Raw genomic sequence first — 102,179 nt, 5'->3', positions numbered from 1 at the left:
CGAGATGCTGTTAAAGCCAAGCCAGCAGCTCCAGGCGTGTGTTCTCACCGGTCGAAACTCGGATTTGCAGTGGGATCGGGTTTTTGGTATGGGCTATCCATGTCGAGGAGGGAGTCCAGTGAACCCGCATAAAACATAAGCCACCGGCCTGGTGCTCGTGTGGTGTGTGCTCTATATCCCGCAGATTCCAGCTCCTCCCTCGGACTCCCCAGTTCTGTGACTCCGTGTTTATGGCCGGCAGCTCTGTTTCTGGCCCTGGCAACTCTGGCAACTCTGGCCTGTGGGCATGGCCAAAATGGCTTTGATAGGCGTGGGCGACAAAAGCCCCGGAAATCGCAAACGAGGCGCGGCAAAGGAGTTTTTGTAATGAGTTCAAAAAAGTTTGATATCAAGGTAAATTCTCAAAAAATACAAATTCTATACTATTGCATCACGTAAAATGAAGGGATACAGCTTGAAAGTATTACAACTATTATTTTTTTTAGCTTCATTTGCCTCGCGTCTTCAAAAATGTGTATCATAACTATTTTAAAAGTTTTTTGCCCATATACCACTTATTTAATTATAAGCTTATAAGGCAGACTAGAAACTATATTTTGTTATTAAAGCTTATCTTATCCCTACTAATGTTGATTGCTTTAATTTATTATTTACACGTTAAGAGGTAATCTTTTAGATATTGAAAATACTTATTGATAGATCCAATAAAGTATTCAGTCTTTCAGTTGAAATTATTTCCTATTTTGTACGCACCAGCATATTTTGAGTATATATGTTTGTGTATATTATTGAAATGAATTCTGAATCTTGAGGCTAATTATATGTACAATTTAAAATGGTATATAATTAATTCGACTTTAAATTGCACGCAAAACACGGATGTATTTACCATGCCAACCAATTACCATGGACAACCTCGCTGCATTAAATACACTCCCGAATACTGGGCAAATATAATATACACGCACACCTGCCACAAACTCACACACTCAGCTATTTGTATTTGCACCTAGGGCCAATTGCAGTTGTTTACAATCGAGTTGGCCAGCTCAGCGCAATCGGCACAACTACAAAGGGACAGTTGGCAGCAAAAAACCATGGCATCGGACCGAAGAAATAGCCAACTTACTGTGAGCGACCACATTTGGACAGCTGATAAACTTAACCCGAAAACCGACAACACCGAAAGCCAAACAACTCGTCAGCTTTCAAGTTTTGAAATCGGAGAAAGAGTCTGATCATTCGCTAGCTCAATTATCTCAATCGATTTGGACAATCATCAGATGCAATAGGCAGCAATTTGCATGATTTAAGCTACTGACTTTCTTGGTGCTTGGTGCTAGCTGCAGAAATACCTTTAGCTATTACCATATAAAACCATATAAAAATAAGACATGTGCCGCCAACGCATTTCACTTTAATTTTATTTTCATATTTCGCCTGGTTTTATGTTGGGGTTGGCGTTTTTCCATTTTTTGCCATTGTTATCGAGAAATTTACACGAATTTTCAACTTGTTGCTGAAATAAAAAAAGTTTAATAAGTCTAAACAATCAGTTTTTTGTCGGTCCTAAAAATGTGGACCTATGCAGATAGTTGTGGGTAAACGCTTAAGTCCAACAGCCGTCTGACGCCAGTCAGCGGACAAGTCAGTTACTGTGTGAGTTAAAAGTTATGGGACCGGAAAAAGGTAATTTAAGTGAATAAATTATTTAATATTTTATTAACTTGTAACTATAAGAAATCATACACAATATATATTAAATATACATATCGGACATCAGTTTAATGCTCTAAATGTATAATGATATTCGCAAAAGATTTCTTTGAGCCACTGTGCCATAAGAGTCAAGAGTTGAATACGGGTCAATGAGCTTAGCTTTGTGGACAGCAAGTGCGGAGATCGATGGAACCCAGCTCTGGTAGAATCTTTAGGTTTGACTTTGGCAAAAATTAACCATAGATCCAAATGTTGGCAACCGAAAGAGGCGAGAAGCCAGAAATCGAGAAGATTCTCATATTCTCATATATACATAAGTACGAATGGCAAAAACTAATCGATGGAAATTACAAAAGCGGGAAGGTCAACTTTTCGACTGTCTTGGGGACTTGGGAAGATAAGTTCAAAGGTAAACCTGTTTTTAATTCAAATTCTCTTCCTCTATGAAAAATACAAAAAAAGCAGAACTGATCTTAAAATTCTTCTTTTTGCCAACGTGGTTTGGATCTCACGCAACATGTTCTTTTCACCCGAAAAATTGACTATTATGGTTGGAAAACCAACTGATCCAATAGAGGATATTGAAACAAGTGCCCAACAGTAGATTCCTTGCGCTTAGAATAAAGGCACTTTGCTGTTTGGACGACCTAAATAAATATGTCTAAGTAGATTAATGTCAGATGTCGGGTAATAATAAAAATGTTGCCACAGACAAATGGGCTACAGTCACGTCCACAAAATCAGTCAGCCCGCGCACAAAGAGCGCTGAAAGAGCGAATAAACAGAGCCAAAGAGAGTCGAAGAAAATGGTAAAAGCAAATAGTGGTAAGCCGCCGCTGCCAACGTCTTAAAGTTGGCCAAAAAGGCGGCCAAGTGCCCCCAGGAACATTCAGTCAAGCCGCGATCGCCGAGCTCTACGGACGTCTATTTCTAAAGCTCTAAATCTTCGAGTCGTGAATCGGAGTGCGTTCAAGTGTCGACCGGGAAATTCTTTCGGCCAAGAAAGGTCTTTGAAAACTAAGATCTCAAGCGATTGTGTTTTTGTGTAATTGACGTTCTCTGTTGATGTCTCTGAACGCCGAGCGATCGTACAAAATGAAACTGCGCGATGTGGAAAATGCCTTCAAATACCGGCGCATACCGTATCCCAAGCGGTAAGTGTGATCTCCACCCGAGAAAAAGGCGGCGGAGAAAAGATTTCTTTCACTCGAGAACGGAGTTCGTTTCAAAGAGGAAATGCAATTGAGTTCCAGTTTCAGTTTAATTGAAAACCGGTCATAATTGCCATTGAAAGGCCCGAGAATCGAGTTGGTACATCGAAGATTGCCTGCGCCTGAGCGCAAAAGATTAAAAATACTCTGCTCTCGATTCTCCATAAAAAGCGCTTAACTTTCCGTTTTTCGCAGCTGGCTAAAAGTGATAGCGTTTCAGGGTCGTTGCATTTGATAAATACAATTAAATAAAAACTCCAATTGCTGGCCAGAGCAGTTCAAACATTTTTGTCGGACTTTAAGTAGTGCCAGCAAGTAAATTAATTGCAGCTACTTCTACACTTGGAGAAATCCGTTTGATATAAATAGTAGTAATTTTGGTTTGTGGATCTTAAATTTAATTAGGATCTTAACGATTTAGATGGGTTAGAGTTCACCGCCTATGTTTGTTTTATAATTAAAATAATATATAATATAATGTATATGTAACATATTTACAAACCATTTCTAGAAGATGTTAAAGCAATGCTCAGCTAAAGTTTCAAGATTATTGTTTGAATTTAATTAAGTAAATTAAACTCAGCTATTTCTGAACATTAAATTCTGAACAAAATTATGGAAGCTGGTAAGAACTTCCAAGTAAATTAAATTTTTCTTAATATCCGATAAAAAACAATTAAAACCCTAAACAATTGAAAGGCTTCTGAGTATTAAAACCTCGTACACACTGTACTCCTACATTTGTTTCTGTGTGCATTTGCGGCTAACGTTTTTTCAATCTCTGCTCTAGTTAAAAGCTACAAGATTGTTTCTATTTTTTATTGCGTTTTTTATTTACAATTCTCGTCATAATTCATTTGGTGTAGCAGCTTGAGGCCGCAGATGAAAAGGAGGAAAACCACAAAAGCCAAGCTCACTTCAACTATTTCAAGTAGCCAAAAGAGCCGTGTCTTCCCACCGTCCTCTCCTACCACTGCATTGTTTGGGCCTGCATTTTTCGGTGTTTGTTCTGGCCTTTTACAGAACCCAACTCGGCTCAGTTCGGCCCAAGTCAGCTCAGATAAAAGTTAAGTGCCCCCAACCTGACTGCCCGCTCATTAGTCGATGGTTGGTGGTCGACGGCCGGCGGTTTCTGCGGCCGCCCATAACAATTTTGGCTATTAAAAGGTGTTTAGGCCAGAGATCTGAGCCACTGCGTCCGCTATTGTGCAAGATTCGCTCTTTTTTACGTTTTGCGTTTGTATGGCCAAATTTGTTGCAACGAGTGCGTCAAGATGTAAACTAATGATATACCGACTACACATGTTATGGACTAATTGGCTTTTGGGAAACTATTTTTTCGGTTTTGTTGACTTTTCAAAAGGGTGTGAGAATTTGCTTTTCATTAGGGCAAAACGTGGTGGAGTCATGGTAATAGTAAATACTCGGGGCTTTGGTTCAAGCTAATGTCTGAAATAGTAATGTACACCATTATCATTCATTTTTCCATTTGTTAAATCTTTGCAAGATATCGCAGTCAAATAACTCCATTTTCCTATTAAGCCCTTTCGCGAAGCGAGGCCCATTTCCCATTTATTTGCAGAACAAATTATTACATTAAATGTATGAATTACTGGCATTAATTAAACACATGGCTTAAATGCAGATATGTGTGATACTTTCGTGATTACCGCTGGCTGAAGCATAAATTTCACGCTCATTTTGACAATTTTATGCAGCTGCAAACTCACAATCAATCAGTTGGCCACTCAGTCAGTCTGCCAATCAATCAGGTAAACATTTATTTTTTATCCATTTCCGATTGCCAGGCGACTTAGTGAAAAGAGTAATCTTGCCATTTGCACAACAAAATAGTGCAAATATTTGAATACGGATATGATTTATCGCAGGACATACGAAAAATAAATTCCCGACCATATTGATGCGTGTACTTGCATCGTTATTTGCACAATTCTTTTGTACGCTCTCAAATTGATATTAATTAATGAAATTAATTGGTTTTGCTTAAATAACCCGCCGACAGATGTTTGGCAGCTTCATTACCGGACACGCGATAAATAAGCATACGTAGAAAATGAGTTCGTTGCGCCCAGTTGAGAAAAATCTGTCAAAATCGATTCGAAATCGAAAAGTCAATGACAATTATACGCTCAATAAGTGCAATGAAATGCAGTTATGCAATAATTTCTTCCGAATTAGCATAAATTACGTTTCTGATTTGGTTTCCATTGGGATTAGGGCTTACCTAATACGACACTCACTCTTGTTTTCACTGCAAGCCGAAGCGTGACAAAAATTATTTAGAACACCCCAGAAGCGGGCGAGAAGGGGGGAAAAAAGGGGGGAAGATTCAAGCCGGGCTTGAAAAGACTGTAGCTGGCTCTTCGCTGCCAAGTCTTTCTTCTACGAGCCTTTCTCACCCATTCTTCTCTTTCTTGCCAGTTTCTTTCTTTCTCTGGGCGCCACGATAGGCAGTCACTCACTCTTTGGTAATTATATTCAGTAATGTGATTTGTTTTTCTTTTCTTTATTTTCTTTCGACTTTTGCATGCCGTTTTGTTTTATTTTGCCTGTCTTTTTGCAATGGTAATGATGCATATTGGGAGTTTTACACGCTGCCGGTGGCACACGGGAAAGTTAATTATTGCTGTCCGTCTGCGGCGGGTGGCAAATTAAAAAATAATTATTTACAATATATATGTGCAAAATTTTATGTTTTTAAGCGGCAATTTAAGATAATAATTTTTCCCAACACAGTAAAAATTAAAGGAGTTTAAAGCTATAGGACTTAATATTTGACTTTCTCTCCCCTATTACATATTTTTTATGGCTTACAAGTATTTAGGAAAATACTATTAAAAAGAATGAAACATGTGAGATTAGCTTACACAATCTTGGTTAAACTTTTAAGATTTCCGACAGTAAACCAAACCAAACAAATATGTTTAAAACCATACAATGCATATATTAAAGTTAAATAATTAGCTGTCCCACAAGCACATTTAGCTCTTTAATATAGAATGTTCACCTTCACAATTATATTCTCAAATAGTTTAACCAGCAACCAAAGTTTACAGAACAACGAGAGCACACTTTGGGCGCTTTAAGCCCGTATTTTAAACAATTTTCCACAAACTTCACACCTAACCCGCATGATCAGGTGAAACTCTAGGCCCTCTGCCCACATTTGGCTCCCTTTTTCACTGATAATTTCGCACGCAACTTTTGGCAAGTGAAAGCCCACAAAATATTCACATGTTTTGTATACATTATAGCAATTTATGACCGCAGCCGTTTAGCACCTTTCAGAAGAGATGACCAGCAATTTTACTGGGCCAATTTCGGAGAGCAACAAACGCCCACCGGTAGTCCTAACTATGTGGCTGTTATTAGTTGGCCATAAAAACAAAACCTTCGGTTATGCCTGTGTGGACATCAAAAACAACGCCCTCTCCCACGCAAGAGTTTTTCTACATTATGTAAAAACGGTCAAATGCTGAGCTGTGTTGGTGTTGTGTAGCAAATACAAAATGCAAAAAAATTCGCATTATTTTTAGCTAGTACGTGTATTACGGAGACTCTATAAGAAAGCCAAAGCTGATTAACACAATCATGTGAAAAATGTGCAACACTTTTCGGCCAAAAATAAAACAAGTGCAAAGAAATACCCAGACGCAGCAGACAAGTGGAAATTATGTGTATAGCTTTCACTTGATTTACAAATATGGGCTTTGAGACAAGGGGGCGTGGCCAGCGATGCGTAACAGTCAAGTGATGATGACAATGATGAATTTTCGTTTTTTGACGGACTTCAAGTTTCAAGTTTGCCAAGTGTAAATAGGTGGCCAAAAGGTGAAGTTGGGTGGCTTGAAAGGTGGTGTTAGTTTGGAGGTGGATCTAGTTCAAAGTCATTGAACACGGCGTTTAAAATGAAATAGTCATGGAAGTAATCAAGGTAAAGGTTATACACATTTTTTCATAGATGTAAGGTGAGGGACTATATCATAATTGTAAAAATGTACTTTATCCATGCCATGCCTGGTTTTGCCAAGGGTATAAAATAGCGAATATGACCCATCTCTTCAGCTTGGACAAATGATCATCAACTAACCCTTTCACCGCGCTGATAAAAACAATGAAAAAACTCATTAATACTACTCCAACCGACAACCAACGGTCCCCTGATTTATTTAGGCACTTCCTTGCCCGAAAAGACTTTCATACAAATTATCTTTATGCAACGCACAAAATGTTCGAAAAAGCTCATAAACCTCCTTTCAATTTGTGTTTTTCCCCAAACATATAAAGATGTTGTTACTCGTACTTTCTCACAAAATTTGATTGTTTTTGATCAAATATGCATGCAAAATGCTATAAATAAGAAACCAGGCTAAATGTGAATAAAAAGCAAAATGTGTGTTTACTTGTTTGCGACCGTATTTCGTTTTTTTCTTTCTGTTTTAAGTTTGCCAAATGCAGACGAGGCAAAATTGAATTTAATTTATTTGCCGCTTCTTCACTCTCACACAGCGAAAGTGAGTTAATGCTTAGCTTCAGATCCGAACTTGGTAAATACCTCACCTCGAGTATGTAAATCACTTTTTACAGCCGGCGAACTGGGAAGATTTATGGGCACCAGCTACTTGGGCGAGCAGAATATTTTACGGTGGGACATGTCTGGGATCCCAAGAGATAGATGCCCAGGTGGGAGGTGCTCTTGGCCATCGAGGGAAAGCATTGAACTCCAATTAGCGGGCGCATTTATGATTCTTTTCACTTTTCTGCCAGTCAAGCGTCCAGAGAACTTTCGGTGTTAATTGGGAATGAAAACTTTGATCCACTTCTACATTTTAAAGAAAATTCTGAAATATCTAACACTAATAATTGATAGTATTTAGAACCACATAGAATGCAGGTAGCTAAAAAAGTTTAAGTATACTTCTCGTTTGTGTGCCTCTCCCTTGCACTTGAGAAGTCGAACAGACTCGCCAGAAAAGGCCATTTCGTCAAAACTCAAGAAACTAGAGAAAAACTGCAATAAACCAGTTTGATAGTTGGCAAATATTGGCCAAGACCGAAACAAATGCACTTTCAAATGCAGGCAAAGTCGAGTAGTCGAAACAAAAAGGCGAAGGCAACGCCTGGCCAGAAAAAATAAGTAAGACTACAAGATATCGTGAACATATAAAGAGTGCAGTCTAGAAACCGACCCCCGACAATGGACCAGGCCAAAATTGAAATTGTAACAAAATGCTCACGACAAATATGCGGTTTTTGTCTGCCCCGACTTGCAAGTTTTTCCCCATTTTCCGCCTTCCTCTCTTGCACGTATCACTGCAGCCATACCTCCTGCCTTTCGACTGTGCCACTCCGAACCAAAGCCAAAAGCTGCATCATGACGTAATGACCACATGAAACAACCCGGCCAAGTCATGTGCCTCCGCTGGCTTTTAGGCTAAACTGAACCGAACCCAACCGAACCGAACCGAACCGAACTGAACCGCAAACGGGAAATCGGTCCACGGCCCGAGGAGGATCCCCAGCCTTAGTATAATTAAATATTTTCCTAATTGCGCTCTCTGCGGTCTTTTAATTGCCTGGGGGATTGGGATTGGCCTAGGTTTGACAAGTATGAGTGGAAAACACTGAGATCTGAACTGCCTTTTTTCGAAGTGGTTATTCCAGCTTTAAACGGCCATCGGGACGAAGATTCATGTTATTATGACCCACAGATAATTGTGGTTTACGATGCTCAAGCAACAGGTAAAGCTTTTGGCTAACTAAATGTGATTTGGAAGGTGTCAGATTGAGGAATGGTAATAGTAAAGATAATGATATTGCTAAGTGCAGTCATATACTAAATAGGTTCTAGAGATAACATATGTACCAAAAAACTTCAAATAAAACTGTTATGGTCACTTTCAAAATTCGAAGCAATGAAATTAAATAGTACTTAACAAATATAAGACTTTTTTAAGCAAGTTCAAGCGCTGCTTGTAAATAATTTAATTTTTTAAATGCCCGCTTATGCTAATGGCAACCATACTTATTTTCAATGCCAATGGCTTACAGTCCCAAAAATAATGCCATTGACTTTATGGATCATTAAAGCTCTGATTTGATTGCCCGAATTGCCGGCCGCCGAAAGAGTTAACGAATTGAAATTGCTACGTAAAGAAAGTTAAATTGATCCCTAATGAATGTCGGATGTAGTAACCTGCCATCGAACACCCCCAATAAGCGTTGTAATCCAATGTTGCCCCTTTACACCGCCCCCACCCCGCATGTGGCAGCTGTTCCTCGGAACACGGTACTCGTTGCTTGGTGCACGGTGCTCGGTGAAAGGAAGTTGGAGCATCAAAATTGATTTTAATGATGCCTTCGTTTCGGATCGCTTATCGGACATGTACCGAACATCATGTTCCAAAATCATAAATCTTGCTATCATTTCGTTTTGTTACCACCTGAAGGGACTGAGTTGGGTGGTTTTTGGCCAAGCATTTTTCATTTCTCTGGTCTGGCCAAGACACCAGTACATACATATGTGTATTCGTTTGAGGAATGAATGACGAAAGATGCCCTGTCGAGGTCACAAGCTGTGCGTGTACTTTCCACGGCCACAGTTTTCGAGTGTCGAAGCACTGTTTTCATATTAGGTGGGGCCTTCCCCATGTGGCAGGTGCAGCAGGTATTCGCCTGCCTTTCACTAAACAAAAGCCGAAGATGCCAGCTGAGTTTAGTTTAGCGCTGGCTAAGCTCACATCTTTTGTTTGTTTCGTCCGTCTGCATTTCTATGATAATGTCAGAGCTTAGTTTAATCCCTCCCGGACGTCGAGCGTACTTTTAATTAGCCAGGCCACGTGAAGCTTAAATTAATGTTCAGCGGGATTTCATTTCGAAACTAATAGCAATAGCATTTATGAAGAGGTATTGCACACAAGCAACTGGGTTGCTTAAATTAAAAAGTGCACATTAAAGAAACATAAACGCATTTTTTTATTCTGCTTTTGGTGAATATAGCTGGTGGCACTTTGAAATGCAGGCCAATAAATAAACGTCAAGCTCGATTAATAGAATTTCCTGTTCAGCTGATTATAGCACTTAAGCAAAACTAATAGCTAAATTTCTTAGAACCATTTGCCAGATAAATCAGCCGCTCCAAATGGCCAACATCCTTTCTCTCCCCCAATGACTTCCAATTAACATAAATGCAGTGGCAAACATACGACAGACAAATACCTGCGAGGGAAATTGAATTGCTTAATTAATTTCCACACTCGCTTCCTTGTTCGAAAACAAGAGAACGGAACCGACAGGCAAATAAAATTCCAGATAAAATTTCATTTTAATGCAGCTTAGTCTCGTTCAGCCAAAGATGTCCCACAGGATGCATATCCATTTTTTCTGCTCTTCGTTCCTTCTCACTGGGACTTTTATGTGCGGAGCGAGTTTTTCCTTCGGTCGCCGGTTTAGCAAGTTGCAGAAGCGCTGGCGACCTACTTTTGGCTTCGCCTCTGGCTGAAACTGCTTCTCGAATCCAGACTGGGACTGGGGCTATAGGCGAGGAAAAGTCGAAGATCTTTGCTGGGCGGTGGCGGTGGTGAAAAGACAGCGAACAGTGAACAGCGAAATCAGCCAACAATTGCCAACAAGGCGAAATGTCTCCAAAGTTAATTTCAAATTCTTTTTTATCCAAATTGTCCATTTCCAATGTTAACCGTTATTCTTCACCAAAAAAGCGGATTTGGCTTGAAGAGATTGATTTATATAGCCCAAGGGCTTGTGTTACAAGCCAAGATGACTTATATTTTTTGCAGTGCATGTTGCCCGGTCTGTGGCGCCACTTTCTTTGGCGTCCAGTTGACTGGTTGACACCAATTTGAATGGCAAGTTTCTGTCAGGCGGCGCGCTCTTTTTACATCACAAATGAGCAGAAAATCGGATCGGGTTCGCCATGTGAAAGTCAAGGAGTGATACAAATACTTAATACTTAAGCGCCCTCCCACCTCTTCAGGTGGGCCCATCTAAAGAGGGGGTTTTGGTTAACGCAAATTGGCGAATGTGGCCAATGGGGATTGTGCAGCTGCCGTGGAGAAAGGACTCTCCCCTTCGTCTTTGCAATCGGCAGAGAAATTCAAGGGGCTGCGATTTAACTACCTTTGGGCGTTCCAACAGCAAAGCTTGTTTTCTGGCCTTAATAGATTTAATTGGAGTTGTTTGGTAGTTGCAATAGGAGTACGGGGCTCCCTTTAATAAAAATAGTTCAGCATTTTGTACTACAATATATTCAAAGCATTCAAGACTTCAAAGCATAGTCGCTATTACTTCAGAGTAATACGCTCAGAAAAACTCATCTGCATCAGTGAAACGTTTTCATAGGCTTTCCGCCACGCTCCCCAAACGACATCTCCATTTTCCATATCACCCAACCAGAGCTTAAGGCTCTTTGCCTAGTCTTTGGAAAATTATCTGTAAACTCTCTTTGTCAATATCAGTTTCCTCGCCGCAAGTCGTTTCAGGTAAAATAATGACAATGCAAATGGTTATCATGGCCAGGGAAGCTCGGAAAAGCCAGCTCCAGTTTCCAACGCGATACACAATACACAATACATATTTCACCCCTCCCTAATTTCACTTTGGAGTCCATGCAGGCGTTAAATGAGAAGCGTTTGACAACTGGGAAGGCGCCACTCCATCCCTGCTGCCCCTCCAGTCGGATGCAGTTGTTCGGGGCGGCCAGAGATCAGGAATTAGTGTGCCAAGTTGTTTGGCCCGATACCGCCCTCATGTTCTCATTCCATGCACAGAGAGAAAATGTAGGTGGTTATCTATACTGAATTCTCTGCGGATAATTCCAATAGTTAGAAGGGGTTCCTTTGAAATATGCCATGGCAGAAGAGGATGATTTGTTCTAGGCTTGATTAGTGAACATCAAAGTCCTTTGGTTCTTATCAAAAATATAATATATATATTTTTGTATTCCTTTTTTCATTTCAAGAGAGAAGATATTATGTATTCTTAGCCATCAAATGAACATATGCCATTCTTTTAAGACTTTTCAACCCATGCAATTCCTTGAGGCAACTATTGACTACTTTTTCATGTGTAAGCCTTGCCGCTCCCTTTTCCGCACCGCCCCTCAACACACACACACGTACACAGAGAGCAGCCAAAAATTAATTGCAATGCCGCAAATGACAGCGTCAAGTAGTAAAAGTAAGCACCCACGAAGGCGCAGACTTCAGATGTAGATGGCGTTGGAGGCCAAGGAGCAGGAGACTTCGAGTCCTGAAATTGGACTGCCTCTGCTAGGGGGGCGTTGCAGGTGGGTGGGGGACGGTGGGCGTGTCACGTGCGCCGGCTGCAACAAGGACGAGCTCGTTAAAGGAAGCGACAACGATGGAGACAACAGCAACAAATGCCGCCGAGTTGTTCGCCTCTGTTGTCGAGTGCGTAAATTTTGGTAGTTGCTGGTGTTGTTGCTACAAAATGTTATTAACATTCGCTGCAAGTCAAACAAGGAAAAGCCGGGAAGGGGAAGAAGGCTTAAAGCTGTCTTCGTCCTACTTTGCCGCCTTTTGCTGGTTTCCGCTTTTTGGTCCAAGTATTTGGTTGGCAGATATATATTGGAAACTATTGGAGCATGATTTAAAAACATACAATGATGGTATAAACAGTATATACTCGTATATGTATCTTGCTTTCTAATATTTATCAATTTAGCAATGGTGATCTCAATTAATAATAAAACTTGGCTTGTATCATTATTAAACCACTCTAATTCGTTTACCTGAATGAGCCGCAGAAAGTGTTCATTGTCATTAGGATGACTCTTCAAGCCTAGCCGCCTCCAAGATCTGCCGCTCTCATTGCTCCATTATGGCATTAAAAATCAACCTTCGCGGCGGAATCGGTTACCATAACAGTTAATTGTTTACAATTTGACCCACAAATGCAATTTGGCACACTGCTCGTACCACTCGCCTCGTCAAGGGACTTTCATACTCCAGCAAACCGGCAGATTTATGGCCATGATATGAAATTCGTTAATTGTCAGCACATCTCTTCTACCTCGTCTCCATGGCCACATACGAATTCTAGCCCGGCAGTAAAACAAATGACAACTGGAGTGTGTTAATGGACGCCGTCAACATGTTGCCAGCGACATTTGTTGCATGCAGCAGTTGCTCGAGTTGCAACACCTCCGAATTCAAAAAAGGGGTAAAGGAAATAAAGAATAGAGCCCACAATACAACATATTTAAGCATAGAATAATAATTGCAGCACACGGCAAAGGGAAGAAGAAATTCCCTTTTTTATTTCAACATTTTTTATTCGTAACTATATTCTCTAGTAAAAAATACAACATAAAAATGTATATACATTATATGCCGCTAACTCCCACAAGTGTATGTAAAAATGGCAGCAGACCTTAATGAATTTCCAGTTCCATTTTTGCCACAAGTTTCCCACTACTCCACCCACAGATGTGTTGTGTACTTAGGACTTTTATGTGTGTACTAGGCGAAATTTAGGGGAAACTCGGGGCAGATACTTGAAAAGCCCGCACGTAGGTTTTACAACTTAATTACAAGCCGCGTTAATCTAAGCCAAATGAAGCTTCACCTCACTTGTTCACTTTTCATTTGACATGCGGGAATGGGAAGTACATTTAAATGGAGCACAACGAGCAAAATGGAACGAAATGGGTGGAATGGCATTTTAATTGGACGCTTTAAAAAGAGCTATGCAGCCTAAGAACTTAGGAACTAAAACAATTGACTAAAAATGTGCTTGTTTGAACACGGAATCTCCACAAAAGAACCAATAATAAGGAAATTAAATATTTATGATAACCTAATCCTTTGATACTTTCGCAACTTTAACTTCCCAAACTACAATTAGGAATAGGCTTAGAATCGAACAAGTCACACTATAACAGAGGAGTGCCTTTATGCATTTGACAAACTAAAAACTTTTAATAAAACGTTGGGCAAATATAGCTCCAGCGCAAAGACTACAAACAGCTGTCACTTTTGTGAGTTACTTTCCATTCAATTTTTCGCCACCATGTTTTTTTATTTTTTCGAAGACAAAAGAGCAAATTGTCTTACCACCGATAATCATGAGGGCGATAATGATGATGTTGCTGGCCAAGATTGACACTTTTATTCAACGACCATGACTGTGACTCTGACTTTTAGCCGCAGCTCCATTCGCACAGATACATCCATCTATCTGGCTATCTAACTACAGAGGAGCTTGCCTAGCTCGAATTTTCTAAAAATGTTATAAAGATTTTTACAATATGAGGCAATAATGCATATATTTTAGCCAATAGTGTTGAATTATTATAAATTATTACAAAAAATCTTAATAAATTAAAATAGTTCTAGGCAATATGATGAAATATGAAATTGAAAATTAAATATTACCTTTTATCTTACAAATTGTAATTTAGTGTTGTCCAAACTCAAAAAAAGTTGAGAACGTTGAACTTGAGCGTGTAAACTGTATAAGATTGAAACAATCTATTGATGCCGTACTGTACCTATCTGTATCTATTTGTATCGGGTTAAGCAAAAACAATTTGTCGCTGGCAGATTTGCAGCGAAGCGTTGCAGTTGCACGTTCCTTGAAAACGCCGCACAATTCGCAATTGAAAGTCGAGTTGTATTTGTACTTTTTGCGTCTATTACACAGTAACCGCAGTTAGCCATTTGATCGAAAGGAAGACCTTTTCCCAGCACAGAATGCAGTGTCCGGTTGGGATTTTATTTTTACTTTTTACTTTTTAGCCAGCTTTCTTTTATGGGATCACGTTCTATTTGAAACGTGAATTATTCGCAACAAGCCAGCTGATGGATGGAAGTAAGTCATGATAGAGAAAGAGGAGAAAGGGGAGAAAGGTGGACAGGGAATGGGAGAACATAGTGGGGGCTAAAGCCCGACTTCGCACATTCAACTCCATTTTTTAAGTGCGTGTTAAGCGCCACTTTATGCCACGCGGTATGGGATATGCGATATTCGATACAGGCGTGAAATGCCTTCGGAATATTTTCTTTTCTACCAGCATCTGCAGTAATCGTTTGGTTTTTGATTGTTATTTTGCGGCTGTTGAACGCTCCGGCTGGCAAAGTCATTAACTCTTATTTGTTGTATTAAATTTTACTTGAGCGTGCCGAAGCAGATTAAAATAATTTCGGGCAAGTCGTCGCCTTCGTCTTGATTGTATGTGGATTTCGAGGCTGCACTCATTAAACTCGAAAGCTAATGACTCCCTAACATGGAAAATGGTGAAAATAGCTGAGATAGCCATTATCCCGAATTTAAATATATCCATGCCTTTGTTTAAACATTTTAATAAGGCTGTAATTACAATTAATTGTCTAATAAATCTATTTAAATTAATAACAAAGCTTTTTAAGCACGTTATAATAGATCAAATGGATTTTAAGTTAATACAAAAAAATGTTTTTTGCAAATTTAATAGACTATAATGTTTCATATTTTTTGTGGCAACAATTTAGGTATCCGAACACTAGTTTAAACCGCCAAAAACGCTTTCCTCATTTAAAGCCACTACCGAAATTCCATTAAAGTCCAGGCAAATTTGCTAGACCATCTCACCCTGTTTAAACATGGTCTAAAAGCAATTGTGTTGACCCAACTTTTTTCAGTGCCGTTCGCTTGTTTACTTAAAATTTATCACAATTACTTTACCACATAAAACGCAGTGAAAAACGAGGAAAACAGTTTCTTTTTTTTTTTTGATGAGTTTTTAAATGCTGACAGAGTCTTGTTATTAGAGTAAACAAACCACAGAAAAATAACGAAATAAAAGAGCAGCGCCGAATGCAAAGCGAAAAAATGAAGAATAATGGTAAAATGTAGTTCAAAAATGGCATAACATTTGTGAAATTAAAATAAACACAGTTCCAATCTGTGGACGATTGTTGCTGCTTTTGTTTTGCGGCTTCAATTAAATCATATGCCAAGCTTTGCTGGCTTTTCAGACTGCTGAAAATTGTTGCTATTTCCACGGCTATACCTACTTATACAATGCAATACAACATCAACCGCCCCCGAGACTCCGACTCTTTTCCACCCAAAATTGGGAGGCTACGTGCAAAAACAAAACCGAAAAACTGAAAAGAAAAACAATTGCATAAAAAATTCACATGACTCGAATCGTAGCGCTCGTCTCTTTCGAGATTATACAACTTTCTAATCAAAATATTATTTTATTATTATTACTCATTGCGCGTTTTTGTTTATTTTCGAACCTTGCCTTACTTCACTTTTTACTTTTTGTGGCGTCACTAAATTCAATTGCTCAATTGGCTCAATCAGCCGAAACTATCATTTTTATCTCAATTTTCTTCGGTTACATTTTGGACACAGAGCTTCCGGTACGCACTTTTCATCTCAGATTTGCTGTGAAGTATTACTGCTGGATGTGGGTCAGCTTTGGCTCCATCTACTGCCAAGTAAAACCGAAAATCATCGACAGGGGCACGTAGAACGTTTTAATTACAATTGGCCTAGTTTCGCTGTGAGCCGAGATTTCGGCCCGTTCTCTTGCTGCTTTTGCCGATGTCTATCTATATGCTGGCCCATGTCATGGAGCCTGCTATCAGATTAGAGTTAATAGTTTTATTGGGAGTGGGCCAGGGGAACTCCGCCTGTGGACCAAGCCCCAGGGAAATGTGATTACTCGTAAATGTGACCTGAGAGGTCTTTGCATCGCACAACGCCTAGTAGATCTTAAAGCTATGAGATTTTGAATTTAACTTCCTCAAAACTGCCTGTATATCTATGATTGAATATAAGGCATTTGATAACCCTGGCTGCCAAAATACTTTGGCTTGAAACTTCAAAAGTAAACCTCGTTTTTTTCACATTTTCCATCTTTTTGATATTGCAATATCTCAAAAAATATCCATGATTAAGTCCCGGGAAACTACCTTCAATGACCTCAAATGTGCCCACCGTCTTGGGATAAAGCCTAACGGAACCTCAATCCCAGAGATTGAACCCTGACCCCTCGACCTCATTGCACCTCTCTATGCGCTTCTCACACACTTATCCTACGGGCTTACACAATCCAAAGCGGAAGGCCTCATTAACTGACCTTAGTTGACAATTTTAATGGGCTTTTGAGCCGGACCCACGAAAATTGCCTAATGAAGTGCTCATGGATTGCGAATGCCAGGCAAAAGTCAAGCGAAAGGTTCCCAAAAAAGCGCTGACTGAAAGTTTGTTGAACTTTTGTTACGCTAAAAAGCCGCCAGCGCGAATAAAATTCAATTTCTTTGCATACCAAATCAGGCAAATCATGGTCTGACCCGGGGGCAAACTAGTTATAAAAAGATCTGCCGCCTAGCGCTTGGGTTATGTCATGGTGCCAGGCGTTTCCTCCGAAATGCTAATGCTCAACAAAGAATAGTTCCAGCGAGTCGGGTCCAGAACATTCAAAGGTGTTCTTCGATCCAATGATTTCATATTTCAAGCACTCGCGTTCTTTCAACTTGTTTGGCCACTTCTAATCGTAATGCCGCTGGCTGGGGGCAAATCTGGGTTCAAACACCTTTCAAACACCGAAAACTTGCCTATTGCGTGTATTGATTGGAGTGTGCGGCTTCCAAGCGCGACTCGGTTTTTTCATCTTCGCAGATCCCCATCGAATATCGGACCCATTGCGAAAGAAATCTTCAGGTCTCAAACAATTTGTTGCGCCTGCTCTGCAAATAAACCGAGATTGAGCTGCGTTAACTGGGGTTGCTTCATTGTATATCACTGAAGCATTTTTTTGAGTGGTTGCCAGGAGTGCAAAGTCCGCAATTCGAGTCCGTACAATCACACCAGATACTCGTACATCTTGAAACATATCTTGCAGATCTGTAATCTATTAAGTACAATCTAAATAATGTAAGGTCTTGGTATTAAAAAAGAAATAGACTATTACTCTTGTTGGATTTGAAATGAGTTTCGGGTTCAGAATACGCCGTTTATTGATGGCAAATTAATTATTTAAAATTATTTACCGGTATCCACGTAGTTTGACTCACCCAAGCTCCACTGTAGCTTTTCATCGAACCCCGCATTTTGCAATCTTCATTTCTAATGCCTTGGAAACTGGCTGCAATTTCGTTGGTTGCTTGCCGTTTTACAGTTTGATTAGCTGGAAAATTTGCCATCGTTTAATTAAATTATGTTTGCAGTTGGTAGATGGTAGTTGCTGCCTAGGCTTACGTGTATGGGCAGTCGAATGACAATGAGCGGAAATGGCGAGCAATTTGCATGCAACGGCAGCTAACTTATTCCACTTCGAAGTCCCCCCAACCCGATCCCCCATCTCCCTGCAAAGTGAAAGGTGCGGTCTGTTGGCCAACAAATGCTGACGGATAAACGGAAAGCATCTTGGCCAATGAACTCCGCGTTCTATGGCAACTTCTTGGTGATTCTGCATTTTCCCCGCTCCGAGATGGAAATTGAATTCGCTGAAAAATTGCTGGATATGCATGAACCGCAGAAATAATCGTACCTATAGTCATGGCTGCTAGATTCAGAACATGCCCGAAGGCATCTCAAAAATACCTCTGCACAAAACGCACAGATCTACTATTCGCAGAACTGGCTGGTAACTTATTAACTACACGTTGGAATACATAGAAATACTAAAAGAAGAAAATAGTCCCCAAAAATAGCTTAAGCTCGGAACAGAAAACGACAGCTTAGTTTAAGATATCTATAACTCTTCGTCCCATTTCACTCATTACCAACATGCACGCACATATTTCAATCATCTTGATGAAGTTGTAGCCAACTGTGCCACTGTGGAAATCGAGCTCGAAGCTATTACTCTTGGAGCCACATCCCCCGCTTGCCACGCCCACGGCCACGGCCACCCCAGCTCCGCCCCCACGGAGCAGGGAAATAGAACTCGCATCGCATACATATAGTAACCATGTTGAAAGTCCCAAAAAAAGCGCTAACGAACCAAGTGTGGCCGAGGTCCCGGGTTCTGGGCTTTGGGCTCTGGGTCCCTAATGGCCTGCACATGTGCTACGTGGCAGCAAACGAACTGCAGTTGGACCAACCGATATCTACAGCCCCCTGAAAGTCCGCAAGTCCCCTGAACTTTCCCTCCAGAATTGTCAAAGAAGTCGAAGCAGTCACGTAAAATTATTTTAATAATCACATAACTTTCGGCATTTACACGCCGGCGATCCAATGGGAGTAGCAAACAAAATGTCAATAAATTCCAGTCTTTTTGTTGGGGCTGGCCAAAAAATACAATTACAATTACGAGCAAGATTATAGGAGCTAATTGTACAATACTAATCAAAGATATAATTTATCAACGAAGAAACTAATGATCATAATAAGAATCGTTATCAGAATCTAATTACGTATGATTGGTCTTAATACATGATTAAAAAAACAAACGACTTTTCTTGTGAAAATGTGTATGCCATTTATTCTTGTTCTTAAGCGCTAAGAACAATTTTATTCTGACCGCAACTGTACATGAGTAACAAAGTTGGGATATGCGGAGGAAAAAGTACAAGTTTGTGGGGCCAGAGCGCTTAAGTGGGATTTGCGTGGCACTGTAGTGTCAACTTTAACAATAAGTTGGGAAAAAACGGGACATGAATGGCCAGCCGTAACATTCGCCTGCACATAAGCCGCAAACTTTTGGCGGCCACTGTGGGCTAATGAAATGAAGCCCCCCCAAAAAACGTACATATACCGAGCAACTTGAGCTGATTCCACACAGCAGGTGACCGTCTGAAGGAGCCTTTCCTTCTGGCCAGCCCCTGGACACAGTTTGGACTATCAATTGCATCCGTCTATCCTGCAGATACATTTCACTGAAGTCTGACCTGGGATCTTCCCGGACTCCCCCATTTCCCTCTTTTTGACATTCTGCCCAGCTGAGCAGCTCCAGTGCACTCGCTCGAAATAAATTACTCTGTGCACCTGATGACAAACTAAACAAGACCCCTCAAACTAGACTTTGAAGCTAAAGTGGAGATCGCTGGGGGTCATTATAGATTTTTATTGGGCATTTCGTACTCCTCACAAACTTGGAAGTCTCAATAAATAAGAATAGCTTTAGGAAACCCTTTAATCAAAATAAACACCATTTATGTGCAATATACAATATATTTTTACAAACTTCGATGTGGGCTTCACCATATTATAGACCACTAAATTGCTAGTGTATTTTAGCTATCGGTTTCAGCCCCGGATTTTTCCCCGGTTTCTTTGGCGTACTTGTCTCCCTTCTATGGCCGCATTTATTGTCATTATTATTTTGATACCGTTTTTTAAATTTTCTTGTGTTTGTCTGCCCAGTTTTCGTGCTATCTGCCCGTAGATTTATGCCAACAAAAGCCAACAATAAAAAATACATACTCGTACTCTCTGTTTTTGCTTTTAATTTCGTTTTTTTCTGCCATGCTGTCCAGTGGAGCCACGGACAGCTGCATTAAAAAGTTGCCAAAGAAAATTGTTTGCATTGCAATTTTTGCTTCGTTTTATTTTCCAACTCTCTTTAGCAGGTTTGTTGTTTCCTTTCTATTTCTTTCTGCTGTGTTTTGTTATCAACGCTGGGCAGAGCAAAATATCAAAACAAAGTAAAAATACACCTAAACTTAACTATATACTTTTTGTGTGCTCCCCGACTGACCAGGACCCACAAAAGGTTGTCCGGTCTGTTGCAACTTGGCTAAGCCCTCCCAACTGGGTCATTGTTGTCCGCCCCGGCTTACCGACTCAAGCAAAAGTAATGCCAAATCTGAACGCTGCGAATTCAATTGGGTAGGAAAATATATGCATAAAAGGAAAACAATTGAAAGTCGTTTGAACTGGTGTTTGAGCTCAAGCAAAATGGTTCCAGAAAAAGCCAAGACACTTCCTGGAACTCTGCTCGTATTCCTATTCAAATAATTCGTCCGCTGAGGAAAATAGCTTGATAGGACTTTAGTTAATATAGCGAATCGGAAAAAATATTTTTATCCAAAGCACAATTAAATTTTTATCATGCATATTTAAGGCGTTTTTCGAGACATACATTGATTTGCATTGCTACTTTGAGACCACAAGCAAATTGAATCCGTCGATTAGGATAGTTGTTCAAGGAAATGAAAGCTCTGCAACTACGGCTTTTTTATTTCAAAGGGGGAAAATTGATAAAGGCACTTACAAATTCAATAAAGATAAATGGAAAATGTTTTACATTTCAGGTTATTACGCTTATCAATATGAGCTTGGCTGTTTTTAAAACATTTTATACCGATAAGCAGTGTATGCATTCAATTTAAAAATGTTCGAAAGGCATTTGACAAATTACACTACTTTTTTTATTGAAAATACATTAAAATACATTTTTGATTGCAAGATATTCAAAGGTTGGAGTTTTCGTTATAAAGGACGATTAAAATACCTCAATGCCTGCGCTGTACCGCAAACCTATCAGGTATTCCTTGGAGCAACACCCCACAACTCATCCCCAGTTGTTTGATAATTTCTTTTATAATTTTTGCAATTTCCCCCCCTTTCCACTGCAAGTGCATTTCTTGTGTTCCTTCGCCGATTTTTGCTTTGTTGTTTCGTTTCATTCCGTTCCGGCTTTTCAGAACTTAATTAAATGTTGTCACAGCGCACACTTTGTAGTCCCGCTGCCTGGACCTTTGCCCCTATGCCACCTTTCTCTGCCGCCGAGTCCTGCGGATCCCGGGGATCCAGGGGAATCGTGGACAATCGTTGGGGGGTCCGGGGGAATCGTGGGGAGCGTGGAGAGCCCGTAGCTGGCTGTTTGTGACAGCAATTCGAAGTGTAAATGAAATAATAGCTGCTAAAAACCAATTTGGCGTAAATTATAAAAGCTTAATGGCTATTATGAATGGCGAACGGACGCCATCGTCCTTTGTTCGCGCTTTGGGTAACCTTTGACTGACAATTAATTTGCTTGTTCTCTTGCAGTTCCGTGGAGCTGATCGCCCTGCTGGCTATTTCGTGCACCTTCTTCCTGTTCATGCACACCAACAAACTGAACAGTCGCCTCAAGGAGATGGAGGTGAAGCTGCAGCCATCCGAGTTTTCGGCCCTGGGTCTAACGGGCAACCACATCAGCGGACACGATGCGGGCAGTAAGTCACTATCCCCCAGATTCAGATACACATACCCCTTCCCCCACTTCCCTCAGTTACCACTATCTCAGGTGCATATCTAACGCATCGCAGTGCACCTCATCTCATCTTAACTCATCTCATGCATCTTCCATCGCGGAACAATGGACACAAGGCCAGATTGTGGGCCAGAATTTGCGCTCGATTGCATTCGCGTTGCGTTGCCTATCGGAACAGGGCATCAGATTTGGACAGGAAGCTTTGTGCGAAGAGAGATAAAAGCGGTGGGAAACAGGGTACGATTGGTGGATATTAGTGGAATGCTTTCGAAAATATGCATACTCAGAGAAATGTATTAAGTACATTAAAGAAAGGCAAGGAAATGGTTTGTTTTAGGAATATTAATAATAATAAATAAATCACTTAGGTCAAAGATAGTTTGCTACACATCAGATTGTTAGCATTAAAGCCAGTTTTTTCTTAAAACACACAAGTATGCTTGCTAAGGACCACTTTTTGTGGAATACGTATTACCAAAGAGGCCTAATCAACCCATCCAATCTATGCCACGCTGCATTCGATTGCCAGATACGCCCAATTGATTTTTAATTACCACATTGACCCAAGCCTCAGCCATGAAAAAGGTATACAAATAACAGATTCGGGGGATAAGACCTTTGTTAATATTTTGCGTTGGCGGTTGCCATAAATTAGTGGGTCGTTTTAGTCCAAATTAGAGCTCGTGAATTAATTATGTTCTATTTTCTAAATGTGGCACAACAAGTAAATTCAAACATGTGAGAATTTTCACATTTGTGTGTACTTGTGGATTGGCACTAATAAACTGGTCATTTAAAACAACACAGTGTATATGGTCGATGCGATTCACATTTTAATTACAATGTGCATGTGTTTATTTATGGTCCATACATTTGTACATAGCGAGTCCTTTTTTGCCAATACTTTTGTGCATTAATAAATTATTTAGGAGCGACAGGTCCGCTGGGGAAAAGGTTAGAGGCATTATCTGCGTGACTGGGAATTTGGCCTTTTGACTAGGGTTAAGCTCGTTTTTGTTTTTGTGGCCGATATAAATAATGAAACATATTGATTGTAATATTATTAATTCAATTAGTAAACAAAGATAATGTGAAAAGGAAATGCAGGATTAATTGCCGTGAAAAACCTAATTACTAGTCTGATTGTGTTTTTAAACTACGGCGCCTATGTACGAGTGCATTAAAAATAATAAAAATAAAAGTCCAAATCAATAGTTTATAATGTCTATTTGCAAGCTAGGTTAGCTGTATATTGAAAAACAATGCGGTTTCCTTTTGCTTACTCTGTGCTTCTTTCTGAGTGGAAATACTTGCAGACTATTTTAAATGCTCCCATTGAGATCTCATTACCATCAGCCACAAAGCCATCACTTGACACCTATTTGCTCCACAACAATGTTTGCCAAACATACTCCGAGTCCCAAAAAAGAAACCGCACTTGAGTGCAGAGGCAATAAAATATGGAACTTGCCGCAAAATGAAAATAAGCGTTTGTGGGGCCGCACTTGAGATTCTGACACTCTATACAACCACGAATTAGGCCGCTGCAACCAACTAATAATGCTGTCATTAGGCAACCGCGGAACAATATAAAATCGAATCAAGCTCCCTGGAAATGCAAAACCCTAATTTCCATGCCGGAAGTTTGGCGGGAGCTCGGTCCGTGCAATTCCACTTGCAAATTAGGCAAAAGTTGCCCCAACATCGCAGCTCCAACGGCAGCTGTGCCAAGTGATCTCCACTTGGTTGCTTGGATTTCGCGGTGAAAATGCGAGTTGAAGGGGCTGGAAAAGAAAACAGAAGACTTCACGCCTAACTGCGGTGATTGCCAAACAACAACAGCAGTCAGCTGATGCATGCTGCAGCACAGTGGTAATGGGAAAGCCTTTCTCCGCCACCGCAATCTGAATACCCTGACAAATAAAGCAATTTAAATTAGGGTTTAAATGGTTTAAATGTTCCCGTTTTTGAATACCTTCCGTTAGTACTTATTGTAAAGATATTGGTTTAAAGAAAGTAGCCGATAATAACCGATAATTGGCAATCTTACTTCCCTTATGATTATCAAAGAATATTCATGAAAAATATGTATTCATTGCTTAAGAAATCGCAGATACCCTCTCCGAGTGCACTCAGAGCTTAAATTCCACAGGCCAAGTCGATTTTCCACTGTGCCGTGAGTGATGATGATGATGATGATAATGTGCAAGAGGATAAAGTCGGGCCAGATGCTACGGACCATCCAGAGTGCACTTGTGGGTTATGTTTGCGGCACAGCTGGTGGCATCTTCATTGTTGCCGCTCTTGCATTTGCGTCTGCGCACGCGTCAATTGCCGACAGTTACAAATTGTCCCCGGTTAGCCCCTCTCAGAAAAGCAAAAACCCGGCTAATGGTGAAAAAAATGCAACAAATCGCTAGGAAAAAAGAAATGAAATTTTTTTGGAAAATCATGGACAGCACCTCGTGACGGAGATGGAGTTTTTCTATGGGCTAAAAACAAAACGAAGTAAACAGTGTGAAATGCAGGAAAAAAGGTTCACCTTCAGCCAGTGCTCATCCATTCATAAATATTTCATTTAATTGACTCACACGACTTGGGGTCGAGTACGAGATAAAGATACGAATATGACGACGTACTCAACATGCTCGTTTAAGCCATCATGATGATGATGACACCGTTTGTTGCCGTCGGCAGATGTCGATTTTTCTGTCTGCCCGCCTTTTTGGACTTATTTTATACGTATTTATTTGGCTGGCAACATTGAACTTGACTTAAGTTAATTAACGGTGCCGAACGATGCAAGCCATGTGTCTGGCGGCTTGTTAATTTCGTGGTCTAACGAGCAAATGGAAATGAGCAGGGGAAAATCGAGAGATTCTTCAGATTTTAGAAAAGTATACATTCAGGGGAGTGTGTTAGGCGACTAATGATTTAGTGTAGAAATTTACCCACTTCCAAAAACAGTAATTAAACAACATTATTATTGTATTTTAGGCAGCCAGCGCACTGCAAGTTTTAATTAATAGATAATTAATACATTACTATATCTATTTAAATGATTTATATAAAGTACTAAAAAGGCAGAATGAGCTATGTTATCTATTTATATCTAGTACTCATTCCAATGTTTTTTTTAACAAAACTGGAAACTGAGGAAGATTAGTTGGCCTGTCAATTCTGATAGTTTCCTTCGATTGATATCCAACCATTTTTCAAAACCTATCATTTTCCCTTCTCTCAACACATGTGTCGGAACTCTGTGTTTATCACTAGCAGCCCTGGACCTAATAGATCAACCTCTTTAGAATCTTTCGGCACTCTACCTGTCACAAGCCATTGTCTCGGTACTAAGAAACCAACGCAACAATTGTTTGCACCTTCAACTGGCACGCTAACAACAGTCTTAGCAAAAATGTGCAATGCCAACTTTGCCCCTGGCTGAAATGCATAGCAAACCAGTTCTTTTTGCGCTCACTACCGAACCGGGCAGCTTTATTTTCAATTAGACAGTCGCAAGACACGAACTAAGCCACAGACCCAAACACCCATAAAAATAGCACTAACGGCTATGGGGTACCTCCACCTACAGAGAGAGAAAGTATCTCGAAATCCTACTAAATGAAACGGAGATTGAAAATGTGCCTGTAAAGTACGAAGGAATGCACTCTTAAACGCAGCTAACATATAAGTTATCCTTTTCATAATTGGGAGACTTTCCGACCGTTTATTTCAGTTCTAGGTGCTTTTTTTCGACTGTATAAAGTTCGCTTGGTAGCCAAAACAAATGTTTCGTAGCTGAGGTCCAATTCAGCTGGAAAATGCAGGCAAGCAAGCAATTTGTGTTAGCAGGGGCGGTCCCAAGGGGATAATTTTAGAGTCGGATCCTAGATTGGGTGCGATGGAGGGATTGAGAAGTGAAACATAACATTAGGCTAATGAATGAGGTTTTAGGTGGGTCTGGCTGAGAATGGCAGATATATCTTTATAGGGAAGTTTCGAGTAGAAGTTTAATTCTTGATTTCCTGTTTGATATTTGGTTTTAAGTAGTAGATATACCTAATTAATGAACGGATTGCAGGTAATCTAATATGCTAAGAGTTGGGGAAGACGTATTGGAAAGATGAAAGAAGAATTGCTAAGTAATATCCCAGACACACTAAATTATATTTTATTAATATTTATTTTTATTAATCCCAACTACCCCTTCCTCGTTTATTTCTTACCTCATAAATAAACTGCGACCAGTCCACACCCTATAATGAATTCACATGTGTGTTCTTAAATGCCACAACTTAATAAGCAGCGACATATGCTACGTGGTTCACCTTCGACTCAATCGCAGTTCAAATGGCCAATAACCGGAGCTAGGCTGAGATTGAAGGTCGCATTAGAACAGCAGAGAAATCCGAAGTCGAATCCAATCAGAGCAAATCGACAGGCGAATGGATCTGGATGGGATGTGACCCAATTTGCAAACCGCACGAAACGAAAACACACAAAACTCGAAAGAGAATCCAGCTGAAAAGTGACAAATAAAAAGGAGAGCAGGCTTCTATTTTAAGGTTTCGACCGCAAAATGGGTTTCACTCTTGGTTCAGTGACTTTGTTGTCGGTGGTTTTGTGCAGAAACCCGGCTGAAACCAGTTGGTGCAACACTTTCATTCATTCGCATTTTCCACCGAAACTGCCCAATTGACCAAATACAACGGATCTGGTTTAAAGCAATTGGACTGGATATGCGCAGACTTCCTCGTCCAGTTCGCCGCGAATTATGAAATGCTTGGCCATAAAAACCGAGGCCTCGCCAAAACAAAAGTGGTGCGACCGACCCACACCACACTTGAAAATCAAGATGTTTTCCGCATCCCCTGTCCAACTGTCCAACTGATCAATTGCAGTCATTTACCAGCCCGACTCAAACTGTTTGGACTGCCTACGCCTTCGGACGGACAAATGTCTGGCATCAGCATTTTAATTGACCACACGACACGCAGAAATCGCCATTTGCATGCGTTTGCTTCTTGGCTGGGAGGAAATGGGGAGACCTTTCGAATCCGCCGGGGATGATCCCTATCGCATCCCATGAGAGCCTGCAAAGTGAAAGGAATCATCATGAGCTTGCATATTTATTGCACTCGTACTCGTCTTTATTTATTTATCATAGCTGTAAATGGCTTCAACTTCGACTTGGGCCCCAGCATCCATCCCATTCGAATATTGCATAAACACTTTCGGGCCCAAGTGAAAAGTAAAAGTACTCGGTCTGCTTCCTTTTTCGGCGCCACTTTTTAAGGTCACCGAGTATTTCACTTTAATTGGGGTCGAGATGATAACTGATATTAGTTATTAAGGCGGCGTTAGACGATAATGGGATAGTCGTGAGGTTTTTCAAAACACCTTTGTCGATCGTAGAGCGATGTTAGGCTGTGATTCATTATGATATAGCTAAATATATCTATCTTTGTACCATCATATCATAGGTACCATTTGTTACCTATTTATATTTACATATTGCGATTATAATTGTCTATATATATATTTCTAACAACCTTTTGATACAACTTTCCGACATCTTCCAGAGCACGATGACATCAACACCCTGCACGGCACCTTCCAATATCTGAAGAGCACTGGCCAGGTAAGCGCAGTTCCATAAAGCTGGCATATCCTGCATTTTATAGTACCACATCGCCGTAAACATTGCTGCATACATTATTGGTGGTTCATAAAGCGAAAAGTGAAACCATCGATGAAAGTCCATCAACGGTAGCTTCAGCTCCTTGGTGATTGATATTGCATTTGGCCTACAGCATTCAGCATTTAGCATACAGCATTTAGCATTTGCCTGCCCAGAAAACCTCATCAGTTGACTAGCTATCTCTCTCTCTCTCTGTCTCGATCATGCGCTGTCTTTGTCGCACTCATTGTGTCTGGCGAGGATCGCACAATATATGTAGCTTTCTCCTGTTGAGAACTCACCCACCCACATACATACAACACAAACAACACCCCACACACACACTAGAATTAAACAGTTTAGCCAATTAGCGATCTGGTAGACTATCAGCTATCCCTATACCTACAACTATACCTGTTCCGATCCTAGTTAGCTCTACACTGTCCTATTCAGAATCTATCCTAACACTAACCAAACTACGCAAACCACACTTCGACTCTGTCTTCGAATTTTGTCAGTGCAGTCCTATTATTTTTTTTTGTGCCTGTTTTTGGCTGACTCGCTAGCTAGTTGCGACATAGAGCGATAGAAAATCGATTTATAAAGATTAAATAGTAAAGGTAAGTGTTCGTTGCGGGGAGGATTAATATTTATGCCCACATACCCAGCTGTGCTGGAGCAACTTTTTGCGAAATTTCTAAGATGATGGGATGCCTCCAGGTGCCTTGTTTGTTGCTTGAGTAAATTGAACAAAAAATAAATAAAAACGCAAACCGCTTAAAGACTATTTTTAAAAAGTTTACATGTTGTCCTACTTGTGTTTGACTCGTTTATGTGCGTGTAACTCTGTGTCTGTGCTCCCAACACCAAGCAACCTGCCGCCTGAAAACTACTCCAACTAGCACTCCCAACTTTTGCAATCCGGCAGCTCAAACACCTGACCACCGCCCAGCTGAACAACACCCCTCGCGCCCAAGTAGACACGCTGTTCTTCAATCGGGTCACAAAGTCTGGCAGCGAAAAGATGATGGAGTTGCTCAAGATCCTGGGCAAGCGGCTTAATTTCGAGGCGCGTCGCGATGTCGAGGGATTCTACGAAGTGGTCATTATGCACGACGCCTACGCAAAAAACTTTATCCGCACCGAAGTATTCAACAGCTCCAAAGCCAGTAGCTACACGAAGCACGTGGCCTTCCTGGACTTCGACCAACTGGACGAACCCTGGCCCATATACATCAATTTGGTTCGAGATCCCGTCGAGCGGCTGGTCAGCTGGTTCTACTATGTCCGCGCACCCTGGCATTTAGCCGAGAGAAAGGAAATGTACGGGGATGCCATCGTTCTGCCCAGCATAGATTGGCTCAAGAAGGACTTTAACCGCTGCATCGAGGAACGCGATCCCGAGTGTGTGTACGAGCAAATGGAATTGGGCAACCTGGGAGATCATAGGCGACAGTCACTGTATCTCTGCGGTCAGAACATGGCGGTGTGCATGTGAGTAGTCGTTCTAGAGATGGGGTGGAGGCTATAAGAGAGGTTGTTCGATAAGTGGGAATTACAAGTGATATAAATTTAAAGTTAAAAACTTCAAAAATATTTCGGAACTGTTCCAGCCCAGCCTAAATCACGTTCGTTGAGGAAAAAGGCAAGGATTCTCTATTGATCCAAGTCAAAGGTGCGAATTTCATAACTAGTTTATGTTTCGTTTCACATTTTTCGGAAATCTTCGAGGCTTTTAATTCATAGAAGATCCAAGCTAAGTTTCTTTCAAAACGTTCTCCACATTTTGATCAACCACTCCTTTGGCTAAAACCCCACCCACAATCTCAGGAAGTAAGACCGAGAACTGAGTGAACCCAACCAACTGCAGGCCCTTCAACTCCCACGAGGCCATGCAGCGGGCCAAGAAGAATGTGGAGGAGCACTACGCAGTGGTGGGAACCTGGGAGGATACGAACACCACGCTGTCGGTACTAGAGGGTTACATCCCACGATTCTTCAATGGGGCCAAGGACGAATACTACGCTTTAAGGAAAAGTTTGGGAAACGTAAACAGGAATACCTACAGACCCCGTATCAGTGACAAGGCGAGGGCCGTACTCAGCCAAAACCTCACCCGGGAAATCGAGTTGTATCAGTTTATCAGGCACCGACTGTACAAGCAGTATATAGCCCTACAGCTGGAAAAAGATCCCAAGCTGCGGGACTTGTAGGAATTTAGTCACTAAGGGTTCGTTGAAGAGTAATAAAACTATGCTAACTTTCGTTCTGCTTCGATCTTTTCGATCTTTCCGGTATAATTCTAACCCTTGGTGAACTTGCGATTGGGCTAGCTTCGGTAAATTTCGCACAGATTTAGTCTTACACAGCCTATCATCCATGCAGAAGGTCGGATATAATGTACACGATCGCCGGAGCAGCGAGGAGGAGCTGCGAGGTCCAACAGGACATGGACACCATCATGATCACCACTCGCACCACCATCATGTGCATCACCAGGAAAAGACCGATGGTCACAATCACAAGGCGGCCCATGACAAACAACTAGCTGTTCCCGACAACAAGCACAAGGAGGATGAGGTGCACTACGAAGACGACGAGGATGAAGTCGAGGAAGACGACGATGACTTGGCTAATGCTGTGGGAACCAGTGACGACGAAGGCTTTAACTTCAAAGCCGATCTCCTGAATAACACCAAGTACGCCGAGGTGGACTTTGTCTTCTTCAATCGAGTGCCGAAAGTGGGCAGTCAATCGCTGATGGAACTGATGGCTCGCCTGGGCAAGATCAATGGCTTTACCCACGCTCGGAATAAGGGCAGTGCCCACGAAACCGTCTTGATGAATAAGCAGCGGCAGAATGATCTCGTAGCCGATCTCCTGACCCGACCAAAGCCCCATATATATAGCCAGCACATAGCCTACATAAACTTCACCCGCTTCCACTTGCCCAAGCCCATTTATATCAACCTGATCCGCGACCCGATCGATCGGATCATAAGCTGGCACTACTACGTTCGGGCTCCGTGGTACTACCGCGACATGCAGGCCAAATTGGGGGAAAAGGCCATTCCCACGCCCTCGGACGAGTTCATGAACCTCGATCTGGACACCTGTGTGCGGAACCACGATCCCCACTGCACGTTCACCCAAATGCAGGTCAAGAACCCGGTGGGCGATCACCGACGACAGACGCTCTTCTTTTGCGGCATGAATCAGAAGCTGTGCATGTAAGTAGGAAGTAGGTAGGGACGCAAGTACGCTCATAACACATAACTTTGGATAGGCCCTTCAACTCGGAGGAGGCCATGCAGAAGGCCAAGCGGACAGTGGAAACGGAGTACGCAGTGGTGGGCACCTGGGAGGATACGAATATAACGCTTTCCGTGTTGGAGGCGTATATACCGCGATTTTTCCGCAATGCCAAAGTGGCCTACTACTGTAAGAGTTTTTTCGATGTAAGCTGAGGATATATCTGAATCCGCCTCATTTTTTCAGTGGGAAAAGACCGATTGTCGCGAGTAAATCGCAACAATGTCACTCGAACCGTCAGCGATGAAACTAAACTCATTCTGAGGAAAAATCTCACCAACGAGATCGAGTTTTACGAGTTTTGCAAACAGCGTTTGTATCTTCAGTATGCCGCCTTAAGTCATGGAAAGCGATTTGGGGAGGATGACTATCTATTGGTGCCGGAACAGCAAAACGAATACAATGAGGAGTATTAGTAAATATAACTTGAATAGGAACAAAGTGATAAGCCAGTATGAAATGTATAAGAAAACTCAGGACTGTTAGAACACATTTTAATAAATGAATCTGAACAATTATAAGTTTGGTCCACACTTTAACTCAACTCTTGACCCACTCGCATTCGCTTTAATCGAAATGATCCGTGTATTTTGTTTTTGCCTTTCTGAAAAGACATTCTGTGTCTAAAATAAGAGCTTTCTGTGTGTCTTCATGTGTGCTGCAAGTATCTGTGGGTCTGCCTGTCGTTGGATGTGTTCTCTACAACTATGTCCTGACCTTTTGCAGCTGTGGCGGTTAAATCCGAAGTTCCTAAATAACACCAAGTTTCACTTTCGCGATATTATCTTCTACAATCGAGTTCCCAAGACGGGCAGTGAAACGCTAACCGAGTTGATGGTTCGACTGGGAAAAAAGAACGACTTTCAGAACGAACGGTCTCCGTTTTCGAAACCCACTGGCATATACTGGAATGTGGAGCGACAAAAGGAGGAAGCCAGGCACATCCTGGATTTACAGGAGCAACCAGCCTTCGTCTATGTAGAGCACATGATGTACATGAATATCCGCCCGTTTCACTTACCCCAACCAATCTACATTAACATGGTAGGAGGAAAAATCTGACCCCAGGTGGTTCACTCATAAAAACCTTGATTTATCAGATTCGAGACCCCGTAGAACGAGTGATCAGCTGGTTCTACTATAGACGCACTCCCTGGAACTCCGTTAAAATGTACGAGGTGACGAAACAGTTTCAGAATCGCACCTTCTACACCAAGAACTTTGAGGAGTGCGTCCTAACTCACGATCTGGAATGTCGGTATGACTACGGACTTATGTTCAAGGACGATTTCTCCGATCACAAGCGTCAGAGCCTGTTCTTCTGCGGACACTCCCCCATTTGCGAGTAGGTAGTTTGATATCCGGGTAATCCGCAGTCCTAATGGTAAGGTTTCTCCACCCAAGACCCTTCAATACCCCGGCGGCCATTGCGAGGGCCAAACAGAATGTAGAGCGAGATTTCTCAGTGGTTGGTTCCTGGGAGGACACGAATGTCACTTTGACAGTGCTCGAGCACTATATACCCCGATTCTTCAAAGGCAGCATGGAGCTGTACTATGGTAACGACCCTTAAAGCTTCCTTTCTTTGAGGTGCTTCATTCTGCATTCCCATAGAACCCGAAACCGGCCTGGCCTTCCAGAGGGAGAATATCAACCACTGGAAGCCGAAAGTAAGCGAGCGCATCAAGCAAATAATGCGGGCTAACTTCACTCAAGAATATGAATTTTACTATTTTTGCAAGCAGCGCTTGTATCGGCAATACTTTGCAATAAATAAGCACTTGCATTTCTGAGTAGCAGCGTGCTCCTTTCGCTTTTCTATTAACAATTCTGTAGTTTATTTTTTGTCGTCATTGGCTTTGTTCACTTTCTTGGAAGGAAGCGCACTTATTTCTCTCCCCATTTTCAAGCTGGAAAACTTGGACCCTGACCATTTGAATAATACCCCCAAAGCGGAGCGCGATTTTGTATTCTACAATCGCCTGGAAAAGACAGGAAGTCAGTCGATGACGCGACTCATCAAGCAGCTGGGTGATCGTCTTGGGTTTGACACCTACAGAAACATCGTGCGACCCTCGAAGTCAATTACCGAATCCGAGGAGGACGAGAATGACCTGGTGGAGCAGCTCTTTGAACTGGGAGAACACGCGGTCTACGTGGAGCACGCCAATTGGGTCAACTTCACGAAGCACGAGAGTCCTCGTCCCATCTACATCAACATGATTCGCCATCCCATTCAGAAGGTGATTAGTGCCTACTACTACCAGCGCCATCCACTGATCTTCGCCCAGAGTTTGATGCGGAATCCCAATAAGCCAATGCAGAGCAAGAAATTCTTTGACACCACCTTCAATGATTGCGTCAGGAATCGGGTGCGCCCGTATTGTGTTTTCGACGCCCACAATCCGTTCAACGGCGATTGGAGGAGGTTCTCCCTACATCTTTGTGGGAACTCGGAGATTTGCACGTAGGTCCTAGTCCTCTCAGAACAGAAATCAAACTATTATCCCGTATCCAAGTTGGAAAGGAATAGGCTATATTATCATCTTTAAATGTCAAACTCATGAATTCCTTCTGTGCAATATTGAATGTGCACTTCTAACGTGCCTTCATTTAAAAGAACATATACCTATTTCTTTAAAACTTGGTCGTTGATTAGATAGGTATTCGGAGTGTTGTAGCATATAAGGTCTTCTCATTCAGGCATTTCAACTCGGAAACTACCACGCAAATCGCCAAAATGAATGTGGAACGGGAGTACGCCGTTGTGGGTAGTTGGGAGGACACAAATGTGACATTGGCTGTGTTAGAAGCCTACATACCGCGGTATTTTACCGATGCCACAAAAGTCTACTACAGTATGTCAATCCCTTCGATTCAGGAGAACTCGGCTAACGTTAAACTTCCTATTCTAGACAAGACTGAGAATTTTACTATAAACACGGTTTCGCATGACACTCATCTGGATAAGGATGTGGAGGAGTATCTGAAGAGCAGTTTCTCCTTCGAGATCGAGCTATATCTGTTTATCAAGCAGCGACTCTACAAACAGTATATAGCAGTGCACAAAAACGGACTTTAGTCGAATTAGTATTAAGAACCACAAGGCTTATAAAAATCAAATGAATACAATGATTTATACACCTAAGTTCCAACTCGAGTCCTTTTCCCCTTCTTTCGCTACTAATCATTTCGGATGGCTTGGTTGCTTGAATTCACTCTCCACTCTGCCACCCATATCAGAAATTAATTCAGGGGTGACCAACGACCTTTGCAGATCCTCGAGCTAAGCCCTGATAAGCTGAACAATACCCCCAAGGCCGAGATTGACGTGTTGTTTTTCAATCGGGTGCCAAAGACCGGAAGTATGCAGCTGATTGAGCTTATGAGGCAACTGGGGAAGGTCCATGATTACGAGGTGGAAAAGGATCCCCAAAACGGAGGCGTCATTCCCCTCCTTGAGACCGCCGAGCAGAGTGACATGATCGATAATATTGTTAACCTCGAGGACGGCACCGTGTTCGCCAGCCACGTGAATTTCCTAAACTTCACCAAGCACGAGCAGCCCAGACCCATTTACGTCAACATGGTTCGGGATCCCGTGGAGAGGGTTATCAGCTGGTACTACTACATCCGAGCTCCGTGGGTCTTTGTTCCCGGAAGAAGGCGCAACAATCGCGAAATGCCCAACCCCAAATGGGTTAACACCGAATTCGAGCAGTGCGTCACCAGTGGCGAAAAGGTGTGCACCTACATCGAGAATTCTCTACTGGAACATGTGGGCGATCATCGGCGACAAACCTTGTTCTTCTGCGGCCACAATGAGTTCCAGTGCACGTGAGTTAGGGTTGCATAGCCTCATTTTCTCTCAGTGATCCCTCGAACCCCTCTGTAGACCTTTCAATGCCCGTCTGCCCCTGCAATTGGCCAAAATGAATGTGGAACGGGAGTACTCAGTGGTGGGAACTTGGGAGCACACGAACGAAACCCTTGCCGTATTAGAGGCTTACGTGCCGCGCTATTTCGCAGATGCCTCCAAAATGTATTACTGTAAGTCTCGGAGGGAATTATATTGCGGGAGGAAAATAAGATCAAGAAATACTTGGTAATCAGCGTATATCCGTATATCCACTAGATTCTTGATTTTGGACATTTTCTCTTCTTAACATCCTTTAAAAGGGGACAGATTTGTGAAAAATATTTATATTACAGCCGGCTTACATTCAGATAAGCAAAATGTTAACCCAATGAAGCCGCATATTCCGAAGGATATTTTAGACATGGTTCGTCGGAATTTCACTCGTGAAATTGAATTTTATCAGTTTTGTCGCCAGCGGTTGCACAAACAGTACTTGGCCCTCAAGCTGAACGATCTCAAGCGAGTGGACAAGTCGTTGGCCAGGTTAAGCGAGGCCAAGGAAATGGCCATCAACAACTAGTCTACTTAGATATATTACAAAATAAATCAATAAAGATGAGAGGATAAACAATCTCAGAATCTTATCTCGCTTTATTTTCTTGGGTCTTTATCGTTTATTTCTATATTATTCAGAAAGTCGAGAATTTGTTTTATTGCAAACTGATTCAAAGCATTTAAAGACCTTCTCTTCATCTAAACTATCGCTTTATAACCAACCCAAAAATGCTTAGATATAAGTCCTTTCTCTTCGATCCTTCGCACACTACGGAATATCCTTTTAATCGCTTGAAAATCGGGCAGAATGAAAAAGGTCGCTGCTTACTAACCAGGATTAGAAGCCCCCCATGATATAGAATACCTATCATCTTTAGCTTCAACACCTGAGCGCAAATCGCCTCAACAACACAAAAAACGCGGAGATCGATGTGCTGTTTTTTAATCGCGCCGCCAAGGTCGGAAGTGAATCCATGCTGGAGCTCTTTATGGCGCTGGAAAAGTACAACGACGAGCTAGTACTGGAAAAACATGGTCTCCACACCAAATCCGTTCGACAAATGGACAAAAAGCAAAGACGTGAGTCCGCCGAATTCGTTGCCGATCTGGAGGAGGGCACCATGTACATTGAGCACATCAATTGGCTTGACTTCGATGAATTCGACCTGCCCAAACCCATTTACATGAATTTGGTGCGCGACCCGGTGGAGAGGGTCATAAGTTGGTTCTTCTACGCTCGGAGTTCCTACAAGAATGCCATCGAGTACCGAAAGAGGCCCAATCAAAAAATAAAGCCCGAGTCCTGGTATAAGAAGAACTTCAATGATTGTGTACGGAGTGGAGACCCCGAGTGCCAGTATGTGCCCCACACGGTCAAGGACACGATTGCCAATTTCAAGAGGCAATCCTTATTTTACTGCGGTCATCACGATGATTGCCTGTAAGTAGATAGGCTTTATAAGGTTTCCCCAACACCGCGGGCTAAGCTAATAGTGATCTTTTAGACCCTTTAACTCACCAACTGCCGTGCAAATGGCGAAGGAGCACGTGGAAAGAGATTATGCTGTTGTGGGCAGCTGGGAGGACACGAATATAACCCTGACCGTTCTCGAGAACTATATTCCTCGCTTCTTTCGCGGTGCGAAGCTCATGTATGAAAGTAGGTCCCTTATCCAATTTCCAATCCTGCGAATTTATATTGTATTCTCAATTCCCAAAACAGTGCATAATAACAAGATCACCAATCGCAACAAGAATAAACGCAAGCCGTTTATAGAGCCCGAGGTCAAGGATATGATTCGCAAGAACTTTACTAACGAGTACGAGTTTTACTACTTCTGCAAGCAGCGTTTGTACAAACAGTATTTGGCACTCAATCTGAAGGAGTTGGAGGTGCATGGTCTTTTGAACTAGTTGAGTTGCAGCCCGACATTAGATTATAGTAGGTGATATATTGCGAACAAATCTTCACATTCAATAAACAGTAGTCAGTAAACCCGTAGACTAGACCCACACATTATTTACACCTTGAACCCATATCTGTGTCTTATCGTTTGTTGTGTGACTTAAACCCCACCCACGAAGCTTCTAAAACCCTTATCCCATACCCCCTCCCCAAACAGTTAGGTAGCCTAACACCTAGCCAACTGAACAATACAGCCAAGGCCGAAATGGATCGCCTGTTTTTCACGAGATGCGCGAAAGTGGGCAGCGAGTCGCTCGCGGAGTTTATGGAGCATCTGCAGGATATTAACAACTTCCAAGTGGATAAGTATGGAATGAACAAGAAATCGAAAAGGCAACTGAAACCACTGGCTCAGGCTGCGACTGCTGGTTATATCTATAACTTGGACGACGGATCCGTCTACATAGAGCACATCCCGTGGATCGATTTCAACGACTACAATCTACCCAAGCCCATCTTTATCAACCTGGTTCGAGATCCAGTGGAGCGCATGATAAGCTGGTACTACTACGTCAGGAACTCCTACAGGAATGCCATTTTCTACCGCCACAATCCCCTGGCTCCTCTTAAGCCCACGGCCTGGTTCAAGAAGAGCTATAACGACTGCGTGAGGAGTGGTGACCCCGAATGCCAGTATGTTCCACTGGCAGTTCGCGATGTGGAGGGAAACTTCAAGAGACAGTCAATATTCTTCTGCGGTCACGATCAGGACTGTTTGTGAGTGCTGTAGAAGCAATCCATTGCGTTGTCAAGAGTAGTTCTCCTAATCGTAACCCTTTCCAGACCCTTCAATTCTCCCCTGGCTGTTCAGATAGCTAAGCGTAGGGTCGAAACGGAATACGCAGTGGTGGGAACTTGGGAAGAGACCAACATAACTCTAACTGTTTTGGAGCACTATATACCGCGTTATTTCGCTAGAGCTAAAATGATCTTTCACAGTAAGACCCCAATCAAGGATAACACAGACCTGCGATTTTAAGAAGTTCCTTTCCAGTGTATCAAAAGTCCCTACAGAATCGCAATCGCAACAACAGAAAGCCGCACGTGGATGCAGATGTCAGGGCCATGGTCAGGCGGAATTTCACCCATGAATACGACTTTTACTACTTCTGCAAACAGCGTCTTTATATGCAGTACATAGCCCTTAAACGAACGGAATTGGAACGGATGAATTTCCCCTAAATTCGTAGACTGAACTTAGTTTTTGACATAGTTTTTCTGTAGCTCGTTAATAAAGTACTCAATAGAAATGTTACTAACATGTAGAAATCATTTAGGCATTTTGTGCGAAAACCTAAGACCATCCCATCTATATAAATCGCAGCTTGCTTCGCTGAGCAGTGAGAAGCTGAACAACACTCGGCACTCTAAGCTGGAGGTGATCTTCTTCAATCGCGGAGCCAAAGTCGGAAGTGAAGCTTTGATGGAACTCACTCAAACCATGGCTCCCTTTAATAACATGACAGTGGTTACCCAAGGTCCATTGGCTATTAATTCCCGCACCCGATCCCCTAAAGAGCAAATGATACAGGCACTTTGGGTGACCGAATTGGAGCCAGGGACCATATACATAGAACATTGCAATTGGTTGGATTTCCATAGATATCAGCTACTAAGACCCATCTACATCAACTTGGTTCGCGATCCCGTGGAGCGGATGATCAGTTGGTATTACTACGTGCGAAGTGGATATCGCAATGCCATCCACCATCGACGATTTCCCAACGCAACAATTATGTCGGAGAAGTGGTTCAAAAAGAGTTACAACGATTGTGTTCGCAGTGGTGACCCCGAGTGTCAGTACGTGCCTGGAAGTATTAAAGAGTCGGTGGGTAATTATAAAAGACAAACCCTGTTCTTCTGCGGACACAACAGAGAGTGTTTGTAAGTTGATTTCGAAAAAGTAGTTTTTGGTAATGAAAGGTGATGCAGAGAGAGTACTTTTCAGACCCTTCGACTCTCAACGCGCCATTCAGCTGGCCAAATTGCACGTGGAGCGCGATTATGCAGTGGTAGGAACTTGGGAGGAGACAAACATAACACTTACGGTACTCGAAGCGTACATACCACGATTCTTCAAGGGAGTCAGGAATATCTTTGAGTGTAGGTTGCATGACGAGTTGTTTGAGATTGTTTTAAGGACTACTTGAACACTTTTGGGTCTGCCTGCTCCTGGGAAAATCATCCGTCTTAGTTAGTTACACCATTTACACTCCGCTCTCATCTCACTCATCTGTGTTTTGTCTCGGCCGTTTAATGCATGTAATGCCCACAAAACCCCTGAACTTCCCAGCTCGGACGGGTGACCCTCATGAATCTGAACAACACTCGATTCGCGGGCTCTGATATTGTGATCTTCAATCGACCAACCCGAGTAGACAGCGAGCAAATGGTTCCACTTTTCAGGCAACTGGCCGCCATGAACGACATAAATGTGGTTCTCAACGGACCTGTAAGAACGATGAATAGAACTCGAACTGAAAAGGAGCAACTAATCGAATCGGAGTGGGCCAATGAACTGGAGAGTGGATCGGTCTATATGGCACACTCCAATTGGTTGGACTTCAAAAGCTTCGGATTCAAGAAACCCATCTATATTTCGCTCGTCAAGGATCCGATAGACCGGATGATCACAGATTTCTATAAGCGAAGGTCTTGGGTGAAGAGAGCTATATATAGGCGCATGTATCCTGGCCGTCGGGAGCGACCCGACGAGTGGTACCAACAGAGTTTCAATGAGTGTGTGAGAAGTAGAAGTCCTGAGTGTGTCTTCGTCCAGCATGCCGTTGCAGATCCTATTCAGGACTTTAGAAGGCAGTCCCTTTACTTTTGCGGCAATGAAGCCGATTGCCTGTGAGTAATCTGACACTTCGTTGACATATCCTTAAAGTATACTCCTACATAGACCCTTTAATTCCCACCTTGCTATGCAAGTAGCGAAACGAAGAGTGGAGAAAGAATATTCCGTGGTGGGCACATGGGAAGAGAGGAATATAACCCTTACTGTGCTGGAGAAATACGTTCCCCGATTCTTCAATCACGCCCGATTTCTATATAAGTGTAGGTACTCCCAGGGGCTTGACTCAAAGTGTTCAGGTATCAGCGAGAAGGCATCGCGAGTCATGCAATTATCTCTTTCAGTGCACAGCAAAAGCATTCGCAATCGGAATCGCAATAATCGCAAGCCCCGCATAGATGCAGATGTCAGGGAGATGGTAAGACGGAACTTTACCAACGAATATGAGTTCTACTACTTCTGCAAGCAGCGTTTGTATAAGCAATATTTGGCCCTTCAACTCGAGAATAATCTTCACTAAATATTCTTGATCACAATACACCAGATTAGGAAACTAAACTGCTATATTATTTAAATTACATTAGTTAAGTGAAAAGTGACTCCATATGAACAGGAATAAAAAATCTTTTGGGGGATTCTCCTCAAAAAATTATTGTTTCGAATTGAGGTTCATTATTCGTACTCCATATGAACAGGAATACAAAATCTTTTGGGGGACTCTCCTCAAAAACTGATTCTTTCGAATTAAGGTTTATTATTTGTACAGGGCCTCAAAATCAAGTTCTCTGTAATTCTGATTTTTAAAGTCCCATTTGGACCGAGTACATTTACGTAGTCCCAAATGCATATCAAACACCAAAGATCTGAAGGTAAATTGGATGAATCATGCAAATTACACGCTACTTACCTAGATTTCATTTCTTATAACTATTTAAAACTCTACCAGATGTCCTCCCTTAACGTGCGGGATCTGAATAATACCCGCAAGGCACAAATGGAGCTGGTATTTTTCAATCGGGTGCCCAAGGTGGGAAGTCAGACGTTCATGGAGCTCCTCCGTCGACTTTCCGAGCGCAATAATTTTCAGTTCCACCGCGATGCAGTCCAGAAGGTGGAGACAATCCGCTTAGCCGAGGATCAGCAACAGGAAATGGCCGAGGTGATCAGCGAGCTTCCGGAACCCTCGGTCTTCATCAAGCATGTGTGCTTCACCAACTTTACCAAATTCAACCTCCCAAGGCCAATTTACCTAAATGTGGTTCGCGATCCCGTGGAGCGGGTGATCAGTTGGTTCTACTACGTGAGGGCTCCGTGGTACTTCGTGGAGCGCAAAGCTGCTTTCCCGGACCTACCGTTGCCCCATCCCGCTTGGCTTAAAAAGGATTTCGAAACATGTGTCCTCAATGGCGATCAGGAGTGCACCTATACCCAAGGAGTTACCGTAGAGGGAATCGGCGATCATCGCAGGCAGAGCCTATTCTTCTGCGGACACGACTACGAATGCACGTAAGTCTATAAACTTCTTTCTTCAACTAGTTATATTTTAACTAATAAGTGGTTTCTATACAACTTCTAGACCCTTTAACACTGTGGGAGCCCTGGAACGAGCCAAATTTGCCGTAGAACAGCAGTACGCGGTTGTTGGAGTGCTGGAGGACCTGAACACCACGCTGTCTGTACTTGAAAAATATGTACCACGGTTCTTTGAGGGCGTCCGAGATATTTATGCAAGTAAGTTAATAGAGCTTGTCAAGGGAAATTCAACAACATTGAAACCAGAATCAGATGAAATTAGAATACATCCCTTAATAGCTTTAGGATTTCAAAAAACTGCCTTGTTCAATGCATTTGTATTCTTTTCATGATACAATGTAGTACAATGCTGAAATAAACAAACAGACTGCGCGCCCAAAGACTTAAGTAATCAAAGCTATAAAGCCACTTGTGATTTATACAATGTTGTAACACTTCCCATTGATGGCTTTCTGTGAACTTTGCAAAATTGAGCTACAAAATCTTTATGAGACACATTCCTAACTCATGTATTTCTTTGAAATTCCCCTTTCAGCCAGCGCAGAGTACTTGACGAAGATAAACAAGAACAACTTCAAGCCGCCGGTCAGCGAGCATGTAAAGGATATAGTGCGTCGGAACTTCACGAACGAGATAGAGTTCTATCAATTCTGCCGCCAGAGACTCCACAAACAATATCTGGCCGCTCACTTACCACAGCGGATTATCACAGACTCAGCACATTTGCCAGGCCTGATTGGCAATTGAACGGTGCTCTTTACAAATCACGAACAAATGTAGCAACAAATATGATAAACAAAAACGTACTCGAACCTGTAGTCAGCTAAGTTCCCATTATTGTTTTCTCTTGTGTATATTTCAAAGCGGTTATCAAAAATATGACAAATGCATCTTATATTTATATAGATTAGTAAGTACCTTATTTTATAAAGACCTGAGTTTGAATTGTGATGTCTTCAAGTGAACTGTTGAAATTTTTGTTTTAGTATTTTAGCTTTAAGTCGATTATGATAAACACTGTATAAACTAATAAATGAATATTTTAAGAACACACGTCTTTCCACTGATTTTAACTGTAAGTGGACACAAGAAATAAAAATAAAAACATTTAATAACTAAAAAAATCAACGACTTGTATCAGGCTATGCTGGATAACAAAATGTGAATGGCATTAAGAGTGGTCGCACTACGAACGCAACCGTTGAGTACTTTTACATAATTTCATGAAATATAGTTTATTAAATATAAGAACACGATGCGAAAGAAAACAATAACATACGTTTGGTTGACGACTTTAACTTGAACTATTCTCTGGTTCATGTTTCTACTCTAACTTAAAGCACTTGCTGACTATCGTCGGGCTTATACATGGAGTAATTGGACGCTTCTTGCTGAAATAAAAAGAATTAACTAATGATCTTTATTTATCAAAGTGAGACATGTATACCGCTTATTGCCAAAGAAAGCGAAAGCCTCTGCGCATTTCATAAGCTCCCAAGGTCCAGGTATAATCCTGTGCACCCGTATTATACCCGTTTCGGAACAATCGTTGCTTGAGACTTCTCTAATTCGTTGGGGTTCCCTTACATATCTCGATTTAGGATCCTTTTGAATTGCATTCCAAACATAATCGTCGCTCAATTCCAGCCACTGTTTATCCTTTGAGCGAATGTTTAATAGTTCCGGAGCCATACGTTGTACTGCATTGGCAAAAATAGCATCCACGGCGCAAGTTAGCGGATATTGATAGGCCTTTATGTGGAGGAGCGATCGCGCCTCGAACAAGCGATATACGCGATGATAGTCTGCGTAACGATACTCGATGCGTTGTCCATCAGGTGATATGCGAGCCTGAAGAAATACGTCATTAAAATCCATCTCCGCAGAGTTGAGAACTTGCAGGCGCTTGTTATCACGCCGTAGGTAATCCCATTTATCCACGTCCAACCCGCAGCGCCGATTATGCACAATATCAAAGATGTAGGTATGTCCCAGCATGGGAAACGACAGCGTCTCACTGCATCCCAATATCAAAGCCTTTATCAATTGAACACCTCGTCCACCACCATCGTCTCTCAAGGAGACCAGCTCCTGATTAAGGGCGTCTTTGAAAATTGTATCCACACAGACCATTGCGTTTTCCTCGTGCTACAATAGAAACGAGGATAACAGTTGAGCACCGCAGGAATTGGTAGACGTTACTACAGGTTTACCACATGACTACTTACATCAAATTCATGATGCGTTGCCAACTCCCAAGCATGTGACATTGGCCCGTGTCCAATGTCGTGAAGGAGGGCGGCTATCTCCACCGCCTGACGACACCAATCCGGAAGTTTGGGCTCGTAATGCGAATTGCGTTCGATGGCCCTTAGGTGATCCTGCGCGCTTTTGTAGACTCTGCGACATAAAATTAAAATTAAGATACAATAGTACATAGTACTTCTGTTATAGGTTACCCAAGGCAATGATCGTATCGAGTGTGATCGGCCTTCTTATCGATGGCCCACGGAATGAGACCCAATTGTTTAACATGTTTGAGGCGCTGGAAGAGTGGGTGCTCAACAACCTCTTGGATATGGCTCGGCAGTTCGATTACACCGTGAACCTCATCCTCAATAAGCATCTGAAAGAAATAAACATATAAAACGGTTAAATAAAGTTCAAATTGAAGGAAACTTATTGAAAGAGCCATATCCTATGATTCTTTTTCCTGCACACAGAGAGCCAAATAATTAAAAGCATTCAGTACTCGTTTAACCCTTTGCTTTTTACTGTACACTATAACAATTGAGTACATTATATGTGGGCCGAGGTTGAGATAAACATTTCATTTAGGAACATCTAGGAAGTAAAGTTAGCTGTCACTACTATTGCCACTGCTACCACCGCTGCTTCCTCCACTGCTGGATCCACTGTCGTTGGAGCTCCAATTTATGCACATGGAGACTATAAAGAAACTGAGGCTTATAATGTCCGGAACTAGCCCCATGGCGGCCATAACACATTCCTGTCTCTCAAACTGACCATCGATCATCGGGCGGATGTTTCGGATGAGCGAAACACTACGGAGGATGATGATTTGAAAATGATTTATACAAAGTAGATCGGTCTTACCAATATGGAAGCGTTAGCACTTGCGCTGCTGCATACAAATATATTAAGACAATATTGCTTGCAGCCTTCCTAAAAATGAGTAAGTGAACTATCAACACGTAAATCAAGGCTGCAATAGCCAGCTTTCCATCTTGCGTCAACAAATAAGCGGCATAATTGTTAAATGAGACAACTAAAGCTGCTGTTATCAATGCCACAACCGTTCCGATCTGCAATATTCAGTCTTAAATCAATCCATATTGTTACAAACACTTATTTCTTACGATCACCGGGCTGAGCTCCAAACGAAGGTGTTTCGACCCCTTCAATGGATCTTGACGCGGAACATCGCTTCCCAGAGGGGGTGGCGGAATAAAGTTAGCAGAAATTTTCATTCTTATTAGCCTGTCGACAATGTACGAGTATGTGTTGTGTGTGTATGGACTATATGTTTTAAATCAGTGTATGACTTGAAAAGATGGGCTACTTTAATTTATAAAATTATGTAAAAAATTTAGGGATTGGTTACGATTGGTTCCTAATCTTTGTCAACAATTTCAGCTTTCAAAGCACACAAAATTACGGATTTCCCACTTAGTCACAAGTAGTTGTACGTCCACTTTTAAATTTGCTGTCAAAATGAAACCAACTATTCGCTCGGAATATTAGAAGAACTTCGTTTAAACAGTGTGTTTAATAATAATAATGAGAGAAACGTAAGTTCTTTTGCAGAAAACCTGTTTCAACCACAAACCACTACGTTCTTGGTAACTGCACCTTTATCAACGGTCAAACTAGAACTGAATCTCAATAGTTTGGTACATATAAGCTCTGTCTTCGCCATATCCCACAAATATGACAAATTTTCTAGAACCCGAACTAAATAAAGTTTTTCCAACACTTGTTTCTCTGCCAAAAGGAGTGTGCAGTTTACTCTCCTTTTTTATTTTAAATAATTTTATGTTATTCTAAAACAAGGGCAAACAATGTTATTGGGATTTGAAAAAAATCAAATAGTACAAACTTTTGAATTTGGATAAGTATAAACGATTCCGGATTGCAAGCAATCTATTTTTCCAAACCCTTATTCTTCGCGCTCCTTTTCATTAAATTTCCAAATAAATTGGTTATCGTATGCTTTTGTTTAGAAGAAGGTATATTGAAGAAGGTATACCGCTCAGATTATAAACACGACAACACAAATGGCTCTTCCATCGAAAATTTCAATGTGCCATGGCTTATTAATTCAAGCGTATTTAACTATTTATTTTACACAATGTGAGAGAAAACGACTCTTCAATTGATCTCACGCTATGTGCAAAGTTTAGTAGGTCAAGTGAAATCAGTGCGCTTTTTCTGCCAGTGCAAACAGCTGTCTACGATCAGCTGTCAGCGTTACCTGGCAACCAATAACATAACGGTCAACTCACCGATTGGCGTGGTTGTTGTTGTGCGTGGTGTCCATGCTGCTGCTGTTGTTGCTGTTGAGCAAGCTGGAGCTTCGAGTTTTTGGGTTCAAGAGAAAGGGAAAGGGGAGGGGAGCGCCGTCGCTGCGCGGGGGAGTGAATTACTGCGCTGGCTGACATTCTAATTGGATTCCTGTTTATCGACAATCCGCGTCCGAAGCAAAACCGAAAATGCGAACAGCACGACGTCTTGAAAGCTGTCTTCCCGCCAACTTGTGCGAATATCTTACTTCCGGGGATTTGTTTCACATTTTATAGCGAACTCCGATTCGTCAAGCAAATCGCACGCAACTGTTAATTTGGAGATGGGTGCGCACAGCTGATTGCAGATATCGACCAGGGATGCGGTGAAAGCTGTGCACGAATGGCGCCGATTTCAAACGGCAAAGCTAATCCATTTGTCTTTTTTTAATGGCTAACGTAAAAAAAATAAGTGCTTGTGCCCTTTCTAGATGAGTTTTATTGCCCAATGCCATAGTAAAATTATTTGTAAAGCAAAATCCATATAGAGAACAAAAACAATAAACAAAAGTCTTGATTATTTTATACATTTTTAATATTGCTGAGTTGAAATCAAGAAAAAATAAAAAAAAATGATATAACAATATTTATGAAATGAAATCTATGTATACATATGTGGCACATATGAAAATAAAATAATTAGTTTGTGCAAGTAACAAGTCAGAAGAACGCCACCTATGTGGAGGGCGACGAAACTTGGCTTAAGGGTGTGTGTCCCCGCTTTTTAGATCTCTGCCGAAGCTCATATATCGATTAGATTAGAGTACACGTCCCTAAAATTCAGTATGGCAGCGCCCGACATAATTAGAAATGGATATGGCAGCGCCCTATATTCCTAGGAAACAGGATTGAAATATCCTAGATTCTTAGAAACCAGGATGGCAACATCACGCATCCTAAGGATTTAGGATTGCAGCTGTGGAAGTACTAAAAAATAGTTTTAAATTGCGACCATTTCTAAAATGAAATAATTAATAATAATTTATAAGCCACATATATAAGATAGGTTTCTCATGATTATAGGTTTTCTCTTTTTCTTTAAGAGTTTTTAAAGCTTGTTTAATATTTTCATTTAACATTTAGAGATATATCCTCCGTTTAAGACAAATGGTATTTGTTCGCAGATTTTAAGAATAACCCAAAATAGAATAACAAATAGATATTGCTTTTTAAAAAATATATATAATACAAATTTTAAAATTCATACAATTAAATTCTTGATATACATATATATTTATATATTTTATATTATGAATTATTTTAATTATTTTTTAAAATTTAGAGCGTAAAAAGAAAATAAGCTGCAAAACAAATAAATTTTTCAACAATTCTGATGTGGGTTTATTTCTTTAATTTACAGATAATTTACGGGTAGTTAAAATTAAAAGTGCGAACTTAAGAAAACATCTGCACCTAAGTGCACTAAAAAGCCTTGGAAAAATAAAATGACTTCATACTGTTTTTAAGCTGACTAATTACACACCCGAATTTCAAAATTAAATTGCAGCTAATTAAATGTCATGTGATAATCAAAGCCGATTTAAACCAAATAAAAGGTGGCTCCCATTCTTTCCCCATCAAAATCTGCGGGGATATTTTCTGGGGGGAGGTGGGAGGGCTGGCACGTGGCTCAGTTAGCGTGGAAATTGCTTTTGTTGAGAGCGCCGTCGCACTGAAATGAAAGCGAAAGTTGCCGCTGACCTACAGATGAAAGTAGCACATCGAAGACAAATGTTCAGGAAGAGAGAGGGTAGCATATATGAGCCAAAGAGAATGCATCTTTGTATCTGTATCTGTATCCGTATCTGTAACTGCAGCCCACATACATAAGTCCAATTTCAAATTAAGTTGCATTGCACTTTCTGCGGCCTCTCGTTGAATTTTCCCGGCAGTCAACGCACTTAAAAAACAACAGAGAGCATATCCGATTCGCACTAAGATATGTACATTTGTATCTGTGCCTCAGTTTATGGAGGGTGTGTAAGTGAAATACACAACCCCACACAGGTAAACGAAATATTGCCAGGAACGAAAGCAATTAATAAAACAATGAAACGAAAACAAACATTCGACATACAATTTTGATACGCAAATATAAACAAAAAAGAGGAAATTTCAAAAAAAGCCGGCTCCACACTTGACCGAGTAAAGCGATAAAGAGAACCCATATTGAGAGATATCACTGGGAGAAATAAAGAGCGTAGTCCAAACGCAAACAAATGCTGCACAGTGGTAACTTACTCGATAAGAAAAATGTTTTTACAAATCTATCCTTCATTCTAATCCAAGTGCTTAGCAAAATAAATGTATATTTCTGAAGGCCATATTTTAAAGAAATACTTCTCAGAAACAATTAATATATATTATTTTTTTAATTTTGCACATTTAAAAGCCAATAAATATATTTTGGTTGTCTCCGGGATAGGCAATTCATTTAAACATAATTTCTTTGTTTAAATTAACTTTATTTCTCCAAAATAAACTTTCTTCTTGGCTCTATATTCTATTAAATTATAAATATGACATGTTTCAAGTGACAAGTTTCCAAGTCGACGACCACCGTCCAGTAATTGAAAAGTGCTCTCTCCTGCGTTGGCCTCTCTCTAATCGTTGGCTTTAGAGCCGTGCTATCTAACCACCCAGACGCCACCCACCGAGAGTGAGAATTCCCGAGAGAAAGCGGTGAGAATGAGAGCGAAAGTGGGGCCCGAAAGGTTGCAACTTTTGGCGAGACTTGCCTCAGTTGCCACACGACAGGAGGGCCAAACGGGCGACTTGGGAGGCACAAGACGCGGGCACCGTCTGAACTCGTATCCGTCAGATACGCGGATAGCCAAAATTAATAGTAATAATCAAACCGCTGTGTGAAATAGCCCCCCGTTCACCATTCACCCGCACCCGAAAGCACCTCCTCTCTGATTTTGCAAAAAATAAATAATAAGCACGAATTATTCTCGAAAATCGTTGTATCTGTGTATCGGAGAACCGAAAAGAGGCCGTCGTTTGGCGCTCTCGCATCTCAGCTGCCAGTGGGCGAAAGACGCAACTGCTGCGACCTTGCAATGCCCTTGAATGACACTTATTGCGACCAAGTCGCCAACGTTGCCACTCCAACGGGCGCTGCTGCCACGGCTGCCACTCAGCGCTGGCAAAAATACACATAATTATTAAAAATAACACAATGACAGTAGCTTAATCACAGAAATACATAACAGAACGCTGCGCCGAATAAAAGTGAAAATTTTATTGAAGTCGAAGAACTTTCGCGTGCCTTCGTGAAAGCCGAAAAGCCCCGACGGATTTGACATCAAAGCTTTAACCCAAACCAAAAGATGTGCTAAAATAATTCGAAATAATTGACCATTACAAAGTATTCCCCGCCCAAAGTAGGAAATTTAATCAAATTAAAGGCAAACATATCCGCGATCCGAAATCTGAACTAATCTTAAATAAGTGTTATCTAACTAGCGCCCCTGGCGGCCTGTGCGTGTGTGTGTGTGCGGCGAGTGAAAGTAAACGTTCTCGGCAGCGAATATCCTTCGGTAACCTTTCACCATCATTGGGTCACCTCCTCCGGCATCGCAGCCAAAACGACGGCAGGGCACGCGAATACGTACCTACAGGCCCAGCAGCGTGTATAGTAGATATACCTATATACCCAGAATCGGTGTATGTGGGCGATATTTATGCCTCGACTTTTGACAAGCAATTCTTTTTATTGCTTCGCCGACGAGCGCGAGTAGAACGCTGGCAAAGGCCAAAAAGGGAACGCCTTGGAACCATATTAAAACACCAGGTGGGTAAATCATAATTATTGGGAGGCTTTCCATTCATTAGTGACATAATGAAGCGCGTGTTTTATACAAAACATTGCGTGCTGGTTCGGTGTTCCGCAATTAAGTACGTCCAACTGTGGATGCTGCAATTAGCCTGCTCGTCTATCCATCAGATACAATTGACATTGGATTTGCCACTTAAAGTCACAGCATCATATGTCGAAATGGACATGGAGTTTTCTCGCTTTAATAGTGACTCGAGCTAATCTTAAAAGTCAGATCAAGTTCAATGAAGTGCAGGTTCAGGCAGTTCAAGAAATATATCGGAATATTACAATCAACTTATTTGAGCATTGAGATGATAAACCGGTTTCAGTTATTCTAATTAATACACATGATAGATTTTCGCGTTTTGGTCTTAGTTAGTTTTAGTTTTAGTTATATAATACTGAATCAAATATTATAATTTCACAACAATCTGTATTTAATACACATTCTAAGCTGAAGAATTAGTTATACTCGAAATTCTAGGATAACTACTTTTCCTTAATATATATCTTGGACTAGAAACATGCTGTGAGCAATTTTTCTTGTCTGCCTCAATCAAAACAAAACAATTCGAATCTCGTTATCACAGTAATCAAAACAAGCAATTCCCCGCTCCCCAACAATAACCATAAAAAGAAAAGCGAGAGCCAGTGGAAAGCGCCAGTGTCCTTAGCAGAGTATCTCTGTATCTGTAACATAGTTTTCAGAACGGCGCAAGCGTTTTTCCAGTTCGTTTTGCCTTTCACGGTGCCTGGCTTTGGCTTTGTTTGCTTTTGACATTTCTTTCGGTAGCAATGTCATACAAATATAAATAAAAGAATCCACGCGCTGCCGAAAAGCAAAAAATGAGTGTGGAAACCACCCACATCCGAGCACACGCACTCACACACACGCCTTGTATCTTGTATCTGATAGATAGGAAAAATTACTGAAGGCAAATTAGCGCTTCAAACGAGGCTCGTGTAATCCACTTGTATTTTATATTGATTGCGGTGGAGTTTACATCATCGATTTTTTTGGTTGGCTTTTACGATTCCAAATTCGAATACCCGGGATCGAGCCACATGCGCCTGTCCAAATTTCAGCTAATTCCCCATTAATATTATATATTATTAATTTCGGTTTATTTATAAATAAAGAAGCCAGTCAGCTGTTGGGGTTTGTTGATGGGTGGAACACGTATCTTTTGGGTTCTTTTTAAATGCGCGGGCGGCACTTGCCGGTCTGAAAAAATTGGCCTGAATAGAACTTATGCTAATGATATATGCGACACTGAATGACAGCGGAAAATAGTCTCTAATTATATTTTTTAGTTCCTAGAGCTGAGCATTTCAAGTGGCTGTATATATTATTCAAACGAAATATTCGCAATATTTTCAAAGAAATTTATTGTATTATTAATTAGCTTTAACTGCTTACTGATTTTAATATAGTGTTTAAAAAAGTCCATAAAGTTTCGAGATCTAAAGTGAAATAAAATATAAAAACAAATTGATTGATTCAAGCTATAATTTTATTTAATTGGGGATCCCAAGCATAAATAAATAGAATGTATGATTTTAAAAGTAATTCTTAATAATTGTTTTAATAAAAGCATCTCGATAAACAATCACAACAGTTTTATCTAACAGTTTTGAAGTATCTACCGGTAATGATAAGATTATTCGGTTATCACTGCTCTTCATGTTCGTAATTAATTGCCAGTTTAGACTAATTCTCTGAGCATATTGACTTTGTAGAACAGTTCAATGATCCGCTTAGCAATCTTATCTCCTCCGGCTTCTCCTGTCATCCATCAATCCAACTCAAGTGGCTTAGTTCTGCCAAATCAGAATTACAAACTATACCGCCGCCAAATCCGCAGGCAAACAAATTAGTTGCCTAATCTTATGCTTGGCCAACGAATGCAAAGACCCGTCCACTGATTACGATCCCGTAAAATGGCCAATTCCGGCATTCGCACATGTGTATGTACATTTATACGGTCCCTCAATCACAGCGGGTGGGTCTGGAGGGTTTTCCAAAGCCCACAAGCCCACGGGCCTTAATTGACAGCCAATATTGAACGCTGATAGTTTATCTGCGGGTAACACGGTAGATATGGCTAAAGCAATACGTTACAGTACTTACCAATTTACTGCAGCAACGGAAATCCGCTGGCTGAACTGCTCGATAAGTGTTGGGAGAACAGTGGAACGCAAGTTACTTAAGGCTTTTGTAGCTTCATAATTTATTGTAATCGAAACTCATATAAGATTTGCAAGAGTTTGTTGCAAAGTCGTCAATTTCGTTATCCTGTACAACAAAAGTAACTTGATTATTCGATTATTATTAGAATGTGTGTTATGACCAGTTTAGCCACATTTTGTAATGCTCTCTGTGGGAGAAGGGCACTTCGAAGAATAGTTAGCTAAGATTAAGATACAGATAGACCAACCGAGGCTGCAACGTCACTGATCACGAGCATCTGTCTTGAGTGGCGGCTGTCTGGCAGTATCGTGAGTCGGTTTGTAGGATGCACTGCCATTGCAGATACAGCGGCACAGTTACAGATACAAATAACAAGATACAGATACCGATTCAGATTTGGATTCGCATTCCCGAGGAGGCGGATGCGGATGCGGGGTGAATGCAATCTGCTTGAGGGCAGTGTTTGGCTGCGATTTGCGATTTCGCTCCGCCGCACTGCGCTTCAATTTCGATTCGATGCGATCCCATCGCATCCCATCCCATCCGATCCGATCCCATCCGATCCGTTCGGATTTCGCCTTATCAATCAGGGTGGATTTGCTGAATGCCAAAAACACAACAAAAAGATCGGTGGGTAGTCAGTGCACGCCCGACACCGTGACGCTGCAGACGTGGTGCAGTTCGAGTGGTTTTCGGTGGCTTTCGGTGGTTTTCTTGTACTGGCTCGAGTTCTTTTGGACTTGCAATACCCCCAGCTATCATAATTCCAAGCGGAGATCCGTGCAGTGAACCGAACGGTTATATCATCGCCGTCTAGTGTAGGTGGAAAATCGACGAGGAGTTAACTTGTGAGAGCGGCGTTCGCGGGGATCGCGCGGTTCGCGGGTCAATTCAGATTGCTATAAATAAAACTGCAAATTCGTTATCACGCCTCATAATCGGGACGCCGCCGCAGCATGATTAAGTGTTCCACACACCGCACCACCCAACCACCGTCACCACCCTAACCACCCACTCACCCACCCATCGCCCAGTGGCAAATATCATGTGTGGTGCAGGTGATAAGCCGGTGACCGGCATTGAAACCATAGCACTATGGTCGCTAGGCCTGGAAACATCTAATCGAACTACTTTAGTGGTGTGAACAGCTAATGGCGCATCTATCTCTGGACCAGTGACTAACTAATTGACATGACAAATGCAACTGCGAGATGCGGCCGATAAGATTGTCTGTCAATAATACTCGCAGCACCTGAAGGGCTTGTAAACAGTGCAAATCTTTCTATTTCGAGTGATTTTCAGTTTAATAATAAAGTTCTGCTTAATACTAAATATAATGCATATGTCTGCCTCAGCTTAAATATGCCAACTGTGTCAAATATAACTATGTAACTTATTGGTTCAGTTTTTCGATCTCATCATTCGTATATGTATTTTTAAATGATGTTCTTATTCTGTATTTGTGGTTTTCTGTTAAAAGTAAACTTTTAATATAGATGACAGTTGATGCGAACATTAATTTAAAATATGAAGTGACTAAAAAGAACCATATTACATATTTTATTTACCTATTTTCGGCAGTGCGAAAAACTTAAAACCCAAAATCACTTAATATCTTTTTTAAAACGCCTATTAAATGTTGTTGAAACGTTTTCGAATCCACATAAAATTTGTTAGTAAACTAGTTGTAGAATACTATACATTTCTTGCCACATTTGATTTTATATAATATAAGTAGTTAATAATGTGAACACTTTGACTTTCTGTACAAAATTGGCACCTCAACAGCACCTTGACTTCGTTTTCCAAACATCCACTGTGAACCAATCAAGCATAATTCAAATAACTTTTTTATTGCGTGAGCCGTTGGGGTGTCCACTTTAATATCAATTCCGTACATTTTCCCCAATTTAATTCAATTAAGCGGCTTTATGGGTTCCTCTTGAGTCAGTGCGTACACTTAAGTCAAATACTTGAAGCAAAAGAAACATTTTCAGTTACGCAGTTACCGTCAAAACGAGGCGTAAATGGCGTAAAATCCAAGCAAATTCACCAAAACGACTAGAATCACAAATAAAACATATGTATAAGAGGAAAAACGGAAATGTTACTTTGGCCATAAAATAAAAGTCAAAGACATATGTTTTCTTAGATTTTATTTATAGATTTTGTGTTCATGATATTTATTATCATTTCTTTTTGCTGTGCATATATTTTATTTATAAAATGGGAGCTCGAGACGCTGCACCAGCAATTTTTATGGGACTATAGAATATTCTAAACAAAAGTGAGACTAAGTGTTAACTTAAAACATATAAATTAATCTACCTTTTAATTATAGAAATGGAAAATATTCAGAATTTTGTCTTAGCTATGGAAATACGTAAACGACACCAATTCAAAGGATTTCGATTTTTATGTATGCATTCGGTTTTGTAATGCCTTTCTTGACCCAACGTCATTAGCGCCCAAAACGCATTTAGGCTATTGGCCCAAAGCCAAAAGAGTATTCCACCCATCTGTACGCCGAAAAATGTTTAATAAAGGTACTGAGTTGCAAGGGAAGTCTGTGAATCATGAAATATCTGCCATAAGTGGCACCACCTCATCTTTAGTGGCATCTGCATATATTGCATTGCCTAAGCTGCAAAGAGACCTGCATTCTTCACTTTAAACCTAGGGAAATTTTAAAAGAGATCGGCATCTCGACCTCCTTAATCGATCGATTGTCAGACGCTCGTTTGTTTATTTAAAAACTTTGTCGACGCCATTTGGCGAGGCAAGAAATGTCAGTTTTTTACTTTTTTTTAATCATTTTACTGCTTAATTAAATTTCCTATGCATGCTGCCAAAGATAAAAAGTAAAATACATAAAACGAAAAGGGACGGAAAATCGAAGCAGACAAAACGAAATGCCGCGAGAGTTCAAGGCCAATTGACTTTGTCTCCTCTTGATTGGCGCATCTAATTTTTAAAATAAAAGCTCTGATGTCTTAATTGGGCGGCACCTCCTCTCCCACTTCCAATTAACACGCCTTCTCGCTCTCACCAAACATATCCATCGGTGGGCGTGGCTTGGCTTTGCACCTGATCAAAGGTAATGCACGTGCAGCCACCGCAAATGAAAACAATAACATTGCCATCTGCCAAGAGCAAGACGGAGAGGTGTTAACAATTTGTTATGGTCACCCGGTTCATCGGGCGTTTCATTGATGCATTTGTCGGACAATCTATCACGGGTTTTCATCACCTGACTTATTACAAAATATTCGGATCTTTCGGCCTTTAAATGGGTCTCATATAAGTAGGCTTGAAAAGCATTTAGAAGCTGGAAGGATCACTATCCTTTAACTTATCATATACTTACTTATACTTATACATACTTATACTCCTTAAAATCTCTAGGAGAGTCGATGTAGTTTATCTAGTGTCCGTCCGTCTGCCTGCTTATCTGTCCGTCCGTATAAACGTGAGATCTCAAAAAGTATAAAGGCTAAAAGTGCAGATTCTGGTAACTCCTGTGCGTTGAAATATTTAATTAAAATATTTCTTAAAGTGTGTTAAAGGGTATTGCAACCGCCGTCAGAGGCCGCTGGTGAACAACCTCGGGAGTAACAGTGATCCATATTTATCGGAGATCCTTGGGAATAATAACCGTGTAAAGGCTTTTTTTCCACCTTATTCTATATTAAATATTGTTTGCGAAATTAAGCACATTTTGGCCAGCCAAAACAAATTAAAACGAAGAATTCTTTCAATAGTCTATTTAAATTTTAATGACAACCAACTAAATCAAATGAAAGACACAGGCAACGAAAGAGAAATGAAAAATGCTCTGAGGATAATAAAAGCATATATACTGCAAATGATATTTTCCCAGCTGTTTTAAAATGCCACCGGGAACATGGGAAAAGCGAAAAGGGAAAGTGATGGAAAACAGCATTTCGTGTGAATTTATTTGTTTACTTAAAAATTGCTCATCCCGTTTCAATATATCACTCACGTCACACATCCCGATGGTTCTATACTTGCAGATATTCCGCAGATCGGACGTAAATGAACGATCCCGGCGATATACCACTGACACACACTAGCACTCCGGACAGCAGGCCGCCCTGCAGCATCATCTCCATCATACCCACTATAGGGATGTCCTCATGTCGCGGAAGAGCCGAGGCATTCGCACGGAGTCTGTCCTCCAAGCTGCGCACCCTGGGATCACAGGTGAATATATGCGATCCTATGCGATGGGGAATTAAGTCGTGAATGATATGGGTGGCGATGCTATTCGGCAATATTTATTTATTACATTTTATAAATTCTAAACTTATTGAGGCTTCCACTCCGCAGACAACCGAGGAGGGCGAGGGCAACGCGGAGGACGAGCCAATCATAAATGGAACTAGCACGAACACGTGGGTCAACTCCCACGACTCGGAGCAGACGGTGACGGACCTGCAGCCACTGCGCCATGAGTCCGACTCCTTCTTCGACTTCGACTGCGAGCTGGAGTCGCCGGGGAGTCCTGTGGACGAGTGCGAGTACCTGCGCCTGATCGAAACTGCCTCGAATACGCCGCACAACTCCACGGCGGAGTCGGGCTATGCCTGCGCTTCAATGGCCAGCAGCCACAGTAGCAGCAATGATGGTCCGTACTTCGACGCATCCGCATCCGCTTCCACATCCACAGCTGCAGCTGCCCAGGACCAGACGCTGCCAGCCTCGGAACTCAAGGAGTATGTGAACACCCTGCAACTGAACGGAAGACATGGCCTAACCAATGGAGTGCAGGAGGAACAGCCAGCTGGCCAGGATGCGGTTCAGGAGGACGAGGCCTTCCTGCAGGCGCAGATCCTCAGTGAACTTCAGAAGCACAGCTTCAGTTTGAGGGAGGTGGAGCAGACAAGGAACAAGGAGGTTAAGCTCAGCAATGGGCATCTTGAGGAGGTGGAGGAGCTGGAACTGAAGGACGTCCTGGAAGTAGCTGGTACTACAAACAGAGCTCCACCGGTGATCGCTGCTCCGGAAGAAGAGGAATTCTGCCCTGACAGAACCGAAGAGGAATCACCTAATGAAAAAGTTCAAAAAGAAAGCTCCCAGGAAAGGGTTCTAGAAGAAACCCCATTCGAAGGAGTTGAAGAGGAATCCCTAAATGACAGAGTTGACGCGTCCGATGAAAGGGTTCCAGAGGAAACGTCCGACGATACAGTTCAGGGGAAATCCTCCCACACATCAGCCTCAGAATCACTCCTCACCGAGGAAACCTTCCCGGAGAGATCCCCAGAGGAGAGCAGGATTGATGAACTCTCGCCCGACAGTGGTGTGGATGAAACAGACAAGTCGGCCAGTAATCTCACCGTAAACGTGGACCTGGCCCAAATTGAAAAGGCCAAACAGGATGCCACCGAGGCTGTGGAAAAAAGTGGTGCCCCCAGTCGGGGTACCACAGTCGATACCACAGATGATGAAGACGACTGTAGACCCCAGCGCATCAGGCGTTGTTCCTCCCTTAAAACGGGAAAGACTCCACCCGGAACTCCGGGCCGCAAGAAGATCGTGAGGTTCGCCGATGTCCTTGGCCTGGATCTGGCCGATGTGAAGACCTTCCTGGACGAGATACCCACCATACCGAAGTCGGCGTTTGAGGACCTGGAGATCCTAGAGTCGGAGCCGCCCCTCCAGCTCGGCCCCAAGTCCGACAAGCTACTGATGCCTCTGTTCCAGCAGCCAGGAGGCCTGCCCAAGTTCCTCGATGCGGTCCGGGAGAAGCAGGTGTCCCTGGAGAACGCAGCCGTGACGGACAACATCAACCAGACGATATCCGGATCGGTGCGCGTGCGCAATCTGGACTTTCACAAGTCCGTGCACATAAGGTACTCGCTGGACGGATGGAGGAGCTACGCCGACCTGCAGGCCAACTACGTGGAGAACTCCTGCGATGGCTTCTCCGACATCTTCACCTTCGTGCTGTTCGGGAACTCGCTGCACGTGGGCCAGAGGCTGGAGTTCGCCGTAAGGTTCCAGTGCAAGGGCCAACAGTTCTGGGACAACAACTACGGGGCCAACTACTGCTTCCAGTGTTTGCCCAGCTCGACACATACCGCCGGCGGCACCACGGCATCGCCTCCGTCTGTGGCGACTGGCGCCGTATCCACCGGCCATGGTGCCAGTCTGGTCGGAATGCTAAGCCCCACGGCGGGCGATGCGTGGTGCAGCTCCTTCTACTAACCGGTGGCGATGGGCCCGCACTTAAGGCACTGGCATCCCGTCTAGAATCAATCCCCCTCCATGCCCAATCCAACGACACGACACCAAGATCTGGGAAAGTTTCCGGGCCTTGACGTGGTGTCTACGTCCCAGTAAGAAATCAAATCCAAGCAGTCCCAAATGGCCGCCCAGTCAGAGATCACAGATCAGAATACCACCCTTCATGGGGCTAGCTCTTCGTTAGGGTGATTGGATTGCTCGCTAGAAAATCCATATGGAACTAAGTATTTTTTTGGCAATTCTTTACGTTACGTATCAAGATCTGAAACTAATTTGGAATGACATTTTCAGTCAAAGGCAGATTAAGCTTGGATATTTGCAACTTAAGAGCTGATTTAAGCAAGAACTATCGTACGAAATGTCAAGAAATTACATTACTCCCACAAGAATATTTCAGTCCCTGCACATCGATAAATCTAACCACCCCACCCTTCCCAGGAAGGCAAACATTGTTTATATTTTTATAGAGTGGAAAAGATTGAAGGGTTAGTGAAAGGGAAGAGGAGCTGAAAGAGCGCCACAAAACCTAAGAATCAAACCAGAGTAGTGCGAACAAGAACAAAAGCCAGCAAGGTTCGAATGAATCCCAAAGATAGTTGTTAGTCGTATGTTATAAGAAGAGCAAGTGATAACAAACTCAAACTCAGATCAGTTTCTTCAATGTCTTCTTCTGTTTTTAGTTACTTTCCCAATTTTTATTTGGTTCGTTCCTAGGTTTGTTTGTTATGCGAAAGCGATTGCCAGTTGGATCGGGTTCATAAGATTATGATTCTGCCAGATAATGTACTTTAAAAGAATCAGTTTTGTGAAAAGATTAATGGCCATTAATCTTAGTTCAGCAGCAGTTTTGAGAAGTATCACAGTGGACAGCAGTCCACTTAGTGACGAATTAGATTTTTTCACCATTTTCATCGATTGCAGATCCGTTCAAACACAGAGACCATGTCAAAAGTTAACTACAACTAACCAACATCCAATATCTAGTCAACTCGAGTTTACTTTTGCTACCTTTTGACTATTCACAGTCCAAAGGATATACTCCAATCCCATGATATTTGTAACCCGATCGGGAATACCCTTTCGACCATCAGACAGAACAGACAAACCTTAACTTTTGTTTCTCTTGAATGTTGATATTCTTCTAATGTTTGATTTTTTATATGCTTTAATTTTAATTTAAACGATTTAAATATTTTCTATGTATATGTTGATGCGTAATACATCTATCGTAATATTATATAAATATATATACAAAATAAAATAAATATAAACTTTAGTTATTCCTTTTCTGTTGATTCTTTCAATTATCTATGTATTTTCTGAATAATGTTCTGAATAAATACAATTTGAGCTCTTCTTACCCACAACAGAACCTTAAATAGCCTATATCAGGGATAAGCAAGCGAATACCTACTTATAACAATTAATTGCAAACGCAGCTACCTCAAGGTTTTCCGACCGAAAACACGAAAAAGAGAGAATAATAGTTAAACAAAGAACATATATGATTAAACAAAGAAACTATTGAAACTATTAAATATGTTTATTGCATAGCAAACATGTGTAAAACTAAAGCAAAACAAAAACAACAAATAAAACGAACTTTAAAAGTTACAACTATTTACATATGTATGTTAACACAGCAGAAACTTCACAAACATTACTAAAGTCCCCCGAATCCAAATGACTTAGACTGAAGCGTGAGTATTTCGCGAGATACGCGAAAAGTGTTATGAGATATGCCCAAAACCTGTTGATTTGTTGAGGTTTGTGTGGGCGGGGCTTTTGTCAGCATGAGTTCCACTTCACACTAACAAAAGAATAATAAAGAACCCGAAATAAAATAAAATTGCGAACAGACATTTCTAGCATGTCTCGAAAGTGTTTTCTTTTGTGCTTCATATGGACTGACAGGTGGGAACTCAGGGTGAAGAAAACTGCATATTAGTTACTCAGAATGGGTAACATTTCCTTACTATCGTAAAATTGGAGTGCTTAGCTCATTATCCTGGTCAGCAGACATTGCTCTGGTTCCATTTAAAATGTATGAATGCATGTATGTTTATCAGAAATGATATACATACCTACTTACTAAGCTATCATAAAATACAAGAATTCACTTTTCATGGCTCAATCACAAAGTCCGACACCCATTTAGTGTGAAAGTTCTTTCAGCCGTCAAGAACTCAGCTCATTCATTGAATATTATGCAAATCAGATACTTTATAAATAAATGGCTTAGTTTATTAAACAAGAGAAATTAGCATACGATACAAATATAATACGATCGTAAGACAGACATATAAATCTAAAATGAGCTGTCTTAACGGGAGTTTGAATGATTCTTCTCTATTGCCATTTTTCAGAGGCTTGTATCCACATAAAAGCAGTGACTACGATCTGATTTTCGTTAGTTTACAGCATGTCGTCAAATCTGGAAGTTCGCTTCGCGAGCTGGATTATTTTGCTGGTGGCACTACTGTCAGTTCCTGGGGGAGTCTTCGCCAAGGATGATGCCATTGTGCCCCGTCTTATCACCCTTCAAACTAGTAGTCCTGCTCCAGCCCCGCCACAGGAAGTGATCATAGAGGAGGATCACGATCATCATCATCATCCGCCGCACTACCCGCCAAGCTATTCGTATCCATATCCGCAGCCGCAGCCGCAGCCCTGCCGTTGTCCGCCCGGTCCTCCAGGTCCTCCTGGTCCACCTGGACAGCCTGGACAGAAGGGCTATCCCGGCCCCAAGGGATCCAAGGGTGATCCCGGCGAGAAGGGGCCGCGAGGAGATAGGGGCCACCCAGGGATGCCTGGAATGCCTGGCCAGCCGGGTCCTCAGGGTCCTCCTGGTTATCCAGGAGGTTCATATCCTTATGGTGGATATCCTTATCCTCCCCCCTCTCCTCCACCACATGGACATGGAGGCCCAAAAGGACACCACAGGCACTACGATCGCTACTATGATGACGAGGACTATGATTACGGCAATGAGCGTGCATTTGGTCTAATAAAACCCGAAGAATTCGACGACCAGCCCTTCATTTTGGCCTTCAGTGAACGCAGAAATCCGTTTGGCCCAAAAAACAATAAAAGACGAAATTAAATGAAAGTTTATGGACTATTAAATACCCGTGATTTAGAAAAAACTTTCAAAATTCTTTTGAAATATCTGTAGAAATTGGCAAAAAAAAAGTCATTATTTTTGAAAATTGTCCGAGTGATACTTAGGGTGGGCATGTCATTTGAATAGCGATGTAGGTCTTAAGTCTTTCCCAAAGAGAACATTTTGATTGAACTCACGAAATCGAACCAAATACTTTTTAAAAGACGAGCAATAAAAGTATAGCATGCACTCAGCGTTTAAATCGAAACCTCTTTACAAACCGTATATTATTAGACATCTGTTAAGTCGTTTAAAATCTCACATTACATTAGGCAGAAAAGCTGGCTTAAACTATTAGCAAACGTCGTCATCTATGACGGGGTGGTCGTCGCCCTCCTCCTCCGCTTCGTCCTCCAAGGCCGCTTGCGAGGCACCAACCTCCGCGAAATCATCCTCCATGGTATCCACAAAGCTCGAGACCCTATCACCGCAAAACAAACAGACTTTAGAAACAAATAACAAAGACGTTCGGTGGCTGGCATCACTTTTCAAAGTCACACTGCGGCAGGAGACCCTCCTCCTTGGAGGGGCTGAATCTGAGCAGCGTGCAAAGCCTGAGGAGCCCGAGAAGTATCAGGAACATCCCGGCCACATAACTCAGCCACAGATTGTGGGGATATAGTATCAGGCAGATGCCGATGACCGCATAAACAGGAGTGGGTCGCCAACCGCCACAAATCGCTGACAGTCGCCAGCAGGCCGAGCAGCTGCAGGTCCTCCGCTGGTAATTATCCCTGAAACAAATTGAATCCACAAACATGTAAGAGGGAAAATGTTCAAGCAATATTGTGGGCAAAGGCTCTTGCCAATGTCTATTGTTTTTCATATCTTGTGTGATATCATTTTTAATTATTGCCAAATCTATATATCTATATACATATATGTAAATATGTCGTTAGTCGAAATGAAAGTATATCAGACATATATTTGTCCTCAAATCACATTTTTACTACTGCAAAAGTTGTTAGCATCTTTTATAAATAAAACTGAATAATAATAACAGAATATATACATACATATATATCTCTTTATAAATGAATTATTTGGGAAATCTGAATTGTTTTCTTACTCTGCGCACTGAAGTTGCAAAAAAATAGTCAAGAGCCACTTGATCTCAATGAACATTACCAGCACGGCTGAAAAACTAACCACAAATTAGTATATTTTTGGGGACAAGGATATGGATCCGTGACTTACACTATATAAAGACCGGCCTGATAGCCATGCATGTAGACATCAACGCCAACGCCGCAGATAACTGAAATGAAAAATGGCTTAGAAAGTTTCGGTGCGGGGGGTCCTTTTGGCGGGTTGAAACGAGGAGTGTTATCCTTGAATGAGCCTATAAAATAATGGGAGTTTGTCTAGGCAAATATATTTATAAGCATATTTATTGAGCTGGGGCTTTTTTGTTTACCACGCTTCGGCCATAAAATGTAATACAAAACCAATGAAAGGAAACGAGGTGCATTCAAGAAGTTTATCACTATGCCAAATAGGATGTTGCTGAATCTTACATATTTTGAAAAATGAATTTTAAAAAAGCAGTGGCCAACAAATTACAATCCAATTTATTACAAATAATAAAAAAAATATTATATATATATATATAGTGAAATAGGTTGTGATAGATTCTTTGAGGAAATTTACACACTCATTACAAATTTAACATAAAAACTTTCTCTGCCACTTATCTCCATTTGCATTAAACTGCCCTCCTCAGTATTCATATTCTAACCACATTATGGTTCCGCTTCACATTTTGTCTTACCCAAATCCACTTCGAACGTATAAGATATGGTTAGCCATGGTTATGGAGCCACCACGCCCATCAGCGCATAAAAATATAATCTAATTAAGTTGTTTTTATTATGCCGAGTCGCGAAAAACCAATCAGATTAGCCTGTTAGATATATGTATTGCCCATATTTAAGCACAACTGCAGAACCGAAACCAAACCAATTACATTAAATGCTGTCAACGGAGATAAAAATTGAAAAAGCGGAAATCGAAAAAACATGCAAAAATTATCTGGATAATTGAAAGCGACGGGGGGAAAATAGATACCGGGAAAGAGGAAAACTTGGCGGATGGCTGGCGCCAAAAGGCTAACAACACAGCTCATTGTCGACCGTATGGAAAAGTTGCTGATAAGGGGAAAAGCGGGCTGGGAAAACTCTGCTCTTGGCACAGGATGCCAGTCGTGAGCTGCAAGCTGCAAACTGCATAGAGGCCAATGCCTTGTTAATGGCTCTGCCAGGGAGTTTCCTTGGGAAACCCCATCCCTTTTCGCCGGTCCCCGTAATGCGGGGCTTATGAACTACAGAGATTTTATACTTCCATACTTTGTTTTTCTGCGTGCCACTGCATCCATGATAGACCCCAAAACAATTTGCAAAGAAATTAGTTTGAACTTGACCCGAAGTTTTGTTCGGCTGCAGCTGGGCGATTTATCAAATTCTGTACAAAACGGCGGTGCACTATCTTAAGCGCATTAGGGAAATGTCAGATGGTGGCGGAAAATCGTTATGATTGGCCATGATAAGCGTTTGAGCCAACTTTGATAACTCCACCAGATGGCCGAAAAAGAAATGACGATGATGATGAAAAAATGTGATTGGATTTTCGCAGATTAGTATGCAGATAAGGGATGAAAAATTATGTCGTGCAAAAAATGCAACCAACATAGATTGATTTCAGGAAGATAATATGATTATTTATTAAATTATTACTTCATTTTACAAATTAACAAACGAAATGTCATTTAATTCTGGCTGTAAAGCTATCAATTAATCGGAATAAGTGTAACACAAAGCTGGGTACAAAAAAAACATAATTGAACTGTAATTAAATGACGGAAAAAAGGGAAATTATTTTAAAAACTAAACTTAAATTTTAATTGCATTAGGTAGAGATTTTTTACGTAGGGTTGCATATCGTGTTCATTAAAACACATTTGTATCCATCTCGCTATGAGGAAATGGAAAAGGATGGCCCTTTTGTATGTTTATTTTCCTAGTCTACTCAACCACATGCAGAACCTTGTGTTCAAAAAAAATATTGCTCAAGAGGAATATTATATGAATTGAAAGGAACAATAAAAGCAGCCAATAAGAGCATGTCCCCATTCAGCATCTCAGCATCTCAGCCAGCAATTCCCATTCAGTGCCAAGAAATATAATAAGCCACAGCACTCAACATATCCCGAGGCAATGGTTCCTATGCACAAGCATTTCCTACGATTTGTCAAGGGTAAACATTCCAAACAAGGGCCAGAAAAGCAATGCACATTCATACATAAATGCATGCACATGCATCATAGCCCCGTATCGTGATTGGCATTATCTCGAAACCGGGGTCACCTCGGCACCTGGGCAACTGGGCACCTGGGCACCGACAAGTCCTATTCCCCTGGCTCGGATTTCCGCGCACTTGAGCTTACCGAATGAAGTCAGCAGACCAAAAACCCTTATCACAGGACGTAGGCACTCGCACGGTTCTGCGGACTGATGGCGGCGATGGTGACGTGTGCGGCGAACGCGCTGCGATTGCAGTTGCATCTGGCTCATGGCTAGCTTGGTATATATATATATATATATATATCTTTATATATTTATTTTATAAATTCCAAAGGAGCAGTTTTATATTGTTGTTAATATCTTATATATTGCAATTCAAGTTTTCCTTCTCCTTCCTTCCAATGCACTGGTGGCAAAAGTCGTAGCAGTCGCTTTCAAATTTTGGATTAAAGTGTAGGCTTCATATCTTCATTTCTTATTTATTCCATTCAACTTTTACTTTGAAACAACTTGGTAATATTTAAATTCATATTTTCAATATATTACTTTCTAATGCAGCATAACTTTAAATATTCACATCCGAAACTTTTGTTGCAATTGCTGTCCAAGGGAATCGCTAATAAAACAATCAAAGAGCCGTATCCACATCACAAAAATTCACTACGTGCTCGGCATACTAAGTGGCCAAACAACTTTACGACAAACATTTTCAATTCCAGCTAGAGCAGCTTTTAAATTTCACCATTTAACTCGGGCACACGCTGCGTATTCGTAATGTGACATTTCTCGCACCTCTTCTTACACAGCCTTTAATCACCGGACCGTTTGTGTGTGTGCGTGCGTGTGTGTGTGGCAACTAATGTCTGCAAATTACCGTTACCATTTGCACTTTGCCCCCGCACGCTGTGCGCCCTCTATTACTTTTTTTTATTAAATATTTCTCGTATTGTTGTTGAGTTCTTGTAACTTTTTCTGTGAAGTGCCACTTTGCCGCTCGACTTTATGGCCGTGCTCTAAACAACGAACGTCCGCACGCTTCCAGCGGCGCCAGCTGAATGAAACTGAATGAAAGGACCAGCAAGGATTCGTTTCTATTTTCGTAGTCAGGATCCAGAGTCGCCGCTCAGGCTGCTTTTCCCACTGCTTTTCCCACTGCCACTGACTTTGTAGCCAAATACCAGCCAATGGGGCGGCGCTGCATTCGAAACTGCTAAGTTGATTTGTTACGAGGGCGCACGAGTAGTGTTTATTTCTTTTTAAATGCGTTTTTGCGATTTAATGCTGAGATTTATGAAGACCGCAATATATCCATGTTGTTTTAAAGATGTTTTTAATTGGCTAGCTGTTTTTGACATTCACATTCCGTTTGTACTTAAACTTATTCGAAGTTGTCAATATGACAATTCTTTAAAACTATACTTCTTTAAATATATAAATATAAGTGTTGTCTTATTTTGTTTTCACGTTATTTATCTTGGTTATTCATTAATAATGCAGAACAGAGAATCCTATTTTTAAAATGCATTTTTAATTCTCTTTAAGAACTTAAATCTTTTTATTTCGTTTCAATTTTTGTTCAGTATTTTAATTTGAGCAACTTTAGTGTTTTATCTTCTGTTTTATTAAAGTGTTTCCCTTTCGCGATTTATTGTGGAGCGTAGCGCATTGGAGCAGTCTTTATAGTCCTGCGGTTTTTTACAGGAAAGCACAATGGGCAAGAGCGTCAGTATTCTCAGTTATTTTCCCCAATAAACCCTCAAGCCCTACCTTAATAAGTACCTCAACTTGTCTTTCCCATTTGACTAAAAACATAATAAGTGAAAAATTTACAACAAAAAGACACATAGTTAGCTACTTTTATTGTATAATCCTCATTTGAGAGTATACTTGAATATTATCCAGTATAAAGATTTTATTTAAATTATACAGAAATGTTATCCCCCAAAAAGGGGATATTTGGACCATTGCTCAAAGCCAGCTTGATTTTATTTGTCACGTTGTCCTGTGTGTGAAGCCACTGCCTCATGTTGTTGCTACTGCTGACGCGGCTCTCTGTGTGCGTGCCCTCGTCCTGCAGGTCCTGTGAAACCGCCCGCCCCGCAGCCGCCTTTGGCCACGTTTCAGTAATTTTCATAACTGGCTGAATGGGGATCGGAGTGGCGGGAGGTGGAAAGAAGCTCAAAAGACAACCAGGAGCAAAGCTGAGCAATTGCCAAGAGGCGGGCGAGTACGCAGAATGCGGACAAAAACATTTTCGGCTGCTACAGCGCCCTCAACCTCATACATTAAATGGGGCCAAACTCAGGGGGAGCAGGAGTAAATATTTTTTTAGCTCCTCCGCTTATTGTCCTGTGCATTTGCTGAGGTGTCTGTCGTCAGGCTTGTTTGCATTATGCGGCGTTAATGACATCCAAAGTGGCAGCCGCCCCCCCAAGGAAACTCTCCACTGTCGCCGCCATCTACGACATAATTCACAGCTGCCTCACACTCGCAAAAGTTAATTTCCTAAAGGAACAGTGCGATGATTCCAGCGAAATGCTTGGGAAGGTCGTCCTTGGTATCGTCTTCTGTAGCTAGCTAAGCTTGGTCCATACCTCAGGATGCCTTCTTCTATGCTTGCACTAGGTCTTTTTATGTGTTTAACACAATTAAAAAATGTTTTTATAGGTAAAAGCTAAGTGTAACATTTTCTAGAAGTCTTAAGAAGTCTGGCTTATGTCGACAGAGGGACATCTAAGATACTTACTCATTGTATGACCTTTTGGAGTTAGGAAACATTTTTTTAGAGGACATAAGTCAGTTCATTTATTTTGGAACCATTAAGGAACTGTTCCATTTTATTCATCTAGTTTTGTTCACTATATTTTCTTTCGAGTGCACACCATCTTAATGGCGTTTCCCGCGTCGCTCACTTGGGAAACTCCTTGCGCCGCTTCATTATCTTGGTAATCCCGGCCACCATGGCCACCTCGGGCAGCGACAGCTTGGCATCCTCCTGGAAATCGCAGCGTCTGGTTAAATGCAGCCAGATCCGCTCCGGATTCAAGGACAACGGCATCTGCAACCAACTGACGTAGTCGATTTTCAAAGAGCCCGTGAGCAGCTGGTCGAAGGGGGTGTTCCCAATGAAGAACATGGACCTCAGCACCGAAGTCTTGGCCTCCTTGATATTCTGACCCTGGATGCCTTGGAAAGGACTCGGCTCATTGTCACCCGTTCCAAGCTGCTCGAGCAGCCAGTCCTTGTTAAACTTTAAATAGTTGTATACCACTTTCAGGGCCTGTTTTCCAATATTGGTGGTCAAAACATCGCTGACCAGGACCTCGGCTATGTAATCTGCGATTCCCACATCCAGTTCCATGGCATAGTTATTGGGAGGACTGTGGCTCAGGCGATCGGACTCCGCATTTGTCAAGGCCAGGTCATCCATTTTGATGGTACTCACAGCACTCATTCCTCCAGCTCCTCGGTTATTGCTCCCTGGAGTTCCCCCGAAATCCGTGTCCAAGTTAATGCTCTCCTTGGCCTGTTTAAGAAACAGCTCGATCTGATCAGTGTGCTTGTCATCTTCGTCAATGGAGCAAATGGCCTCCGATATGGAGTAACATATGGCGGCCTTGTCCTGGTCCTTGGCTAATCAGAATCGAAATACGAGTAGTGAAGGGAGATAATTAAAATCTTTGAAGCAGATGAACCGTACTATTTACTCACCCTGCTCATACATCTCTGCTGTTTTGATCAGTTCTGTATAGAGTGCCGCAAAAACCACCTGCAACAGCACAGAATCTCCCAACGGCCTTGTCGAAACTGGAATGATATCCTGCAGCAAGGAGGCGATTTTGTACAGCCCCTCGGGAAGGCAGTCCCAGATCTCAGAGACACACGTCAGGGCCAAGGACATGGCCTGGTACATACTGGCTCCATTCTCCACGTGATTTTCAAGATGTAGATATATTCGGCGTTTGCAAGTCTTACTTCATACCTTGGAAAGCACTCCCAACGGCGATCCTCTTAGGAGAAGGCAGTAGAAGAGCTCCTTGCACTTGGCGTGGATATCCCTTATGATAACGCTCTGGTTACTGAGCTGCAGTCCCACATAGGCCTCTCCACTCTCGCAGATGTGGGGCAACAGCTCGGCGATGCAGAGCAACATGTTGCATATATCCACCAGATGGAGCGTTGATCTCGCCACACTCGTTACTATCTGAGTGTATCGGACCGTAAGCACACTAAGCGTTTCGTTCAGCATTCCGGCGAATATCTTTTGGGCCATCTTCGGCGGCACTGAATTCCACAGATCGGTTTGGGTACCCCTCATGTAATGCCACCACATTTGGACGGTATAGGAGCCCCTTTCCGACTCGAAAAACGGTTGGGTATCCTCCCAATGCAAACAGTCGGCATCCTGCATAATATAAAGTAAAAGGAGCCGGCAATGGAGGTCCAGAAGTCGTTCAGCCAGAGCCTCGGACATCTGGGAGTACTGCTTAAAACTGAGCTTGAGCGCTCCTCCCTTTTCATCGCCCTTGGGTGGACATATGGTAGTGGTTGCTGCCTGCATATAGACACTCAACGAGTTCTTGACCAGCGAGGCAGCTCCAATAGTGGCAGTAAGGACAGATAGGTCGGCGTGATCCAAAGACTCCTGGGAAAGGCGATGTATGTGCTCCAAAAGTAAGTCAGCAGACTTCGTGACCAGCTGCACAAACTTATCCGGATCTGAGGTCTTCACGGTGACACTTGTCTGAGAAACACAGCATCTATTTTAAAAATTCCTAATTAGTTCGAATAAATTACACCTACAAAATCCCCTTCATTCATTTCCTTTTCGGTGTGCAGCAGTCCAGATGGCTTGCGGTACGAGGCAAAGTACTCATCTTCCCACCTAGGTACGAGGGTCGTTTGATAAGTCCGTGACTTTTTGAATAAAATATATTTTTTTCGTCAAAGAAGCGTTTTATTTCTCAACATAATCTCCTTTTAGCTCTATACATTTAGTCCAGCGTTTTTCCAATTTTTTTATTCCTTCCAAATAATAGGTTTTCTCAAGGCCCTCAAAATAGTCGTTTGTTTCTGTGATGACCTCTTCATTTGACCCGAATCTCTTACCGCCGAGCCATTTCTTCATGTTTGGAAACAAAAAATAGTCACAGGGGGCTAAATCTGGAGAATATGCTGGATGGGGTAGCAGTTCGTAGCCCAATTTATGAAATTTTGCCATGCTGACTACACACGTGTGCACCCGTGCATTGTCCTGATGGAACAAAAAATTCACGAGATCGTCTGCTTTCAATGCCTATAAAACGCAAACCAAAAAACGCAGCTTTCTCAAAATTTTACAGTCAGCTGTTAATCGATAACTGCTGACAGGAGCAGTGTTGTATTTAGAGCAGGTGCGCGGCAAATACAAAAAGTCACGGACTTATCAAACGACCCTCGTATGTTGAAGATTATATTATAATAGGTCATCACAGTTTTTATACCCGTTACTCGTAGTGTAAAAGGGTATATTAGAATCGTTGAAAAGTATGTAACAGGCAGAAGGAAGCGTTTCCGACTATGATACTCCGACTATCAGATACCCGTTTCTCAGCTCGTGCGACTTAAGCGATCTCTCTTGTTTATTTTATGTTGTTTCTTTATGCTGAATCGACATTCTTCAGTGGCTGATTAGTATTTGTTTATATAATTATTATTCTATTTTTATATAATGTATATGTACAACCTGAAACGGCTGATAAAGCTGTAAAAACAGAGTCTGAGAAGCACTTAAAAAGGACTCCTAGCTGATTTGACCTCAGTTTGTAGGCGTTAACTCAAGAGCAATGTACAGCAAACTAGAAATTGTTGCGGCGCTCACTAGTCCACTGATTTTCTTTTTGGGATCAGGATCGGCTCAATGCCTGGAGACCATTAGTGGAGAAAGACGAGATGCACTATCGCCACGTGCAGTGAGTCCCTGGACAGCCTTCCTGCATTTTCGGGCGCATCGTTTGCTTAGGAACCCTGATCCACAAGACTCAGTTCTGTGCCGGCCTCAAGGATCAGGAATCTTGTGACGAACCCCCCGGCGCAGCCTTGACGGGTGAAATAAACTACATTGGTCCAAACCGGACAGTTTTGTTTGGAATAGCGAATCAGTCGAGGGAAATTGCTCAAACTCGCGAGCTTATACCGAAGTGGTGAGATTGCACCACTGGATCGGTATAGTAATCTATTCCTCCAACACCAAAGATGCTATAGACGAACCAGACAATACTGATACTACTGATCTGTCCGAACTGTATAGACCACAGCGAAAAAACAGCGACATTGCAACCACGTCTAGGAACAAATAAATTCGCTTATAATGTAGATTTTTGAATTACTAAATAAGTGTACTCATCGGCCAGTGAAGAAAGTGTTGTATCTACGTACCATCTTATTAATTTGATGGCCGCAAAGGAGGCGTAACGTGGAAAATCCAGCTTTCCACCCACAACTCCCGAGCAAATTGGCTCCTGGAGCACCCGCTGATGTGTCTATAATTTGGATAAGAGTTACGCAATTGGCGACAAAGGATGGCACTAGGAGTGGTACCTGGTAAAACTCGAGATCGCGCTGCAGTAAAATCGGCACTCTGTCCATTAAGTTTCCCTCTTCAAGCACCTCCATTATGTAGGTCCTGTTTTGACTGCTTTAGAATATACTTTATTAAGGCAACGAACTGCTGAATATGTGCAAACGGACAAACAGTTCACTGGTTGCCAGGGAAACAGCAGATTCAACGAATCGAAAGCGGAAATCGGACATCAACAGCGATATTTTATCAGAACATTCGAAAAATGTAGTGAAAACTAAAATAATAAATGTTGCTTCTCATTTAGTGTTCTATATACATATATACGACGGAACTTGGGGAAATTGTCAAAACAAACGCATAATGGCACACTTCAAAATATTCGAACACCCATCTGAAAGTATGCTTCTTTTTATGACCATGCTGAACTCAACCTCTCAATTCTTTCAATTCAATTGATAAGACCCCAGGCAGCTCCCCACCCCCTCCTCTCTGCATTTAATTCAGTTTGCGGCTGCGATAAGCTGCCCACAAAAGCCGCTTGTCCCGCTGGTTCAGCATTCAGATTCTGCCCTCAGTTGATAATTGACTTGCGACTCGGCCAGTCGTTCCTCCAATCCGGGCACCTACCAAGTGAGTACCTTCTAAGTGAGATGCTATCAGTGGATTCGCTCTGCTGGGGATCTGAAAAACTTTCCAGCCAGCAACCGGAGAACAGGCGGAGCTGTTATCGCTCGATAAGACTGGTATCAGCTCTTAATCAGTAATCCATAAATCTCCTCACCTTCTTCTCCGGCAGAAAAAAAATTTCATAGCAATAACCCTGGATCTGAACATGCCCCTTTATGAGTGTATAATAGTATAATATTAATCAAAACTCCCATGAATACTCTTCATATTCAACTTAAAAACTCATTTATAATTATAGTTCCGAATGATCCCCTTTGGTTATTTTAATAATCTGTAAATGTAGGTACTTGCTAATTATCTTTTTTAATTAATAATTAAATGGTATTAAGAATGCCAAAATATCACTGATCACGGATCACTGATAACCACTGAAAGTTATATTGAACGCTATAGTGAAAAAAGTTAATAATAATTTAAAAGTTATTAATAGATGCAACTTTTTTTATGCAGCATGTTGGCACACTTGAGAAATATTTCGAAGGCGCTGTCCCGTCGCTTGGTTACCCAGTCCGCCAGCTACTCATCGTCCTCATCATTTCTGATCGACCAACCGGAGTACAGTTTCCTGAAAGAATTGGGACTGGAGCGCGACAATCCGGGTGTATATTCAGGTCAGTGGCAGGGTCGTGGGCCATCTGTTACCAGCTACGATCCCGGAACTGGCAGACCGATCGCCAAAGTGCGTCAGGGAAATGTCCAGGAGCTCGAGCAGACCATCGGGCTGGCGGTGGAAGCCTACAAGCAGTGGCGACAGGTTCCAGCTCCCGTTCGCGGTGAAATAGTCCGCCAAATCGGCGATGAACTGAGGAAGTACAAGGAACCCCTGGGAAAGCTCGTCTCCCTGGAGGTGGGCAAAATCTACAGCGAGGGACAGGGAGAGGTTCAGGAGTTCATAGATATCTGCGACTATGCGGTTGGCCTCTCAAGGATTTACTCAGGTCAGCTGATTAACTCGGAGCGTGCGGATCACTCGATCCTGGAGGCCTGGCGTCCGCTGGGAGTGGTGGGCGTTATTTCGGCCTACAATTTCCCCAATGCTGTGTTCGGTTGGAATGCTGCGATTGCCTTAACCACCGGCAACAGTGTGCTGTGGAAGGGAGCTCCCAGCACTCCTTTGGTCTCGGTGGCAACCACAAAAATTGTGGCTGATGTGCTGCGCAGGAACAATCTTCCGCCGGTGGTTACCCTCTGTCAAGGAGGAACCGATGTGGGTCAGACCTTGGTGGCTGATAAGAGAGTTAACCTCGTTTCCTTCACCGGCAGCTGCCAAACTGGTCGGGATGTGGGCGTCGAAGTCCAGCGCAGATTCGGCAAGGTCATCCTCGAATTGGGTGGTAATAATGCCTTAATCATCGATGAATCCGCCAACGTGAAGATGGCCCTAGACGCAGCACTCTTCGGCTGCATTGGCACCAGTGGTCAAAGATGCACCACCACCAGGAGGATTATTGTCCACGAAAAACTGCACGATCAGTTCGTAAAGGCGCTGGTTGGCAAATATAAACAGCTAATTCCCAAGATTGGACACCAGCTCGAAGCCCAAACTCTGGTGGGTCCCGTGCACACGCAACAAAACGTGGAGAACTACAAGACAGCCATCGCGGAAGCAAAATCCTTAGGAGGAGCGGTGGCATTCGGAGGCAATGTCCTCCAGCGGGACGGCTTTTACGTAGAGCCCACTGTGATCACTGGATTGCCCCACGATGCCAGCGTTGTCCATCGTGAAACCTTTGCACCAATCGTGTACATCCTCAAAGCCAAAAACGTGGACCAAGCGATCGAATGGAACAATGAGGTGGAGCAGGGCTTGTCCTCTGCCATATTCACCGAGAACATTGGGCAGGCCTTCAAGTGGATTGGAGCGAAGGGTTCCGATTGCGGAATTGTTAACATCAACACCACCACCAACGGCGCCGAGATTGGAGGAGCTTTCGGAGGGGAAAAGGCCACTGGAGGGGGTCGCGAGTCTGGATCGGATGCCTGGAAGCAGTATTGCAAGCGGGCCACCATTACTGTCAACCACTCCGGGGAATTGGCCTGCGCCCAGGGCGTTGTCTTTAATGTGTAGTAGAAAACAAATATGATCAATTTTAATGTGCTACAATTTACAATACAAATACATATAATGTCCAAAACTAAATGCAACTGATATAATTCTTCCTATTCCTTGCCGATTTCAAAGCGCCAAAAGTCAACCTCGATATCTCTGGACTTCTGCTTGTGGAACTTGTAGCTGGCGTCGATGTTGTACCGGAGTTCTGCGACCACAGAGCCGCGAGCGCCCCATTCCTGTGCCTTTTTCTGAATGTAGGCCCTGTGGAATATGAAAATCATTAATTTGAAGACTAGACTTGGCAGTCACAGTTAAGTAGCATATTTTCTAGGAATAGGAACTAAACTCTAGCTAAAAAAGGTAAACATGTAATATCTGGAGTTTACAAAAAATGTCTAGTAATTTAAAACAACTTTTATGTTGTTTTTTTGTTTTTAAAATACGGAATTTAATTTCCCCTACGGAAACTCAGTATGATCACAAAACGCTTCTTGCAATCTTTTTTAGCATTGTCAAATATTTATCGTTTAATGGGATCAGACATGATACCCTTTTTATTGAAAAATGTACTCTTGATATTTTCTAATTTGCAGGTATTTTTAAATATTTTAAAATTTTGAAAAAATGTAAGGCTAAAACATTCGTAAAAATTTGTCATAACCAATCGACCTTAGGAGTAAAGCAGCTGCAGGCAGTTGGGACCGCTGCGGCAGCAACCGGCACCGCAGACAGGAACCACTCCATCCCTGGGGATGCGGCTGCAGAGGAGCGGCGGACCGCGGTAGTCTTTTCGGAAGCAGAGTCTCTCGCACACCGTCCCCCCAGCCGACACTCGAATGGCGGTGAGGCGGCATTGGCCGCGGCCCAGGATCTGCGCTTCAGTGGGCAAAGGGGCTAGAAGGGTCGCTAGCACTACAGTGAAGATTAGCAGGCAGCGTGAAAGGACCATCTTGCTGTTGATTTGTAGTTGCTATATGTAACTTGATGGTGTTTCTGCGGCTTTTATGGTTGTGGGCAGCGCTCTTAACAAAATAACAACAATACATAGTATAAACAGCGATAAGGAAGAACGTTAACCAAAAATCGGCCACACTTGTATCTCTTGTTTACTGAACCAAACAAAAGATCTCGCACCTGCTTATACCAGATACTCTTGAAGTATAAATCTTCATATGCTCATTCATTATTTATGAATATCAATATGTTTTAAAATGTACTTATATAAACACCACTATTACCATGCACACTACATGAGGTTCTGTTTAATCACAAGTTCTCATTCTTTTAATTTAATTATCTAAAAGCTCAGAGAACGTTTACCCATGGATTACACTGTAATGTAAGCGCGACTTGATTCTCTATAGCCAAAGTCTCAAATAACAGATACCTATACAGGATAAAAATCACACTTTCAGAAGTGTTGTGATTAAGATCATAATCAAGATCAAGAATTATAGGGTCAGCTTTCTTCTACTTGTTACTTTTCAACGAATATAGTGCACCCTCCTACTCCTACTCCTATAACTATTTTATATTGGCTTACCGTGTTGACGTCTTGTGGAGGGAGTAAACTGCTCTGTTGGCCAGCCGAAGGGACACCTCCAGAAAACGCATGTCCATGCCGGCATTGTGTTTTGTGCCGAATGGGGGGTTCATCAGCACCGTGTCGAAAGACTTCTCCCACTTGGTGCCGATCAGCTGCAGCACATCCGCCCGAACGCAGTCGACATTGGGAAGCTCCATCTCCACTACATTGCCCCTAAAGGTGTCCACAGCATCGCCGTCCAGTTCGAAGCCCACTGTGAGCTGCGCGCCCAGAAGAGTGGAAGCAATGCTGAGCATTCCGCAGCCACAGCCCAGATCTCCCACCAGCTTTCCCTCGATGTCCTCGTGCTGCGACTGCATGTGGTGGGTCATACAGGCGGCTATGTGCGGTGGAGTGGGGTACTGTTCCAACAGGATCTTGGGTTGTTCGAAGCCGTCAACGCCCTGCAGATACTCCTCCAGTTTCCTCAGCTTCATCCGGGCCATTGTGGATCCGGCTATTTGCTGATATTGTGGCTGGGCGGGGCGTTCGGAGTGGTGGGAGTGGTCGCGGGCGACGGCAGCGGTTCCAGACGAGGCAGCACGGGTATAAAGCTATTTCCAAAATACGAATCCTGAGGTATAAAGAAGCCCAGAGTCGTAGAGCTCGTTGGATTAAATGCAGAGCGGGCGGTGGATGTGGCATTGGAGGCAATGCCCACGCCCGCCTGGAAGTCGGGATTCACTGTTGTCGGCTGTCCCAGCAACTGGGGAGCGGGCATCTGCTGGAAAGGAGCATGTTAACACATTTTGCAATCGCCATGTTCCCAACGAACTCACCTGGTTCGTCGGGCTCAGACCTAGGTTTATGATCCCTCCCGCGAGCAACTGCTTCTTCGTCTGGATCTCCTCGAGTATCTTGCGGTTCGTCTCGGCTTGCTGGGCACTTGTGGTGGGAAAAGCCATCAAATAATCTAGGTATGGATGGGAAAAGGTCGGAACTATATCGAAAACTTCTTGGCGAGAGGTGCTTCTGCCGCTGCCTTTGGCATTTTACAAGCAGTGTGGTCACACTGGCGAGTAATTCAGTGTGGCACAAACATTAGCGGTATTCTGATTAATCCACATTTGCACGTATTATGAATAAAAAGGTATTGATTTTCAACAAACAGCACTGTAAAGCACATTTTAAATGTGTATATAATATATAACACTTAAATACAACGAAAGTCCCCTAATAACAATACAAAAATGGGTGGGCTTTTGGAGCATTTCAGTTTGCTGTATTATTACAATACGTTGATTTGGTCACTCTGAAAGTCTTACAACGTGAGCAAACAACAACAAAATTACATGTTTAATTACAATAATCACAAACAAAATTTACCAGTTTAGTGCTATAATCTTTGTATATATTTATTTATTCGCGCACAAACACTGAAAACAAGTGAAGCAACATGAGTATGAGCGACGACGACCGCGACATAGACATCGAAAGTGACGTAAGCAAGTCGCAGAAGAAAATACTTATACGGGTGTTTATTATCGATTATAATGGCGAATTTCCGACTTTTTAGGAGGATGGGGATTCGGACAATGGTTTGGGATCCTCGCGACACACGAGCACCGCCAATTTCACCCAGGTGACTATCCATTCAGCATAATTAAAGGAAGAAGAAGCGACTGCGCACATTGGCTTTTGTTGATAAACAGAAGGAACACGTGTTGTTGTTGTTACGTTATCGTGATTACGTTACAGCAGAGTTCACTGCAATACGTTTCGTATTTTAAAATAATCGGGAAGGGACTAGAACAACCTTTATTTTATTACCTTTTTAGCTAGTACTGGTAGAGCTAGGCAATTAAATATTAAATTATTATCAACAAAATGAAACACCAAAATATTTGAATTTGCTTTTCGTTATTACTTAGAGTTAAGCATAGTAATAACGAAATTTACGGTATATATAGTTCCTATATGTACATATGTGTATGCTAATGTGTTATGTTTGTTTCAAGGCCGAAAAGCGGGCGCACCACAACGCTTTGGAGCGTAGGCGGCGTGATCACATCAAGGAGAGCTTCACCAACCTGCGGGAGGCGGTGCCCACACTCAAGGGCGAGAAGGTAATCCAGAAGAGCAACAGGTGATCCGATGGCGAACACTTATTGCCGCGAAAATACATTCAGTCATTGCAGTTCGTTTTTAACCAAAATAAATTTTTGCTAGTCAAATTAAGCTAGCCAAATAAGCCGATGATCCAAGCTAGACATTAAAAGCATACGTTTGGCATTTTACTCAATCAATCGCATAAGATCTGTTTTCAAAACATCACAGTTTGAAGTACAGAAAAAATCGTTGCCTTGTGTGGTTAGAAATAATAAATCATTTAATAATACGCATTTTTTGTTACAGGCGAGTCGAGCTCAAATCCTGAAAAAGACCACCGAATGCATACAGACGATGAGGCGGAAGATCAGTGAAAACCAGAAGGACATCGAAGAAATCAGGAAACAAAACAACATACTAGCCAAGCAAAGTAGGCAATTACTGCTATTTATTAGCAAACCTCCTTCTGAGATATTTTTGATGTTTTCCAGTTCGAGCGCTGGAGAGTCAAAATGGGGATCAGTTCACTGAATTTCTCAGCGAGGAGGAAGTGGGCAGCGAGGATGCCGAAGACGATGACCTCGACCAGGACTTCAGTAGACGCAATAAAAAGATGAAGACCTTCCACGCATAGCCGCTGGTGCAGCCCAAAGTGCTGTTTGAAGGCGTGTGCCGGGTTTTGTTTTCACCGACATTCTGAATTCCTTCGTGGAATAAGTTCAACTTTGAGTTGTGTTTTACAAAAGCAATAGCCCTCGAAAAGTTGTGAAGGAAACGGTTCCAAATTCGAGTTAATACAACTTCAATTATAATATGTGGAAATGAAAACAGTAAGAAGTCCAATAATCATATTCATCTTTAGCTGTAAGCTTATAATGTAACCCACCCAATCGACCTTAATTTGTATGCGTGTGTCTTTTGTACTTTCAACCAATTATCAATCTCTGCGCAAAAAATAAAGTAAGTACATATTTTAGAAAAAAGGGGCTTATGACTGAATCCTATTCTGAATGTCGGAAAATATGTCGGACGGACGAGTAACAGGTTTTATCCTAATTATAATTTGCATTTTATGAAAATCACATTATAATCAGGTAAAATGTAATCACACATTTTTTAGGTAATTGGAAAAGTAACGTTTGAATAAATCTTGATTAAATACTCATTGCTGATTTAGTTCTTTCTGTTCTTACGGATCCGTCTTAAATGGGTTTATACTTAAAAATAAGATTTTAAAAAATATATTTAATTTTATGTCAGGTCCAAAAGTGAACCGCATTCCGAGCTAAATTCCACTGTGTCTACACTTAACAATACAAATCTGTAGGTATATATTTTATAAAATTACCAACAACTACTTGAACTTTAGGGTCATCCAGAGGATGAAGAAAACGACGAGGACAAAGAGAAACATGTAGCACATCTGGCGAGCACCACCGCCCTGTTTGGCCAATCGCACCACCCGCGTCATCGTGTTGCCCAGAAATCCACTCGTCCGGTCCATGTCGTCGTCAATACCGCGTAGCAGTTTGTCCTGGTAGCGCACCTCGTTGCCTATATCGATGGTGAGGGACTTCAGGGCTCCGATCTTTTGCTTCAGCTCCTCCGCCGCCTGCTCGTTTTCCGCCTCCAAGGCGTCATGGCTTGCGGGATGGGGTCCTGATGGCTGCTGGTTCAGGGGCTGGTAGGGGTAGTTGTTGCGGCGCATACTGCTCCCCGAGTGTGCCAGTTTGGCATCCGGATTGCTGCGGATCAGGTGAAAATAATAAAATTAGTTCAATGTTCGCAAATCTGTCTCGATCAAGTGACACGTAAACGTAAACTGTAAGCTCACCCAGCGGCAGAACAGCGGTTGGGTTATTCGCTTCTTGGGTCAACCTCTGTGGCTGACTGCGCATTGACCCTTGATCCCGTGTCGTAATTTTCAAAGTCGGTTGACTAATGCTTCTACTAATAAACGAAACTTTTTAAATTCTCATGCAATTGAATTGCTGGTTGCCGAGCAGTGTGACCAGAGGACAGTAGCGAAATAATTCCGCAATATTAATATTATTCCGATATTAATTTAACCCTTTGCTTCCCAATACGCTTTCAATATCGTAAGCTGTTTCCATAACAAGATGTTTAGAGAACTGACTTGTTTAATATAAGAGGTCCTGTTACACTGATTTGTGCTATTATATTTTGAATTATTTTAAGAATTCAGAAAAGTGTGGTACAAATTTAGATTTGTGTAAGAATTATTTCATAACAGAGCAAAACGTACTGCTTTTAATAATTACTTGTAATATGCAAATATAATTTTAATTAAATATTACTCTTAAACGTTTTCAGTGAAATAGGTGATGACGAAGCATTTTAATTTAAATGTGGTGCTTTAATACTTTGCTTTAAATGTTAAGAACAGTGGGCTTATGCGTTTGTCTATTACTGTTAGAGCCGGGTAATTTCTATAATCCCGCCTACGGGCACACTGCTCCAGTGTTAGTAACTTTAGGTAATTTTGGCCACGATTTGGCATGCCGCTCTTGATTTTGTTGCTCCCATTCGCTTTCATCAGCTGGCCGTGAAATCAATAAGCATAAAATATTCAAGTCCGCGCGGTGGCAAGTGCGTCATCATCGAATTCAGTGGTTCGCCGAGATAATGCGACCTTTGCATTTAAATTTTCATTGACCCTGACCAAGTGTTCTCGTTTGTTGTTGTTATTGTTGTTGTTGTTACTCTTTCGGCTACTCTTCCTCTTTTCTTAATCAGCCTCCCCCGCTACCCCGCACGCTTTTGATGATCACAAAACAATCAGTTTGCGTAATATGCGACAATAACAACAGCAACAATTACGGCGTGATAAGGACTGGAGCGCAATAACCCAGCGAATCGAATCACGCGAGCAGAGTTACTGATAGCACTGCAACCCTTCTCCATTCCAGATTTAGCATGGCGGAATTCGCGGAGGTCTTGCCCCACAATGGCCTGATGGACGGGATCGCCTCGGGAGTGGGGGTGCCCGTGGAGGCCCTCCGGTTGCTCCTCACCATTTTGGCCGGTAAGATGGCAAGCACCTGTGCTTTTGAGTAGGGCACTAGATAAACAGTCTCAAAGTAAAGCGATTAAACTGAGATATTTTCTATCTCATATCTATGGATATACATACATATAAGCACATCACGCAAATGTACCGCACGTATACCTAGGTTATATGTATGCACAGGTGTTTATAAATGATGTACCCACATTAAAGAGGGTGCTTTTATATTCTTCCCATTTCGTTGTGAATGCATATAAAGCATGTATGATTTGAAAATGGATTTCCAAATTACCTTTATCTTGTTACATTTTCTAATCCAAATTAGTTTCTAATCTAAGTTATAAGCTCTTCCAAATGTTAATCTGACACCTAAAATTCCGCAATAACGTGACTCACACCAAATAGATAGGGTTTTGATAACAGTAAAGCTAAAAGAAGCCTAGGAGCTTACAAATGAACTAAACTTTTTATCGCTGAATAAATCAAACTAACCAATGTGCATTCTCCCTTTCAGGTTATCCGGTTGCAGCATTTTATCAAAAGTTTATTGCCATAATTGCCAACAAAACAGTGCATCACATGTTCTTCGCTGGATGCGGCGCTGGATTATGTTACTTCAACTATGGTCGAGACACATATCACTCACTCATAGCCATCCTGACCACCTATTTCCTGGTACTTCTCGTGCGAAAGAAAACGCAAATATTTCTGGCCATTAACTTCGTATTCCATATGAGCTACCTGCTGCTGGGATATTTCTACACTTCCAGCAATGAATACGATATTCTGTGGACGATGCCTCACTGCATTTTGGTTCTGCGGATGATTGGCTATGGCTTTGACATAACCGACGGACTGAAAGAGGAGTCGGAATTGTCTAAGGACCAAAAGGAGACCGCTCTGAAGGAACCGCCTTCTCTGCTGGAGCTCCTGGCCTTTTCCTATTTCCCCAGTGGATTTTTGGTTGGACCGCAGTTCCCATTTAGCCGGTATAAGGCCTTTGTCGATGGCCAATTCCGTCAGCACGAAGGAAACGTGGAGGCTGGCATTCGTCGATTTGGAGCTGGTGCATTCTACCTGATTGTGTGCCAAGTGGGATTGAGATATCTTCCCGATTCATACTTCCTCACTCCGGAGTTTGCGCAAGTTTCGTTCGTCAAGAGAATTTATTTCCTCGGCTTCTGGGCCAAATTCAGTCTGTACAAGTACATATCATGCTGGCTGCTCACCGAAGGAGCTCTCATTTGCATTGGTCTAACCTACAAGGGAGAGGACAAGAACGGACAACCAGATTGGTCGGGCTGCAGCAATGTGAAGCTTAAGCTGCTGGAGACCGGAAACACAATGGAGCACTACGTTCAAAGTTTTAATGTAAACACGAATCAATGGGTTGGACAGTATATCTACAAGCGACTGAAGTTCCTCAACAATCGCACGATCAGCTACGGCGCGGCATTGGGTTTCTTGGCGGTCTGGCACGGATACCACAGCGGTTACTACATGACATTCCTCATGGAATACATGGTTGTGAGCACCGAAAAACAAGTGAGTTCTATATTTTGGGTATTCAAAGCAACTTGGGTACTTATTTGATGTCTTTATAAAGTAATTAAGTTTGTGTGCAAATCGGTAAAAACTATACAACAGGTTATTAAAAAACCAAGCAAAGTTTATGTTAATCAATACTTACAATCAGAAATTAATCTGTTCATTCCCCCATTTTCTAGATAACCCGTTTCTACACCAAAGTGGTGTTGCCCCAGTGGGGCCATATTCTGAACCACTCGGACATCTACAAGCTGTTATATTTCTTCACTCTCAAATCGTACAACATTGTTTACATGGGCTGGTGTCTCACCGCATTTGTGTTTCTGAAATACGAGCGGTGGATCGTGGTTTACGGAGCAGTTAGCTACTATGGATTCACTGTTTTAATACTCTGGGCTGCCTTCTATCACACCTATAATCACTTTTTCCGGAGCAGTTCCCGAAAAGAAGCTGGAGAGGATCAGAAGTTAGAGGATAAAAGCACGGACAAACTCATAGAGGAAAAGAAACCTGAAGATAAGAAGTCTGAGTAGGATTGGATAGATAGAAGGAAGTAACTGGCAGTTCTCAAAATTTTAGTTTTGCCTTGACAATTGTTTGGAATTGGTTTTAAACACATAATCGAATTGTTCTTACTAACCAAATAAGATGATTTACCAAATAACGAGAAACTGTAATTAGAGATTTGTTAACTAGCTATTGAAACACAATTTTAACATATATATATATTGTCTGCCTAGTCAAGGAGGAGTCATCCCCAAGTATGCAGTGTGTATTTTGGCGATAAGATATTGTTTTATCTTGCCCAAAAACACATTCTATATATATATAATAATGGAATTGTAAATTGAATAAGTGTTTAAACCGGTTAAGTTCAACTAGGAACTAGACAGATCACACAAGACTACGATATACCAGGGTCTTTGAAAATCAAACAATTTCATTTATTGAAAGGGGAGCAGCGCTCAAGGAGACTATCTAAGCCATAAAGACAGTTTTATACCAATGTAAAGATGATGCAAAGATATATTTTGATATGCTCACGCTAAGTTTTATTGTCAGTAAATTGAGATGCGAAATAAATGCAATGAAATTATTTTTAAGTAAAAAGTGCGCACTTTTTTGGGTACTTGCATATGACCTTTTCTAGTTATTACCTAAGAAGTCTCAAAATATTGACTAATGAGAATTGCTTAAACTTGAATAAAATCGCATGCGCATTTAGTGCAATTATACGTTTTGGTGAGTTATTTTCACAATTTTGCATGCTACTAATCGTAACTAAATTTTTTGTTTTATTGACGAACAAACCCGATTCAAATTCGTACTATTCTAACATATAATTCTCCAATGTAGACAGAGTGGTGATATTTTTAGACAATACTGACCCCACATTCCGAAATTAAACTAAGACCCGAAATGCTGCTAATGGTTTATTAATTACAATCGTGATAAACCCACAATCAAAGGCATTTGAATTAATCGTAGATACAAGGAAACTTATTTATTGATCATAAAATAGTCATGAGAATGTACTGGGAGGTTGCTGGGATGGTTACTCGGACTCTAGTGCTCCATGGGCTGGGCATCTCCTCCTCCGCCCTCCACGCGACGCTTTGCTCCGCCACCAGCGGCTGGGTCCCTTTCCACCTCCTCAGAGATCTCGCTGAACATGTAGTCGTCCTGGTACTCCTTCAGGATCTTGCTCGAACGATTCTCGTCCAGGAAGAGCGAGTAGACCTTCTTCACATCCTCGGTATTGACTTCGGTGGCCTTGCGGCGACGACAGACCAAATTGGCTGTGGTGATCAGTTGGATGGCGTAGCGCAAACTGGTATCTGTGGCGATGCGTGTGAGAATAATCAGGGCGTCCGGATGCATGATGCAGTCCTCTTCCTCGCAGCGAATCTTTAGGATCTCCTTAACCTCCTTCTCGGAATACGGCACAGTGCGTATGATGATCATGCGATCGAGCAGATCAATGGGAATGCCGTGGGGACTGCGGTAGTTGGTGCCCCTAATGCGAGTGATGCCGCGGTTGGTGGCCATCACTACCACCGGAGCCATGTCCGACTCCAGAGCGCGATTCAGGAAGGAGAAGCACTCAATGTCCAGCATGTGCACCTCGTCTATGAAGAGTACTCCGGGGTTTATCTCAGCCTTGCCCTCCTCGCGCCACTCTAGAACCTTGTTGTTGATCTGATCGCGCACCTCCTGCTTGATCTCGCCAGTATCGCCGGAGAACAGGGCCAGGAATCCGTGGGTGCGACTATTGATTACATCGATCTCGTGAAGGGTCACTGTGTGCACTACCTCCTTGCGTTTCTGAAGCTCCCCCTCGGGGCATTGGACGAATCTGGTCTGGGCGCCAGTGGCGTCGTAGTCTCTGGCTCTGGTAAAGCTGCGGCCCAGCTTGTTGACTTTCCCGGAGGCCTTGTCGATGGTGATCACATCGCCAGCCTGGATCTTTTCTTTCATGAAGCACTCGATGATCTTGTTGCCCAGATCGTAGTTGGTCTCCATTTCGGTGGTCTTCAGGGTGACCTTGCCCACCTTCTGCCCGGTTCCCGTGGCGGGGCGTTCAATCTGGATCTCCACAACTTCTCCCTCAATAATCTCGGTTTCCTCCTTGATGCGAACGCCAATGCTTTTGCGCAGTGCCTGTGACAGAGCCTCGGTCTTGCTCATCTCCAACGAGTATATCTCGGATCCTGACATGCTAGTGAATGGGGTTTCAGTGCCCAGAGCCTGCGCCATTCCCACGGCAATGGCCGTTTTGCCGGTACTGGGCTCCCCGGCCAAAAGGATACATCTTCCGGCAATCTTGCCCTCGCGAACCATCTGCACCACAACGCCGGCCGCACGCCGGGCGTCCTTCTGGCCCACCATTCCCTGGGATACCAGGCGAGCCTCCAGCACATCGTCCAATCCCAATCCGCGGATGTGCGAATGGGCGCCAATGCGCTCGATGCGAGTCACGTCGCGAACCTCGATTTTCTCGGTCTCGGCCATTTTGCGCTTTTGTTTCTGTCTACTGTATCACTGGTCGGGAGTTGGGAGTTGTACTCTTTTCCGATCTTTTTAGCGGCTCACTAGTTGTTTACTGGGCTTAAACAAGTTGCTAAGCACAAAATTCGTATATAAATTGCCGGCCTGCTTGGAGGAGTGTTGAAAGTTCGGGAATTACACAGCACTGGCATGAGCAGCACATGCTGTCAGTGATGGCAGCATGTGCGAACGTTCGCTTGGGGCAGCTAGAAATGTTATTTTTATCCAAGAATACAAGCTGCTAACTATGATAAAATGTATTTGATTATTAAAAAAATTTTTATATCAAATAAGGGAAACTAAGAATAAATTCCATTTTGCACAAAAATTATCCCCCAATGTGCTGTTATTTATTGTTTTTTATGTAACTGCCTTCTTTTCCAGCTTTAATCGCATTAACTAGCTATGGCTGTAAATAGCAGTGATGTTAACGTGCATATGCTAACACAGCTGTTCGACAAAGCGTTAGTGTATTTCACTTTATCTCGATCCGCCGACATTTATCCAATCCGATTTATTTATGTATTTTTTGAGTTAAAACCGCTGCCCAACGATGTCCTTCCTAGCACAAGGTGTGCGCCAGATGCTGCGCCAAGTGCCCACTCGCAGCTTATTAACGACAGGTGAGTGAATTCAACAGCACCGATGTAAACAATGTGACATAACCAGGGCTCAATGAAACACCATCTTTTTGTAGGTGCCATGCGTCCCCTGAGCATATCGCCGGTAATTGGGCAGCAAAACAAGCCGGCGACGGAATCGGTGAATATATCGGCCATAGCCAAGGATCAGCAGAAGGAGTGCCTGAGTATCTGCGAGCGCATCAACCGGCAGGTGCAAAAGTCCGAGCAGGGACGACTCTTCGCTGTTGTTCACCTGTGCGGCAAGCAATTTAAAGTAACTCCAGGAGATATCATTCTGGTGGAGGGATACTGGCCACCAACGATAGGCGACGAAATCAGCCTCGATAAGGTGCTCTTGGCCGGGGCCCGCGACTTCACGCTCGTGGGAAGGCCCATCCTGGAGCCCGGACTCATCTCGGTGAAGGCCACCGTGGTGGAGAAGACGCTCAGCCACACGAAGACCCACTTCAGGAAGAAGCGCAGGAAGCAGTACATGCGCATCAACTTCCAACGATCCCCGCACACCATGGTCAGGATCAATTCCATCGAATTGGCTCGTCCAGTGGACGGGAATGGCGAGGAGGAACCTTCCTCGAGGCGCTTGTTTTAGTTTAAAATGCTGTTGATCAAGAAAAATAAACCCAGTTGTTGGGAAGTAATTAAGAAAACACATAACAAAGGATTCTCTTTTCTCATATCTACAGGATATCTTTTTCAAATGCCTTTTTAGATATTAAATTTTCCTGCTAAAACTGTTAAAAATTGTTCAAGTTATATAAAGCTGTCTTGTATTTGATTTCACTTTAAGTCACTTACGATAAATGGCATACAAATTCGATATCCGTAGGTCTTAATACAGTTAATTTAGAAAAAAGAAAGAAAAGTTAATCAATTGTTCTATAGTTCTTATTTTATCGTATTGACAAAAATCATATGTATGTACATTGCTTAAGTTTTGTCCCAACTGCAGTTAATGATATCAGTTTAAAAAGTAAAATTTATTATACCCGTTACTCGTAAAGTAAAAGGGTATACTAGATTCGTTGAAAAGTATGTAACAGGCAGAAGGAAGCGTTTCCGACCATATAAAGTATATATATTCTTGATTAGGATCAGTAGCCGAGTCGATCTGGCCATGTCCGTCTGTCCGTCCGTCTGTCCGTATGAACGTCGAGATCTCAGGAACTACATAAGCTAGAAAGTTGAGATTAAGCATACATCCAGGGACATAGACGCAGCGCAAGTTTGTCAATTCATGTTGCCACGCCCACTCTTACGCCCACAAACCGCCCAAAACTGCCACGCCTACACTTTTGAAAAATGTTTTGATATTTTTTAATTTTTGTATTAGACTTGTAAATGTCTATCGATTTGCCAAAAAACATTTGGCCACGCCCACTCTAACGCCCACAAACCGCCAAAAACAGTCAGTGTTGTAATTTCTCTTCGCTCTTTCACTAGCTGAGTAACGGGTATCAGATAGTCGGGGAACTCGACTATAGCGTTCTCCCTTGTTAAAATTTGGAAAAGTTAGTAAGATTGTTGGGGTAAATAGGCGCATGCAACTTTCTAAATTTTCGGTGTCTGTTTAGCAAGTCCTCTAGCAATTTTGAAAACCAAGAATATGCTTTTACAATTTTCATTCCTATTTTTTAGCTTCTGATATTTTGCCCTTCTGCCGCTTTTTTTTCGTTTTCCATTAGAAATTCCACTTTCATCTTGATTCAATGACTCTGCCCGACAGTATTTACCCAAAACGGCAACCTAGTTTGGAATACGAACCACCCAGCTCCCGACTTTTTGCCCCACGACAAAGGAGAGGCGCCTTCCCTAATGAAGCAACCAGTAGAACCTCTGCAATTTTAATGACAACCTTTTATCGCCCATCATGTTGTTGCCATCTTTCATTAAAAGACGTCGCTGCACCAAGCACCAAGCACCCACCCAGCCAGGTCGAAACCGCCCATCCAGCCCAACCAGCCAACGACGATTTATAAACTACATGGCTCACATAGGATGCCTGCTGTTTTCTTTATCAGCAGATGTAAGTTGCTCCCGAGTCGGCGACTCTCGTATTTGTTTACGCTGCTCTTTCACTTTTCACTAACCAAAGGCGTTTACTTTTTAGCCTTTGCCTGGTAATGCTTGGCTTTTGCTTTTGCTTTTCCCTGGCCCCATTTTCGAGTTTGGCCTTTCCGGTTTCAGTTTTGCCAGGGGGAAATGAAAATAGAAAGAGCACGCGAAGTCAAAGAATTCCATTTTGATTGGGCCTGCGAGTTAAATTTATCGCTGTAAAACTATTTTATATATGTCTTTTTAGACATTCGTGTGGCTTTTCAAGCACAGGTATTTTTTAAAAACGATTACTATGTCGTACGTCAAACAAAGAGATTCTAAACCAAAATTTGCCATAACAAGAGCATGTCAAGAACTACAAACATTACAAAATCTAAAGTTATTTAATTGTTTTACAAACCAAAAAAATAAAGGGTACACTTCTTTTACATTTAAACTTTTTAAGTCTGGCATGACATTTTAAACATCAGTATAGAAATAAATTGTTGAAAATAGGTGATTTTTTTATAAAAATAATTGTTACTTTTTGTTGAACTGTCTCATTCCTTAAATTGTGTTTTATGAAAATAATTTAAGTTAGAGTAACTTGTTTCTGGTTCGAGTTTTCCCCCGTCACACCTAGCTGTTTGGCCATAAATTCGGAGAGTTGTCTTCGCCTCATCGCTCCTGGCGGCATCCGTGGTGACACCTTCTAAATAAAATCACTTTCGCTCCATATAAAAACGCCATTAAAAATTATGGTCTCGCATCCGGGGACCCCTTCCCCCGTAGGAACCGACGTAGATGCTTCTAATGGTGCCACATCAAATTTCGCAAATTGCACAAGCAGCACAAATTCAATTGTCGACACTTCGGGCAAGTTTTGCTCAAATATCCATCACAAGAATGTGTATTCCAGCTGCACTTTGCCGGCGACAAATCAAATTTCAATATGGGAGGCGCAAAATAAAAAGAGTTGGCGGAAAATAGAAACACAAATTGAAAGCATTTTGGTGTGATAAAATTTCACCTTACTGCCTACATTGGTTGCTTGGCCAAGTTTCGGGCACCACGCCCTCCTACTTTTTCTGATGATTATGTTATTTGCCCAGGAAAATTGCATTTGATGTGCGTTAAGTGACAAAACGGAGATTGCCACCAAGCGGATGCTGGGTTTGTTTGTCTTCTTATGGCGCCCCATGCCCTTGGCCCCCTTTCCCTTCCCGTTTCCACCCACTACCCACCACCCACCGCCCACAGTCGCACGTCCATCTAAGCCACCACTTTCTGGCAACCCTTACTCCGTTCTCCCCGCCGTGAAAATCCCATGTAAATGCTGCTCAAGTTGGCCCAAATTTTCCAAATTTATGCGTGGAAGCGTGTGATGTATGGGCCGCAGAAGGAAGAAGGCAAAAGAAAGGGGAATGTGGACGCAGGCACTGAAAGAAAAAGTATGCAGAGTCGCATTTTAAAAGAAGCCTTGCTTTTATAGAATATATATAAGAATTAGTATCGTTTTTTTATTTCTTTAAATTATAGTATAGTTTCTAGTAAGCTTTATCAATATATGTATCTAGACAATTGACTAAAATACTCATATGGTTAAAAAATATTCAAAAGGTACAGCAATTTCAATTGACTTTAATATTAATCAAATTATTGTTAAGTATAAAATAACTTTATTTAATGAAAGGCAAGTCGTTAGCCAACTTGACCAAGTGTGGAATATTTTCTCCACGTGCAGCAAGGACGAAGGATACTGTATTATGACCACCCATCCATCATCAGCATCACTCAGTTTTGACATATCATTGAAATCTTATGCCAACGTCGTCATCATCTGTGACGTTTCATTAACCCACCTCCGCCTATGGGGGTGTTGATGGCATAGGAAACAGAGTGGGAGCAATGTGTTAATATCAACAAGCGAAAACTGTGCGAACGCAATCTACCGATTTCCGCTTAACCAAGCCAAACATTGCATTTTTGATTAGACACCGGCCGACAAGCCCCCAGGCTGGTCAAATCCCAAGAACGAGGATATGGCATATAGCACAGCATTCCAAGGGAATCCAAGCGAATCCGGGGGTGGCTTTTGATGTGGTCCAGGGGGTTTACGGGCGGGATTCCGGGGTGCGGATCGGCGGTTAAGTGGCGAAGTCAGGGCGGCGGGCAATTGATTGTAATCCCACTTTTTTGGCGTTTTGCAATCACCTCAGTTCGCCATATTGGTTCTTCTTTTTATTTGAAGTGCTGAAATGTTGATACTGGTTACGAAAATCGTATAATTGGCACATTTATTAAGCGTCTTTTCATAGATTAAATGCATTTATTTTAAACATTATTTAAACGCACATTAAAAATGTGTTAGAATGTAAATGCACTCGTCAGTAGGTTGATTATGTATATATGATATGTACATACTCGTATTCAATTTTTAATAGTTTGAATCCCATTTTTTATATATGTGTTATATGTATAAGCTAAAGTTTTAAAATATTTGAACATTTACATTTTATTTAAGTAAATGGAATTTATGCGGTAAGCCGAAAAAAATATATTTCTTTCTTTTAATCCGCTATTATAACAGAATTTGTAAAGAGCTCAGTGAACACATCAAGTGCTAGCTCTTCATGTTAAGTGTTGGGTTTCTGGATGGAACATCCCATTTATTTCCACCACGCCTTTCGTATCCATCAATTCGTTTTCCTGAACTTTAGCTTCCACAATCGAAATATTATTTTCGCATTATATCGATCCAGAACCCAACCCTCGTCTCCGTCAATTTGCCTAAAGCATATTACATTCAAATTATAAACTCACATATCATTCTTGGATAAGGGGATGATGATGATTTCTGTCACCTAACGCATAACTTGAAAAGTTTTTCTTGAAAAATATGCAAAAATGTGGAAAATGTTGGATCTGCTCCTTGGGGATATTTTTCAGCTCACTGAATTGTTGTTTGCGATGCCAAAAAAAGAGATTTTCAGAGGAAAGGGTTGTCACGGCTTTCTTTTCGTGTTTTTCCGTGTTCCGCCTCTTTGATAACCTGATGGTGATATGACAATCCACTCGAGCTCCCAGCACGTGTCGCAATTCGAATTTAAATAAGTTCGATGAGCAGCAAAGTTTCCAAACAGTTCGGGGATGGCTTCTGCACTGCGGCGCTTAATGATGAAATTTCAATAAATGTCATTTGGTCTCGGCAAAGTGTCAACATGGCACATGGCACCTACCGCCCCTATTTCATCCTTTCCATCCTTTTTCAAGGGGTGCAACAGCTGTCAGCGCCGCGCTCAATGCGTTAATAATGACGGTTTTCCCAATATTTCTCCTCTTATTTTTGTTAGTCTAACTAGCCGGGAAATCGACAGAGAATGGAGCACAGGAGGCAGGTCTCTGTGCAGTTCTCGCTTTTGCCTGTTAAATTTAATTACTTTTCCATTGCTCATACGCACTGTGTGTCCGCGCGAGGCAAAGCAGAGGTCAGTGTTGCGTGACTTTTAGAGGGATCCAAAAATGTCGAGCAAGAGGCTTTTCGAAGCCAGTGATTGTCGGAATACAAAACTGGAATGTTTACAAAGCTGTCTGCATCTGGAATTCTGTGAAATGTTCTACAATATCAAGGCAAATTTATAAATTAAGTTTGGCACCATTTTCATTTACATTCGTACATATGTATATACAACATATATATTTCCTTAAGCAGTTTTCTGGTTACATTATGGAACAATAATTTATTTACCTGGACATTTTTATGCAAATATATACAGTTTTACACTTTTTTTTGGCACTAATTAGATGGTGGTGTTTTTGCATTAGTATATTTTAATCGATGGTATTTCGCAGACTTAAATCTATCTAAGCCGCCAGCACTGCCCAAATGAAGCAGAGGGAACTGCAGTGAGTGCCAAGTTGTGATTGAAAATCGTTGAAATTTGCATGTTACACGAAGAAATTGCCAACTGCGTTTGTCACACCCCTGCACTGATTGCAAGCGGCGACTATTCGAATCCCAGTTGCCGGTGGCCTGGGCCACCATGTCCTCATCATCGTCAATAGTTGGCTGTTTCATAGCCAGTTGGCGGCGTTTGTCACAATGGCATTTAATATTTGGACACTGGCACATCCCATCGGTGTCCCTTCAGGAAATTGTTGGTCGTGACAAAATATTTGATCAGGTTTTCAGGCACATCCTGCTGGCTATATACGCCGATTTGAGGTTAAACTTTCGAATTGTACAATAGCAAATGAAAACCTGAGCACATACGTTTTCGTAGGTTCCTTAAACATTGATTTACAGCGTGTACTTAAATAGTAAAGTTTTATGGATTAATATATCAATTAAAGCAACTTAAATACGGCATTATACATTATACGGCATGTACATGTAAATTCTTCTGTATTTTTCCTTTACTTTTCAGAATAATTAGGAATTCAATAACATTGAAAGTAACTTAGAGACTTCTTATTTTAAAGTATTTAATTTGTGAGTCTATGTTATTGTTTTAAGAGTAGGCCTAAGCTATGATTCTCGTTTTCTTTAGGGAAATCAAGAGTCTACAACCAAAATCGGTTCTTGGCGTTCCACCAGCATCTGCACAGCGAGGAATTCCACTTTTTTGAAAAATTCGAGGTCCGTCTTAAATGGAATTTGAATGTCGGTCTGCATTGAGACCTCACTGAATCGATTTTTGTATTCTCGGACCTCTCTGGTTAGTCTATTTATACGCCGCTCCAATTCAATAAGCCTGTGATCAAACGAAGTGAGTGGTTTCTTCCGAAGTTTGGCCTGAATTATTCGTTTTTTACGCACTGCAATCTGCATCAAATGTTTAATAATAGTAAACAAAAGTCCATACAATGCGAAGTTTACTTGCCATCTGCTTTGTGTACTTAATTCGAGCTGACATTTTGCTTTCCAATAAACATAAATATACTATGAAGAAAAGCCAAGCATTAAACAGAACCCACGCTTTTCAAGATTTTGTAACACTTTTGCCAGGGTTGTAATTTTAAGTTATCGATTGCCATCGGAGTTGAGATCGATTTCTTTTAAATTTTCCATTTAGTTAAGGGGCTTCTTGACTTCAGCGTTAACGTTTTTTTTTAATAATTAGAATAAGTTAAATTAAGGAGTTAAAAAATATTATTATCAAACAACCCATAGTTGCTAGATTAGTATATTTTTAAAAGCACGTGGGTGAATAAGTCAGCACAAAGCATTTAATTTTGCAGTTGTTCAGCCAAAGGCCTTTAATGCGCCATTGCCCATTATGTGACCAAACTTGGCAACAGATTTCCATAATGGCTATTTCATTGGTCAGTCAGCGCCAGTCGACAGTCGCCAGTCGTTGGCCACAAACCATTCCGCCTACTCTTCACGTTTTACTTGCGGTTTCTGGGCGTATTTCGAAAGCCCTACTCTGCGAACTTCCACTTCCGGCTGTTGAGTCGTGTGTGAAATATTAAAATTCAATTAAAATGGCGTTAATTCCAGCAGCAGCATCAGCGGATGCTGAAGCCTGCGTCTGTCATAATTGTCAACTCTTGGGAGCCTGATCCGCAGGACAAGCTGCTTGTCCTTTGGCATAATGATGCTCATCAGCGGACAGGTTGCCATCACGTCCGGAAGTCCCTCCGTCCGGCTGTTTTGTGTCCACATCTCAATGGCTTCAATGGCCGCCGCTGATTTCCTCCTCTCTTTTCGTCCCCACACTCCACAACCCCAACCCCGTTTTTGTTCAGCTCGCATGCAAATTGCACTTCAGACATCCATTTATCATCAACAACGCATCAGGACCAGAATCGGAATCGGAATTGGAATCAGCAGTCAGCCGTCAGCCGTCAGCGAGGTTCCAGTCGGCGATAATGGTTAATTAATAAATATTTCCCTCGAGCGCCGCCGATTGAGGTACAAAAAAGGGGATCCTTTTGATATACAAATTGTATGGAATCGGCTTTTGCCCCGTTCATTCGAGTTGGGGTAGGCCTTTGAGTCCGTTTTTAGTCGGTGTTTGACTGTTAAGCCGTTGACCCACTCGTAATAACTGGTCAACTGTTGAGTCTAGACTGGAAAGGGGTTATCTTGAAATGGGGAAAACATAAAAGGAGGGAAAAACTATAACTATAACATAACAAATGGAATTGCAAAAGGTTCTAATGAAAATAATTGAATTGATACATATCCGTAATAGGAAGTTTCTCTACTGAAACTTTAAACTATTCAAGACTCCTGTTGCTCATCGTTACTCCGTCAAATCCAATTTCCACAAAATAGGGAAGTATCTTAACCCTTCGCCCGATTTTATCCGCATGAATAGCTCCTGGCTTTAAGGATTTCCCCTGCGAATACCGAATCGCGTTCAATATTAGTTGTACAGTGTGTGCTCAAGCAGTCCTTTAAGTGCCTTCCGACTGTTTGATTAGGCATTCCGGCTGCCGAATAAATACCAATAAACGGTGACGTAGAAGGGGGATTCCAGGTGTCAACTGTACACAACAACACCCACTTGAGTCGTCGGTGGAGGTGGTGGGGAAATCCCCCCGACTTAAGTCAATATTTGATGTCGTAGCTGAAAGTTTCACCAGCAACTAACAACTTTTCGCATTCCTCTCCTTTCTTCCCATTTCGCCGTGTCTGTCTCCTTTTTCGGAGGTCAAGTTATTGGCTGTTTGGCTGTATTGGGTGTTTGTTCAATTTTTAAATTTTATTTCCACATAGTTTTTGAAATGGAAGCGGAGTTTCGCAGCGAGACCTCCTGCGGAACGCCTCATTGATTGCCCATTTAGAACCACAAAATTTAATTTATCTGCCATCAGTTGATGTTCTTGCGGTTTGCTGATACACAGGCGCTGTCCAAATGATATCGAAAGAAGGTTCCATATATATTTATATGTAGTACCTATATGTATCAAAAGCCCGCCCCAAGTTTGTGGCCCTTTGTTTGGTGTAACCCATGTCAAAAATTGTACAACAGTTTGGTTTTTTTTTGCTTGTTGCTGGTTTTCTGATAACATTTGGCTGGGTAGTCATGTGTGATTGTCTGAGTGTGTGTGTTTAAGATATCATCTGTCTCTGACGCTACCAAGCAGTCCCCAAAGGCCCGACTCCGGAAACCCGGAGTCTCGGAGTCCCGCAGTCCCGGAACCCAGAAACCGAGCCCCAAACCCAATTCAAACCCCAATCCGACTCCCAACCCCAGTCCGCAATCGAAGGACGTCAGGCACTTCCGTTGGCTGCCATTGCCACCTGCTGTTTGACACCTAAATTCGCTTATTGTTGCCTGTTTTGGATTTACTTTTATGAACTTGTCCGCTCATGGGGGATATCTATATCTAAGCACTCACAAAAATAGTTCAAATTAGGTTCTAATTACAGACTCACAGTCTTCTAAAAATTGCTGTTAAAACAAAAAATAAAGTCAGTTAACTTATGACCACAAACCTTTTCTTTTTGTAATGCCGCATCGAATGAGTACAGCTATTTTTATTTGAACACGATAATTCATCAGCATGAAATCTTACAAAAATTAATAATAAAATTGAACAAATGTATTGTTGAAGAAATACACTTAAAATATTTGGTTACCTTAATTAATTTTTTGCTTAGGTATGTAAGCCTTAAATTACTTTAAAAAACTCCTTGAAATACCAAACAGGTAAAAAGTGTTAAATCAGATGGCTTTTTTTCCAGTGTATCTATGAGCTTGGCTGCTGAAATTTCAACACTTCATTCAATTCGCAATTCGTTTCAACAATTGAAATGCGATTAGCGCCAAGGTGCACACGGGGGAAATGAATGAATGAATTCAGGAGGAACTCCAAGCAGGAGCAGGAGCAGAAGCGGGTTTTGGGATGGCAACATTTTTGATTTATGTGAAATTGAGTTAAAATCATCCACACATGCACATCCACATCCACACATCCTGCCCCGGAGGCATCCTTGTCGGTCGTCGGTTCTCATTGTAGCGAACGCGTCCTAATCAAGGCTATTCACTTGCCATAAATCAAATTAAATGGCTGTCACATATCGCCGGGCGCCAGTGGGCCTAAAGCCCTCCTCAACCTAATCCTCCTCATTGTCCGGCTCCTCCAGCTCCTGCTTCTGCTCCTTTTGCGGACTCCTCTTCCCGCCACGACCATTGTAGTTGGCGCTGTCAGCTAAGCATAATTAAAAGCGACGAAAACTGCGAGAAAAATATGGTCTTTAGATCAGGACTTGAATCTTAGGAGGCACTATGGTGTTGTTTCATGCTCAAGCTGAAGGGAAAATAAAGACACAGCTTCCAGTATATACTCATACTACTTTTTAAAATGTAATATACAAATATATTACCATCGGCTGTATTTATACTTTGCAACATTCATTCTTTTTGATAACGAGCAAATTAATGGAAACCTCTTTAAAATCTTTATATTTGAGATAATTTGCAACAATATCAAAGCAAAAAAGTGAGATCTAATTGTTTCCAAAGGGTGCGGCATAGTCCATCAACTGCACTGACCTTAACCAACTTTGAACCTTAATTCGGGGACAATTTCCTCTATCTGACTTGAAGCCATCGATCAAGTCCTCTTCTCCCCGATTAATTTGCCACCTTGATTAGCATGTCATCCATACTTCGGGCTGCAGCAGCTGCAGCATGGAATTTTCCCCTCTCCTGGGAAAATTCCTTTACCCCTTTCCTTTCCCGGGGGCCAAACAGTCGAGTGAAGTGTAGCTAATTTACTGTGCCTGCGATTTTCGCTGCAGCCTGGGAAAAAATCCTTTTGACTTCAAAGAAGAACTGTTGCTTGGAGTGCGTGCTGGGAATGGAAATGGGAGGTCCTGGGAAGTTCTGGGAAGCTCTGGGAGGTCCTGGCTGGTCCAACAATGTTGCCAAACACTTCACGTGGTAGGCTCGCTCCTCGGGTCCTTTGACACTGTCAAACGCGCTTTCCTCCCAGCTTTTCCCCCTTCAAGTGCATTTGTTTTTTGGCCTTTGTTTTAATTGGCTTGCGCCCGGGCTTGAAGGAGTCGTGATCCTTTACTCCTTTTTAGCAAACTACGCTCCCCGCGCGCCTCGCTCATTAAACATTTACTCTCGACGCTTTGTCGGCGTGAACTTTGATGTTGACTCTGGTCCCCATGTCCCACAGGTCCAGAGGGCCTCGGAGATAACCACTTGAGATTGCATCCTCCTCTCTGGTTTTGTCTTTTGAAAAATGCATTCTGCCGCAATTTGTGGCTCTCGTTTGGCCCAACATTTCATCCCGATGCCATCAACCCTCTGGTTCCTCTCCGTTGAGCCTAGTCTCCTCCGCAGATGCATTTCCACGTGGTTGCTGCACCTGGCATCCTTGTGTGCTGCGTGTGTTTCTCGCATTTCCACAAAAATTAACATGCGTTTTTCCCGGCAAAGGTGCTTCAGCCGTACTATCTACCTGTCCAAGCTGTAAAGCAGTGTACTGGATATGACAGCTTACATGGAGCTGCAATTAGAGCAATTTGTTTTGGCGATAGTATATACAGTTTGATAAATAACCACATTTAAAAGTTAAATTTAACCGGGCGAAACTAAGCCAATTTCTAAAGCTATATGTTTTATTTTGGAGAATATCTTTAAAAGTGTATCCTTAGGTCTGGAATGACTTAAGAAAACACATATGATTTAATTAATGTAGAGCAGTGAGGACGATAAAAGATGACAAGTTTTAAGGCAACACTAACCACATTTTATCTTCAACTGCCTCCAACCAACTGGTGTGCACATTTCAGCACGTGAGCAGAGCGCACAGAAGTATGCAACAACTTCGCTTGTGCCAATTAATGGAAGAAGCCACTGTACCGTGGAAGGACATTCGTGGGGAAAATAAAAATCAAACTTAAAACGCACATGTCATAAATCAAAGGGGTTTTGCAAATGGGGGAACTTCGTGAGCCAGGAGTCAGGAGCCAGGAGCCAGGAATCGAGGAATAGGACTTTGGCAAAACTATACACAATGCAATTGCTATGAGGAGAGGCCCATTGTCAGGAAGTCGTGTGTGTGCCCAGTATGGCAATTCACTTAGGATTCCAACTCCATATCCAGCTGCAAACCTCACTTGGCATCGTTTACGAAGCCATTCAGTAAGCGACTACCTGTATTTATGGCCTGTAGCTCCAATGCCCGCCCAGTGGTGCTGGGGATCTAGGCATTTTAGTACACAGGCGCTACTTTTTGGGGACAACCCACTACCTTAAAAACATTTGCGAAATTATAATTCTTTCCATGTGAGTTAATAAGTAGGTCTGCAAGTTGAAATAAAAATAATCCTAAAGCTTATGGTTATCACTGATCACTGAATCACTTTTTTCAAATTTAATTATAGTCATTAAACTTTTATTCATTGGAATATTTTTAAAATCCAATCCAATAAATTACAATTCGATGTTAGTACAGTATGATTTGAAGAACTGAATGAGGTGAACATCTCAGAAATATGAAAATTTATTTAAGCTAAATGATATATTGAGAATATCAAAAGAGAACATTAAAGGATTTCCATTATCGTATAGTAATAAATAGCTATAGCAATGAAATTTCGATATTGTATGACTTTTTACAGAAAGGGAGGTACAAAATCTATTTTCATTGACTTGATAATATAATGTACCTTAGTACAATTTCACCTGAAAAGTACCTTTCACATCACTGGCTGGGCCACGGCTTTTATCTGCCAGCGGTAGTTACATTCCATTCATAAATATTTTTCATTCACTTACTCGCCGACCCCCCCTTTGCCACACAAACCATTTTTTGTTGCGTTTAGCTTTCGCCGGAGTTGCATTTGTTATTGTTGTGAGGCCGCGACTCGTTTTAAGCGTTCTATATGTATGGCTTTGAGTTTGAGTTGCAGCTTGAGTTTGAGTTAGAGTTTGGGGTTGGGGTTGGGATTGGGATTGGGGTGGAGGAAGTATCTATGAGGCATCCATTGTTGGGCATATGTTTGTCGCTGGCCTTTGATCTTTTGCCAAAGTGAAAGCGATTGCATCTTGCGGATAGTCGAGCTCCACTCCAAGCTCTCCAAACCTCTGCCAAAGTTAATTGCAAAAAACAGGCTGGGGATACCGTAGGCCTCGGTTTGCCTTCTAATTAAAAGTATATGCCGGGCTGTATGCATTTTTATGCATATTTTTCGGGCCTGGCAGGTGCAATTAAAACAGACATCTAGCTTTGAGAGTTTTTGCAAATTGTGTATATTCTCGTAAATTCAAGACTAATTAGAACTAAAACCCATCCAAGCGAGAGTTCAAATTGAAGGGCAAGCCGAGAAAATATTTCATGGATCAGCCCTAAAGTTTTAAGGCTAGAGCACAGTGAGCTCTCGCATACGTGTGACAGCTTTAGTCTTAGTCAATAAATTGCAAATTCTATAAAATAAAAAAATAATTGGAAATTTAAGCCAGTAAGCAATAAGTTAGTTCTATATTATAAACCAAACATTAAGTCAAATATAACGTGCTTTTATCCTTTTCATGCTGTTAGATCCTTGTTTAACTTCTTTAATTCTATACATGCAACTCATTGGACAGGCAACAGTTTGACAGCCTATTTAAATCGTCGCTTGCGGCTAAGGCAATAAAATGCTTTATTGCCCCCTCAAAGCTGAAGAACATCAAAATATGAAGAATATGCTGGGCCAACTTAGAAGACAAGTAGGGCAAAACGCAAACACTTTCCGGCCACCACATGCCTGCTTAATCATTCATGCAGACCTTATAAATTTTCATTAAAGTTTGATACAGAAATCTGCTGCGCCCAACCAGATGTTTCACGCCTGCTTCAAACTCGGCCTCCATCTCTCAAGGACCGGGTTCGGTTCCGCCCGGCGCAGTGTTGTCAGTCAGTGATTATGTAAATATTTCAACACAAATTAAAATCAAAATTAAAATTACAAAAAGCTGCCGCAGGCAACACATGTCTGTTGGGTAGCGGATGGAAGCTCCGGCCTAGCACTTTGCTTAGGAGGCTCCTTCAGCACTTCCAGGACCTCAGGTCCCCTACCATTTAACACCCTCCTGCTCTCTCCTGCGTTAGTCCTCGTTCATGTGTGTCTTATGGGAAATTTAAATAAAGTCAGCAGGCAATTTATTTGCATTAACATTTTGTGTGTCTCTCAACCAGCGCTCGTGTGTGCACGTAAAAAAGTTTTGGTGTATTTCGAGTCTTTTCGGATAAAATGAAGATAAAGGTAAATATAAATATGACAGTTGTTTTGAAAGGCTAAAATATTTTACAGTTCGATTATTACTTTTAACTTTGAAAGTATTATTATTTATTTGAATATTGCCAATCTTGAAAACGACCTTACCCATGGACAATTATATTTATGATACAAATAATTAAAAATTTTTCGCCAGGACAGAAGGGTTAAACAGAGAATCAGTAGTGTATCTTGTGTGTTATCTCCAACTACTGATATTTTTAGAATACTATGCCCTTTTCTCCCTGTGTAGATCTCGTTTCGAGCCGTATGTTTCCTGGTGCTCTATGTGTTTGCGTATTTGCTGCTTGTGTGATGCAAATTTCTCGTGCGCCTGCTGTCAGGTTTTTGCCGCTGGCGCTTCGCCGTTTTGTCGCTGCTGGCCGCTTCATTGAATTTTTGCACATGCCGGAGAAAAGTGTTAAAAAACAACCGGAGCAGCGGCAGAGGAAAACTGCAACCATGGTGGGTGCAACAAAGCGCGTTGTCGCCCACTTTTGCCATTCGCTGATTTATAGCTTTTCCTCCAGCTGCAGCATTTTCCGCAGCACTTTCCGCAGCGCTCGGAAAAACGCCCCGAAAGTGTGCTACGCCTTTCTGCGTTTCCCACTATAAATCAAAAGCAACAAACAAATGGGCGCTGTTGTTGCTGTGTCGCTTTTGTCGGATGGCCACTGTGTTTAATCATTAACGCTTTTCCTTTTTTATTTTCGTTTTCCGCTCACTCTCCAATCCATTTTTATTGTTATTAATTAATCAGTGGAAATTGCAGCAAATAACAAAAAAGTTAAGGGTTTTTGGCCAGTCCAGTGCTGCGTGGAAATCGGTTCAACGACTTTTCGTATGCACTGTATATGCGGCTGGTCTAAGGTCGTAAATTATGGTTTATCCAGGAGCTCTATCGCTGCCGGTTTAAAAAGCTGACAAATTTTCCGAAAATGCTAATAATTTGTTAAATAGATAAATAACCGTACAGAATAACTTTTTACACTCTTTATTTGATATCATGCCAAATGAATTAACCTTTGAATTATCCTGCTGGCTTATTATTATGTTTTATTGTGCTTTACCCCAAATGTGCATCAGTGTAAGGGCACAATTGTGATTACATTATTATTTAAGAATTTAATAATTCCAGCTATTTGTTACCTACATGTCAGCAAAGTCATACGAGTATAATTGCATTTACAAATTCATTTTACTTGATGTGAAAAAATTGCGTTCATTTGTGAGAGCGACATTGAAAGCCCAAAAGTAAACACTCATTCAACTGCCAGATGACAGATAACCAAACCAAACACTCGTGCACACAGTGTCGCATTTATTGTTTGTAATATTTATAATTTTAATTAAATAACACATCATAGATTTTGATTAAAGCACTGGACTGAGTGGAGCGACTGATGGCTCACTTGGCAGCTGCGCGATTGAGAGGAGGAGGAAATGGCTGAGTGACTGACTGAATGACTGAGTGCGTGTGGATCATCAGTTTCAATTTGGTTCCTGCGACAATCAAGCATTTCCTTTTCGCACTTGGAGAAGTGCACTTTTCGAATTAAACAACTACATACACTATATATGTATATGCTTATTTTTGGCGATTTTCCAAGCTTTACGCTTAAATATTATATAAGTGTCTAACAAAAAAGGGGAGATAATTTGAAGAGCTCATGAGTTAAATAGTTTTATACATCATGTGTTGGCATGTATAATTTTTTCCGAGTGCTTACTGAACGAAACGGGAGATGTGGCATTACGCCCACTTCGCCATTGGGGTCACTTCTATTTGACCAATGTCAAATGGCATTTAGCGGCATTTGCACAAATCATTACGATTAACAAATGAGTGCGGGCTCCATGAATATTGCGAGTGCTACTCGAGTGAATGGCTTCTAAGTGGGAGACGACAGCTTGCGACTAAGAGTGAACTTCCACCAGCATGATGGTTAACTCAGTTCCCGCTGATTCACAGCCCAGATTCGAATGTTTACCCTCAGCCAGAAAAAAAAACAAAAATGAAATGTCTTGTGGGCTGTTTTCAATTTGCCGTCGAG

At 41.9% G+C, this 102,179-nt stretch overlaps 25 protein-coding genes across 29 annotated transcripts; 15 read left to right on the top strand and 10 right to left on the bottom strand.

The window, feature by feature from the left end:
- The first annotated feature begins 2,631 nt into the window (after positions 1–2,631).
- LOC122618606 (heparan sulfate 2-O-sulfotransferase pipe-like) lies at positions 2,632–42,415 on the top strand. The gene is made up of 6 exons (XM_043795174.1): positions 2,632–2,873; positions 21,924–22,090; positions 27,711–27,769; positions 40,743–41,302; positions 41,373–41,527; positions 41,865–42,415. The coding sequence occupies exons 1-6, from the start codon at positions 2,785–2,787 to the stop codon at positions 42,074–42,076; spliced, it is 1,242 nt and encodes a 413-aa protein (XP_043651109.1). The 5' UTR covers positions 2,632–2,784; the 3' UTR covers positions 42,077–42,415.
- LOC122618608 (heparan sulfate 2-O-sulfotransferase pipe-like) lies at positions 28,833–29,306 on the top strand. The gene has a single exon (XM_043795177.1). It carries the CDS (start codon positions 28,833–28,835, stop codon positions 29,304–29,306), a length of 474 nt encoding a protein of 157 aa, XP_043651112.1.
- Positions 29,701–31,536, top strand: LOC122616374 (heparan sulfate 2-O-sulfotransferase pipe-like). Its single transcript, XM_043791810.1, has 4 exons — positions 29,701–30,017; positions 30,178–31,038; positions 31,095–31,249; positions 31,307–31,536. The coding sequence occupies exons 1-4, from the start codon at positions 29,701–29,703 to the stop codon at positions 31,534–31,536; spliced, it is 1,563 nt and encodes a 520-aa protein (XP_043647745.1).
- On the top strand, positions 31,697–32,913 carry LOC122616373 (heparan sulfate 2-O-sulfotransferase pipe-like). The gene is made up of 5 exons (XM_043791808.1): positions 31,697–31,705; positions 31,847–32,164; positions 32,221–32,465; positions 32,525–32,679; positions 32,735–32,913. Exons 1-5 carry the CDS (start codon positions 31,697–31,699, stop codon positions 32,911–32,913), a joined length of 906 nt encoding a protein of 301 aa, XP_043647743.1.
- LOC122616371 (heparan sulfate 2-O-sulfotransferase pipe-like) lies at positions 33,025–34,202 on the top strand (the record flags this gene model as incomplete). Its single annotated transcript, XM_043791806.1, has 3 exons — positions 33,025–33,587; positions 33,824–33,978; positions 34,036–34,202. Coding segments are annotated over 3 exons (885 nt in total), but the record flags the coding sequence as incomplete, so codon positions are not given.
- Positions 34,252–35,559, top strand: LOC122616369 (heparan sulfate 2-O-sulfotransferase pipe-like). The gene is made up of 4 exons (XM_043791804.1): positions 34,252–34,280; positions 34,376–34,957; positions 35,016–35,170; positions 35,333–35,559. Exons 1-4 carry the CDS (start codon positions 34,252–34,254, stop codon positions 35,557–35,559), a joined length of 993 nt encoding a protein of 330 aa, XP_043647739.1.
- Positions 35,842–38,181, top strand: LOC122616364. Its single transcript, XM_043791796.1, has 7 exons — positions 35,842–35,850; positions 35,912–36,474; positions 36,539–36,693; positions 36,757–36,926; positions 37,157–37,716; positions 37,783–37,937; positions 37,994–38,181. Exons 1-7 carry the CDS (start codon positions 35,842–35,844, stop codon positions 38,179–38,181), a joined length of 1,800 nt encoding a protein of 599 aa, XP_043647731.1.
- On the top strand, positions 38,249–39,149 carry LOC122616363 (heparan sulfate 2-O-sulfotransferase pipe-like). The gene is made up of 2 exons (XM_043791795.1): positions 38,249–38,883; positions 38,948–39,149. Exons 1-2 carry the CDS (start codon positions 38,249–38,251, stop codon positions 39,147–39,149), a joined length of 837 nt encoding a protein of 278 aa, XP_043647730.1.
- Positions 39,256–40,316, top strand: LOC122616357 (heparan sulfate 2-O-sulfotransferase pipe-like). The gene is made up of 4 exons (XM_043791787.1): positions 39,256–39,261; positions 39,293–39,852; positions 39,905–40,059; positions 40,141–40,316. Exons 1-4 carry the CDS (start codon positions 39,256–39,258, stop codon positions 40,314–40,316), a joined length of 897 nt encoding a protein of 298 aa, XP_043647722.1.
- A 133-nt stretch (positions 42,416–42,548) lies between the features above and the next one.
- LOC122618605 (deoxynucleoside triphosphate triphosphohydrolase SAMHD1) lies at positions 42,549–46,197 on the bottom strand. The gene is made up of 5 exons (XM_043795173.1): positions 45,856–46,197; positions 43,789–43,955; positions 43,558–43,729; positions 42,777–43,477; positions 42,549–42,720 (listed from the first exon to the last, which is right to left on the bottom strand). Exons 1-5 carry the CDS (start codon positions 46,009–46,011, stop codon positions 42,654–42,656), a joined length of 1,263 nt encoding a protein of 420 aa, XP_043651108.1. The 5' UTR covers positions 46,012–46,197; the 3' UTR covers positions 42,549–42,653.
- Positions 44,079–44,905, bottom strand: LOC122618607. Its single transcript, XM_043795176.1, has 3 exons — positions 44,710–44,905; positions 44,447–44,655; positions 44,079–44,394 (listed from the first exon to the last, which is right to left on the bottom strand). The coding sequence occupies exons 1-3, from the start codon at positions 44,818–44,820 to the stop codon at positions 44,187–44,189; spliced, it is 528 nt and encodes a 175-aa protein (XP_043651111.1). The 5' UTR covers positions 44,821–44,905; the 3' UTR covers positions 44,079–44,186.
- Positions 46,198–48,675: 2,478 nt separating the features above from the next.
- Positions 48,676–59,469, top strand: LOC122617000 (glycogen-binding subunit 76A). Of its 2 annotated transcripts, none has more exons than XM_043792630.1 (3): positions 48,676–49,708; positions 55,961–56,150; positions 56,277–59,469. In XM_043792630.1, exons 2-3 carry the CDS (start codon positions 55,983–55,985, stop codon positions 58,152–58,154), a joined length of 2,046 nt encoding a protein of 681 aa, XP_043648565.1. In that variant the 5' UTR covers positions 48,676–49,708; positions 55,961–55,982; the 3' UTR covers positions 58,155–59,469. The 2 variants fall into 2 exon arrangements, with proteins under 2 accessions (XP_043648565.1, XP_043648566.1); XM_043792631.1 differs by lacking the exon at positions 48,676–49,708 and adding an exon at positions 52,564–52,744.
- Positions 59,470–60,615: 1,146 nt separating this feature from the next.
- Positions 60,616–61,296, top strand: LOC122618054 (cuticle collagen 14). Its single transcript, XM_043794185.1, has one exon. It carries the CDS (start codon positions 60,616–60,618, stop codon positions 61,294–61,296), a length of 681 nt encoding a protein of 226 aa, XP_043650120.1.
- A 354-nt stretch (positions 61,297–61,650) lies between these two features.
- On the bottom strand, positions 61,651–64,925 carry LOC122617904. The gene is made up of 5 exons (XM_043793949.1): positions 64,799–64,925; positions 62,554–62,614; positions 62,426–62,500; positions 61,842–62,090; positions 61,651–61,777 (listed from the first exon to the last, which is right to left on the bottom strand). Exons 1-5 carry the CDS (start codon positions 64,923–64,925, stop codon positions 61,651–61,653), a joined length of 639 nt encoding a protein of 212 aa, XP_043649884.1.
- A 2,615-nt stretch (positions 64,926–67,540) lies between these two features.
- Positions 67,541–71,372, bottom strand: LOC122616829. The gene is made up of 6 exons (XM_043792401.1): positions 71,235–71,372; positions 71,073–71,176; positions 69,459–69,540; positions 68,638–69,399; positions 68,367–68,580; positions 67,541–68,288 (listed from the first exon to the last, which is right to left on the bottom strand). The coding sequence occupies exons 1-6, from the start codon at positions 71,307–71,309 to the stop codon at positions 67,564–67,566; spliced, it is 1,962 nt and encodes a 653-aa protein (XP_043648336.1). The 5' UTR covers positions 71,310–71,372; the 3' UTR covers positions 67,541–67,563.
- Positions 71,373–71,785: 413 nt separating this feature from the next.
- LOC122615839 (putative aldehyde dehydrogenase family 7 member A1 homolog) lies at positions 71,786–74,044 on the top strand. The gene is made up of 2 exons (XM_043790983.1): positions 71,786–71,847; positions 72,355–74,044. The coding sequence occupies exon 2, from the start codon at positions 72,356–72,358 to the stop codon at positions 73,970–73,972; it is 1,617 nt and encodes a 538-aa protein (XP_043646918.1). The 5' UTR covers positions 71,786–71,847; position 72,355; the 3' UTR covers positions 73,973–74,044.
- Positions 73,968–75,988, bottom strand: LOC122615840 (rRNA N6-adenosine-methyltransferase METTL5). Its single transcript, XM_043790985.1, has 2 exons — positions 75,501–75,988; positions 73,968–74,218 (listed from the first exon to the last, which is right to left on the bottom strand). Exons 1-2 carry the CDS (start codon positions 75,986–75,988, stop codon positions 74,065–74,067), a joined length of 642 nt encoding a protein of 213 aa, XP_043646920.1. The 3' UTR covers positions 73,968–74,064.
- On the bottom strand, positions 74,272–75,116 carry LOC122615842. The gene has a single exon (XM_043790988.1). The coding sequence runs from the start codon at positions 74,904–74,906 to the stop codon at positions 74,628–74,630; it is 279 nt and encodes a 92-aa protein (XP_043646923.1). The 5' UTR covers positions 74,907–75,116; the 3' UTR covers positions 74,272–74,627.
- An 11-nt stretch (positions 75,989–75,999) lies between the features above and the next one.
- LOC122615841 (SOSS complex subunit C homolog) lies at positions 76,000–76,561 on the bottom strand. 2 transcript variants are annotated; one of them, XM_043790986.1, is made up of 2 exons: positions 76,322–76,561; positions 76,000–76,266 (listed from the first exon to the last, which is right to left on the bottom strand). In XM_043790986.1, exons 1-2 carry the CDS (start codon positions 76,445–76,447, stop codon positions 76,000–76,002), a joined length of 393 nt encoding a protein of 130 aa, XP_043646921.1. In that variant the 5' UTR covers positions 76,448–76,561. The 2 variants fall into 2 exon arrangements, with proteins under 2 accessions (XP_043646921.1, XP_043646922.1); XM_043790987.1 differs by having other exon boundaries at positions 76,000–76,263; positions 76,322–76,557.
- A 229-nt stretch (positions 76,562–76,790) lies between these two features.
- LOC122615768 (protein max) lies at positions 76,791–78,567 on the top strand. The gene is made up of 5 exons (XM_043790867.1): positions 76,791–76,983; positions 77,059–77,124; positions 77,501–77,608; positions 77,898–78,021; positions 78,083–78,567. Exons 1-5 carry the CDS (start codon positions 76,939–76,941, stop codon positions 78,223–78,225), a joined length of 486 nt encoding a protein of 161 aa, XP_043646802.1. The 5' UTR covers positions 76,791–76,938; the 3' UTR covers positions 78,226–78,567.
- Positions 78,568–78,816: 249 nt separating this feature from the next.
- LOC122615769 (BET1 homolog) lies at positions 78,817–79,621 on the bottom strand. Its single transcript, XM_043790868.1, has 2 exons — positions 79,426–79,621; positions 78,817–79,336 (listed from the first exon to the last, which is right to left on the bottom strand). The coding sequence occupies exon 2, from the start codon at positions 79,297–79,299 to the stop codon at positions 78,946–78,948; it is 354 nt and encodes a 117-aa protein (XP_043646803.1). The 5' UTR covers positions 79,300–79,336; positions 79,426–79,621; the 3' UTR covers positions 78,817–78,945.
- A 448-nt stretch (positions 79,622–80,069) lies between these two features.
- LOC122615766 (lysophospholipid acyltransferase 5) lies at positions 80,070–83,402 on the top strand. Of its 3 annotated transcripts, none has more exons than XM_043790863.1 (4): positions 80,070–80,088; positions 80,522–80,637; positions 81,134–82,164; positions 82,347–83,402. In XM_043790863.1, exons 2-4 carry the CDS (start codon positions 80,529–80,531, stop codon positions 82,698–82,700), a joined length of 1,494 nt encoding a protein of 497 aa, XP_043646798.1. In that variant the 5' UTR covers positions 80,070–80,088; positions 80,522–80,528; the 3' UTR covers positions 82,701–83,402. The 3 variants fall into 3 exon arrangements, with proteins under 3 accessions (XP_043646798.1, XP_043646797.1, XP_043646799.1); XM_043790862.1 differs by lacking the exon at positions 80,070–80,088 and adding an exon at positions 80,089–80,201; XM_043790864.1 differs by lacking the exon at positions 80,070–80,088 and adding an exon at positions 80,206–80,224.
- Positions 83,403–83,645: 243 nt separating this feature from the next.
- LOC122615767 (ruvB-like helicase 2) lies at positions 83,646–85,366 on the bottom strand. The gene has a single exon (XM_043790865.1). It carries the CDS (start codon positions 85,177–85,179, stop codon positions 83,734–83,736), a length of 1,446 nt encoding a protein of 481 aa, XP_043646800.1. The 5' UTR covers positions 85,180–85,366; the 3' UTR covers positions 83,646–83,733.
- A 306-nt stretch (positions 85,367–85,672) lies between these two features.
- LOC122617445 (39S ribosomal protein L21, mitochondrial) lies at positions 85,673–86,510 on the top strand. Its single transcript, XM_043793303.1, has 2 exons — positions 85,673–85,838; positions 85,913–86,510. Exons 1-2 carry the CDS (start codon positions 85,769–85,771, stop codon positions 86,446–86,448), a joined length of 606 nt encoding a protein of 201 aa, XP_043649238.1. The 5' UTR covers positions 85,673–85,768; the 3' UTR covers positions 86,449–86,510.
- Positions 86,511–92,420: 5,910 nt separating this feature from the next.
- LOC122618136 lies at positions 92,421–92,842 on the bottom strand. The gene is made up of 2 exons (XM_043794286.1): positions 92,777–92,842; positions 92,421–92,718 (listed from the first exon to the last, which is right to left on the bottom strand). The coding sequence occupies exons 1-2, from the start codon at positions 92,807–92,809 to the stop codon at positions 92,449–92,451; spliced, it is 303 nt and encodes a 100-aa protein (XP_043650221.1). The 5' UTR covers positions 92,810–92,842; the 3' UTR covers positions 92,421–92,448.
- Between the last annotated feature and the right edge of the window lie 9,337 nt (positions 92,843–102,179).

This window comes from Drosophila teissieri, chromosome 3L (genome assembly GCF_016746235.2).
Source record: "Drosophila teissieri strain GT53w chromosome 3L, Prin_Dtei_1.1, whole genome shotgun sequence".
Classification (NCBI taxonomy): Eukaryota; Metazoa; Arthropoda; class Insecta; order Diptera; family Drosophilidae; genus Drosophila; species Drosophila teissieri.
Note: the sequence above shows the minus strand (reverse complement) of the source record. Positions and strands in the feature narration are given on the sequence as shown.

Excerpts from the sequence above, each read along its gene's own strand:
- LOC122616364 (XM_043791796.1), top strand. Across the intron at positions 36,927-37,156 it reads TCAATCTGAAGGAGTTGGAG|TTAGGTAGCCTAACACCTAG; the intron begins GTGCATGGTCTT and ends CTCCCCAAACAG. Across the intron at positions 37,938-37,993 it reads AGCTAAAATGATCTTTCACA|TGTATCAAAAGTCCCTACAG; the intron begins GTAAGACCCCAA and ends GTTCCTTTCCAG.
- LOC122615766 (XM_043790863.1), top strand. The coding sequence starts at position 80,529 with ATGGCGGAATTCGCGGAGGTCTTGCCCCACAATGGCCTGATGGACGGG. Across the intron at positions 80,638-81,133 it reads GCTCCTCACCATTTTGGCCG|GTTATCCGGTTGCAGCATTT; the intron begins GTAAGATGGCAA and ends TCTCCCTTTCAG. Across the intron at positions 82,165-82,346 it reads TTGTGAGCACCGAAAAACAA|ATAACCCGTTTCTACACCAA; the intron begins GTGAGTTCTATA and ends CCCATTTTCTAG.
- LOC122616373 (XM_043791808.1), top strand. Across the intron at positions 32,165-32,220 it reads AACCAATCTACATTAACATG|ATTCGAGACCCCGTAGAACG; the intron begins GTAGGAGGAAAA and ends TTGATTTATCAG. Across the intron at positions 32,680-32,734 it reads CAGCATGGAGCTGTACTATG|AACCCGAAACCGGCCTGGCC; the intron begins GTAACGACCCTT and ends GCATTCCCATAG.
- LOC122617904 (XM_043793949.1), bottom strand. The coding sequence starts at position 64,925 with ATGAGCCAGATGCAACTGCAATCGCAGCGCGTTCGCCGCACACGTCAC. Across the intron at positions 62,091-62,425 it reads TTGCAACTTCAGTGCGCAGA|GGATAATTACCAGCGGAGGA; the intron begins GTAAGAAAACAA and ends AATTTGTTTCAG. Across the intron at positions 61,778-61,841 it reads CCGCAGTGTGACTTTGAAAA|GGTCTCGAGCTTTGTGGATA; the intron begins GTGATGCCAGCC and ends TTGCGGTGATAG.
- LOC122618607 (XM_043795176.1), bottom strand. The coding sequence starts at position 44,820 with ATGAAAATTTCTGCTAACTTTATTCCGCCACCCCCTCTGGGAAGCGAT. Across the intron at positions 44,656-44,709 it reads TGGAGCTCAGCCCGGTGATC|ATCGGAACGGTTGTGGCATT; the intron begins GTAAGAAATAAG and ends TGAATATTGCAG. Across the intron at positions 44,395-44,446 it reads GTGCTAACGCTTCCATATTG|TGTTTCGCTCATCCGAAACA; the intron begins GTAAGACCGATC and ends CATCCTCCGTAG.
- LOC122615839 (XM_043790983.1), top strand. The coding sequence starts at position 72,356 with ATGTTGGCACACTTGAGAAATATTTCGAAGGCGCTGTCCCGTCGCTTG.
- LOC122616374 (XM_043791810.1), top strand. The coding sequence starts at position 29,701 with ATGCAGCGGGCCAAGAAGAATGTGGAGGAGCACTACGCAGTGGTGGGA. Across the intron at positions 30,018-30,177 it reads GATCCCAAGCTGCGGGACTT|CCTATCATCCATGCAGAAGG; the intron begins GTAGGAATTTAG and ends AGTCTTACACAG. Across the intron at positions 31,039-31,094 it reads ATGAATCAGAAGCTGTGCAT|GCCCTTCAACTCGGAGGAGG; the intron begins GTAAGTAGGAAG and ends AACTTTGGATAG.
- LOC122615768 (XM_043790867.1), top strand. The coding sequence starts at position 76,939 with ATGAGTATGAGCGACGACGACCGCGACATAGACATCGAAAGTGAC. Across the intron at positions 77,125-77,500 it reads GCACCGCCAATTTCACCCAG|GCCGAAAAGCGGGCGCACCA; the intron begins GTGACTATCCAT and ends GTTTGTTTCAAG. Across the intron at positions 78,022-78,082 it reads CAACATACTAGCCAAGCAAA|TTCGAGCGCTGGAGAGTCAA; the intron begins GTAGGCAATTAC and ends GATGTTTTCCAG.
- LOC122618608 (XM_043795177.1), top strand. The coding sequence starts at position 28,833 with ATGATGGAGTTGCTCAAGATCCTGGGCAAGCGGCTTAATTTCGAGGCG.
- LOC122615841 (XM_043790986.1), bottom strand. The coding sequence starts at position 76,447 with ATGGCTTTTCCCACCACAAGTGCCCAGCAAGCCGAGACGAACCGCAAG. Across the intron at positions 76,267-76,321 it reads GTCTGAGCCCGACGAACCAG|CAGATGCCCGCTCCCCAGTT; the intron begins GTGAGTTCGTTG and ends GCTCCTTTCCAG.
- LOC122617000 (XM_043792630.1), top strand. The coding sequence starts at position 55,983 with ATGAACGATCCCGGCGATATACCACTGACACACACTAGCACTCCGGAC. Across the intron at positions 56,151-56,276 it reads TGCGCACCCTGGGATCACAG|ACAACCGAGGAGGGCGAGGG; the intron begins GTGAATATATGC and ends TCCACTCCGCAG.
- LOC122616357 (XM_043791787.1), top strand. Across the intron at positions 39,853-39,904 it reads GGCAATGAAGCCGATTGCCT|ACCCTTTAATTCCCACCTTG; the intron begins GTGAGTAATCTG and ends ACTCCTACATAG. Across the intron at positions 40,060-40,140 it reads CGCCCGATTTCTATATAAGT|TGCACAGCAAAAGCATTCGC; the intron begins GTAGGTACTCCC and ends TATCTCTTTCAG.
- LOC122616829 (XM_043792401.1), bottom strand. The coding sequence starts at position 71,309 with ATGGAGGTGCTTGAAGAGGGAAACTTAATGGACAGAGTGCCGATTTTA. Across the intron at positions 68,581-68,637 it reads CGTTGGGAGTGCTTTCCAAG|AATGGAGCCAGTATGTACCA; the intron begins GTATGAAGTAAG and ends AATCACGTGGAG. Across the intron at positions 68,289-68,366 it reads AGCAGAGATGTATGAGCAGG|CCAAGGACCAGGACAAGGCC; the intron begins GTGAGTAAATAG and ends GATTCTGATTAG.
- LOC122618606 (XM_043795174.1), top strand. The coding sequence starts at position 2,785 with ATGTCTCTGAACGCCGAGCGATCGTACAAAATGAAACTGCGCGATGTG. Across the intron at positions 22,091-27,710 it reads CAGCGGACACGATGCGGGCA|AGCACGATGACATCAACACC; the intron begins GTAAGTCACTAT and ends GACATCTTCCAG. Across the intron at positions 41,528-41,864 it reads CGTCCGAGATATTTATGCAA|CCAGCGCAGAGTACTTGACG; the intron begins GTAAGTTAATAG and ends TTCCCCTTTCAG.
- LOC122615769 (XM_043790868.1), bottom strand. The coding sequence starts at position 79,299 with ATGCGCCGCAACAACTACCCCTACCAGCCCCTGAACCAGCAGCCATCA.
- LOC122618054 (XM_043794185.1), top strand. The coding sequence starts at position 60,616 with ATGTCGTCAAATCTGGAAGTTCGCTTCGCGAGCTGGATTATTTTGCTG.
- LOC122616369 (XM_043791804.1), top strand. The coding sequence starts at position 34,252 with ATGATTTATACACCTAAGTTCCAACTCGA. Across the intron at positions 34,281-34,375 it reads ACACCTAAGTTCCAACTCGA|GGGTGACCAACGACCTTTGC; the intron begins GTCCTTTTCCCC and ends AAATTAATTCAG. Across the intron at positions 35,171-35,332 it reads TGCCTCCAAAATGTATTACT|CCGGCTTACATTCAGATAAG; the intron begins GTAAGTCTCGGA and ends TTTATATTACAG.
- LOC122617445 (XM_043793303.1), top strand. The coding sequence starts at position 85,769 with ATGTCCTTCCTAGCACAAGGTGTGCGCCAGATGCTGCGCCAAGTGCCC. Across the intron at positions 85,839-85,912 it reads TCGCAGCTTATTAACGACAG|GTGCCATGCGTCCCCTGAGC; the intron begins GTGAGTGAATTC and ends ATCTTTTTGTAG.
- LOC122615840 (XM_043790985.1), bottom strand. The coding sequence starts at position 75,988 with ATGGCCCGGATGAAGCTGAGGAAACTGGAGGAGTATCTGCAGGGCGTT. Across the intron at positions 74,219-75,500 it reads CTCCACAAGACGTCAACACG|GGCCTACATTCAGAAAAAGG; the intron begins GTAAGCCAATAT and ends CATATTCCACAG.
- LOC122615767 (XM_043790865.1), bottom strand. The coding sequence starts at position 85,179 with ATGGCCGAGACCGAGAAAATCGAGGTTCGCGACGTGACTCGCATCGAG.
- LOC122615842 (XM_043790988.1), bottom strand. The coding sequence starts at position 74,906 with ATGGTCCTTTCACGCTGCCTGCTAATCTTCACTGTAGTGCTAGCGACC.
- LOC122616363 (XM_043791795.1), top strand. The coding sequence starts at position 38,249 with ATGTTACTAACATGTAGAAATCATTTAGGCATTTTGTGCGAAAACCTA. Across the intron at positions 38,884-38,947 it reads GGACACAACAGAGAGTGTTT|ACCCTTCGACTCTCAACGCG; the intron begins GTAAGTTGATTT and ends AGTACTTTTCAG.
- LOC122618136 (XM_043794286.1), bottom strand. The coding sequence starts at position 92,809 with ATGTCAGCTCGAATTAAGTACACAAAGCAGATG. Across the intron at positions 92,719-92,776 it reads TTAAGTACACAAAGCAGATG|ATTGCAGTGCGTAAAAAACG; the intron begins GCAAGTAAACTT and ends CATTTGATGCAG.
- LOC122618605 (XM_043795173.1), bottom strand. The coding sequence starts at position 46,011 with ATGTCAGCCAGCGCAGTAATTCACTCCCCCGCGCAGCGACGGCGCTCC. Across the intron at positions 43,956-45,855 it reads AACAACAACCACGCCAATCG|ATGCTTATTGAGGATGAGGT; the intron begins GTGAGTTGACCG and ends TATTTCTTTCAG. Across the intron at positions 42,721-42,776 it reads GCTTTCTTTGGCAATAAGCG|CAAGAAGCGTCCAATTACTC; the intron begins GTATACATGTCT and ends TTTTTATTTCAG.